Here is a 144179-nt window from a genome sequence, read left to right as displayed (position 1 = left end):
GCCCATCGGGTTAAGTGCAGGCCTTAATGGGCCTTTCCCAAACTCCAGCGTGACATCTCTCTCCAAACATGGCCAAGAAGAAAGTTCCATTAGCAATATTAATACAAGCTTAGTTGATCATTTTCATTCAATTAACTTCTTTCAATTAAATAGATAGCTTGACAATAGAAGTGATAAAAGATCTGAAGGGACAGCTGATGACTCGAACCAAACATTAGCGTGTTAGGGGTCAGTGGTATTAAACGGACTGTAAATCTAGCATTCAATTTGGAAAATGCATTTCCCCTGCTCCTACTTCTTTAATGGGTCGTTTTAGCTGACAGGAGGCGTTTGCACCAATCTTTTATGAAATTTCAGCAGCATTTATACACCTCCAGCAAACCTCTATTCACTTCCTGGTCTCTTAACAACTTTCGCTGGCTAGAACAAAACACCTTAATCACGGCAGGGGGAGAGCTGACAACAAATGACTTAGCTAATGCACCGAGGCTCCTCCACGCTTGACTTCTCTGTAAACAACCTACCCGTTTCCTCCATTAATGCCTACACTTTGTCCCCCCAGCATGTTTGCCTTGGCTCATACAAACAAAATACTGTCTAATGCATGCTTATACATGTGAAAAATGCAATAAATTTCTTTTTTGGAATACATGGCTAAAATACAATATGTTGAGTTACATTACTGGCATTTAACAGGCACTCTTATCTAGAGCAACTTACACAGGTTACAATTTTTTACATGTTAATCATTTATACAGCTGGATATTTACTGAAGTGACTCGTGCCCAAGGGTACAGCAGCAGTACCCCAGCGGGGAATTGAACCGGCAACCTTTCGGTTACAAGTCCTGCTCCTTACCACTACACTACATTACATTGCTAACCCCAGTTAAAACAGGTATGAAGATTAGTAAAGAAAACCACTTGGGATCCAAATTCTGTGCCGGTGATGTTAAACAGAGAACAGAGCGAAGGTACAGGTATTTTTGGAGGCGCGCGGCGAGCGGGTCACCTTGAAGAGCTGGACCCAGCGCTTCTGCTCGGCCTGAATGCGCTGCTGCATCTCGGAGTTGGTCTTCACCCCGACGCTGCGGAAGGCGGCGAGGTACTCCTCGCGGTGCTCCGTCTTGGTTTCGGGGTAGGCCAGCTTGATGATGCCCAGGCAGGCGTCCCTCAGGCACCGCGACAGCGTCACCAGCTCCGCCAGCGTGAAGGGCATCATGGACGACTGGCTTTGCCCTGCAGGGAGAATCTGGCGTTTGGCAAAACCAACAGCTCTGGCAGCGGGAGCCCTGATGGTGGAATGAACCTCCACACTTCGTCCATCCCCCACTACCTTCAAGAAACATCTGAAGAAACAGCTCTTCCACGCTCACCTGAACACCTGAAATACTACCACCTGAAGCAATTTATTATATCTTGAACTTCGGTTTCCTTATTACAAAAATAGTCAAAACTAATGGTTTCAAGCACTCTACCAGCTAGCATGTACCTTGTCTGGCCGACTATTGAAACCTGGTCATGCAGAACTCCTTATATGGCTTGAGTTGTACTCTGCCTCACTTGTAAGTCACTTTGGATAAAAGCGTCTGCTAAACGAATAAATGCAATGGAAATGAAAAGCTGTTTAGTCAGTAGTAAAATTGCATTAATAAGCTTCACTAAAACAGGGAAACGGGTCAGCCCCTGACACGCATCCATTTGGGCCTGCGGCTACCTTCCATGGAGTGGCCGAAGAACTCGCTGTCGTGCACGGAGATGAGGGAGTGGCTGAAGAGGGAGCTGAAGAGATAGAAGATGGGGATGATCCTGTTGGAGTCCTCCAGGGACATGGGTGACCCGCGAGAGATGACCTGCAGCAGGGGCACCATGGACCTGAGAGGAGAGAGTAGGACGCAGAAAGCTGAAGGTCCTGGGCCTTTGCAGGTCACCCGGACTCACACTCCGAACAAATGCGCTTGTGCACAACTCTACTGTGATCCCAGTTTCCACTGACAGACACACTATATAGATTTTGTATCGATATCCATCGACAGACACGCATACTCTCCAACACGGGAGGGTCCATACACAGATCTGAAAATGACACTGTGTGCATCTGTTCCTCTCTCCCCGCTAACATCTGCCTCTTCGCAATCCACGGTCTCTCCGTCTGCCCTTCACTCTGAGCGTGTCTCTAAAAATAGCACCGGGCATTCTTCCCTTTATGGATTCCTCGCATTCCGCCGCGTGCTTTGTGATACGGCTGAAAGGCCATCATCCGCGAGGGATTGCCACCAGGCCTCGGACGTTCTGTCTGAATGGAGAGAAGGCCACCCTCTCACAGCACGGCGCTGTGTGTATACTGGGAGACACGTCTGTCTAGTTTCCCTGCGAAATGCCACTGCACGGCACCTTTCGAAGGCCTGGCCGCAGGGGCTGTTGCTGCATGCAGGCTGAGCGCATACGCCCTTGCTTGGCTGTGAGAAAACAGATACAGCACTCTGGTCAGAACGTACCCCGTGATCATTTTCGTCGTCATGGAAGTTATCAGGTGCCAGAGGTGCCGCAGAAACCTTGCATTGAAGGCCAAACTGTAGAGAAGCCTAAACGGGGGGAAAAATATGTGTCATTAAGGCAATAATGGAAACTTGTTCACATACATAAATACATACATAAATAATGAAAGTTTCCACAAAAGTAGAGAACATGGTTTAATACACTTAAAATGCAACACTTGCGGCAAGATTTCGAGTGAAAAATGAGTCAAAGGAAATGCATTATGTTGCTATTATGTGCAAAAATGTGCCTAAACGGGGGGAAAAATATGTGTCATTAAGGCAATAATGGAAACTTGTTCACATACATAAATACATACATAAATAATGAAAGTTTCCACAAAGGTGGAGAACATGGTTTAATACACTTAAAATGCAACACTTGCGGCAAGATTTCGAGTGAAAAATGAGTCAAAGGAAATGCATTATGTTGCTATTATGTGCAAAAATGTGCTACCAACACATAATTTACTTTTCAAGAGCTATGAAATGAGTGGCTTTTTTTATTCAAGTGTGAGCAGAGACAAGAGACGCAGAGTGTCTAATGAACAAAACAAAAATATTTATTGTTAATTTCATAAGTTGTACAAAGAATTTAAGTAAGGTGTGAAATCAGTATTTGTACGTTACCTACTGGTGATAAAAAATGTTTTCATTATGCATTTTGTCCTTTCAACAAAAACTATTACTTTGCACAATTAACCAATGGATGCATTAAAAAAAAAAAAAAAAACAAGGAAAGATTTTAAAAACATCCCACAGGAATTCCTGGACCTCTGTATTCCTCATGTGCAGGGAGCGAGATAAAAAAAAGCAGATGAAATGACCCATTAAGCTTTATTTAGGTGAGGCAGCTTCCATTAGTAAACTGGTCTCTGGTAGGGGATTTGCTCCTGGGTCATAAACCGCTGCTGGCTTCCTGTAGAGCCCATTTAACTTAATGACAAGAGGGGTAACAATGGAGGAGGCCCTGAGCCGCACAAAAGCGGGGAGAGAGAGGGCCCGCGTCGGCTCAGGCATGCTTCCACGCTTTCAGGGAATTACAACATTACGCGGGGAGCCGTCATCTCAAACATTCGGCCTAACGGGTATCGCACGCTAGTGCGAAGCTCCCGGTCTATGCGTGCTCCTTTGTGGCTCACTCCAGCCCGTATTTCACCTTCTTTTTTACGCGGCGGGCCAGAGGGCAGGTAGCACCTGTGTGGTAATGGAATAAAAACAAAATAAAGGGGGCCCGCGTATAATAGGCCCTGTCTAAAAGCAGTGAAACCGTCGGCACCTCTCCCTGCACCCCCCCCCCCCCACACCCCCACCCCTCAGACAAGAGCGGGCCAAGTCCCTTCATTCACATGGGGGGTCAATAAAGGTAATGGAGGGTCCGGGCAGAGGCTGGGACGACGCATATAAAGCACACCCCCGATGGCAGATCGGCCCCGATCTCTCACACAAACTTAATGGGAGGGGACAGAAAATTAAAATGAGAGGTTGGTTGGGTATTGGGGAGATTTGAGGGGTGGAGTGGGGTAGGGGTGTGGGGGTTTAGCGGAATGAGTGACACCGGTGAGATATCTGAACCTGTAAATCTCACGCAACTCCTCTCAGCCTGCTGCTCAGGGAGGGGGGGGGGTTGCGGTGGGGGGGCTGCTGCTTTTCCTGCCTTTACAGCGCTGGTGGTGTTTGATTGAAATTAGAAACAAAGCACTAAAACGGCGGTCCTGACACGCTGATTTACGGCCAGCTCGACACGGAGCCCCCCACTTCAATCACGAAATGAAGCGCTAATAAACACGGCCGGGGGCAGCAGCAGTGGGAAATGGGGCGAGGCGTGCACGTGGAAACATAAAGATGACCTTGATGGAGCGCCCTGGCCATCCCACCCCCCCCCTCCCCCACCTTACAAAAAAGACACGAGTATTATTATTCAAATACATCCTAGCAGTGAAATATGACACTGCTGGCTCCTGGTCAGTACCTGCGTTACTGAATAAAATGGGTATCATCTTAATCAAAGATCTGAAATGAATCGGAATTGCACGTTTATAAAATGTTCGGGTTAAGTGCATCTGATAATGACCTAATGCGGTGAGTAGTTCATTTCATTAGCATAACCTGCGTGAAAGAGCGGGAGCCCACTCGCTTAGCCCATCCAAGACCCAGCTTAGAACCACCTGGAATCAGGTTCGTTTTAAAGGGGCTCCCGGAGACTTTGCTCTTCCCCTGCAGCGGCCGTTTAAGACATTACCGCCAGCCTGGGACGACAGCTTTGAAGAAGCCCGACAGCCTTAAGCAAGCACATCATGTTGTAAGATGAAGAGGGGGATTGCTGCACTGATGTTGGTTTCTCGCGTAAGCTCCGCAATTACAGCCGGCGCTCCAAAACAAATTCGAGCCACGGCTGGCCGTTAGCGTCGCTGCGAGTGAGTTTGCGCAGTATCTGAGGGCAAACCATTAGAAAGAGATTATAACGGAACCAGCTGGTTAAACCATCACACGTAAACGTTCAATAAAACATCCGAAAGGTATGTTCCCCTCTGTTGGCTGCTTTGGCTGATTCTCCAAGAGTGTATTTATTAAATGTATCACGCAGGATAAGATAGCTTTTTTTTTTTTCTTCAAATGCTAAAGAAGACCACAGAGAGCAATTTGCTCCCCCTCGCCTCTTGTAAAGCTATCCTGTTCACTTCTGCAGTAATTAATCTTCTTCACTGAGCTAATTATTTTGTACAGATATCCAATAATGATGGAGAGCGAGGAGGAGGATTTATGGTATAAGTGTTAGCACTGAGGACGCTGTGTAAAAAAAAAAAAAAAAAAACACCGGACTCGACTGAGTGGTTTGGTAAGCAAGATTGCGCCTTCCCTGAAGCAGCGATGGACACATGAAAGTATGGATGCACCACTGGTTTCCTGAGGGTCAAAGGTCAATGAGAGCCAGAGATAGCATGGCTGTGGAGTGACAAATAGGACACCACCACAGGGGATCGCCTCCCTCACAGCAGGGAAGAGGCTTGCCAATTACAGCCAGCAGGGAGGAGGGTGAAAAGAGGACATCTCGCTTGAGCCCCAGCAGACAGGCCCCAATTTATTTTTATATTTATATTCAATATTTGGCAGGTGCTCTCATCCAAAGTGACTTACAAAAGTGCATATAAAAAGGCAACATAAGCAGCAGTAGATAGAGCAACATGCTAGAATAATCGATATCAACAACTAGTGTCAAAGTGCAGCACTAATAATACCCTGAAGTGCTATACAAAGAAGGTAAGATTACAAATCAAAGGCATATTTCATAAGGGGTGTGAGGTCGATGATAGTTGTGGTATGAAATATGAACATGGGATTCTTCCACGCTGACAGGTTTAATCCTAAAGGTAGCAGGTGGCATGGCAGTTAAAACCACTAGAGTTAGGGGCCTGAGGGTCACCTAGAAGGGACACTGCCATTGTCCCTTTGAGCAAGGTGTGCCAGCAAAAATCTGCAGCATTAACAAATGTGAATGGGCAGCAGTTCTGTTGGGCTACAATCTGCAAACTGTACGCATGCTGTACGCTACTGTAACTGTGCGCATAGTAAGTCACTGTGGATTGATTGAATGCGTACGGAGGTAATTAAAGGGCTGTGATCAATGCCTGCTTTGCCGTGATAGAGCTGTGAAGCCCTGCTCTGGGACAGGGCTGGCACGCCGAGCTCCTCCGCTGGGGGTTACTCCTGGGTGAAAAGAGAGCAGCGATTATCTCTGCTCCCAGCCCTCTGACAGATACGTGTTAATTTGAAGCCGGAGGCAGCAAACAAAGGTCAGGGGGGATGCGACGACAGTGAAGCTCAACAATGCCCTGGGAGCGGCGGGAAAGCGGAGCGCTGCGTCCAAACATGGAGCCAGCCTGCGGAGAAAACGCGAGCCGTCCAGCGTCTCCGGACGTTACCTGCCTGTCTACGCTAGCAGACCGGTGAGGCGGCAGTGTAGCATAGTGGTTAAGGAGCAGGACTGGTAACCGAAAGGTTACCGGTTCAATTCCCAGCTGGGGCACTGCAGCTCGGGCAGGTAGTTAACGTTTTGAGACTACTGCCTCGATAAATATCCAGCTGTATAAATGGTTAACATGTAAAAAAAACTGTAACCCGTGTAAGTCGGTCTGGATAAGAGCATCCGCTAAATGCCAATAATGTAATGGTGACAGCAGCCATGCATGGCGGCAGTGGGAAGCTCGGGTGAACTCACAGGATTTAGGCTAAAACATCAGCTAGGTGTCTGCTTAATTCCAGAGCACCAGGGTATGACCAGCATTCGCAAATTCGCGATGACATTAGGCCAGCTCTGTCACAAGTACGCCTGACATATCCCAGCTTCTGATCCTACATTCTGAAGCAAAGACATTCTCGAGGAACAAGGTCATTGACTACTCAAACAAATAAACAGGCCCTAAAATGCCTTCGGCGTCCACAGAGGAGGGTGCTACTGCAGACCTCTTTACAAAGACTGTAAAACTTCACCTGAACAATTACACAGCAAACAGAAGGTTGGGGAACATGAAGGAAGGATGGAAGGATGACAGAAGATGCAGAAGAGGACTAGGAAGAAATTAGTACAGTTAATGACTGTCTAATCAGTGTCATTACACTTCTGTCCAAGTATGCGGATGACGGCAGACATGGCTGGCAGTACTGTGTGGTGAATGGGCGGTAAAACTCCTGAAGTCAGCACAATCCACAATAGTGATCACAGACAAACCAGTACAGTGGGCTCTCCTTCCCCCAGCGGTCCCCACCAGTGAAAACCGCAGCGCTGGGGCGACGATTCGTTAAAGTCAAGTAATTATTAGCCAGGGAGGCCAGTTACTCGCCGCAATAAAGCCGGGCGCCCTAATTCAGCAGCAGCTATGATCTCTCCATCTCACATCCTGCCCTAATGCAATTAGCCCGCAAAGAGCTAATTACCCTAATCGAGGAATGACAGCTTCACTGACATCCTGCTTCCTCTGGCAGCCATAAACGCGAGTGGGTGAAGACAGGAGCTAATTGGTTTGCTTCATCATTATTTACATTAGTGCTTGCATTACTTAAAATGCCAGCTGAACGGCTTACAGTCTAAACAAATGGTTTATTAGTAAGTGCTCAAAGAGAAATCTGCTTCTGTTTCTCTGAAGTAACTTTTTTCTACTTCTACCTGTTCTTTTCTTTCTTTCATACACCTCTGTTTCGACTAGTCTTACATCCTCCCTGCCCTCCAACAAACCCAGCATCAGACCCTTAACCTGAGATACATGAGGACAACACATATACATACACATAACCACATATACTCACGCACACATGCATGCACACACACACACACACACACACACACACACACACACACACACACACACACACACACACACACACACACACACATGCGCACACACACATGCACACACAAGAAACACCTGGACAGATGCACACAGCCCAGAAGCACCCAGAGACATAACAGTAAGTAACCAGAGCAATCCAAAACCCAAATGCCAAACTACACAACCAAATATGTATAGTCTTAATCAAAGTCTCTGATACAACAGAGAACAAACATGTTTTTTAGAAAACACTCTGTCACCTCTCTCTTACTTCCACACATGTCTGATTCAGAGCAACTTATCTTTACCACTTACACATATTTACTTATACAGCTGGGTATTACTTACACTGCTAAAAAGTAAAGCATAAGTACACTGCTCAATCCCAACTTGGACTCACACAGGCAACTGTCTGCTTTCAAGTTCTTTAATACCTACACCACGCTGATGCCACTGGTCACAGAGCTGATCACTCCCACCACACTCGCACAGCTGGGAGAGCCACTCACCTGACTTTGGGCACCATCATGCGGTGCTGCACCATGAGGGTGTGGCAGATGGAGGCCATCATGGTGAAGACCTCCTCGCTGGCCGAGTCCCTCCATACCAGGTTGAGCAGGGTGTTGGTCTGCTGCTTGGTGTCCAGCTTTCGGAGACACTCCTCCGTGATCAGCTGCACCGATATTCTGCTGTCCTCCTGTAAACACCACACACAACAGTGGCACAGAAGGATAAGGCCCCTCCATCCGGCCAGGACTCATTCAGCATGTGTCAAGTTGTGCCAGTGGCTCTCAACCCACATGCCAATCAACACAGATGTGCAGTCCATTTCTCCTCTCGGAAACAAGCTGAGAACCGCCTCCACACTTTACAAATCTCAGCTCACTTCTCTGTACGTGTGTATAAACCTTGATTCCAGCCATGGAATCTACATCTGCCCAACTCCCCTTCCCATGTGCACTGTGGGGCTGGTGTCCGCTGTACCTGTGTGGAAAGTGCTTTGACGTCGGTGTCTTCCTCATCCTCGGAGTCGCTGGTGACCTCCTGCCTGGTGCAGGTCTCGGACACAGGGAGCAGGGGCAGCAGGGTCTGCAGAGCCCACAGGTACAGCAGCAGGCCTTCCTCTGACAACGTGCCTGCAGCAGAGAGGCACACAGATCAGTGGCCAAACGCACGCTCGCACAGGCGCACGGACACCTCATGAATGTCTGCCTGCACACACACACACAGACACACGCCATCACACTTCACCGAGTCACACGAGTCACACGGAGACACGCAATCACAGCCAAGCACACCTGAACTGACAGTCCCTGCCAAAGCAACGTCCAGAGACACAATCACAGCAATACACATTCACAGAGATCTGCATGTCACACGCATCCTTTCCGCACATCTGCGCGAAAAGCGCTGCCCTGGCGTGAGTTTCGCACGGACGACTATCACAGGTGAGACCCCATCTCTGCGGCAGGCGGCCGACGTCACCCCCTCACCCAGGCTGGTCTCCCCGACGGCGAGCACAAAGTAGAAGAGCCAGGGCGCCCGCCTGGCGGCGCCCTCCCCCGTGCACGCCGAGCCCCGCAGCGAGCCCAGGAACGCCTCCAGGGGGAAGGAGGAGCGCCGGTCTGCCAGCGCCGGAATGAAGAAGTGGAACACCTGCTCCGTGAAGGGGGCCGATATGAACTCCTCAGTGAAGGCCGCAAACACGAACTGTCTGCAAGCACACAGCAGCAACGCAGGTTACAGTGGCAAACTGCAGGCTGGGGGAGAGACTGAGTGGCCACACAGAATAATCACAACCGGTTAGTCTCCATAAACAGCGACATTACAGCGATACTGGTATTTTACTGGCACTGACGTGAATGGAATTAACTGAATACGACAGAAATGCTTTGATTCAGAAAATGGCTGGGGCGTGAAACCAAACCATTTTTAGTTCTGGAACTGTTTTGTTATTTGTCAAAACTGGTGTAGCAAAGCAGGATAAACATCTGGTGTGTGTGATAACTGTCTGCAGGAGCCAAATGAGCATACTAGTTCTTCTCACTGCCAAGCAAAGAAAGAAAACACTGTTTGGCATTAAGACTGCTTCCAGTTAAGAGCAAATACTTGATATTTTGTCCACGTGTTTAGTCAGCAAGTCTGGTTGACTTTTATTGCTTGTTGTAAACAGGGCCGGTGAAGCAATTACAATGTCCCTGTGACTGAACGGTCAAATAGAGAAGTTTAGATTTTGGGTTTACTGCGAGACTTTACTGCGTGCACCCAAGACAGAAATTCTTCGCCCCTGTCTAAGCCGTTCCCACGTGCTCTGCAACTCGTCACGCGGAATATTTTGGGGGGAAATTCAGCAATTCGGCTAACTCTCCTTACCTTGCGCCCGGTGTGCAGGTGGAGTAGGTAAAGTGCAGGGGTTTGAGGGTGTGCTCCAGCAGGGTGCTGGCCAATGGGACACGGGGGGCGTCGCTGTACTCCAAACTCGATGGAAGCCTATGATTTACTAAGATGTACAGTGACCTGTAGTATCCTGTAACACAAGGAAGACAAACACTGCCGCTTGAACACAAGCATTGTGCCACAACAGAAAAAAATCCATTCTCTCAATGTGACACGAGCCAGCAGCTTTACCTTTGTGTACCATATAGTGCAAAATTTGTTCGACCAAAGATGCTACACAATTAGCATCTAGAAGAACAGGCAAATAAGTTCTCTCTGAAGAATATATCTCCAGCATTCTCATGGGAACTGCAACATTCAAACTGTCTTCCTTGCAGGTCTGCAAGAGTCTAAGAAAACAGATAAAACAAGCACATAATTATTGCTGTTAAGCATTTTATTCCTGCATGTATTTGCAGCAACCACAACAAAATAGCCACAAGAAATAAACTGGACATTGTAGTCAACATTCCAATACTCATTACTTATGCAGCAAACACACACTGAGTGTCTCCACCTCCTAGTAGACTCCAACACAGAAAGAGCCGTATTACAAATCCTACTCAATAAAACACATAAAATCTATGTCTTTGTTGAACTTTTGGCCTTTCGGACCACTGGCATTCAGTGTCTCTGTCACCTGACCATTAAAATGTATATAAATATACCATACAGGTCTTAGGGCCATATGCTTTTTTGTGAAGCAAAAAAAAATAATAAAAAGGAAATTCCATGCATGTATGACAGAAAGGAATAAAAAAAAAAAAAACAACTCCAAAAGTGTGTGTGTTAGAGGTGTAATAGAGTCAGTATGTGTATCTCCAGTATTAACCATACCTGCAACAGAGGCCCAGAATCCTCTTTATCTGAAAAACACACGTCTGCCTTTCTGCTCCAGAAAGCAGCTTCACAAACTGGACATTGTACTTCACCAAATTCTGGCACATCCATATCTAGGGAAACAATTCTGCTTTATTTCCTCAAGCAATAGGCATTTTACCGAATGCAAAGGAATGCATTTGGTTTCCTTAAAAGGCAAACAGGGTACCGTAGAGTTGACCTACCAATCTGTTAGAGTCTTCACTCTGTCGATAGAAAAATAGAAGTTGCCGTACTAAGAGACTGAGACTGGGTCCTTCAGGTACTGGGAGTCCCCCACCTGACTGCACTGAGCAGGCACAATGGTCAAACTTGCTCCTCTGAATAGCATACTGCAAAAGAGAAAAATATTATGGAATATTCCTTCTGACCAATGAGGAGGTGGCTTATACTGTGAATAGGGACAATAATCTTTGATGTAACAGACACATACAGTCTGGAAAAACACTACTGTATGCTGTATGCAGTACCACTGATTGTCAACACGCTCCTTTAGGCTACACACCTGCTGCTTCCTGTCCTTGTATCCACGCACATATGACTGAATAATTATTGCATTTTTCAGTCTTCTTCTTTCATCCTGAATGGAAAGTAAAGAAACGGTGGGAAAAGAAGCAAAAATAACAACTTTCTATGACTATTTAATAAATTAATAACCTATTTAAACAATTAATGCTTTGCAATTTTTCCAAGACATTGTCATTAACATCTACAGAGAAATCATGAGATAATATAATATTCAATGACATTATTAATATCTGCATGTCTCAGAGAGTCTTCTGTTTCACAAAAAAACTGATTGAAACAAACTCATCCCATAACATTTCAGTTAGCAATGTCCTGCATTCAATTTCAGCACATAAAGAAAAGTAATAATTCAGTACTATTATCATATTTCAGTATTTCACCTATTTTCAGCATCATTCACTAAAACAAAAACTATACTTTGGACATATCAAAGGAATGCACTGCAATAAAACTAATGCTTCTAATGGTGCCAGTGGTGGAAGGGCACAGGCCTTCTAACTGGAAAGTCACTGCTTGTTTAATCATTCCAACAAGACTGTTTGTGTTACATTATGCATGCAGGTCCCTGTGGGAGTTTCTGTGTTACTATCACATAAGGTGGTGAGAAGCAAGTGTGGTGGTTAGTGGAAATGTAATTACCTTACAGCATTTCAAAAGAGTGCAATTTACTCTGGAGAGAGTAAGATGCTCACAAAATCTTATTTGGTTAACAAAATATAGATATATACACTAAAGGGTTTTTAGTGACTTATAGCCCATTTCTCAGGTAACCTTAGAAACTGCACCCAAAATGGACTAAAGGTCCTATTTTTACAATATCTTGTAATCCTATGTTTTGAAAAACTTAGCACTCCAGAGCTGTCATTCTCTCCATAGTGGTATTCGGACTGAGGACGGCAAGAGCGTGTATATATTTGTAAAATACTATGGCAGTGCAACATCCGTCTTCAACTATGAAGTATGCTTGAGGTTTTGTGGTTCAGAACACTAGTGTTCAAACGAAATGTCACTTTTTTAGGTGTAAACAACGCATGGTAGATAATTTGTGGCTTAATCCACATCGAGGAGAACACAGTGCTCTGCAACTTCTGACAAACTCCTGGTAACAAGGCCCATACAAACAGTCATTATGAAACTCTTTTGTACTTTAATTTACATTACTCCCTTTATCTGTCGGCACTTTCATTCTCTTTATTTGCCTAACAATTGCAATTGATCAGATAAGATGAGAACAGAAACTCTCACAGTGGGGAAACATAGTAAGGTACAAATCTCTTACATTTCAAATCAGATAGATTAAAACATAACCTGCTTAGAACAGGCTCCATGCGTATTCACACCCACAAAACATCCTTAACACAAAGTACTTACTTCTCTTTTCCTTCTCTCTTCTTGTGTTCGATGCAGGAGAGATGCTTTTTCCTCCTTTAAAGCATAAAATGTGGCACAGTCACAAATAAAGCTGCAGGCTTAAAACAGCGCTGGAGACATTGAGAGCTGGGCCTATCTGTGGAACATCAGGCTGAACCCAAGAGGAAACACACATGTGGTACAGGGGGGGGCTTGAGCATCTGAACATTTTCCTCTAAGATTCAGAAGCAGTCCTTTTCTAATTAAAAAGTAGCATTACATCTTCACAATACATATTAAATTCAAACGCATGTCCTGTGCTTCATTCTAAACACATATGTAGAGGTCTGTGGACCATATGGCATTTATAGAAAGAAAACCAGACAACTGGTAGGCCAATCTGCTTTCATTCTTACCTTTTTACTTGCTCCTCCAAGAGATACCTTGGGTCTTGTTTTGAAATCTCCCTCAAAGCTGAACATGGTTAGACTGTTTCCATTGAACCAAAGTCCTTATTACAAAGCAACGTTGCCTAAAATGAAAGACGTACAGTTATACAGTTATCTGAAAAAGAAAGTGAAAGAAAAAAGCTGAGATCAGGAAATACGACTTGTGTTTAGATATTCAGAGATTTGCTTTACAGAATAAACCCCTCGTGTGAATTTTCTGTAATTTTAACACAAAATCTGTGGTGGATCCCCCCCCCCCCCCCCCCTGCATTGGGCTCTATAAATTCTTTCAAGTGTACTGTGTTTTATTCAATATTACAAACATACTCTGTGACCTGTATAATAGAAGGCATAACATCAGACGCTGTATAAAACTAAATGCACATAAAGGCAGTATGAAAGATTTATAAGGACAGTAAGATGGGTCTTTCATCAACACTGTTTCTGAACTAATGAAGGCTGAGCTGATGAGAGCCCCCCCCCCAGCCCACTCATACAGTGCACTACAACACTAGGCCTCAACAAAACCAATTCATATCTACTGCAGCTTTGTAGTGAATAAATTATACACTTAACAAAAAAATCACTTAGCTCATAAACAAAGGCTACCAAAAAAAACACTTCAGTGGGAAAGAAGTGGGATTCAGTCATTCAGCAAATCATCATCTTAATTCAGTGTTTCAGACGTGAAAACATAGACCCATATTCAATCTATGCAGGGAGAGTTCTTTCACAGGGGAATGTGTATGCCCCACACACCATTTTTCTGTCATGTAAACCACCCCTTCATGATGGTCCTCCTTGTCCTGGTGGACACTTGTCTCACTTGAGATGCACAGTGACAAAAATATTATGCCCCATAAAGTCAGACTAATGCAAACTGAACAGACAGTTCTAGCCACAATGGTGCTGGTTCATAAAACAACTCTGAGGGCTTGGAAAGCACACAACTACACACAGGCTCCAATCAGTTTCTACAGCTTTCTGCATGTACAGCAAAGCATCACCACCTGACATCAGCTGCACCCATCTGACACCAATGCAGGACTAACCTTACAATGTGATTTTTAAATCAAGTGACCCAAAGTTGTCACAGACAGAAACCATCTGTCATCACACTTCCAAACCAATTATTATTAGACTGTCATTCTCAAATTAGAAGATAATTAAACCTTCCACACTACTGTGATATAACATTTGCAAACTATCACATTTACTATGGCTGGATGTGTTGAAATGGATATTGAATATAAACTATAAAAACGTCTCACATAGTGAAAGCTCAACAGCAGGACAAAGGTATGTTATCCATCACCTCTATTATTGCAATAAGTCACAGAAACCACACACAGTAATTGTCTCACTAACTAGATTGGCGTATTAGCAAACATAACAGAAAGAAAAATGCATTTGTATTGTGTTTCAGCTGGTAAGAAGATGATGTCAACAAGTAGCTAATTACCTAATGATGTTTCTATCAGCGTGTGCCTGCAATGCTGCTGGAATGGGTAGCTGACTAGGTGCACTCTTATCTAGTTATTGGCTTGCTACCTTAATCTGTATAAACATTCCCATATGATTGTGGGTAGGCCTGTATTCAGCTGAGTATAAAGATACCAAATGGTTGGCTCGCAAACGTTAGCAAAATTTGACCACGTATTAACAGCCAACCAGCAAGCTACATAAGTAAACGACCCAGAATGGTCCAGGGGGTGGGTGCATGTGTTTACTTGCTAAGTGGGCAAAGCCAAACCAGCCTTCAGATCAGCTTCAGCCGTCAAATCAGCTTCGACAGTGGAGAGGGCTGGGTATTTTGTTTTACATCAAGTTACATCAAGAACTTTAGCTAGTTAGCTAACTGGCTAGTTGGCAGGCATTAGCTAACCAAAGATATTAAAGTTACCTATTAGATAACTAGCCAGTGAGCCGAGTAACTGTACAGCCCATTACTGGCTGAGAATTCATTTCGGATAGCCGACCATAACTGTAGCTACCTAGCTGGCAATGAAAGGACTGCAGCTAGTCGCCTTAGCTAGCTAGGCAGCAAACTACTTGCCACAGATTCTGTGCACGCTAGCTACCTATTTGAGCCACTGTGAAAAGTTAGCAAAACAGGCTACGACCGAGTGAATTTCCTGGTTAACGTTAGCTTGCTGAAAAAAAATTCTTTGATATTATAGCTGATCACTCCTATCCTACTCCTACTTCTAAAAATGACTCAGCAGCTAGCAGGCTAGCTAGCGGTGACTTCCATTACATGATTTTATCTGTACTTTACAGCTAAAACACAGGGCAGCAAATAGATAGATAGCAACTTGAATGCAAAAGAAACATTTTATTGGATTTCTTTTAAGTATCAAAACTCTCTGCTTCTAGACGGCTAGCAAGCTACCTTATGTCATTACCAAAAATAAGTCCGGTGATGTTCCCTGCTAGCGAGCTAGCTAGTGCTAAGCAGACTATCTATTACGATTTAGGGGTAGCTAGCTTGCTAACTAGCTGTCTACATTGAGCTTCCTAACGCATTCGGACATTTTTGTTTAAATGCATTTCACTTTTTACATTACCGTTACGCAGCTTTATAAAATATAAAATGTTTTACCTGCGATTAACGAAACGAGCAACTGAAATAACACAGTGACTCTTAAATGTTGAAAGCACGAAAACAGAAATCTTTCCCTTGTTTTCCCTTTCCAGAAACAACACACAGTGACGCTCATACCCCGCCTTCCTCTTCCTACTTTATAAGACGATTGGTCATTAGCGTCAGTACTATCGTGCTATTCGTCGAAAACAAAGTCAATAAAAGTGAACGTTTCAGAAGTACTTCCTTTTCCATCCCCAATAACTCGCTTCCTGGACCGTCACCAGACGGCTGTGTTTTAAAGCGATGAACGCAGCACGAAAGGGGCGTGTTGTACAGTAGTGGTTGCATTTTTTGGGGCTCCTGATTGGATTTTAGTACATTCCCATTGACCCTCTTCATAGTCAGGCCACAGGGAGCAGAAGAAAAACTATTTGGATGAGACTGGCAGGCATGTAGTTAAAATGATGAAAGAAAGCTCTATTACTATATTAAAATCGTTTGTTCGATTATGCAAATGCATGTCCATGAAGATAGTTGGCAAGCTTGTCAGCTACAAGGAATACAGTAATGTCTTGCAACATGGTAGCTAGCTAGCAACAGTAGCTAACTATGGAGCCAGCTGGCTGGCAGTGTGAGGACATCTCCGTGGCTGGAAAAACGATTGAGGAGGATTTTGATAAAAAGGACCTCCATATATGAAACAGTATTTTGCTACAAGCATGTTTCTTGTAACATTCCGTGCATTTTATGTGATGGATTGAGCTAAGAACACACATAGGCTAGGGCCTGCATGTGTGTGCTAAGGAGGACAGCTTGAATTAAAAATTAAGTAAAGAAGTTATTTTATTTTTGCCTAAAGCATTTTTTTCTCTTGCCAAGTGTCCCCTCCTGGTCCTTGATCCACAACCCCCAGATTCTTAGAGATGCTTTTACTTTTGGCAGGCAATTCCAGTTGCATGCAGTCAGTGGTTTCCATTAAGAAACTATAGGTTGAAGGCAAATATGGCTGATGAATGGCTGGTGAACTGTGGTCAATTGCTGAGACGTCTCCTCATATTTCTTATTTCTTCCTTCTTCAATCTGAGATTGATAGATGAATGTTGACAAATGTTATGCAAAATGCCTTATGTTTTACGTGTATCTAGACAAAGTCTCTAATATGTTGGGCAAATACAAGAGGACAAAGCAAATTCTGTGAGAATCTGATCACAAGACCCACAGCGACATAGAATATGTAATACACATCCAGACACTACGAATGAATGTGCCAAAGTAATTTTGACAGTTGTGTGATACAGATAAATTATGAAAATGTTGTGTTTTGTGACCGCACTGGGTGAGACCTAGCACCATGACCACCAGTTTGTTCACATCTACAGTCAATGTCAGATGACTGTGTCAAATGTAAGAAAAATAAATGAGTATGCGGAAAAGTAAAGGACGTATGTGGAACATCAGGGTTTATGGACATATTGTGCAGTGTCTGTTACCTAAGGCTACAAAAAAATCTTTTGCACATTATTACTGCTAATATGTGAAATCTAATGCAAAATCATGTTTTGTCACCATATTGGGAGCTGCTGGATAAGAGCTATGACAAGTGTGTGGAGATTGTGAAACTAAGCCCGGTAAATATGCCAAATGCCAAATATTAGTTTAAGTGAATGAACGCTCATAACAATATTCATTGTTATGTTACATTTGCTAAACAGAAACATGAACTCTTATCCAAAGCAACTTCGACAGCGTACAATTTTTGCTCATGCATATTTACAGTTGGATATTTACTGAGGTCATATATGGGTTTAGTACCTTGCTCAAGGGTGCAACAGCAGTGGCTCACCAGGGAATTGAAACTTACCATTACACCACACTATGGCCCGTTGTCACATATCAAATGGGTGCTACATAATGAATCACCTTTCAGCATATTCAGTATAATGGTTTGTCAGAGCAGGAGAAATGTTATGTCAGAAAGATCACATATTCTTAATTCAATGGTTACCTAATGCCATGATACCTACAGCAGCAAAACACAGGATACCAAAACATAGGTTTCGATATTGACTCGCATGCCAATTTTGTTTCTGCCTTGTATCTAGGGCATCTTCGATAGCATATGCAAGCCTATTTTCAATGTCTTACTGTCTTTGATTTATGAGTAATGTATGTCATTGACCATTTTAGGTGTGGCCTCAGAGCTCCAACACACAAAAAGACATGCATAAAAAATGATTTTTGCACAAATTTTATGCAAATTGGTGACTGTAATGATAATGATTTGGCTGGTAGAAAATAAAGAAGAGAAATACCTTTGCGAGAACAATAGATTTCCACCACCTTTGACTTGGGTGAATAAAAAGCACATATAAAAAATAAGCATGAGGAGCAACAGAACAGGTTTTTAGCCATTTTGGCTCAGTAGCCTAATTATGACATGAGCTGGAATGGAGATTCAAGACCTTGAATTATGTGTGGTCATTGGACAGCTTTGGCTTTGAGTTTGGTGGATTATTGGACATAAAGAGGAATTTTAACTGTTCGTGTGGGTATTGTCAGTGGGTTCCAAAACCAAAAACCCCTACAAGCACAGACTTCTATTTTGTTCATTTGTTTTCAATTCTGAAAGTGATCAAAGTGAATCACAAACTGGTTAAGTATGGGATTTCAGAATGTTTTCTATATATGTTAAAAGCCAGATTACAACAATAATCACATCACACAGGGCTTTGGTGCGAGATTTTAGGAAATCATTGGCTGTAAAGTCCTTCATCTGGATAAATCTGTAATCCCTGTTTAGTGCTTAAAATGGAATAATGCTAAACTGTTCTTTTAGTTCCTCCTACACATCATGAAGGATTTACGAGATATTGAGCGCTTTCATTCTCCTTTAAGTTTGAAACCGATACACCCAGCCAGTGATATTCCTGGAGATACTTCAGTATAAAGAATTGTGCCTATTCATCATTCTTTAAGCAATTTCTTTTGAGGAATGTCAAAAGGGTCCTGCATTTGTGCCACCTTTATATGTCCAATTAACCCTCATAATTCATTATCACAGCACACTAATTGCTTGATTGCCACAGTAAGATCTCCATTGTATCACTCAGTTGTTCCAGTACCTTTACAGAAGCCACTTGTGAATACTATACACAAAACAGAATAAAATTCTGTTTATTTTCTGTTTAACATTATATGCATTCGAAAACTGTGACCGACTATGCTTTGGCCCACTCGAGGCTGAATTATTCTGATGAAATTTGTCACTATATTGGGCATGAAAAAACAACGGGGACAAAAGCGATTATATCCATTAACTCAAAGCTGTTGGCTCTGTTGCCAATTTAGCACTTGGGAATGAAGTCTGTTGGACTAATGGACAAGGGTAAAAAGGACAATGCCATACACAGCCTTCACCTAGTTGTTATTACATTTTTCCACTCTGTTTTGAAACCTTGAAATATTTACTTTTACTCACACTTGAGGATTGTAGAATTTAAAGATTTGTAATGTGTGTTTTTCTAAAATGAAATTAATCCAATGGCAAATTCTTGTCAAATAGCGGACAGTGAAAAATGGCATGATCTTAGGTGTTGCACATCTAGCTAATCTACTTAGTGGGGGGAAATGCGCTTTTGGAAAAGACATCAATATGATTTAGTATCTGGAGGCTGTCACAACATGTTTAGCATCTTTACCGAATGAGCAAATGCTGTGTTTTGAAAGTAGCAACCAAATGTTTTGGATGATGGATGCATCACAGGGGAAATTAATTGAAGTTTGGGGTAATGAATGAAAAGAATAGAGTGCACATTTTGGGCACAGTGCACGCCTGCTACCTGAAGACACTGCAAATGTAACCGCTGAAGGACCAGAGGTATGACTTTTATGTAATTTAACAGTAAATATATTATTTACTGAAAGGGTCATTTCAAACAATTCTTTGGGCATTGTATTAGCTGAATTAAAAGGACTATACTTTACCCATGTATTGAATATGAGAACTGAGTAAGTATTTGAATCAAGTTTACAATGCTGCTTGTTTAAATGGTATTTGAAATAGGATATTATACTAAAAATTAATATGAATGTGGAATAAAATAAACATGGACAATTTACAATTATTGTCTTTATTAATGTCTAAATTTAAAATTTACGTTGTAGGTGTTCATGTGATGCTTAAGTTAATGTAACTTAATTTTTCTTTGATGGAAACAGTCCATTAAAAAAACAATAGAATCACCAGTTTCAGTTACCTCCACTGATGAAGATTCTACAAATAATCATGTAAAACAGGCAGCCGTGCTACAGGATGTTTTTGAACATCTTGACAAATCATTAAAAGGAAAGAGTTTTTTATTTTAAATATATATTGGCAATATTGAATATTGAATTTATTTTAAAATAGAACCATCATTGTCATTGTTTGCATTTGAAAGTATTGTCATTGTTTTGCGGTCTCTTCATATCTGTTAATTCACATTTTCTGGTTAACTTTACTTTTCACAGATTATGGTCATCTGCATCTATTGGTAGCTCTCAGTAGTGAACCATGGACGTGATTTAGCTATAGTGATATATGCCCAACTATAGTAAAAAGCTTAAATGAAATGTGACCGGTGTGTTGGGTTCAATTCTTGACTATGCTATAGACTTTAGCTAATTACTGCCAAAGATGAGACCAAAGATGCCCCAGACTAAACAGACTTCTATTGTGACTACTAGGCCTCGGCCAATAAAATCTGCCAATAAACAACTTTTTAATACTCACTGGAATGAGTCTACATGATTGCCAATAATTCTTGATAATTATTTATCGCCTTTGTGATGACTGCTCTGCTATAGGTAGCATGTATACAAGAGTGTGTTTGGCTCTTTAAAATTTAGTTAAAAGTAATTTATTGAAAATTTTCACAAATAATTGTAATTCAAACTATTTATATATGATTTGTTTAGTTGGTGGTTTTATTATATGTTATTTTTAGTAAATAACATTTTAATTCATTACATAGTTTTACATGTTTAGTTTTTTGTTTCTTAAGAAGAGTTAGAAAATATCGGCAAGTCTAGTGTCATCAGTTGGCTTGGCCTCACAGAAAATATGCTTATTATTTTTACACCCCAGAACTCATTAGTTGGGGCCTATCCACTGCAGACACATCAACCAAAGTCTGCAGGTCATCGTGTTCATGCAATTAAGAAATTGTCTTTGGTGTCTACTCTCAAAAAAAGTACAATCAAAAACTGTTTACACATGCATTGCCACATGCCTGTAACACAACTGGATTTCGTTGTCACCAACTGTATTATCTGAAAAAAATTTTTGAAGAGGTATTGAGTATAGACATTGAAGTGAATCAAAAATCAACATATAATAATGGGTCTATGCTGATCTGGTAGATGCTGTGTTGTGTTCAAACAGCTGAAGGACACTTTGCAACTTTGCTTCTCTAATGAGTTCAGTGCTAAGTTTACATCTAGGCATGCGCTAATATTTTACATCATGGACCTGATTTCTCGTTTTTGTGTTACTTTAAATACCAAATCTTAGAATGTATTAGTATTTTCCTTAGTATTTTCATTTTCATAAGTAAATATCACGTAAATTGTTCATTATTATCACTAACAATATTACTAAATATTATCTACGTTCTTAAAATTTTAGTCTTAATACATTTTCATCATTTAGTTTAAGTAACAAAAAGATTGCCAAAATTGTTCTTCATAATTAAGGCTGGAATTTTGATATGATGGTGAAGGAATTGGATTTTCCATCCCAAGATTTTATGTTTGAATACAAAGTGGGGTACTGCTGTTGTGCCATTCAGAAAGGCAGTTCAACCCTACTTTTTCTGAGTCAACATGCTAGGCACATGCATGGCTAAAATATAAGATTAATATATCTTATATATATAATTATATTATACATTGTATTATATATCTTGCTGATGAGGGAATTTCATAATCAAATAAATTATGTAACTTAGTAGAAACTGCACTGCTGATGGTCTGAAGCAGGTGCTCTGCATCTTTACACCATCTGACATGAAAAACTGAGCTTCAGATAAGTTTTAGTACTTTTTTTCATTTTTTTTAACACTGTACAGCTAAAATATAAATGTTGTGAGTGAAGTGGCAAGGATTCAGTTTCAGAATGTCAGTACTCCCTGTGACAGGTACACGTTTATAATTTAGCTGGGAGGATTACATTTAAGACATCATATGCAGGAACTGTCCTCTGGATACTTGAGACATGATATCCAGCCTAAAAACAGAAGGATCATTTCAGTAGTTTCTGTCGAGTATCAGTGATGTCTGATGACATTTTAGATCATCTGTCATTAAATCAAGTTCCACAAAGAGAAGGAAAATTCAGGTGTATCCTCATTTGAAATAATTGGGCAAAAAGTTCATATCAACTGCCCTGAGAGAACATGTTGATTTGTGGAGCAATAGTTTATCCTTTACAATGAACTCCTTTATAGACACATTATGAAATCCATGTTGTAGAGGTGTAACTAACACTAAACAACGGACCTTTGCACAGAAGGAAAAAAATGGATGTATGACAATCAGCGCTTTCTATCTCTAAAGCAGCCTTGAGGCTGGGGTTCAACTGCCAAGATCAAGCCAGCTTCAAAGTGAAATAGGTCTATATATCCATGTGATTTACAAAGGAAGCATTGTATTATATTATATTATATTATATTACATTATATTATATTATATTATATTATATTGTGTTATATTATATCGTCGTTACTCGCTCATTGGTTCTGATATTTGACTAGTTGTTGGTGAACTGTTTGTATGACCCTTTTTCCCTTCAGCTCAGCGTATTTAAGGTCCTGCCATTTATTCAAAAATAAATTAAAAAAAAAAAAATTATAAATTATCATAATTAAAGTCGATTACAAACATGAAAGATAGAATTAAACCATTAAATATGACGATTATAGCGTTTTGTCTTTGACCACAATAATATGAACGACTTTAGCAATGAACATAACAGCAGCAACAACAGCCACAACAATAATAATAATAATAGCAATTACACAATGAATGACTTAATCAATATGTACATTTTTTAAAATCGAAACAAAATGGATGCCACCTAATTGCGCAAGGAGAGAGGTGGACCTTTCGAAGTTACCTAGAAATGTTGTAATTCTACAAATGTACATTATATTAAATGGAATTACATTTATACTCAGTTCAAGAATACACATGCAATTACAGTTATTACCGTGGTTGGATTGGATCCCCTAATGGCATCGAATAGTCTATCGTTCAAGGACTTTCCTCTGTAAGGGATGCTCTCGAATATACCTTACTCAACAAATTAAATTGATAAAATGATGATGAGCTTCAAATGCGTTTAAAAGCATCCCTATACATTTGAAGACAGCGGCCATTTGTGCCAATTTTATAGAAAGTATTTATTGCTATAAAAGAGACAGAACGGGTCCTCTTAAATTGGCTTTTCATAATGAACACATTTACCGAGGGTAATTAATATATAAACTATTTCGATTTGTCAGTTTGATTTGTATTTCAGTTAATTGTGAAAGTAATTACTGGGCAAATTAACAGCTTTCAGAAAAGACCGGGGTTTTGGGGTCTATTTCCATCTCAGGGTGCAATATTAATTTTCTCTTCTGTTGATGTGATGAATACGAGTCATAAATCTATGTGATTGGTGCAGGCCAAGACTAAATGGCTTCATATTTCACTTGTAGTTTAATAGAAATATTCATGCGCTCTCTTAATGAAATTAAACCAAAGGAGGAGGGGACAAGGCAGAGATTAGCTATGTGGTGCGGTGGGAGATATGTCAGATCTTTCTAAGGAAAAGAGAAGCCAGTAATTCCCGTGGAGTAGGCCTAATTCAAAACCAAATCGAGATAATTAAGTTTTAGATGTGTAAAACTGCACATGCGTGTTTCAATGTGCCCATTTTTTTCTTTTAAAAAGAATAAAAAGCAATACTTTTCCTGGTTTTAAGTGCGTTATTTCATAGATACAACGTGTCATTGTTTTCTCAATTACAAGAAAATAGGTGCACAATGCAGGTTTCGGAGGGAATGCACTGAGTGGGTTGAGAAATGCATTAAATGATTAGTTATATATCTTAATAACAGACCGTAAATTGGTGAGTATTGATTTCTAAATGTTTCTAAATCTCGGAACAAAGGAATCCAACAAAATGGGTACCAGGGAGGAAGAAAATTATGCGTGTGATTTGTTTATTGGATGAGGAGATACAGTCTTCACCACATTTGGTCTCGTCCCCATTATTACATTGTCCTACGCGCGCGAGCGCATTTCATTATCCATTTATCATTTCTCCAGCTTCAGCTATTATTTCGTAATCGGTCGAGATATCATCCGCGGATCCCAATTAAACCGTAATCCTTCAGCTAAAACTGCTCCGTGACTTGTTGATTTCCCTTGTGCAAATAAATGTTCGACGCCGTCCCACGAGAGTGGTTAGCTGATGAATTGACAAAAACTAATCAGCTTTATTGGGAGACAGGTTAAGGGCAACAGGGTGTCAATAATTCTCATCTCGACCTCTTCCTCCATTAAGTTAAAGTGGCTGATTAGAGCGAAAGACCCCCCGATACATTTCGCGCACTGAATTGGCTAAGGAAGCACGCATTTTTTCCCAGATCTACTAAACACAATTCGGAAGAAGAGAGGGAGAGAGAGAATAAAAACCATCAGACGTCACATTTATCACCGAGGTTTATCACAGTCTCATCTACTAAATGTCACGCTGCAGTGTCTTCAGTTTTGATAACATTGGGCAGTGTCCTAATGCTATTAGCTATAAATTGTGTGAACAATTTGGATTATTAGGGGCTAACATAACGACGGACTCTGACCATATAACTTCCCCTGTACCGCAAAGAAGTGTTAAAGAGATTACATTTCCAGTCTTTCTCCGCTCATCCGTTTCTCGGCAAAATAATATTGACTTAAATCCGTATACATTGCTTAACCTCCATTTTGTAGGCTTGCTATTATTTGTACATTTTGTGATTCACCCCGCATTAAATAGCGAGCACCAAAACTTTCGCACTCAATTTTTAACTTGCTAACATTTGAAAGTCCTGTTTAATCGACTTTGTACTGTATTGGTTTTAAGCTCTGTCTATAGGCGGTGGTGTGATTATTTTTAGCGAAAACTTAAAACTCAAACGCCCCTGCTAATATGAATTCGCCTGTAAAACCACGTTTCTTTTCGGTTTTATATAATGTGAAACTGTTTTGGGTCACCGGTGTCACACGCTTTATCATCCACTGCGTATTTGCCCCCCTGACTATAAAGTAGACAGAAGGTTGCGGCATGAGGCTGGCTTTTAACTAAATTTCCCTATTGGCCCAAAAACATCCACATGGGTCATGGTGACACATTTTAATTGCCTCTATCGTAAGATCTGGAATTTTTGGAATATAAAGCAACCACCTTAAAACACCCAACAAAAACTGTAAACGTTTGGAAAGATTATTATGTCATGAAATTGACATAAATAAATAATAGAAATAAATACATTCACACACGACTCTCACTCTCTTTCCCTTCACACGGAAACACTCTCTGTCTCTCTCACACACACACACACACACATAGGAAAAAGTATATACAGCTTAGCAAACTGCACACCTACGTATCTTCAAATGATGAACGCTTTCAAGGCAATGCTGGATACTGTACAGATATTTTATTATTAGTTAAAAAGCATGAATTTTGTATTTTGGTGCGCAGTTAATGGCTTACCCAACGCATGGAGTAGCTATCCATACGTGAATAGCAACAATTACTGAGAACGCAATTATTGAGGACCTGTTTAAAATAGATTATATGGGCAAATCGAAATTTATTGTAAATATAAAAACTCAGTTTTCGCTGTCTCTGGTGGGTTTCTTTAAAAATTGCATTCCTCTTGGAAACGGGATGCTGTGCTGTGCTTCTCCTAAATGTAGGGGCCAAAATACGTCCAATACGTCCTTGAATGTATTTCAGAACAGACTACTAGATCTACAGATTCTATAAAAATGTCTGCTAAGCGAGTTCTATCATGACAGTTACTTGCCAATAAGTGATAAAAAATTCCCCTGTTTTGGGGAATATATCTATTGTTCTGTTGCACCTGTTTTGGGAACTACGCCCGATGGATTTAACCGTCTCCTTTTGTTAAATAACTTAAAGCCTATACCATACCTATTGAACTGACGGTGGATATTGCCCCACTTGGTGAATCAATGTGATCTGTCACGTCGTTGATTAATGTTGATTAATCATTTTATTTAATTGTGCATAAAATCGTATTGAATTAGGCTCACCGTTTCATCTTCTGCTCTTTATGTTCCGGACAGCAATGACATGCTCGAAAACAAACCAAAACGCCCCACTATACAATATGGGGTAGGTAAACCTCTTCCTTACGATGCTGGAGATGCTTCTGTATTGATTCGATCTGAGCCCTCTGGGCCAGGTATTACGTTATAGCAATGCGCGTGCTTGTGTGTTCAAGGTTCTTATAGTAACTCAGGCCCAGAAAACCAGAAAATATACGTTATTGTGGCACTGCAGGAACAGTTACCTACCACCACTGTTGACTCTGGTGAGTTGTGGATTTACATTCAAATGAAACGATATACTGTATGCGTGTTAGGACAACATTGGAATGGATATTTCTTCAAGCGTTTTAGAAACACTGTTGGGTCATTACTAACCATTTAAAACTCTAAACAAAATAGTAAAATGTCAACCTACATCATGGTGACAATGATATGAGATGAACGAGAAACGGAAGGCGGAATTTTGCATTTTTAAGTATTAAATACTTCAGACAGGTGCATTCAGTTGGGCCCACCTTTTGTATTCAAGGTTATGTTCTATCAATTTTCTATATTCAGTGTGTTTTCACAAATCGTCACCCTGCGACATGTGAGAGCTGCATCTAAATTCTGTCCTCCCAGGTGAAGCGCCTAACTGAAATAACATTTAATAACGTTTATAATAATAACGTTTCCCAGCAATATTTCATCGGGCCTTTTTCCCATGTAAAATCGATCAACCACATCACTTTAATCGCAGTTTCACTCTTTGACAAGCGGGTAAATATGAATCCTTTGCGACTGACTCCAGAAAACTATAAATTACATCAAAATGCTTGAAATAACTTCAGATTTATTCCGTTATTTTTTTTAACTTTCTTTTATTTCAGATATGGTATTAAATGGCTCAGAGCACTCAAAAAGAGTTGCTTGTCGATTCTGCTATTTCTTTAGAGGCACCCCAAACCTACAATGTCTTATTTATAAGCTATTAATTAGTAGTCCAATACTCCACTTACTTTCGCGGTAATGACACATCCGAGCCATACGCATTAATTCAATTTGCTAGTCTCCTTGCGGATTTACGCATTCTAATCTGGTAAAATCTCATAGAAATTGAAATTAAAGGACAGCCCTTGCTGTCGGATCAAGGTGGGACGGGCCGGTCCAGGGAAAGGTATGCAAAGTAGCCACAATATTCACTATAAACAGACTGGGGATTGACCAATAGGACAACGCCCGGGCAAATACGCACAACCAATCCTCGCGGTAAGAAAGCTACAAGTGACAAGCAGAGTTCACCAGCTCACAGTTCAGGCAGGAGCGTAAGTTTAAGAAGTGGATTTGTAAATCTCTGACATTATTTTAAAACATTACAGCTTCATTTCTCCAAGCAACAGGGACCTGCAGGCCAGATGGAGAAATCCAAAAATTTTCGTATTGATGCGCTTTTGGCCGTCGATCCCCCGAAGGTGCAAACCTCGCCTTTGGCACTAGTAACCTCCTTATCCTCCTCTTCGCTTTCATCGTCCGGAAGTGCACCAGCTTCTGAGCTGAACACCAGCACCGACTCCTTAAGAACTGAGACCCCGTCTCCGCCGAGGATTTCTTCTTGTGGTTTGATCCCTAAACCGGGCTTCCTGAACAGTCCCCACTCCAGCATGGTCGGATTACACCCACAGAGCACCGCGGGCATTCCGCCCCAAGCTCTCTACGGCCACCCGATGTACACTTACTCAGCGGCAGCCCTTGGTCAGCACCCTGCCCTTTCCTACTCTTACCCACACGGTTCCCACCACCACCACCCCAGCGAGTCCATCAAACTTACTGCGGGAACCTTTCAGCTCGACCACTGGCTGCGAGTCTCTACAGCAGGAATGATGCTTCCTAAAATGCCAGAATTTAACCGTAAGTAGCACCCGGTTATGTTTTAAACTTGACTACATAACTTTTCTCCTTCTGCGATTGCTTTTAAGTTCTGACATTTCGTCTTGCTTGCGTGGTACTGGAGATGTTTGCTGTCGGTTTCTGGAGACGTGTTGAGCAAAAATACTGTACGCATAGAATACAAATTCACGTGCTTGTAAAACTACTTTGTATTTTAATGCACAGTACTATTTGCTTCCACGCTACTTACTTACTCACTACTTCCTTTAATAGAAAAGTATGTATGCACTTTTTACGTCGCTTTGGACAAAAGCATCTGCTAAATGAATAAATGTAATGTAAAAGTATTCTGTCAAATTTAAAATCTAACGTTAGGATTATTATGCTGATGCGTATATGAACAGAGCAGTTCCTTATTTATACTTTTAGTGCTGTTGGTGGGCCTTGTCTCCAAATAAAAAAATGCAGCTCATCTAAAATATAACACACAGTTTTTTATTCACAATCATTTTCTTATGATTGCACATATATTTATGTCTATATAACATAATGCAATACATTTAATGTTGTTAATGCTTACTGCTAGTATTGCAGAGGATTGTATGAATTTCAGATTTCGCCGAGAAAAACAGTGCTTTCATTGAAGAAATCTGAGCGAGAATGATGTATGTCCTTGGAGGAACTAAATGGACAGATAATGGACACTGGGAAAATGACAGTATAGTGCGAAAATCCGAGGCAGCCAACTGTTTGCACACGAGAGACTGGCTTTTTGTTCCATTTCATTTTAACAGATTTGTTCAAAACGAGGTGGCAAATAGCCTTTCCTCTCTCTAAATATCAGATTCTATGGAAATGTTACTAAAGCCACTGACAATGAGATGGCAAATTAAGCATGTGCCCAAGTTGGCAGTATTCCCACGTTTTTAGATAAAGGGTTGCTAGAATTTATACAATGTAATAATGCGGCTATTTTGAAATATGCGTGCAACACTTTTTTTGAAATTTGTTTAAACACTTTAGCTTGAGACTTTTAAATATGAAAAGTGAAGTATTTTAGTTTATAGGCTGGAAAATATGAATACGTGTGTGAATCTTAACACTGTCGCCGGTCATGCTTTCCAGTGAAAGTGGCCTCAATCAACTTTGGCACATACACTTAGAATCTTTCTATGATAGAATCTCCTTTTTATGGACAGTACATGTCGTGTACGTTGTGCAACGCAGCTAAAGCTAGCATTGGATTATATGTTTAATTGGTTATTGCTTATGTATATGTTTACATTTAAATTACCGTGTTATTTCAATTGACCTCATTACAGAGGTAGAGTGCCCTTGTTTGGAGGTTCATTTAAGGCCCGTACGACTGCATGCGCTTTCCAGGCAAATGCAATAACCACAATGCATGTTGGCTTTTCATTTTGTTTCTATCTCACAGCTGAAATTAACACAGTGGTTCTTTTTTTTCCCAGCTCAGGCTCAGTCTAACTTACTTGGGAAGTGCAGGAGACCAAGGACTGCGTTCACAAGCCAGCAGCTTTTGGAACTAGAGCATCAGTTCAAGTTAAACAAGTACTTGTCTAGACCAAAACGATTCGAAGTGGCGACCTCTTTAATGCTTACAGAAACACAGGTAAACCGAATAGCCTGTTTTGATTAAAAAAAAAATCATTTATGAGTTTTACCATCATGTAAGGTGTTGTTACAGACCCCCAGAGCAGTTAATATAAAACATTGCTTTTAGCTATCATTGGTCTATAGCCTACGTTTAATGACATTACGCATCCACACATAAGTTACATAGGCAATTTCTGCCATCCGCTACAATGACAACATATGAGTCCTCTCAATTTTATTGAATATTTACATACGTAATTCAATAATAAAATATATGTGTGGTTGATTTAAATGTGGTTAATTAAATTATGCTTGTATAAACAGGTATACAGCTTGTAATCATTATATATGAATATGACTGAGGAACAGCCATTTGTTATGTTTGGTGACAGCGATGCATTCCTCAAGCCTTAAGTGATCTTTTTTTGACGTTATATCTCTTGTCCTGACAAGCTTCTGAATATATTCCGGAAACGTTTTTGTTTTCAGGTGAAGATATGGTTTCAGAACAGGCGCATGAAATGGAAGAGAAGCAAAAAGGCGAAAGAGCAAGCAGCACAGGAGGCCGAGAAACAGAAAAGCAGCAAAGGCAGTCAGGATAAATCCGAAGGCCTGGACCAATCGGATTATCAGAAGATCGACTCGGTAAAGAGCAGCAGAATAAGAGATTTCAGAGACAGTGACGACGAGGAAGGGGATAATTTCCTGTACAACTCTTCAGATTGCTCATCGGAGGACGAGCGAAATCACACCAGTGAAATCAGTCCACAGCAGTGAGAGAACAAGGCGATGTGATAAACAGGTCTCTCGTATTTTTTAAAATGATTCTTTTACAGTGACTGTGCTTAAAAATATGTTGCATGTAAAAACTACCTGCAATACTCGTTGTGGATCATTATGTTTGACAAATGTAAAATAATTAACATCTACGGCCCGAGTGAGGCAACCAAGGAGGACGAAAAACGTTTTTATTTTTTTTTCCAGAATTACGTAACAAGATAGTAACAGTGTCAGCACACCTTAAAGTAGCATCGTCGTACTGACAGCAGTCTGTTACATCGCATGTTTTAATTCTGACAATGTTGTGTTTAATCAGGCTACACATTGCAATCAGTTCCGCGTCAATGACGGTTCGCCGTCATTACGAGCGAATATTTTGATTCGATATCTTAAAAATGTCAGCAAACTTGAAATGTTGGTAGTTGGTAACCACTGCGGTTTAGTTTTATTTTTTGAAACTCTTTGTGGTTGTTACATATCTGTAGTTGTATCACAAACAGTCTTCGTGCAGGAAAAATGTAACGTCTTTATTTTTGTACATTGTATTTATAAATATGGCTATACAAATGCATGCTAAATTATTGTTTAGCGGTTCCAATGGTGCAGATGATATAGAATAAATTTGTTTTATAAAACGCCTTTCAATCTCTGGATTTTAAACACTGAGGGAATAGACCCAGGCCTGCCTCTCACAAACTGAAGGTATGCTGAAATGTGTGTGAAATATCTAATTTAATGTAGTCTTGGCTGCGTATATGACGAACGCAGTTTACATTCCATTATGCAAACCCAAACAAAAAAGGATACATTCTTCTTCCTCCTCTTCTTCCTTTCTTCTTCTTCCGCTTCTTCTTCATTATCATTATTATTATGTGGATTAAGTTGTAATTACTCGCAGTAAAGTGTAATTATGTTCTCGTGCAATATGCCGATATGTCGAGGAATCTTAACTATCGGACTCTACGTCGACTCTACATCTACATCGAAATATGCAGAGGATGTATGCTGGTGCTTGTGGCGACATTTTATCTCTGTAATCTACGGATGTTTCCGTCCTCGTTTGCCAGGTCAGGTCCTGGGAATTGCTGTTAATAGCGCTGTCGAATCCGTGCAAATGTGCGGGAGAGCAAACAGACGCATGCAGTGAAACTGCAGAAACATTTCGCACCAGAACAGCAATGGGCTCATATTAATAAACCTTTGAAACGTGGCTCATCAATCACAGCACGGTTCAACACATAAGCGCACCCTGTTTTTGTCTGCATGAAATTCTCCGCTGGGCATTTGTTTATAATGTAAAAACATCGCCCAAGGAACGACGCAGGTAAAATCGCGTTTTTATGCTAAAATATTTGTAGGGTAGAGAACAGCCAAAATGACTCGAATTAACTTTTACACCAGCAACAAATTCTCCCAATGCGTCGCTGTATGTGTTTTTCTGTTTAGTTGAAAAATTTCTCCCGAGTTTCAAAATTTAACACTTTTAAAATTGAAGCAGAACCTCCACATCTGTTGCGTGTCCGTTTTATTTCTGATCATTGAAATCAACATCAAGTGGATTTAAAGGAGTGTCATGTTCTATTTGTTTATGTTGTCAGCAGGCCTTAGAATAAACGGGCTGTTTTTAAGAAGAAAATAACATTCACATTTAAAAAGCACCTAAAGTGGGACATGTGCTTATTTGCTGAGCATGCATGCCCTACTTACCACCCTCCAAATGAAAAAAAAACATAATTATTCATTAGATAATTTTTAAAATTATAATTTTGACATTCAACGAGATCATAAGATCACAAGTACACCTTACAATGTTTTATTATTCATACTATTAATAATATTATTGATAGTGACAATTTATCACGTGTGTTTATTTGAACTATAAAAAAATTATATATATAACTGAGAAGAAAGGCAACACCCTCCGCAGCTTGTATGAAAGGGCTATTTTAATTGCTGCGCTGCAATGTAATTGAGGCCAATTTAGCAAAAAACGTCGTTTCCAGCTTTATTAATAAAAGTCAGCTTTATCTCGCCAATAAATGGAATGATCTATTTGGTCTTTGCCAAGAATCACTCCTTCAGATCAATTAGAGCAAATTTAAATATAATCACTATCTCATTCATTTTAGCTTCGGGCAATGGAGAACAATTCATTTGGTCCGTGTAACTAGGTGGCCTTTGTATTTAATCTGTGCGTTACTGTTGAGACCATTTGACTGGGCCGAGTTTTAATTAATCATGAATGTATCTGACACTGGCTTTTTGCCCATTTGTGATGTACGGTTGGTTTTCAAGCAGGATTTCACTGCGATCATGGTTGGGACCTGTTTTTTTTTGTTGTTTGTTTTTGTTTTTTTTAGACACTTGCCATTGTCCTTCATGTGAGGTTTTTTCTATTATATCATCTTTGAATATGCCAAACCTAGAATTTCACCCGGTTATGCTTAAATCGAAATGTAGATTTTTTCATGCATTTAATGATTTATTTCTATATTTAAATATTGCCCTTTCAAGGTGTCACTCAGAGTAACGAAATGGCACTTAAGAGTTGACCATTGAGTTACAAACTTGGGAGAGCGTTACGTTTTTTTTTTTTTCTGGTGGTAGCAATACACTGGGGAGTTCGTATGATCTCTACTCAGCCTTACTCTTCGTATGCACTATTGTAAATCGTTCGGGATAAGAGCGTATAGTGAATGCCTAAATGCAACGTTATTTGTGTAATGATGGAGAAACATACTTTACATAATACACATGGTTCAAAATAATTACTACAACAATGTGAAATCATACAACACGTAACACAGGAAAAATATTTTAAAGTGCATCGACTGCCTGAAATTTGCAGTGTTCTTGTACAAACATTTTTTGCCTCGCAGACATGATTATTTCGCATTTATTCTATTAATGATGTTTTTAGTGTATTTCAGTCCGCACTTCTTTCCTATATGCATATACATATATGTACATGTACATTTCAGCATGTGCCTGTTGGAAAAACCTGACGTTCACGAACTTGTAATGTATTTCCTCTCGCCATCTGGCAGACCAGAATATTTTTATCTTGGTAGTTTTGTGTAGAACATTTGTGTACATGAACCTTTCAACCTACACTAATGTTACTATACACATTGGTAACACAAAATTATCATGATTTCACTCATATACGACTGAAGCTGAAGAAAACTGCAAATTAATGTATTATTTAATCCCGTTTCAACATTTTGATAGCATGGCAAAAATGTAAAAAAAAAAAAAACCCTCGAATCTATTCACATATTTACTTATTTAAAGATGTTTGAACTCTTTTGGTAGAGTGGGAACTCTCCAGCTTGGTCTGCTGCTTAAAACAGCGTTTCAAAACGCGGTCATGGCTTATGCGGAATGTACCATTATTGCACAGCCAGTTCGTCTAAGGGGTATCAGTTATTGATTGAAGTGTAATTTAGCAAACTGCTAGTTTGCCCAGCTGTGGGAATACAAAGAAAGTGACCCGCGTTATCTACTCATCGACACCTCCCAGCGAGGGACAAGGGGGACTTTTTTGGAGGGTGACATTAAGTCAACAAGGGCCAAGCCCTTTCATCGGGGGAAAGGAGGCGAGGTCACTCTCAAACTGGTGTCAGTTATGGTTTGTTTCCATAACACATCAAAAGGTCATAGTGGGGGCGATATCAATCTAGTTGAGGCAATTACACATCAAAAATAGACACCTGCAAAACAATAGTCTCATTGACCTCTTCATGTACCTATTTGTTTATTTATTGATGTTTATCTTTACAGCATGGCTGTCTCCATGCTTGTCAATTCTCTCTTTTGTCTGAGGTGACCTGACAGTGATTACAGCAACACTTACCAGTCAGCAATTAGCTAAATGTACATTGCCTGTGTTTATGGTTTCAGTTACTTTGAAGGGTTGGTGCAAGAAGCCTTTGTGGAATTCAACTGTTTTTTTCAATGCGTTTCACTTTTTAACATAATGTTTCAGAAAAAAAATTGACCACATATTTTGTACAAATGTCTACTGCGAGTCATGTTTATGTATTTGACAGTAACATGCCATATTAACAGCTCATAATATGGCACATTCATTTTAAAGAAAAGCCCAAATTAAATTTTAATGTAAGGCAACACAAAAATCACTGCAAATTTGTAATTCAGTTATGCTCCCAAACCCCTCACTCTTAAACGGGAAGTAGTAAGAGTCATACACAAAAAAGGCGACCACGCTCATCTCACAGATCTTGTGTCACAGATGGGAGAATAATGTTCACTTAGGCCAGCGTGAACCGTGCCTGCCCTGCTTCGCTGCTTGGATTGATGTGGCCGGATTGATGTTGATGCCATTGGTTACCAGTTTCAGGCATCAAATGCAATGGCGCAGCTCTGCTATGCTAACACATGCTTGTTACATCAGCAACCAAAGAGCTTTGTGTGTATTGGTGTGTCATTATATGCATGCATGCTCCTCATAGCAAAAGACAGCATACCAGAAAAACATTGGTGATTACAACCTGGGCTATAGAAAATCATCAATATTAAAAGCTAGCCAACTGTGTAATTGTGTACAAATTATACGAACACTGTGCATAGATAAAAACGTGCAAGAAAGATGCATTCAAAGTATTAGAGTTTCATGTGCCAGGCATACAAAAAAAAAACATTTTAACCCCTACCTTGACAAGTTCCAATGGTGCAAACATCTGTCCCCACTAACTTTGAGCCTGAAACTCTGCAGACTATTAAGACTGTCTCAGAACATTCCTCATGATGGTTTCAACATGGTTTACATACGATCACAAGTATTTTAGGCACCACTGAATTTGATTTTGCACAAAATGTGTGGTAACAGTTTCTGCACCACCCCAATACACTGTTACAGGTATTACTTATACATAACTCGTAAAGAAAATACACATAGTGAATTACGCAGACAATCGTTAATGGAAAAGTTTGACGTAGGATTAGGACCTTTCTCAACTGCGCCTCCTAAAGGCTTATTGAAGACCTGACGTCAGTATCCCTTTAAAGGGGAAATGAACACTAATTTACAGTCTTCATTCACTGACATGCCACCTCATACCAATTCCTTCTCATTTGTACTTCACTCAATTCCCTTAAATAGCATGAAAGGGAATATTACTCACCAAACACACACTTTCCCTCCCCTTTGTAAATACCAAGGAAGTGAATGAAAGAAAACAAACAGGAACTATTTGATACTGTGCACAATGGGGCCGAGAGTGGAAGAGGCTGTTTGCTTTAGACTGTGACTCTAATCTGCCATGTTAGTGGTAACACTTGAGAGACCACCAGGGGGGATCTCTTAATCTATGGAAATCACTGGGTTGATGTGGATAACGTAGATCTACGTGACACATCCTATGTCAATTCTGCTGCAGGTGACTACGCTCACTAGCTCAAGAGAATTCTGTTCACCATCACACATTTCAATTAAAACGAAAAAGACAAAATACTGCAATTTCACAGCTTTCTTTTAATGTGATCACAAACCGCTTGGCTTGACTGAGAAGACATTGTCAGAGAGTGATGAACAGAGTAAAACCTTCACACCTACATAACCCTGCAGCTGACCAAGGTATTCCACATACTGGTCTCTGTGTGCTGTACTGTCAAAAAATAACGACAGTCTTACAGCCCACACGCATGAGTTCTATGATTTACGTATAAAATTAAAATGTGATCATCATCTGTATATATACAACCTTGATGACAATCACTTCACACCTTTTCATAGAAGGTTGTCCTTTGATGCCTGAATGTGTCTAAGTCATGCAGAAGGTAATTCATACCTTTTTCATGTTCAGTGAATTTGCCTAAGATACCAACTACCTTTCAATGATGCATATACTACCAGTGTTTTTTAAGTACTCACTCCTGGAAATGGAACCTATTCAAATCAGTTGCTGGGAAACTTATATGAAACAAAAAATACTGTTGCGGCACGGATTTGTTTTCAGACCCAGGTCTGGCAGGAGTTACTGTATGTTTTTGCTAATAGTCTTTATTAATTTCCGTGACAGTCCCTTACTAACACACATCCAGTCCTCTCTGAGGAGTTCTTCAGGGGCTAAAAATATCAATCGGGTGGTTCCTCCCTGTGAAAACTCCGGTTTTTTGAGTCCCTGTCTGCATTTCAGAGGGAACGCAAACCAAACAAAAGCCCAAAAGGGGGCGGCAAGCGGATTCAACCCAAATGTGTCCGATAAAGAAATTTCAGATCATGTCTTGTGCTGCCGAAGGTTTCAGGCCTTTTTTGCCTCTCTGTTGTGCGCGCTACAGTTTGAGTTTGGCATCCTTGGCCTCCATGGCCTTTGCGGCGACCTCCGCTCGCTCGGACAGCAGTCGTGCTTGTTCAGCTGTTCCTTGTGACTGCACATTCTTCAGCAGGAAGTGACTGATGAACAGCTTCAAGCCCTCTCGCAGCATTCCGAGCTTCGGGATTCCAGAAATCCTGACAGAGACAATGACTGACATTGATTCCCTATCCTTTTATCCCTATGGTCTTAACAAAGACATAGATGTGACAACTACTTCAGACAAATTTATCAACACCAGAAAGTGACAGTAATTTGAGACAGAGCTGTCAGAAACTATATAAAAATACAATTGTACACACCATTTGCAATGATACCCCACAAAACATATTGAGAATATATTTTAGAGAATATATTTATTACCTCAATAAATATATCTAAAATATGTTAATTATCCCCCTTATCGGTATATTGCAATACATTTCTGATTTATATTAAAATATTTTAATTATATTTCCAATATGTTCTTGGGCTGAACAACATATTTCTTAGCAAACTACAATATATTTCATTATATGGGAAAATCAAGGAATACTGGCCTGCAAAACTACTTTTGTCAAAATTCAATCCATTGTTGAGTTTTAAAAAAAAAAAAAGGCCAATTTTTTGGTTTGGCAAATTGGCTTCAATAACACTCCTTAATAAATGAACAAACATGTCTTTCACTTTGAACATTTACCTTCCAAATATATTTGCAAGCTCTTCAGGATCAGTATCAGTCAGAAGTTTACTCAACACTTGCCGCAAGAATCGAACTTTCGGTTTGTCCAGCTCGCCAAACTCTATAGCCTGTATCAGAGAAGCATGGGAGAGTGTCCGCAGATGAGGCAGACTACATGACATGAACATATAAACCACTAAGAAAAAGCCAGGAAAACATGCATTCACATTGGGTTTTACACTGAGTAACAACAGAGAAACAATCCACTACGCACAACCCCGCACAACCACAAGCAGACTGAATGACTACAGTCAGTTCATACACAGTGCTAGTATCTCTCGGTCTATGACTCATGCGTGACTGACAGACCTTCAGGATGGAGAGGGAGAGGGACTTCTTCTGGACAAGGCGCACTACCAGCTGGACGAGGTTACTGAAGCTACTGCCGGAGAGGCTCGAAAGGTCCTTGAACTTGTCCCATAGACTGAATTGAAAGGTCATCTGGTGATAGACATGACACCAAAGTCATGCTTTAATTCCTCAAGACTGAAGGTTTCATTACACATTAGATATCCACACTTCAGCTGGATGGAGGGGTACTGAATAAGTTCAGCAAATCAAGTCATAAAAACCAGTTGACGATCACGGTATCATTATGCCTTTGATTAATCCAAACCGCCTTGGTAAAACTTGGAGAACAGAAAACATTTTGAGCACAGAATTCTAAGCAATTCAATGATAATAACAGGAAAGAATGGGATCAGATGTGATACCACAAGGAAGGCAGGAAGTGAGACTGACCCCTCTTTGTTTGATCATTACACAATATGAGGGGTAAAAGACTGATTCCTCAACAACAGCTTCCCTATGGCTTCATTCACAAAATAACAGCTCTATTCCCTTCATCTGCACTGGGCCTTATTCTCAGCCTTTAATGATAAAAGCAAGTGATACTTAAAAAAACATCATTCAAATTTCAGGACAAAACTCAGTACAGTTATATTAACAATAATCCTACAGCTCACTTCTTAACTGAATAAGTGAAGAGCCCTGCAGCTCACTTAATTAATTACTGCGTAATTTATTTTGACAATGTTTTGATGCATGACTCTGATGACCCATGTGTCCTGTAACCCAGCCATCTTTTTGTCCCTTTCATTTTGTGTTTGGTACATTTTACCAAATACTTTTATTTACCACTTAGTATGAAACACACACGGCATGGCTCTCTTTATGGGTAGTCACCGCCATCTTAGACGCCAGTACCTGAAAGCGCCTGTCATAGGAGCAGAACTTCTCCCCCAGGACCGCGTAAAAGGCATTGAAGGTTTTCTCCTGCAGGCAGCAGTCCATCAGCACATGGACAATCTCTCGCTCCTGCTGGTCTTTCAAGCCAAGCCTGTGGGAAGAAAAATGGCAAGAAAGACGCATGAGGGCTTGGGGGAATTGGCATTAATCATTTAGGTTAAGCAATAAAACAATTCAGACTATGAACTGCACATAAATAAACAGACAAATTATGCAGTCCAAATGATATCACCTTCTTCATCAACGGCTAAGTGCTCTTAATCACAAGACTTTTTTTGTTTTGTTTCAGCTCACTGAATGGGTTTTAATGGAAAAAAATGTGAAACATAACCACAACAATGAATTACATAAATAAGAGATGCAAATTAAGGATGATTTCAGTGATATCTACTGGTATTAACATTAACATCCTGCCTACAAAAACAGATCTCAACAATGAAAAGTCCTCCACTCCATTATTTAACGACAAGTAGTACACTACAGCAGAAGCTAGGACATAGAAATGCAGCTTGTAACTATAAAAACAGCAAAAAAGGACTGTTATAAGGAAACAGTGAAGGAGGTCTTCGAGTGACATTGCTGTTGCCAAATAACAGTTCCTTTATGGAAGCTTTCATACTCACAAGGCTCCATTTCTCATGGATTTATCCTGAACTACTTGAGCACCACACTACCACACTGCTAGACTGATTGTTTGCTGAGACATTGCATTATGAACAAGAAGCTAGGAGATATTCACACCTCAAAAGTTTCTCAAAGGCATCCAGGTAATCCTCACTGGTCATGAGAACACAGAAAATATTTCGTCTGATATCAGTATTCATCCTCTGCTTCCGGGCCAGATCCAAGACCGTGGCACTGAACTGAAAGAGAACAGTAGTTAAGAATGAATTTATGAAATGTAGCCATGAGGCTCCGAGTTTGCACTTTTGAGTAAAAGGGCTTCAGTCATGAAACAGTTACAATGACTATCATCTATAGTATTGATATATGGCCTTAAGTTCACATGAACCTGACTCCACAAGTGACATATCGAGCTGTTCCAGACTACAGCAGTGACCAGATGGGATTTGGGGGGGGGGGGTACCTGTCCTCCAGAGGTACTCTGCTGCTGCTTGTTTCCAGAGTCACCAATCATGGGGGCTCCGCTCCAGGACGATCCCACGATCCACCAGCGGCCCACCTGCTCGGCTGCCAGCAGGTTCTCCAGCGTCACACGCAGCTTTGTATCACTGCCACCTGAGCTGTTGTGGACCTGAGGACACAGCGAGGTGCACCTTCAGCCAGCTCCTCCCTGCCCGAGCGTCAACAGCATGTGCTATAACAGCAGCACACTAATCCTCCAGTCAGGTACAAACACAGTCCATCTCAATCTGCATTACAGACACGCATGACAAAAGCACTGGGCATGCTACGGCTACTAGGACAAATATTAAAATGTTCCAAGTACTGACTACTCTATTTAGAACTGTTTGCATAAACCACATCATATGGAACCTCCTGCCTCCCTGCTAGTCTTTTCCATTGCCCTACTGAGACTGAGCAAATAAACAGCAGGCAGAGACTGAAAAAAAAAAAACTTTGCAAAGTACATGCATTATGGACAACAGCAGAGGGATTTGTTCTGCTCTTCTGGTCAGGAAAATAACGAGAGTAGTGCAAAGCTGACCTCAACCCTTCATATGACTATGCCAAGCAGCATGTTCTGTGGGACAATGCCCTCTGGTGGTACATCTCTATTCTTAAAATCTCAGATTTGCTGGGAAACACTTGCTTTGGAAATTAAATGAAAACTTAAAGGCTAAAAATGTATGTCCAGAGAAAACATGAAAAGCCTTACACCAGCAATTGTGTGTGTAAAATATGTATGGTTGTGTTTAACAGTTGCATGGACCTGTAGGGATAGCATGTGGCGTAGCGTCTTGCGCCCAAGGTTTAAGTGCCAAGCTCCAGGTAAGACACTGCCTTTGAATCCTTACACATACTACTGCATGGGTAACAACTGGATGAGAACAAAGACTAAAGAAATAAGGAGGGCAGCAGGAGGGGGAGAGGGAGCTCACCAAAGTCCTCTGCAGCTTACGCAGTCTCTCCACAGGCTCAGGATCGTAACCCGGGATCTTCCTCATGTCATTATTCTTCAGAGCCAGCATGGTCTCCAACATGAAGCGTACCTTCACAAGTGCACACAGCAATGATTTTTACACATACATATACAGGTACAGTACCAGTCAAATGCTTGGACACACCTACTCATACAATGGTGTACATATATGTTTTTCTTTATTTTTACTATTTTCCACATTTTAGAATAATAGTACAGAAATCAAAACTATAAAACAACACAAATGAAATTATGCAGTGACCAAAAACATATTAGACAAATCAAAGTTTATATCTTATATTGTTATATGGTAGATTATTCAAAGTAACGTACACAAATTAACACGCAAATTATGTACACATATAAATACACACAAACACACACACAAACGCACAGCAACACTGTTGTATGAAGGAGAAACGCGGTACCCTGGATTGGTCCTGGAACTTTGCCCCCAGGCTGTTCGCCTTGCGCTGGGCCTCGGAGATGAGCTCTTTCAGTGACGTGGCATCGTCCTTCCGCAGAGCGAAGCCCACGTTTTTCAGCACAAACAGAATGAGCTCAATGTCCCTCTCTGTGAAGGACGCGGTGAGCTTCTTCAGAATGTCAAAAATCAACAGGGCGTGTACCACGTGGAAGTTGTACAGGTGAGCCACGATGGCAACCAGGTTGTCGCACTCTTTCCCTTCACTGGAAGACCTGTACACCTCTTCAAACCTCCGAACCACTGTTTCCAAAAACTGAGCACCTACCTGCAAGACAGCACAGCCACAGGAGCTTAAACGTTTATTTTTTATTGCCAAGGTACTAAAGCAATTTTGGTTAAGATATTCAACAGTGAGCCTCTGACCCATTTCTGTTTTACAAATACGACAAATGTGTTACACTTTTCTCTATAATGCAGTAATCACAACCACTGCATTATAAAGAAATGATACACACTGTTCCACAGGAAATCAAGGAAGCCCTGTCACAGAAACCTGTTGATGACAACCGAAACTGATGAATGCTCCAACTCCAATTATATAAAGAAGCACATCAGAACAATCCGGCCTATATACCATGATAAATAAGCATTATTTACAAATGCACTAAACAAAAGTTTAATGCTGTTGAGTGTGATGCGGCTGTACCGTGGAAAAATAAACAATTACACTTATGGCCATATTAGAGTCAAAAACGCTGTAAATGTACCACTAGTGTGAAACAATTAAGAGGCAGACTGCATCATCTGCTTGGCATTAATCAAAAGCTGCATTACCTTATAAAGGAGCTGAGCTGAAGATAAGGCACACAGACCCCACTAGATAAACAAATTCATGACTAACGATTTTCCGCGGGTTAATGGTTACACCATCTCCACACAGAAGACCTGTTTTATTCACACAGCATGTTTATTCTCTTTCATCAAACACCTAGAAGAAAGGACGGAATCTTTCTCTCAGCTGTGTTGTTATTGGTGCAATTCCTTGTGAACCCTTTGGTTCCGTGGGAATAGAGTGAGATGAACCGCCTCGCAAAGGTCAGTTCCTCTGACACTGCCAGTCCCATCATTCTTTGCAATGAATCCAATTCTATCATTCAGCCACATCAACATGAAACCCCTTTGGACAGCCAAGTCTTATTCAGTCTCCTCAACTCACACTTCTGCTGTTTTCTGCAACTTTCCACCGACTTCAGTACAGGTGGTATATATAATACATATACATACACATATAACATATTATACATATACATATAACATATAATATGCCATAACATAATAAGTGAATGTTTATGGTTAATGTGTTGTATTTTAATTTTCCATTAAAGTGAATGAGAAAGGAACGTTTCTTGACCTTACCAATCAACACGGGACCCAAAAAGAATAAGTTACAAATATTCCAAGTATTCAATCCTCCGTTAAAAAATGTTTTTGGTTGTGAAACTTGAGCTCCCTTGTTTGGCTCTCTTCCTAATGGGCAAATTTCTTTATGCAACAGAACAATGTAAAGTCAAAAAAAAGATACTGAATGAAGGCTCAAAAGCTTGCCACAGTGTGACACCACATTTGAACTCCTCGGCTTTCTCCTGATGATGCTTTTGGCTTTAAAAGCACTAACCGGTCTGGTTACACTGCCCTAGAGGGGAGCCGGCCTACCTCCAGCCCCACGGTGTGTTGAAGAACGCTGACCAGCAGGACGTGCTCCATGAGAAGCCTGTCGGGCATCAGAGCTGGAGTCACGCAAGCCGCCAAAAGCACCTCCGTCAGTGTGTCATTCATGTCCTTTCTACTGTGACTCATGTACAGCTCCTCCAGCTGGCTGCTGATGGAGGCCAGGTTGGGCTCGCTAAGCCTACCACGCACAGACAAAAGCAGCAGTTAGGGTCCAACTTTTCACACCTGTCATACACCTTTCCATATTGTGTTATCACTGTCAAAGCATTACCAATATAGGGGGAAGGGGACATGGGGAATTTAGTTCCATCCCTGAATTGGTGGAGAAAGAATGTGGAAGACAATCCATCTATTACAAAGCATTACTTTTTCCTTTCCTTCTTTTTTTAATAAACAATGACTTCATCATGCTGGAAGAAAGCATGCGAATGTGCTTAATGAAGAGCAAGAATGCAATTCGCTGTGGTTTAAAACTGTACCTGTTGACCAGCCCTTTCACATTCCTCTTGAGTCTCTCCAGTTCAACTTTTCGCTTGCCATCCACCGCCTCTCTCAGGTGAGGGGGCACGTACTTCCCGGGTGCGCTGGTGCTCTAAACATTCAAGACAATTAACTACATTTTCTGCATGTGCTACATTAGGAAACATCACATTCATTTTAACCAGATTATGTACTCAATGAATAGTTTTTAACTACCTTTTGAGTTGCAGAATCATCTTGTCCATCCACTTCCCTCGTCTCTTCCATATTGGTAATTTCTTCCTCCTCCTCCTCCTCCTGATCTTCAGTCTCGCATTCAGACCCTCCGTCACTGTCATCCTCTGCTTCTTCATCTTCCTCCTCCTCTGCTTCTTCATCTTCCTCCTCCTCCTCCTCTGTAATAACATCCATTTCATCCACAACTTTGTCGCTGTCAATGTTGTCACCGCCGTCACTAGCGCTGTCATCCTGCTCTTCCCCGTCGTCAGATAATTCAGACTCGCTATCCTCCAGCTTCTTTAATTTCTCCTGAGCATCGGCCACTTCCATTTCCTCGTCACTCTCAAACATCCCTGAACCGGATGCTCCAGGCTCAAGAACTCCCAAAATGTAGTCCAGTCCGTCGGCAGCAAATGACTGAGGAAGTGTCTTTTTGTTTTTCCTCTTGTTAAGGCCAAGATATCTTTCCAGTTTCTTGATTTCCTTGTCCTCCGCAGCGTTTGCTTCCAACAGCGCCTGTTTCCTAGTTTCTTGCAATCTGCTCTTCTTTTTGGTCCCTTTCTTCGACACAGTTTCTTTCGATTGGTTTCGTGGTTTATTATTTTGTACACCTTCTGCCTTTGCATTTATGTTTCCATTTTTCTTAGGTTTTGCTTCCGGACCTTTTTTCGAATGGTCTTTCACCACTGTGGCTTGGCCACTTTTACCGGTGGTTACCTTCTCACTTCCACTCCCCTCGGAATTTGCGGTAATAGTCTGATTGAGGTGTTTGTTCCCTTCATAGTAATTTTTCATTTTAAGCTTCTTCAGCTTTCGTTTTTCTTTGCGCAGCTCTTTTCGGCTTTTCTTTCTGATAATCGTGTGTCCACGATTCTCTCCATCTTCAGCAGAACCTATTTTACTTTGGACAAATTCGTCCACTGAGATCATATACTTCTGTAATTTCCCGGTGTCCCCTTTTCCTTTCCACTTGCCTTGTGCTTTTCTCTTCATTTTGGTTTTAAACTGGACAGGAGGATTTTCTTATGAAAAACACGTGAATTCTGCCATTGCAGTCAACGTTAGTAAAGTTGTATCAGGCAAGCTGACTGACAAACATGCATAGCAACATTAACGGTGGTATTTAACAACAGTTTTAGGTTGCCTATATTTTATTCTGAATATCAAAACTGATGAAATTCCATTCCGGAATACTGGTTTACTCGCATCTTTCTAAGCCTCACATGCTTTAGACGGGCGCCGCCATGAATCGAACCAAACAGGAAACTCTCACCAGTATTAACGCCTATTTCCGCGTCTCTCATATTGACGCCGTAAATCGCCATCTTTGGAGGGACCATATTATGATCACACCATTCCGTCAGGCTGCGTATGTTGTTATTGTTATAGACCATATGTGTTTACCTTTGAATGTGAATTTTAAGTTATGAATCAGCAATAAACACATAATGTTGAAAGTGAAGATCATCCCGAGATGCTGTCGACTTTCAATAAATCGCTTGTGCAGTGAGCAACATGCCGACTTCCAAGTGAGTCGTACATTGACGTTAGTATCCGTTCGGCTTCTTTTCCATTGGTCTATATGTACTGCCAATCATGTTAAATACAAAGACCAGACAAGTTTATCATCTGCGCTAATCTGCCGATCCAGACTATTGATTGCGTATCGGGACAGAATTCAGGAAACCAGTATAGATATAAAAATGTGGAACTGATCGTCGCGTAAACTGCATTTGGAAGGATGTATTCATCAGCATTGGTAACTAAACTAATCACCTAAACCAGACTTGTTATGAATACATCTCTGGACCATGGAAAAAAAAAAAAAAAAAATCAGTCTTTAATACAGCAATGGGTAGGATTTGGCCTGGGATGGGTAAACTAATACCAGATCAGAAAATGTACACTATGTGCCTAGTTACATTACATGCATTTAGCAGACGCTCTTTTCCAGGGCGACTCCCAGCATAATAGAACATAAGTGTGTCAATTAGATTTAAATGAGCACTGTGTCAGACCAGGCTAACAACACTCCCAGACCTTGAGCATGTGAGCATGACACTACTCGAGCCCTACCACAAGTTAACAGTTCATGTACCTAACAGCTCATGCTACAGGAATTGTGGACCAGAACCAGGAATATGAACGACAACTCATTTTCCGGAGAACCCCCTCTGAAGTGCAGACAGATTCATACTGTATAAAAGCAGACTGTATACTGTATGTTTCACAGCAAGAGGTGACAGAGCATAATTATGTTATGACCTATAAAACTGTATTAAGAAGAGAAAGATGTACATTATGGCATTTCTCGTATCCATGACAAAGCACTAACGTTTCAGTCGATGTGTCTGCCATGCTCCTGTCGCAACACACGAAGGCCACTTCAACCTCACATTTGCACTCAGCATCATCCCATCAATGTCTTCCTCTGAAGGAAGATATGTGGCTTTGAGTCTGACATTTTTGTGAAATGGAAAACATGAAGCAATTTACAATTCAATAGCCCAACGCAGCGTTATCCTCTATAAACTAATTTAGTAATTTGAAAAAAGGGCATGATGCTGAGCCCACTGATGAATACGTTAGGTAAACACACCATGGTCACATTAGGTGAACAAATCTGAACAAGCTGTTTGCCACAGTTAATGGGTTCTGGGTGGCTTGACACTGCCTGTCAATTTGTTACCTTCTGTTGGTTTGTATAGGACAGCCACCATTAACCTCTAGACCAAAACACATCAGTGTGGTAAATGCAATCTGACAACTAACTGTGCATCTTTTGTGCTGCAATCCATATATATATATTAACTCATTAACCCCTGGGTGGCCTGTATCAAGTGGTACATGTACCATATGCACTAGATAAAGGTACAGAGATAGATGTACTTCTCCTACTAACTTGTACATATGTTTGTCTTCTTTTCACAGGACCTGTGTGAAAACAAGGTGCCTTATCTCAAGGTTTTTTTTAATCCTGTCAATAAAATTTCTGATCAGAGTTCTGAACTGCTACAGCACTCTGCCTGCAGTGAGTCGCTTTGCCTCCAGGGGGCATAAAGTCTCCAGTTCACCCAGACACATTTTCACCAGAATGTGTGTACCACAGTGATATCTGGCTGAATGATACTGAAGATTTGTTTGAGATCGCAAGGCATAAGGGGGAAATGACAATCAAGAAGGCCTTTAAACACAAACAAACAAACATTAAGAACAACACAAGCAAAAAGCCATTAACTGAACCTAAAACATTTTGTGTGGGGGAAAAACTGAGCATTACAATGATGCCTCAATCTCAACCCAAGAAAAAATTTTCAGCAATTTTGAAGTGATCAATTAATGCCAGGCTTCCATCAGATGACTTCCATCAACTGAAATTTTTATGGTGTTGCTGTTTTGTTATATTGTTTTTAGTAAGGAGATTTAAAGCAGATGACAAAATTATTGTCATCTGCTTTTTTATTTTTATTTGCATCTTCTTATTAACTAAAAGAAAGAATGCAATTATTAATGTAGAAATTAAAGTATAAACAGCTTTAAATGGATCTGACAATGATATCAAATGGCCTGACACTGGTGAATATGAAGCATATGATGCATATGTTGCTGAATTTCCTGTATAGAGTGCCCTACGGTGTTGTCCATGCATAAAATATACCTATCTCTACAGGAAATCTGAAACGGATATTTGCACTTATCTGCAAAGCAGAACAGTGAGCATTGCTGTTGACAGAGTGGTTGCCAGGTGCTTCTTGTGTTACCCTATCACTGAACCAAACATCCCTCATTTGTAGCTGTTTTTATAGATTTTCTACCATACCTTCACTCACTCCCAAAATAACAAACAAGTAACTAATTAATATAGCAAGGCATATTTTCACAAATGAATATAATTCAATCTTCTACTAAACCTCCATTGCTTGCTTAATTAATTAGTTGTCTAATGAGACATTAATTCTATATTTATTGTCTTTTCCTCATCCTTGCTTTGCGGTCGTGGTGAGCTGATTACTGAATGTAACCAGCTCATTTATTATAATAAATATCAGTACTTTGAAGGGGACATGCCTATGCTACAAGATCAGTAAATGTCACACTTTGTTTTAACTAAGGAAATACAGTTGCGTAAGTGGATTTATTTTTGAATCTCATCAGCATACACACACGCACACACAGTAATTTCGAAATGTTCCCATTGAAGAACGCTTCGATTTCCTCAATGTATTCGTTCAGTACCCCGTTTAAAATATATGTTCTCACAAAACATGGAATCCTTTCCCCTGTTCCCCTCCGATGATCAGAAAATCCCCGTACTTTTTGAATCTCTACACAAACTGTTGGAGCACTGATCATAGACCAGCAATCTTCCCGCTGGCCGAGTCGCGTCATGTGTCGCACGATTATGACCGTTATTATTTCGCAACGTTCCGAGTCGAGGAATGATGAAGTCATTTATTTTGAGGCGTTTTTATGGCGTCAAGCAAATTTGAAGTCTCGGTCTTATGACTCATTTGAGAAAGGGCCGTACTCTTAACTATGAATTTGTTTTTCTAACGTGTTTGGGGTTCATTTTCATGCATGACAGCAGTGCGACGTTGTAAGCGGTAGATGCGGCGCCTGTGCAATATGAAGAATGGACGAAGACGATGTGACTATCAGAGAACAGAATTTTCACAGCCAAGTTCGAGAGTACATCGTGAGTACATGTTAGCTAAAGAGCTAACATTAGCTAGCTAATTAGCTGCATAGCCCGTGCAACACAGCAACCTGCCTGTCTTGATAGCTGCACAACATAATATTGTGTGTAATTTAAAATTAAATTTGAAATGCACGCAGTGGGTGCACTTTTCCCGTGGCCAGCACAGAGAGCTAAGAACACTTATTGCTATGAATGCTTTTTCCAGCAAAAGTGTTTGCGAAGTATGCAGTTTCCTGTCGCGGTATCGCCCCATTTCTTCTGGATCTCATGTCCTGGCTGGACTTTATCTGTCGCTAGGTGTGATAGCTAGCTATCTGACCAATATGAATATGGACACTTCACGTTATCTTTCTCACTAGCTGTTTTTAGTCGCTAGCTACATTGCTAAGTAGCTAGCTAGCTTACTTTATCTTAACATTACATGTTGGTGCAGCTAGCTGCTTATAATTATGATATTAAAGGAAAACACCGTGGTCGTTATATTTCAGCAGTAACATTAATTGTTTGGTTATCTACCTGACATTTGTCTGCTATAATGCCTCGACAAATGACTTAGCTAGTAGCTTGCTGTGTGCCCGCGGTCGTTAAGAATAAGCAAGCAAAAACATTTCACAACATGCATGACTGGACGATATCCATTTGGGGAACCCAATAGCTGTAGAGTTTGAATGGCAATATTGGACCATATGTTGATCATTACTAAAATATTTCCACATCTCCAAATGACTTTTGGATATACTGCTAATTTATTATCGGATATATTTATACGTTTTATGATAGAGGCTCAAACCACATTACTCAAAACACGCTTATACACAAATACAAAATTAAATGCATGACATAATGTCCGAGGTCTTTCAACAGTAGGCTAGTACAGCTCAGTAATGGAGCTGGCATTGTTATTACGTGGTGAGTTCCCTTACATTTGCAACGAAGGCTAATCTCGTCTAGTGCAGGTCATAACTAAAGCGTTTGCTATGTCAGTATACATCACTGAAGAACCTAGCTGTTTTTGAGACATTACTGATGAATAAGACTCATTATGATTGGTTGATCAGAATGTCTGACAAGTGTCTGCTCAGCTCAAACAGGGAGTATCAGGTGTACGTGTCTTTCCACGTGATGGGCTGCACACCACCCGCAAGATTCCTGTAATAGTCTGCAGTGATAGCTTGTTTACTGTTGTTGCTGCTATCGCATAACATACACCCCATAATGTGTTGTACATATGTGTAAGGTGTGTCAAGTTGAGGTGAGTGTCTTCCCTCTTTGAGTGATGCCATGTTAATGTCACGCAGCCCGTCCATCCGGCACCAGCACTTACTGCAAAATGAAAGTATTGGTCAGCACTCCTTGTGCACCAAAATAACATCAGCAGAAGGCTTGATGAATGTAGGCTCCAAAACGTCTTAAATGTTGTTACTGAGTAGGTTCAGCTACAGATGTAACCTCAGTGATCTGCTAAGACAGCAGTCAGTTGTGAATCCCTCCAGACTCTGTGGTTTTATTGTTGTGTTATTGGAGATGCGGTGCCTACAGTTACTTTTTATAACATGTTCTTTGCTGTCGTCACATTGTTTAGTCCTTTAGTAAGAACAGCACTGTTACCATTTGGTCTTGTATACTTACTCCAATCTTATTAAGTCTCTTAATGTGTAAATGAGATTTTACCCTATGGTGTTTTACGTGCGTGCCCATTTGTGTGGATGGGGATAATTAATTTAACTGAATGTTTGCATGTGAATCTCATTCAATTCTGTATAATAATGTGTCCAGAATTAGGAACAATTCCTGCATAAAGCACAAATAGACACACACAAACTGTCATAAACAAACAGCACAGTATAGACATACTTATATTTAAAGGTTTGTGACTCTCCTTAAACTAAATTGAGCTGCTTTCATTTTTCATGACAAGAGTCTTGAAAGTGGTTTGCCACTGTTAAACTGACTATCAGCGATGGTCACTGCTCACACCAGCTTCCAGTGTTTCTAAATTGCAGCCAAAATGTGTCTGTGTTGCATCTATGTTGAAAATTCATCCTTAGTCTCACAACTGCAGAGGGTTTTAGGTATGAAAGTGTTTTCGATCTTTTGGAGCATATTTTATTACGCCCAAAGGCACTCTGTGCTCCTGCTACACTATGGGAACATGAACTTTTTCTTATAAACATATGGATTAAAACTGGTAGATCATGAAGTAACTACGCAAGGGACAGATAAAACTCTATATTGGGACTTTGTTTTGACCCATCAAGAGGTAAAGAGGGTCAGTCCATTGTTGTGACATTGTTATTTAGCAAGCTTTACCCGCAATGCCTAGTATGATGAGTGCAGCAAACTCATGACGTAAGGGTAAGGTGCAGGGGCTTGTATAAAGATGCACTTAATAACTGTCAGAAAAAGTAAATACAGAAAACCTGTATTAGCTCTGTGATTGGCAAAACCAAACAGCCTTTTGATGCTAAAAGCTAGTAATGTGGCATTTTGCACCATCTTTCCTTTCATGATCACACATGAGCAAGCCCCCTCGTTCACTAAAAAGAATTACAGTGCTGATGTTGTGCTTTTCATTCAGCAAAATTGGGAAATCTATTAAGATTGTTTTGATGTCAAGATTGCTAGAGAGAAACAGGTTGAAACTAAATACCCTGGCAATCTCTTTGTTTGAGATATGGGGAAAACGGGTTTTCTTCTTTGCCATAAGATATGATGGATATGAATCATCTCTTAATTTGGAATTATTTACATTGATGGAATTTTATATTTTATATGTCACTAATGGCACTAATTACCAACAAGCCCAGGAAGCAGCAAATGCGCCCCCCCCCCCCCCCCATGTAACAGAAAGCACTGATCTTGTTGTTATATGAGTACACTTGAGCAGGCACAGATCATCCGGATCATTTAAAGGTCATTATATGTATGCAGCTTTCTGTCTTGGTAACATAGATACAGTTCTTTGTGACTTTGTTTTAAGTGATTGGACAGTAATATAAACAGAGAGCATATTCATGTATTATAAAGGTGGCAGGCCTGTCTTTTTTTCCTTCAGTGGATTTCCCCTCCAGCAGTATAATGTATCCTTCTCACTTAAAAGGAAAAAGTGCTCACTTTGATGCTCAATTTCAGCGGGCAGTTGGCTGGAAAATGGGAGTCCAAAAATGCAGTTTAATATAGTGCAGGAAAAAAAAAACAACGATAGTAACACATTTTGCATAGTAACACATTTTGCATTTGAAGTGGACTGGGTGTGAAGTAAACTCTCTGATGTCTCTGTCTTTTAACTCATTATCTCACTCCAGACTCCCCTTCAAACCCTGTAACACTTCTCTTATCAGCTCCACACACAGGTCACTATGTATTCTCCCCACCCAAGAATTCTGCAAGTTACCTCACCTGCACTGTAGTTTCCTGGCCTGAGCAAAAAGCTTTGTTCAGGTTTGGGCTATATGTCTATGTTTGATTTCTGTGATATGGTCTTTGTGTACAGGTGGGGGTGACTGTACTGGGCTTACTCTTGCTGCTTATGCAAGCTTTTTAAATCACCTATGCAAACGTGTGCTCCATCCATAGCCATGAAGGGAGTGAACTCATCAGTGTTGATGATAGAATTACAATGTATACCTCACTGCTCAGTGGATGTTGCTTACCTTTGGGAAGAACATAATTTGGTTAGATAACAAGGGTGAAATGTTTGATTACCTAACTGTCTCCTTCCCCGTGCTGTGTTCACTTGGTGGAATGTGTCTGCCGGTGGTGCTAACATTAGCTCTCCGCCCAAGGAGGGAAGTTTGTGTTATTTCTGTCTATAGGCTACTGTGGATAGAGGCTCTTGTTGGAAATGTCACCAGCTAATAATTGTCCGTTCCTAATTAGCAGTGTCACAGTTGACTGACTTCACAGTGTACCTCAATATTAAACTGGCTAATTATGAAACAGGAAAACAATCCTGTATCTTGCCATATCCGCTAATGGTATACCATGGTATTTTTAAAAATGTGTCTTTCTTTTAACAGTTTAGTTATGTGGATATATTATTAATATAAGGTCAATTATATAGTCAAAAAACGTGATATTCGTAGCCTGTTATAGCTAGTAATAAGTTTTGGCTGGATAAATTTCTTGGTAAAGCTGGCACAGGAGACCCAGGGCATTTGCGGATTTGCAGTTTCCATTATTTGCGCCAGGGAGCAGTTCACGGCTTCATTGTCTGGCCCGAGGCTGCAGTGTACCGTGCTTGTCTACGTCTGCTTGTATTTATTTTACATGCCTTCATCACATTTCTGTACAATTGTACATATTAATGACATATTGATTATTGCGTACTATTTACACTAAAATTGTGTTTGTTTTTGTGTTGGGAAGAAATCACTGTTTGCGCTGCTAACGCTGTCCTCGCTCCAAATGTAAATTAATGTGAGGTTCCGTTTGCGGGCTGTAAGCTTCAGCTGTCTGTGTGTCCCGCTGTCAGGTTCTGTTTGCGGATGTTCTGTCCTGTTCCCTTGGTTGGCTTACAAAACTAAGCCCTGTTTTGAAAAGCTGCCTAGAAGGCTTACTTTATACATCAGGTGTCCGCGGTCAAATTCAAAGTCTGTGACCTTTGAGTAACATCGTTGGCGGGGACAGCGCTCTGGCTGTTTATAGTGGACGTGTGGCAGCAGTTGGTTCATGTTTGACCTGCTTTTTTAAGGTTGGTTTTTGGCAATTTTTAACTTTTGTTGGCAGTGTCTAATTTTTTTTTTTCATCCTGGAAGATTATTTTACCCACGGTGTTTGCAGTTATTCTCATTTAGGTACCCCGTCTGTCTCTAAAAAAAGTATATATTGCAGATTATAGTGCAATATCCCATAATAGTATGTGTAAAGATTTAGCCAAAGGGGTGCTAAAAATGTTTATATTGTGTAAAATGGACCACTGGAATTACAGTCTGTGTTTCTGCCCAGAACTCAACCAGTCAGAGTTTAGGAGCAGACAGGGGCGTGGCCTCCGTCTGTCAGCACTGTTTGCTACAGTCTGAAACCTGACCTGCACCGCATGATCAGGGATCCATCGATCATGAGTGTCCCACTAGAAATGCCACACGTTATTAAGGACACATGAAGTATCAATGCAGTACAGTTTAACTCCCACTGAATAATATCATGCTAAACAGGGGCTCCTAAGACCTTTGGCACAACAACCTCTGTTTAGGCTTGCACTGATCACATTAAATGAATTGTCACTGCATATCCCTCAATAGATTAAAAAGTGGTTAAGATATAGCTGGTTGGATGTTTTCCACTTATGGTATATTAACATTGTCTTTGAAATGTTCTTTGTTTGCAGATTTGTTTCCTTCTGTTTGCAGTCCTTTACATTGTGTCATACTTCATCATCACTAGATACAAGAGGAAAACTGGTAAGTACCGGACACATGGATCTCTACAGTCAGTGTTACTGAAACCAGGTAGATAAATGTTGAAGCCTGGCAACACCTTTGAACAAAGACAGTTACTATTTTATGTGCAATGTTATATACCGGAAGCTGAAATATTTTCTCTGCAAATAAAGGGGGATTTCTGGGTTATGTTAACTAATACATAGCATATGCTACAGTACATTTTCAACATGGGCTTTGCTGTATAGGCCAGGGCAGCAAGGCTCAACACTGCCTACACTGTTTTGCTTTTGAGCCATGTGAGCTAGCACTGTGTCGGGACCGTAATTCAGATTTTTCACTACTTCTGGAAAGCTGTTTTGCCCATTTACTTAGTATTAGCCTACACCATTATCGCTGTACCTTTCTCATTCTGTTTGCAAATTAATCAGTCTTCTGCTGCTCCCAGCCTAAAGGTGCAAAACACCGCTCCGCAATCCGAGAATTTATGAAGCTGACATAGAGTACAAGGACTTTCACATAAGCGGTGGGGCAGTTTGACAAGATTGACACCTCGTTAAGAATCCAGCAGGGTCCCATTTCTGCTCTCTAGACCTTCCAGTGTAGGCCTCTCGCAGGGATCTCAGTGGAGCTGTTATTTGGAGGGTGTGTTGTAGTGCAGCTGTTAGAGTTCTGCACTCTGCCCGTGGGCTGTTGGTTCATTTCCCAGGGACATTGCTACACATATGAGTGAGGAATGTAAGTTCCAGCTGTGCTGGTGTTTACATAGTTTTTAAGTTGAAGCTGGTTCTCCGCAAAGGAAGATGACAACAGTGATGGTGTTGCTTATGATAATATTCATGCTAAAAGCTGGACAAGCTAAGGGACAGGGCCTGTTTTAGCTCTAAATGATGGGAAAAATGAATTAGGAATGATCATAGTTCTTCCTTGATGTGATGTCACTGGTTTTATGCTTTTGGATTTTCCTTTTGAATAATTGCATTTGTTGCACAGTGGTCTTGTCAGTGTTACCCAACTGAAAGTTGATTTTGACAGGCCCAACTTCCCCAGCAAGCGTCACAAACAATACTGTAATCCTTGCTACTACAGTCCTAAAGGGAGGGGTGCAGGGATGTTACAGCATGCCTGAGCTCCCTTCTCTGTAGTATTTTGCAGACTCTGCTGGGGCCCCAAGGCGTGATTTGGCAGTCTTTCTTCTGTGATCTGCTTTAAGGCTTGAGTGTGTTACAGCACCTAACAGGCAGCACCGGTGATGTGGAAAAACCCATTCGCTGTCCTTGGACAGGCGTTGTTTGGGCCCCCAGTGTGTAAACAGTAGGGGTGTAGCAGCGACTTTTGCTTCCTCGCTATCAGAAATCCTTCACAATGTCAGAAATCTTTCTAATGCCATACACTGTGCTCAGAGGTGAGATTTGTCTCTGTCACATTTACCAAAAGAAGTATAAGTTGGCATGCTTTTATACAGCATTCAGTGAAAATAATAAATGTAATGCACACACACACACATATATATATATATATATATATGTATACAACTGTACAACTGTAGAAGGCAAGCTAACTTTAAGAAATGTGTTTAGACTACATTTATCAGTGACCTGATAAGTGTACTGTGAAGAAGATTGCTTATGTATGGTAGACTAGGATATTCTGAAACACTTTGGGGCCTGAACTCTCCTTGATCCATTCACAGCTTTATAAAAATGAAAGGGGTCAACACTGTCCTTTCCTGACCTGGGAATCATATTTAAATGATTTGTATGTCTTTAATTTGGGGACCCTGTACTTTTTTTTTTTCTTCTGTTTTCTTGCAAAGGGATGAATGTACTTTCTCATTTTTATTTGGGAAATTTTGTTCCCTATCCCTATGAGGTATAACTGGGACAGTGATACCACCTTGCAGTGTAAAAGGTTGATTTTTTTTTTTAAATGGGGTTACAGACAGGAGAGAGCACAAGCTATACACAGGGATGCTTGTTCTCAGTGTAACAGTGGCTCTTTCTGTGATGATGGTCAAGCATGGTTCAGCTGTGGTCGCAAAATAAAACATTTCGAAACATAAACATGAACAACAGTAAATATCAAATATTCCAAAAGAATTTATATTGCAACATAGTATTAGTGTGTCTGGTCTTCTTCAGACTATCAGTGTTTTGAGTCTTTTGTGTTATTTCTGCAAATGGCCCCTGTAGTGCCTCAGGTACCTCATGACACTTAGGGTATATAACGATATCCTGGAATTCAAACCTACAACCATGTGGTACAAAGTACAGCTCCGTAACCTCCACACTACACTGCACATCGAGTGGTGACCTGGAAGAGATGGGGTTAATTTAATTGGACACCTGACCAGACATAATACAGTAGGCACACCTGCAAAATTACAATGGCCATAATGAATGTGATTCAGTCCTTCATTTTCATTTTTACTTTATCCTTCAGATGATCATGAAGATGAAGACGCCATAGTCAACAGAATATCGTGAGTGCAGCTGCTTTCAGTTGTGTTTTGTGGCTTAAATGTGCTGAAATTGAAGATATACAGCATACAGAGTATGTTGTACAGAATACAGCATTTCAGTCAACAGCTCAGTACACTCAGCCCGAAGAGGGCTGAATGAGAGAAAAATGTTGCAGCTGCTGCAATTTTCTGAACACTTTTGTGAAATGAATTAAAGAAGTGGTTGATCGTGTTGCACCCTCATCTTTTAATTTTCTAGCTTATCTTTCAGTATCTTATTTTGAGAGCTTAGGTGTTTTACTTTCTTTACTCAAGGGCAGCACATAGGCAAACGTGTGCAACAGAGCAAAAATAACTGATACATCCGTTCCTTCAGTCAATCAGTAAATCAGTCAATTGGATTCTATTCGTTATTGTGCATTTTTGTAATTAAGATTGTCACAAAGCAGTATACATAGTGCATTTGGGAACAAAAAAGCAGAAAACCCAGGCCAAAAAGCCTTTAAATATTGTCATTTCAAACTGACCATTTCAAATGACATACTTGACCAACACTTGACCCGGAACCCCTTCGGTCATTGTCGGGGTTATTTGAAAAGGTGCTGGTGGGATCTGTCAAAAATCATTCTCTTCTCAAAATCAGCCCAGCACAGCAACAGCCTTTATTTACTGTTGGGAAAACCATTGTTCCCTGCTTACGGCATACCCTAAATCAGGAAGTGGGAGCATTTTGCATGAAGATTATCTGCAGTTGACAGATAATTACTGTCACGTAAACCCTTCCTGAGCGCTTCACCAGGAGCGCAGTTTGTTCCGGCAATGCTCAAGCAAAATTACTGTGCGGTTTCACGGAGCTGGTTTACATCTCGTACTCAGCTCACGGCGTCTGTTCCACCACGCAGTGGCGAATGGCCATATGTGTGCACGCTGACTGACATTGTTCCCGGAAAAGGCTGACGTTTTCAGAAGAAGAGAACGTGGACCAGAATTTAAAATCAAGCTGGCCTTTCCCCACTCGCAACCGGCAAACAAAGAGCAGATGGCATGTTCCCCTGTATAGAATATGAGGCCCTCTGCCAACAGTGCCTGCATTTTGATTTCATGTTGGCAGGTAGTTCAGACTATAGACGGAAATCCTGTATACATAGGTCCACATGTACAGCACTATGCTGGTGTTCAGTTAAGGTGACAGTGATATTTAATGCCACTTGTCATTCCGTTGTTGTTGTATTAGTCTGCCACTTCCAATGGAAAAAATGCTGTGAAATGACAGTTATCTCTTTTCTGTGTAAATATTATTTCTGTGCAGAAATCAATTATTAAATTCAGTCTTAAACAAATTAATCATGGCACATTTTAACAAGCTACAATTACAAACTCTCATTATGTAATTTGATTAAAATGTTTAACTGTGAATCAATGTGAATACAAGTACATACAGGAGAATACACCTTGCATTATTTAAATACATTGGTAAAAGATTCACTCTTGGTATTTCTGAATAAAGATGAGTCAAAGCTTCAGAAGTGTCAGCATTCTGCCCTCATCGGTGAAATTGGTGTTTGTCACATTCTCATTGGTTGATTTCAGTCTTTTTTTTGTAACATTTTAATAACAGCTAAATCATGTGTGATCAATGCATTAACAGCAGCTGTGTGGTTCAGCAGGAGCCCCTCTCCTCACTAACAGGTTTGCTTTTGGTTGTGGTTTTCACCCCCCCTCCACAGGCTGTACCTGTGCACCTTCACTCTGGCTGTGTCAGCCGGGGCAGTCCTGTTGCTTCCCTTCTCCATCATCAGTAACGAGATCCTGCTCTCCTTCCCCAAAAACTACTACATCCAGTGGCTCAATGGCTCCCTCATCCATGGTCAGTGATTCATCTTTCACCTCTTTGATTTCGCTCCCCGTCTTTGCCTTAAAGACATTTTGGTTAAATAATCAGAGAAACAACCACCAGCCCTTCTAACACGCATGCCATGATCCCAAAATGGTGTCATTGTGTTGGACGAAATGGACGCGGTGCTAGAAATGCCTTGCTTTATTCAGCCTCCACCGCATGCAGTCGGCTTTTTAAAGCTGATACTACACCAGGCAAGGGCAAGAAAGCAGATTCTTGCTTGCATCTTGCATGCATTTGTTGCTTTATGCGTTATTAAGCATTGGACTGATGCACAGGTTTGGTGCCCTTCTGGGTTATGAGTTCAGCCTTCTGGCTCGGGCTTATCAAAGAGTAAAGTCATCCTGCAGCCACCCTGCCTGGATTTCAGTTTTTAATGAGATTTGATTACATTAGAGGTGTTGGCCCTTCAGGAGACTGGCACCTCAAAGACAAAGACTCCATTGAATATTACAGCACATAGCTGGACAGATTATGGCACTATACATTATTATGAAGCAGTGTAAAATTGCTCACATTGTCGAGCTTGCTTGATCAGTCCTTATGTTGAAGTTCTGGGTCTGATGATGTACTGCACAATGCTTGGATCCTGTGGTTCTTGTGCTCTTGTATCTTGTGTTCATCTCACAGTCATAGCAGTTCTTGTTGGGGTCAGTTTAAGTGGCTTCAAAATGATATAGCTATGTGGGAGCATTGATAATAAGTTCATTCAACTAAGCACATTAACATCATTACAGAGAAGACTTTAAGCCTTATTAACAGTTATTCTGAAGTTCTTCCAGTCTGAAGGGGGTACTACTTTACTGTAGAGATGTATACATCAGTTCTTTAAGCTGCTTTTGCTCCAGACATCTTTATCCCAGTGACTGTTTTAAGGATCCCACTCATGGCCACAGGGTGGCATCAGAGCTCATTCTTTGGTGGTTCATTTCTGTCAGCCAGCGTCTGATCATCACCTAGGTGTTCCTGCATTTTGAGCACTTGAAATACAACAGTGGTTCTAAATCAACACTAACTGGCCATAATGTGACAACCAATCTGTTGTTGCCGTAATAATGTGTGTTGTGTAGTTGCAGAAACCGTAATTGTGGCGGATGATGAGTCGTTTCCTTTCAGGCCTCTGGAACCTGGTGTCCCTGTTCTCCAATCTCTGCCTCTTCGTGCTCATGCCATTTGCCTACTTCTTTTTGGAATCGGAGGGATTTGCTGGATCAAAAAAGGTACGTAATGTTTTCACACAGCTTTGTTTGGATGAATTGGGTGCCTTTGAGGTGAACCGAGCACAGAGTAAGCCATTTGCTGAGCAGGATAATTAGAAATTAGACTTATTGCAAAACCAAAACTGGAACCTGGAGTGTTGGAGTTGGAGGGAGAGAGCAAGCTAATCACATGGCTGATTTTCTGAAATTGGAGAGACAACGAAAGCCACAGATATGCTGAAGGTATAGCGAAAGTGAAGGCCACTTACCTTGCGGAAATGCTGGAGCAAGAGTTAGAGTACGTGGCCAATCACATGGAAGATGGACTGAAGCTGGGGAGAGAGTGCTGGCCGATCGTGTAGAGGATATGCCAAAGAGGATATGTGATGGCCGCATACATGTTGCCCAGCACCTTTCCTTTCATTTGTATGAAAACAAAGCAGGGCTTGAAATGAGACAAGGGTCGATATCCATGGATGATACTGCAGATATTAATATACATTTCCCCCATCTTCATATGAATTACGCATGTGTGATTGGTAGACGTGAGAAATGATGACAAGCTCTCATGGCAACCCCTCCCACCAGCTTCCAGTAACATGGGAGCGTGCGTCGCGGGAGAAGCAGGTGTCTTGGCCGTGCCCTCTGGCTGACACTTGTACGCGGCGGCGAACCCGTTAACATGAAACGTAAAGCCGCTGGACGGCGGGCCCCCTCATTCTGACCCACCGCTTCAATAATCCAGACGCTGCAAACTCTTCAACACCGCGGCTGTGCCCGTATGATTTAAGGGGCCAAATCCCCCCAGAATAAAACTTCAAAAGGGCCAGTGTAATAATCAGGCTGTACGACAGAAAAAAAAATGTCGTCCAACTTCCTTGTTTAATTAATTAGCTGCGGAGGCCAGGGCCAGGGGTCTGATGGTCCATAAAGCCAGACTGCATGACAGCACAATAGAGTCGGGGAGAGAAAAAAAAAAGATTTTCTTTTAATACACTCCTATCCTGTGTCACAGTTTGAAACCCTCCTGGTTTATGTCCCTCTTGGCAAACTTACATAAAAATTAGCCTGTACTGTAGTTTATGACCGGGCGACTTCTTTCTGTAGCCAATTTGTATTAGGGGGGGTCTCCGTAATAAAGGACAGGCCAAAATCAGTAGGAAGTTTTCCCCCGGCCTCTGTCGCTTAATGTCTTTGTACTCTTTCATTTTGCTGCAACTGTTTCTTGCTACTGATCATCCATAAATTTGCTGGAAGGAAGTGCTGCTTAATGTTAGCTACACGTTGGGGTATTTTGCGGGTGTAGAGGAAACAGTGGAACAGCTCACAGATGAGGAAAGCACCCCGCTGTAACACTCAAGGACCTTAAAATGACATGAAAGCGTGATTTAAGTATTTATAATGTGAAATTAGTCCTTTACCAATAAGAGTGTTAGGACCCAATCTTTGCGGTTTTTACGCTGTTTATATGCCCCTTCCTTTACCACATCCCCACGCCGACTTTGTTCTTCCGCCCGAGGAAATGAAGTGGGAATAGCCGATCTAAAGCACTGTATGTTACACAGTAATTTTGGAGCGCGAGTGTGTTTTCTCTAGAAATGGGGGTGCACAAGGAAGGCCATGTCTGTTGGTTTCATGACAACCTGTTTTACTAGCCCAATCACATGCATGAGCGGATATTCTTGATAGTCATGATTGACATCTGAAGGCTGTGCTTGCATCTTTAATAAAAATGTTTTACTATGGTCCAATGTAAGAGTGAACCAGTGTTAGTGTATACTGCTGGCAAATTAAGCCAGGCTCAAATATGGCTCAAATAAAAGCTAGCATACACACCAGGCCTCCAGAAGTTGTGCACTCCCTGTTAGGGTTGGAATGGAAAAGTGTGAAGAGTACTTTACTTCATAGCTGACTGCTTAATTTTCGCATAGTTGTAACTTTGTTCGTTGTTTCCATATAACAATCTATGCAGTCATAGGGAAATTCAGAAGAATTAAATTAAAAGTGCAGTCAGGTTTCAATACTCTGTGGTAAAGTTGTTGGTTATTCTGTTATTATGTTGATAACTTTCATAAATTCTGTTAAACATTTACTCAGCTTTACTAATCTCTATAGTGGAAGGCCAGGAGATGGATTTACACCTGGTGTCTTTTTAAATTCTGACATAAATTCTGGTGTTTGGAGGAGTTAGACTTATTTCTCAGACTGTGGATTCTGAGAACAGTGAGACTGAGAAGATAGAAGACACCTCAATCTCTGCTGTAGTCTTTTGGTTTCAACTCAGACATCACAGTTTTATTTGAGATCAGTAATGGCAGATGAATATGGGCATCTGCGGACTGGGGAAAATGAATTAGTAAAGAAATTCAGTTCTCTAACACCACTGCTCTTCCTGTATTCTGCTTCCTGTCTTTATGTCCTCTATAGTGTTGAAAACTGAACTGTTCCAGTCACTGAATGGACTGACTTGTAGTCTAACAAACAGAATGCAGATTAACGAATGCAGGTGAAATGCTGTCAAATTCATTGCAAGAGATAAGACGGTTTTTAAATGTCATCTTATAGTTCAATGTTTTCGCTCTTGGGCCTGTTCCAGGAAGCCATTTACACCAGAGCCAGCATGATTTATCACTCTCTGCCAGAGACTGAGATGAAATTAGAATCATTCTGTGGATCCCATCTGCATGTTTTAAGTTATTTGTTATTGTGAGATTTTTTTGTAACTGGAAGGAGAAGTGGAAGCAGAAGAGAACGTTTGATTATTTTTGTTTTGATTATTTGATTTCATTATCTCATGGATTGGAATAGGCCTGGATGTTTCAAGTCCGTGTGCTGTGTGTTACTGTAATGAAAGTGTTCTGAGAGTGTGTATTTTTTTTTGTCTCCATCCCAAACATTCACTGCATTCTGCCTCACAGCTACAACGAAATCTGCTGGAAATGCCCATCTCTTACTGACAGAATCTTCCTCTAGATGGCAGTGTTGCTAAGTCTGTGTCCGGTCATTCCGTGAACGAGGGTCATTTCCTTTTATCCCCTGGTTGGCCTCTGCGGGCTCTTATGGACAGTCCAGACTCCTTTGTCCACAAAACCCATTTCAGAGGTGGTGTCTTCAGAGACCTCCTGACCCTTTGTTCGCCTCCCATTCAATAGAAGCAAGAGCCCGTTAGGACACCATGTAGAACCTGCACAGTGCGGCACAAGCGGACCCTGTTTCTTTTTTCCAGACAGCAGTGTGAAAGAACGCCTCTATTTGTTTTTCTCACGAACAAAGTGTTCTTCATCATAACGCACCGGCTCGAGTGTTTTGGATGGCTCAGTACTTCTCACAGATCCCACCCGAGGTGAAATCTTAGGGTCATGCATTTGTTTTAATGTTTGGTCAGAAATCACAGTTGTTCCCATATTTTTTGTTAATATATTAGACAAATTAGTGGAATTAGGAAATATGTATGTAGATTTTTTCCTGCCTTTACTCACACATGATGTGAGGTTTGTCTTCATTTCTTCTGTGCATTTACCTTAGTTGATGGCTTCTTGTGCAGTCACTATTGCGTGTGGACGTACACTGTATATCACAGGGAACAATGACTGAAAAATATTATGATCATTATGAAGTCCTGTGCTCATTGAACTTGGTCTATGCCACACTCTACTGCATTATGTGGACTTGTACAATATTGATGTTCATTTCCAGGATAGGTCTTTCTTTTCAGAGACCACATAGATTTCAGAGGGTAAATCCAATCCAAAATGGAGTGTTAAACAGGAATTTTACCACTGCAACAACATGCAGCGAAACGCGGTGTCTCATTTTGAAATTTTGAAGTTGAAACAAAAGGAAATATGCACAGTGGACCAGTGCATCATGCCACTGATGAAATTGTTTCCTGTTGCGTAGTTCAGTGTGGATTCACTTTGAGTATGGCCCACAGTGCGACTGAAGCATTTGAGTATGAGTTTTAAACCGTTTTAAACATGCTCCCATCAATCTCGATCATTCCCAGATGAAGGGAAGTGATTAGACCAGTGGAAATGTCTCGCTGAGCAAACCCTGTTGTGTTACTAAGATACTTCCTTTGTTGGGAGACCACAATGGGCTAGGATATTTATTTCAAATCTGCTGCACACGTAGACATTTTTCCCAGGCTTTTGCGAGGGGTGGGGACAAGTATATAAAGTGATGTTTGCATACCTTGCTAAAGGTCAGAGTGCTTCTGCAAAGCTCCCGTTTGAATGTTCATTACCATAGAAACATATTAGTTTGCTAAGAATTTTTGTAAAGGCTGTGTTTTGGATTTTTTTTTCCTCTTGTGAGCCTATGTACTGCACTAAGATCTAAAGTAAAAAAAGAAAAAATATTTTGATTTATTTTTGCTAAATTGTTTAATTATCTGCCAGAAATGGCTAAAGGGTTTTCCTCTTGCTTACATACAAATGTGGCATAAGTTTTAATGCTAACACTGTGGACGTGTGGAAATTCAAAATGAGCTTCAGTTATGTTTTGAAATGAATTTCTAAAAATGGGGCTTTCATCATACTCTTTGTGAGTGCAAACTCATGTTTATTCATGACCACGTTAAGTAGAAAGATGTGTGATTTTTTTGAAGAAAAGATATGCAAATGGATATGTTTATGATCATATTTACATGAATGCACTCTACCGTATTTAAAATCAGTATTTTCTTATGGTCCTCAAAAAGTCTTCTTTTTTTAAGCCACATGTTGTTGCTATATATTTAGCATGTGCTTCAGCTGCTTGAAAGCTGACTTAGACAGCATGATCAGATAAATAAATCAAAAGGCAAGGGCAGGTGAAGCTGGGATCGTGAAGGTGAAGGTGTGATTGTGATTTGGTTGTTTTGGTCAGTGGCGGCATTCTCCCACAACACACTCCCATGGACCAAACTATCACTATTCAGCAGATATGCAACTGGGAGAGCTGGGAGAGAACATCATGCATTCGAGATTGAATGGAAGAGAAGAGGTCACTCTATTAGCATTGTTATTGCAGACATGAAGAAGTGATCAAGAAGAACAGCATAATTACAGGGAACTCAAAATGCTGATATATAGGCCTGTTGAATTAACTAGGTTTAGTGTGTAGTTATGGATATGAGTAGCTTCAGACATGGGCATGAGTGTTGAAATCCATTTAACATTTAAAATGAAGACACTGCTTGCAACAGTTGCTATATTTGATGACACATCTCCAAACTGTGCTATAAAAGTCAACTAGGGTCCTGGTGGCTTTGTAAACATTCACAAGTGTAGGATTTATATCTTAAAAAAGGGTCAGTGTTCGGCTGTGTACTGATAAAGAGATCAGTCCCAACAAATGGCAGCAAGGCCTCTTCCATGGGTGTGGAGATGAGTTCTTCCCTGGAACGAGGGGCCATTTTGTGCTGTTTCTGAAACAGGAAAAAATGGTCTAAAATTGTCTTGTCATTTAAGCCAGGCTTCAGGCAGAGCAAGGATGTCAGTTTTAGTGTCAGTAATGAATTCATTTGTCAGAACTGCTATATTAGCATTAGAGATGGATTGATTGCTGGTAAGTGGCCTTGTGTTAGTACTTGCCGCAGAAGTCTGTTTTACATGAAGGCTTAGTTTGCAAAAAGCATTAAACCTGCTATTTACTGCATGGCAGGGGCAGTGTCAGTGTGGTGAAGTGAATCGTTAAAGCTCTCCCAGGTCAGGGCATTACAGGAGGCAACATACAGCGGTGTTCTCCTCTCTTGATTGGGGGTAGAGGACCAGAGTCTACTTTCTGTAAAATTTCATTTGCCTCGTACACAGTATGATTTTTCAGGATTTCTGACTGTCTGCATTGGATATCGGTTATGCCAGCACCAATAACCACTGTACCTCTCCCTTTTTTACCAGCAGCAGCATTGTCCTCAGTGCCTTGCAGTTAGCTGCATAGGCCTCCAGGAGGCATTTAAGGACAGTATCTGGTGATGTTACATCTTTGCATGTTACCTTTTTGGGTGGATGTGCACTGTTTGAAGTCTGGATTTTTGGCTTATGATGCACAGCGCTTTTTCTCTGCTATAACCCTCCTGCCGCAAAGGTTGGCACTCTGCTGCATTCTGCCAGGCCGGGCAGGGGGGGGCAGAGATGGATGCTGGCTATGTCTGTAGTGGGTGCAACAACCAAGGTTGCGTGCACTACCTGGTCCCCCAAAAAAACATGCTTTTCCTGATAATGAAGAGAAAGTCACTGCATTTGAGATGATGTGTAACTCGTGTAAATTGAGCGGACAGGCTGAGAAATGTCTTTCAGATGGAGATCGGTAGCGCTGACAGGAAAAGGTATTATTGGACTTAACCACCTGTGTGAGGCTTTGGTGGCTGATGACTTTTTACTGTGCCATCCCAAACAATGGGTTCTGTTGTCTGGCAAACTGTGGTCCTGTCACTAATTATATACCTCCAGGTCCTGGACTGGTCAGTCTTCTGGTTTATGAAAGTAGCGACACTAGCTGCTGAGACAGCAGCACTAGGTAAGAAATGAGCCATATTGTCATGTCTTTCTGTAGAGTGGAGGCAAAAGCTAACTTGAAAATGAAGTAAGACGGAATAGATGCAAATCATCACAATTTATCAACTATATCGAAGAGCAGAAATGAGTTAAAAAAAAAAAAAACAAGCATGACCTCAGACGGTGGCCGCCTTTCAGAGTGGAGTCTTTATACGCATTTGAAACATGCAGTAGCCTCATCATGTGTCTGTTACTGTGAGGTGCTGCAGGTCACATTCAATACTGTTTGATATGGTGGACTTTATTTTTTCTCCCCTTGCTGACGTTATCTTGTCAAAACGCAAGCCCAGACATGTCCACAAACTCAGTGTCATGTGTTATATGAATGTTGTGGGTTTGAGGCTGTTATTTTTGACAGCGGTTTTTAGCGAATGGCTATTTCTTAACATACATTTAATTTCATAGATTGTGTATTTGCTGTTCGTTTTGTACAGTTTAGTAAGATCTAAGGTAATACATGATAAAAATAAAGTCCTGCTTTTGAGAAAACACGGGCAAGAAGTACTCATTCTTTGTAGGCTTATCAGCCTGACACCTATTGGTAATTAAAAAAAGGTGTATGCACTGTAGGGATAAGGGAGGGGAAAAAAGAGGAGAACTTCAAAAGTCCCGTAGCGACGTCCTCGCCGTAAATCTTCCCGGTTTTAAACATGGCGGTATAACATACAGGCCTCGGTGGCTTGGAAATGTCACAGCTTGGTTTTGAAGGCTTTACATTAAAAACAAAGAGGGGTTAGTAGAACATGCCTTTTATTGCGACGTTTAGCAGGAGTATTAGAGGCTGTAATGACGTGAAGCCGCGGCTCCCACCCCCCCACCCCCCCGTCTAAGTGTGGTTTATTCTGCCGCTTTTATTGGGGCTCCCGGCCCTCTGCTTTCTGTCTCTGACACAGTGAACATGGCCTCGGCTGAAGGATACACTAATAAGTTGGCCTGACATCTGGTACGTCTTGCAGTAAAGTAAATGCACAAGCTGAAGTGACGGGAAGGGCTCCCTCGGGACCCTCCAGCTCCCGGCTCCCGGCTATTAAAGGAGGGATGAGCAGTCGGCTGATTTCTTGTCTATGTGCTGACCTGCTGCTGATTAATGGTGGTAAAAGCTCCGTTGCCTTGAGTGCTGAGAATCTCTCTCTCTCTCTCTCTCTCTCTCTCTCTCTCTCTCTCTCCTTTCTTCCTCCCTCTGAACCTCTCTTCCCTTTTTTCCCTCTCTGTCTCTCTCGCTCTGTCTGCTCCTCTTTCTCTCTCTCTGTTTCTTTCTCTACCTCTCTCTCTCTCCCTTTTCCTTCCTCCCTGAGTCTCTCCCTTTTTTAACATCTCTGTCCCTCTCACTCTCAATCTGCTTCTCACTCAGTTTCTCTACCTCTCCCCCCTCTTTATCCCTCCTTTTGAATCTCCTCCTTTTTTACCTCTGTCTCTCTCACACTCAATCTGCTCTCCACTCTGTTTCTCTCCCTCCCTTTCCACCTCTACATTACCGTCTCCCTCTCCTTCCCCACCTCGCAGTCTCTCTCGCTCTCTCCCTCCACCTCTCTGTTTAGCTATCTTTATCTCTCCACCCCCCCCCCCCACCCTTTCTTCCTCACAGCATCTGAACAGGCAGCAAACCTGCCCTGGAGAAGGAGAGGGAACAGGACACCCTACCTCAATGACAGCCAGCACAAAGATATATAACATCAATGTGAAAAAACAGGATCACTGACCTATTTTAAGACATTTCAGACATTTTTCTCCTTGCATAGCCCCCCTTGAATACTGATTCAGAGCAGTGTAATGCTTTGAGATTATATGGGGTAATTAATGGGCGTAGCATATGCTATTCATTGTTGACTGTAGTAATAGTTGCATGCTATTGTTGGTTTTCCAGTTCTCCGCCTTGAGTTGGTAGAGATCAGCATTGCGGTTTAATGGGATGGGGCTTGGAGATTTGGGGGCGCTGTCTGAGGACGGTTCTGAATGAAGGCCTCCCTGGCTCCTGGGTGGGGGCGGTCATTATTCCAAATGGTGCTCTAATCTCCCTGAGAATTAGCGTGCTCCGTGTCTCTGGCCCTTGCGCGCAAATTTCTTGGAAGTTGCGCGGCCCGACGGCTGCGGCTAGCATTATGCTCAGCGCCGTTCGGCGCAGGCGGGCAGGCGAAAAAGCTGCAGATCGGGAAGATGTTAAATATTTCAGAGCTACTATATTTAAAGGTCCACACATTTAGAATAGCAAGAATAGAAACGTTTTACCAGCTTGTATGCCCTGGCAGAGCAGGGCCGTGCACTGTGCAGCGATGTTTGAGTGCGAGGCTTCCTTACGGAAATAGCATAACTACTGTTGCAGGGATTTTATCAGTTTTTTTTTTGTGTATGCAGTTTACATAGCTCATAAAGGACATCTGGGCAGGCAGAATGAACTTCATTACCACTGTCTGTTATATAAGTTGGGTTTAATGTCTGTCTATTCATTTTAGGGATCCTAGACTTGTGCCAAATCTGCCTGTGTTGTGGTGTGATGTGCGACTCCCTTCTTTGTAATTGTATGTGCTAATTGTAGGTAATTGGTGGTGAAAACTCAGCAGCCCATTTCAGGGTTTATTTGTTCACAAGATAAGTACCACGATCAAGGGATTATGACACGGGGGGGACCTATACCCAAAACCCTCTTGTAACGTTTAAAGTTCTTACTTTATTAATGATGCACCCTCCAAGGAGAGTCAGCCATAGCTGTGAAAATGATGTGTCAAGGCAGACAGCATTGTGAAATGTTGTAACGCTGTGCACTGAATGGGGGGAGGAGAGATGGTCCAGTGTTGTTTTCCAGTCATAGAAGCAGCATATCAGTAACAATACACAGTCATGGGACCTATTCATGACACGTAATCATAGGAAAGAGTTATGATGTCATCAGTGTGATTCATGAAAAAAAAGGTGATGGACAAAGTGACTCTTTTAGAAAAGATGGTTATTCCTTAACAAATGCGAGGAGGATGTCTGAGGAGGAGTGTAAAGGAGCAGGGCAAGGAAGAAGGGGTGCAGCTCTTCAGGCGCATTTGCAGGTTCATTTCAGAGCACACGCAGCACACGGTCCTCTGTGTTCCTCATTTTCTCAAATTAGCCTACATCTCTTCATGCAACTCCTGCAGTACCGTTCTTATATATATGCAGAAATACAAATACATATATAAATATACCTTTATCTCTCTCTCTCTCTCTCTCTCTGTTATACATTATATTATATATAATATATAATACACACATACACATACACACATACGCACACACACATATCTTGTGTTTCTTTATGAAATAAGGTTCCATGAGGCAGTCAAGGCAGTGTGCTCAGCCTCTCTCAGGCAGGCCCTTCTATTTATAGCCTGGATTCATGCTGCATCAGAGAGGAGAGGTCTGATTGGTCTGACTTTGCTCTGCAAAAGCGTGTTTCATCACCTGAGGAGCCGGGGCTGAGCTGAACCCAGGGACCAGGCTGTCTCGGGACACTGTCACGCGGCCGAGGGGACGGGGGTCGGGAGCACCTGGCATCCTCCGCCCCGAAGGTGACCCGCAGCCCCCCTGAGCCTGTGGGAGAGGTGTCGGAGCGCTGCTCTCCCCCCGCCCCCCTTCCCCGCCTGTCCCCCGTCTCCACACGGTGTCTGTCACCGCCTCCTGATTCGCTGTCAGCAGTACGGTCGCGGGGACAAAAAAAAAAAAAATGACGATACCCACCCTTGCCCTAAAATGGATAGAAATCAGAGCCAAACTTAAATGGACAAAGATGGATCCTTGAGAGGGTTCCTTCAGCATGCGGTGGAGGGTGGGGGGGGGCTGGATTTTTAAGGAGGACCTTGTTGGTTGAGCAGCCGGAGTCTTTGTGGAAGTGTGCTTTCTGGCCCCTGTCTCCTTTAGTAAGCGTTAAGAGACAGGTCAGCAGTCACCTCCGGGAACATGCACTCACTGCACTTTTACGCTCGCCTCTCCTTTCCACCTGCTGCGGTTAGGGCTCCGAGAATACCGCGCTTCGCTTTGCTTTTAAACACGCTGCCTGCCGCTGCTGTGCCCCGGGTAGCACCATTTTATTGCCATTAACGCTGTTTTATAACAGCAAACAGAGCTCGGCAGGTAGACAGGCTGGGCTCGCGAGGGGGTTTATTTTCAGGGGCATGAGATTATAGCAGTAATATTCACACCTTTTATGTTTGATATGCTCTCATCTTCACATCTGGTTTGCGGTGGGAAGTCAGGTGTGTTTTATGTGTGAGAGTTCCCGTGCAGAAATGTGTGAGTGAGCTGAAACGCAGAGGCACGGTGAACTCCACCTTCGGAGGTGTCTGCGTGGTGTGCTGGCAGCGTGTCAGCTGACCACAGGAGGGCGCCGTAGACTCTGTTGAGCTCGGCAGTGCTAGAATATTCTACATGGAAGCACCTTCAGACCAGTGCAGTAGCCTAGATGGAGGTTGGACCTATTAATTCATCAGCAGCTTGACTGTTTCCACATACTCATGTGAAAAGTACAGTTCAGAAACAGACAGTTAGTGTAATTAACTTCAAAATGTAAGTTGGGTTGTTTCAAAGAAGAAAGAAAACCATATTACAATGCTACAACACTATTTTAATCATGTGCTATATTTGATGAGTCAGTTTAGGTCAGTCTGCTTGCGTGCAGGACATACACGAGATAAACAGTATGTATTTAAATGAGTTTAAGTGAGTACTACATATATAGGTGTTTTTCATTTAGGGGATCAATTTTAATCCATTAGAGAACACAACAACTGATTATAGCAACTATTGTGGAGCAAATGCTGACTCATTCATATTGGCCAGCATTATGGATATTGAATATGAAGGGTGGACATTAGCTAGTCATAGTGTTGTCTTTTGTATTTTTGTTAGTTTTGTAGCTGCATGCATTTGTGCCCTCACCAGGTACAGGATGCTGTATGCTTGTGTTCAGTATTTATCAGTGTGAATGTGTGGCCTTCAGCATGAAATAAGGTGCGAGTTGATAATTATATTGTGATTGTCAGGAAAACTACAGACAGGTTAATTTGTTCTTTGACAAGATTGTGATGGGATTGACTGGTTTTCATAGAGATGCAATCAAAGGCATAACAAAATGAAGGAAATGGTAACATTAACGATATTTTGACAGCACGGTCTTAAATTAGCTACTTAAAATAGAACGAGAGCCTATTGCTAAGTAATACCATTCACACGAAAATCAAGCCGAGGAATAGACCTTATTAGAGAGGTATAGGAGTCAAGTAAATGGAAGGTGTTAAATGAGGCATGAACTTGGAAAGAATGGAGAACTGCAGAACCATTGGAGGAGATCTTTGAGGAGACAATAAGATAATCAGAGACTGTGAAGTTCTTACGTCGCTGGGGCAGTTCATAGCACCTGTGTGGATCGAGAGAAGAGAGGGGTCGGGATTTCGAAACGGAGGGGTGAAGAGATGGAAGGGTAGGAGACTGTCAGTGATACGAGAGTGACGAAGCGGGGCGCGGGGCTGAGGAGAAGAAGGAAAAGGGATGAAAAAAGCGAACGCCGTGGCGCGCGGCGAGCACTGAGAGGTTAAATAAAAAGGCCCCGCCGCCGAGCGCAGGCTTTGACTGCCAGCGCGCCTCAGCCCCTGCTCGGGCTGAGCACCATTTCATTCACAGTGGCAGCTCTATCTTATTAAGATAAGAGGTCATGTATTCCAGACTGCGCCAGCGCTGGGAAATTGACTTTTTTTTTTTTTTTTTTTTGCGGATGCTGCGTAGTCTTACGAAACACTTGGTGGCTCTAACTAGAAAAACAGATTATTGGTAGCTCTTGTCTGCGCGGTTGTGACATGACCACAATTACCGCGTTGTAATTGTAAGCAGATGGGAACCCTGCCTTTAATCATAAAGCAGATCATAATGCCTTTTATATGGTCAGGTTGTGCTGCTGGCGTGGCCCAAGTGAAGTCAAGCTTTTAATTGGTGTTTAAAGAATTGAATTGTGGTGCCATTATATTGTTGTGTGCTGGATAATAGTCCGGTCTTTCGCAATTGCATTGGCCCGCTGGAAGTTTGGTTAAAATAGTCAGTAGTGTGACACCAAGACTGTGTGCCTGAGCTTGAAACGGTTTGATGCTACTGTGATTGTTTATTCAGTGTATAACTAGTTATCCTGCGCTTCTGTAGCATGTGAGTTCTGGTTTCATAAATAAATGAAAGATTTGATTTGATTTTGCTGACAGATGTTTTTGTCAATGAAGTCAGATTACAATGTAAGATTATGTATGATTTGGATAATGTGGGATTTTTATAAGGGTAAGGGGGCTATTTGCTTAAATAACAAGACCTGTTGGCGGGAACTTCCATAGCTTCCACTTTAGGCTATTTATAAAATAAACAAAAATGTGTCAGTAGCAGGAAAAAGAACACTGCTGCCCGGTACCTGCACACTGTCCCAACATATCTCAACATTGTTTGAATTTTGAGGTAGAGATTTTCTTTGAAAGCACACACTGACCAAAGAAACAGAACCCTCGATTCACTGTAACTGTGAATCACCAGTGAATCTCATTGTGTAATGCAAAATCTCAGCATCATCTTTACAACTTTGTGCATTGTGGCTCTGATAACTCGCTCTTTTTTTGTGTCTGTGTATGATCAGATGTTTGCTTGTTGTGCTTGCATTTGTACGTGTAGTATACCTTGTAGCGCATCATTTTCCCTAGGGGATCGATTGATTCCTATTCTTTTCTGTTAATATGTTTTCCTATATTATTCTTTTGACTGGTGTGATGTTTCCATATTCACTTTGCAAATTCAGGTAGTAGACTGAGAGGTAGCTAAAGCCAGCTAAGCTATGGGGAAAGGGTCAGTCCATGTCATTACTCCAGTTTTGTTGTACTGAAGGTATTTAGTGGTTCTTCAGGTAGGTCTTCACTTACAGGCACAGGTGTCTTCTGGGTCAGGCAGTACAATGCACATGTCAATGGGCAGCAGCATGGGGTGGTGGTAGGAAGTAACCCAAAGGTTGCCCATTCTGCTCTGAGGTGGGGCATTGCTTTGTAGAAGGATGCTTTTGAGAAAGGTACCCAAACACATTTTCTGCAGTAAGTTTTCATCTGTGTAAACGGATAATTCATAGGCTATGCAAGTCATTGGGTTAAGGGGCGCTGGCTAAGCAATTAGTTTTATAGTGTAGTAGCATTCATAGTTATTTATTCACGCTGATGACCGGGGCAAATTTTGGTTTCATTAATGCCGGATGATGTTCCTTTCCTTCACCAAGGGCATAAAGGCTCGTGTCTTGGAGACATTTGTGATGCTCTTCCTGCTGGGCCTGCTTATTTTGGGAATAGTCTGGGTGGCCTCAGCTCTGATCGACAATGACGCAGCCAGCATGGAGTCATTATACGGTAAGAGTCAGCCTTAACTTCATGTTGGGCATCGTTGGGTAAATGGAAACTGAACGCTGTGATCTTAATGTCTATCTTTGGGTAGTTTTCACATTACAGTGAGAGAAACCACATAATGTCAGAGTTACGAGAGAATGAATATTCCAGAATGCTTTTTTTCATTAGTTAGTTCATATAAGATGATGTGACGGTAGTAACATTAACTGTTATAACTATTATATTATTATGTGCTGACATGACTATATTATTAGTGTAGCTTAGTCGTGGTTTTTGGGATTTATGCATTTGCTTCTGTCCATTCAGGTGTTGAATAATAAACTTGACGTGTTAGAATGCTACTTAGTATGCACTCTCAGGTGTATTTATGTGTGCCTGTGATCTCTGAAGGAATGAAATCACATTCATTGTGTACTTTCAGACCTCTGGGAGTTCTACTTACCATATTTGTATTCCTGCATATCTCTAATGGGAGGATTACTGCTTCTGAGTAAGTACCCTGCCTATTCTCAGAACACAATGGGGAAAGTTCAGCTTGCTTTTATATGAGAAAGCTTTTTGCAGAGGCTAGACAACAAGAAGTCATTGCAGTAGATTGGAATTTTTTATACTAAATGGACCTGGCCATCCAATGGTAACTGTTTTTTACAGTGTTTTTCCCTGGTGTATGTTTGAATGCATACTACACTGACCTGTATATCTGTTTCATAATTGTCATTGGACCAGATCAGAGTAAATTACAAACCACTGTTTCATATTGTTACAGTGTGGTCACTAGGTCAGACGAGAGTGTTTCATATTATATTAACCAGATGAGCCTCTGTTTGCGCTGGTGCCATGAGAGTGGATCTGGGTGTGTGGCTACGGCGTATTGACCTGACGATGCACTGTTTCTCATTACAGTGTGCACTCCAGTGGGACTGTCTCGGATGTTCACAGTCATGGGCCAGTTAATTGTGAAGCCCACGGTGAGCACAGCGCCTTTGCCACCACGTCTTATGTTACCCTTCTGAGATGACACCATCAATTTGTGTCCTGATTATTCCACCTCTGTACCATCACGGTTTTACTTTGATATCGATAGAATAATGCACAATACCATGCATCTAAACAATGGGGGCTGTGTTGTCATACGAAACCCTATTTTCTACAATGGTGCCCTTTGTACCTTATTAAAACTCTTACAAAGGTGAAGCCACGTACTGTACCATTGCACAAGGCTGTTCCTGGGAATGAATCATTTGGTCACATGCATTATTCAGCCTGAAAAGCTCTCTTTTTGTTCAAATGCTAGTGACGTAAAAAAAAAAAAAAATCCAAATGGAATAATCTGACATGAAAATGAATTTTGCGTTTGTATTACTTATGACAGAGGATGGCGCAGGCCTAATCAGTCAGGCTTAAGAGCGCCGTGTCTGTCTGCACAGGAACACACCACCAAGCTCCCCAGTTCTCAGTCAGAAAGACATTACCCAGTTTGAGTGTTACTCATCCCACACCTTTGTGGGATGCCACATATAAGTCATTAGTCAATTTCATTTGCCATTTTACTGGCCGCGCTCACGGTGTAATTATATGCCATTTTATTTTCCAGATCCTCGAAGACCTGGATGAGCAAATTTATTGCATCCATTTGCAAGAGGAAGCCCTTCAGAGGAGATTAAATGGTACGTCAGTATAAATGCATGCGCACATTACAAGGAAGTGACTACCTCACCGAGCGAGATGGAACCCTCCGCGTAGGAATTCATTTGCCTTGACAAATCATGTTCTCTTTTCCCTTCCTCTTTCTGAAGTTGTTCTTATTTCTTTGCCTCAAACACTGGTCCCTCTATGCGGTGCAGATTGCAGATAAATAGAAAATGTTTAAGATGGAATAGATGGGCGGTCATGGATGGTCAGGTGAGCGCTGAGACATTTGTGCTCATGTATAAGTTAAAATGCAGCATTCCTGCCTCTTCCTGCTGCTCCAGCAGTGAATGTGACCAGCACAGTGCAATTCTGCGTCTGTCATGTAAACCGAGAACCATACCAGCGATTTTCCACTCAGCCCCTGTCTGTGGTGAAGGGAAATGAAATAACACAAATACAACCCTGATCTGGAAGTACAAAACATGGAAAATTATTTTGTACTTATAAAAATTCACATTTGCAGTATAAAGTCTGAATCTCTGACATATCCTAAAAATGCGATGAGAGCTGACCATGCCCAAATTGACATGTGATGCAAGAGCCCTGGGCGTGGGGAAGGCCGGCGGAGGGTCGGCTCCACCCCTCCGCCAGCCCCGGCTCATTCAGGAGGCGGACGGCGCTGACCAGAGCAGCGTGCCGTTTTTAGACGGTCGATCTCATCCCGCAGATCAAGCTGCGGCGCTCAGAGGCTCTCACCGCGGCACGCGCTCCTCTCCCGGCGCAGCGGAGCGCAACCGCGGCGACAAAATGGAGGTCACGTTCTATTTGCGTGCGTTCTGAACCAAATGAACAGTCAGCTGGAAATGGAGCTCGCGGCACTCTGTCGGCAGAACTCCATCGGCAGAACTCCGCCGCGAAATGCGATCGGTGCAATGGCACTGCTTCTGGTTCGATTGCCTTGGTCTTTATTTTCTCTATTTATCAGCTCTGAGGTGAATATTTTAGTACCAGACTGGCACATTTATCACGGTCCTATCACCCTGCAGAGATATATAGAGGTTTATTGCCAGTATACCTATGGCAGATCCCAGGAAGAAGGCCTTTTGCATGTACAAAAAGTGCAGGCTTTTCCACCTTCAATGAGAAGGGACACCTGAATTTCATTGTGCTAGCACATTTTTGTGTGTGCTGTAGATTGGCTGATAAATGGTTAGCCTCGAAGAAGCTTGGCGTGGTATGAACCCCTTTACCCTTTTGGAAGGTGACACAGGATCAAGAAAAAGACGTCCGCCTGCCCAGCAGCTTGCTGTATTCCCCGAGGAGCAGTATCTCTCGGCCTTTAAAAAAAAAAAAAATCACAATGTAGGAACTATTTGGAGGGCTGCCAAAACATACTTTAATATCAAGTCGAGCGAGCAACCAAGTGTACAGATGCGAGTAAATAAAAAGATGACTCTGTATTCAGAGCAGGGAGGTAAGTGAGATCCCTCTCCTGATAGCCTTGCTGTTTGTAGGCTACAGCGGCTCTCAATGGGAGGCTGTGTGGCATCTCCGCGTTCACGGCAAAACCATGGGGCTTTGAACACCTGATGAAATAACTGTAATCTGTTTTCTATCGGCTTAGGCCTTTGATCTGCGTAAGCCACCGTGATTCTGGAAACAAAACACAGTGATGCGTATTTGGGGCTTTGGGGCGGGCCCTGCCAGCTCTCCCGCCTCGGCGGTCACTGTGGCACGGAGCGTAGGGAAGGGCTCCACCGGGGGGGGGGGGGGGGGGGGGGGTCGCGCCTCCCTCCTTATCAGGAATTCCTTGCATTTTTTGTCACCACACTCAGGTGAAAATCTCAGTTCCGTAAGATGCTTCTGATCTCCGGGGAAGAGGAGGTCAGAGGTAGTTCACCAGCCCCGCTGCCTTGGATTCAGGAGCTTGTTTCTCCAGTGAGTCCTCAGGCTTCTCTGGGAAGGACTCAAAATTCTACTACTGATACTGCAATACAATTAAATGGCTAATGCTGAGCTGTTAAATGGCATCATAGGGCATTTTATATTTTGTGGCTCTGACTGTGACCAATATAAAATGCAGCTGCGGAAGCTGTTATTTGTTCTCGATCATGTTTGTGGAGGTTGTCATTAATCTGTTGTTTATGTGGCTGAGATTTTCACTGTAAGATGAATGTTTAATTCTTTACACCAGCCGTGTTCATTTTTAAGTTCCTTTTTTGCTCAAAGCCTGAATGCCAAATGTTTCATTCCATTAAGTGACTTTCAAGCATGACTTCATCACAAATGTAAAATTTTTGATGAGGTCCCCATAGTTTGAACTTGATCTTTCTCCACCAGATGTCTCTGTTCACTATGCAATATTATATTGCAAGAACCTTTGACATGTTGGTGATTGTTACACTTATGCTGTTAGTGACGTTTTTGTTCACGTTGAGTTTCATGAAGGTATGACTTTGTATTTATAATTTCTGTATTATATACATGCTTTCTTTGGAATGGGAATTAATTAAGAATCAGATGTCATTTTTCATGCAAAGTGAAAAGCAACCCCCTTATGACTGCTTACCAGTGATCATGACAGCTGTGAATATGTTATAAGGGCCTTGTGCCTTTGCTCTCTGGTACTTATTCACTTTGCCAGACACTGACTCTGGTTTGTGGATTATGAGAAAAGCAATTTTCTACCTTCTTTGCTAACCTAAAAATGTTTTTCAGCACATGCTTGTACTTGTATGTATAGGTAATTAGTTAGTCAGCTAGTTAGCAAACCTGGAAATGTACGTATGCCAAAGTAATTATTTATTCTACATTTTTTTATGTGGTTTTGTTGTTTGCAAAAATACATTTATTTGGGATGGTGGCAGCAAACAGCATGCGGGCTGGTTATTGGCCATTCTCTCAGTCCAGAATGTGATCAGAACTGAATATGTGTATCCTCTCTGGTGACGTGTACGATCTGTGGAACCGCACAGTGAACCAGAAGTAAGCAGATGAGAGAAAGGAGGCGTTCCAACTCACACGATTCGCAGTCACAGCGTGTGAGTTATGATTAGATGCAGATCCGGGAAACGTTGTATCCAGTGGTTCCCCTTCTCCACACAATGCCCGTGTGAGTCTCTTGTCAGCCACAGCATGGTTTAGCATAATTGTAAATGATGTAACTCTACATGCGGTGTCATTTTTAAAAGGATTAGTTTGTGTCTTTCGTTCCCAGCGACATCAGTGTAACAAGATCCCTACAAGGCACGTACACTCACTTGTACGTATGGGCGCACACACACACAGGTGCATTTTATGAATCAGTGTATATTGTGCGATAGTATTGAATATAGTCTACTACTTTTGTTGTTTTAATATAATTTACTTCTAAAATAAGTTGCTTACAGAAGCACATTTAGTGTGAAAATATTTCTAATTGAAGTTCTCTCAAACTTGCTCAGCATTTGAAAATGAAACCTAGGGAAAGGTATTGTTATAATGTGCTCAAGCATATGCTGATGGCTAAACACTTGGTATGGCCCACTAAACCCTTTCCCTGGGTTGAGTGTTGCTCGGGGAGAAATTCCAGGTGCCAAAGAGAGGGTACATTTGCTCCCTGTTAGGGCAGAAAACCCCAGCCCTGTTGAACTAACTGTGACATTTCCTGTTCCATTGTTCCTGTTTTTGGTTGGAGGGTTCAGGTTTTTCCGAATTGAAGGGTTGGGACAGGTATGAGGCCTCTAACAGGATCAAGTCTGTTTTTTTCCCTTCCCTAAATCCAAGCAGACAGGGTGTGGCAGGATGAAAAAATATTTATTTGATCAAAGTTATCGGTTCTTCACCTCTGTAACAAAGATGAAAGATCTTATATTTATTGCACGCTAGTAACAGTGTAACACTGAACTAATTGGTCTTGATCTGCCAATCACCCCAGGGGATGCAAATAGATACTCTTCCACTTCACTTTGAGGACTCAAACCATATGTCAAGGCTGGAAGAAAAACAGAGTAAAACAGATAAATTAACCTTAAATGAGCTGCTTTTGCGGTTTTCCTGGAGAATCCCTTTCTATTTTCTCCCGACTAGTTGAAGCATGCAGATTCGTTCACCAGACAGTACTGAGTCAGAAGATTATTTTTACACATTTGAGATCACTATGTTATGTATTAAGCAGGATTATTAGTGTGATGGGATTTCTTAATAATCAAGATGAAATGCCATCGTTGAAGTAAATACTAAACATGAAGGGAAAGTATTTTAATAGCAGCTTTTTTGTGGCTTTGCCATCCTTTTGAAGATGTACATCATTTAAAGGTGTTAAAAAATGTTTTTCATTTTTGGACCCTTTAGAGCTTCCTGAACAAGAGACCAGTTTTTACCAAAAAAAAAAAACAAAAAAACAAAAAAAAAACCTTTTTTTATTTCATTATTAAAAGAATACAGCCTGAAATTATTGATTGTTTAATGGTATTAATCTCTGTTTGTAGGGACAGCATCTCATTCTCAATGTGGCACCCAGCATTTGCACAAAGAGTTGGACAACATCAGGAGCCAGAAGAATAAACTGGGTGAGCTTACTAACTGCATGTAGTTTTATCCATGTGTGTGAAGATGTTTACACAGCTATATATCGTCTAACGTGAATGCTAACATTCGTCACACAGGGCTTAGTCTATATGCAGAGTGGAATGGTTTTGCAATGGTGCACCTAAGGGTTTTTTTTTTTCATATTTCTAAATTTGGAAATGAACCAGAAGTTTTTTTGTTGGATGATTAGTCTTTCCAGCCTTTTTGGGATATTATTAATGAAGTGCAGTGTGGGCAGAAGCTTTAGGAGTGAGGGAGAGGCACAGAGGCACTTAGGATATTGGACAAGAGGCAAACTTTATTGTACCCAGCCTTTTAGTGATGTCATTAATTAAGCCGCATTGTGCATATGGAATATGCTTGGCAAACAGCAGGGCCAAGCAGCTGTGCGGTTCCACAGAGTAAAAGCAGTAGGCAGGGTCGCCGCTGCCACCGAGCAGCGCCGTTCCCGGAAAAAAGGGACGCCGCCGTGCGCGTCCTTCACAGACAGCCCAGCTACGCATCGTCTGTTTCATTCAGAGATTTCATTTCATTTGGAACAATGTGACATTGAGAGAGGATATTCATCACGGTAATCGCCGAGCTTCAATCCGCCTCGACCTTGATGTTGTATACAATGAAACACAATACAATATACAGAAACACAATGGCTGCCTTTTTTTGAAGTATGACGACTGTTTATCTTCACTGGGCACAAAGTAATCTTATATTTTTTTATTTTCTTGTCTCGTCATTGCCTTTTTTGGTGAATCCTGTTAGAATCAATTTAACACTTCTTGAAAGTATGTGCTTTTCTTTTTTTTTTTGGTTGCATGACTGTTTCAGCATTGATGAGGAAGCTCTTGAGAAGAGTGATTCAGTCATTAATCACCTGAGCTTCATTTATGTGTGAACAAGACGGCAAGTTGATAGTGTTTTGTTTCGATATACAGATAACGACGTAAATCACCTCTGTCATTTTCCCTGTGACGTTTTCTTTCATCTGTCTGTGTATTGTTGTTCCTCCCAACTGAGGCAGCCCGTAAACGGGTGGCTAATTAAAGAGAAAATGTTTAATTTATAGCAGTTGTGCAATCAATAATATTCCCCTCCAGGGCAGTTTGAGATAAGTTTCTGTTGGTGCTGACACGCGCGCACACACACAGACACAGACACAGACACAGACACACACACACACACACACTCGATATGTCTTAAACTGAACCGCGGAAGCTGTGAGAGGTGGAGGAATGGCAGCAGTAGGCAGCAGGGTTTGGGCAGTGTGTTCGAGTGCGTCGGTTAAGCCGTGTTTGACGCCGGCGCTAACAGAGAGGCTTTGTGTCTGTCCCTGCAGAGAGGCGGAAGAAGGCTTCGGCATGGGAGAAGAATTTGCTGTACCCTTTTGTCATGCTAATACTCCTGACCGGAACAGTAAGCAATCATATTATATACTTGTTTTCCCCCAGTAGTGCCCCGCTCACATCTATGGCCTCATAAGGTGTGCCCAGTCCCAAAACTCGCACGGTCACACTTGTGTTCTTGGCCCCTTGTGTTTTGTAATGCGTGAGAAGAAAGGATGAGTCGTCCAAAGCATGAGCTACAGCTGCAGTTTCAGTTATGCCTCAGTTCAGCTATGCCTCGCACCTGAACACATGCACCTAAGTAGATTGAAGCCTGGGAGTGGTGATGCCACTAAGTGGAACTGCATTGCAAGAGCCTACAGTCTCCATCCTCGATTCTGAACCAGACTCGCAATCCACGTTTACTTGTGTGTTACTGTCACTGTTGGGCAGGCTTGTCCTTCAAGAATTGAACTGTAAATGCTGGACAGGACCATATCATCTCCAACAGGTGTCATAAAACCGGACATGCATGTAGCTGTTTGTTACCTTTGAAAGGCATCATTTAAAGTAGTGTAGCTGTGTATAATTCAAATTCCGATGAATGAGAGTTCATTAGAACAGGAGGATTTATCTAAAACAGCTGGCTTGCTGGTGGTAGCCCATGGAAATTGAAATAATTTATCCAAGTGTCTTATTCAAGGGCACAGTAGTTAAGTCCAAACTGCAGTTCAGTTTCATACCTGTATTGTGATGCTGCATCCCATCTTCACCACTGTTGACCCAACAGGATGTGTTTTTGTGTATATCTGCACCTCAAACTTCTCTTTGTTCTTTGTCTCTTTATTCTGAAGACAATCTCAGTTCTTCTAGTGGCTCTCAACATCCTGTATCTATTAGTGGATGAAACCGCAATGCCAAAGGGATCAAAGGTGAGTTCTGAACAGTGAGTCCTGTTACACCCCACACATACACACACATGACCAGTTGTGTGCATAGGTCTGACTGTTGGCTTGCGCTGTGAACACTTTGTACTGAAGGCTTCATTGCACAATAAACCAAATTCCAGTTGTGCTCAGGTGCATGGTGAAAATCCCTTGCTTGATTTTTATCTAACGGTTTTCATCAGCAATGGCTTGGGTTTTTTTTTTTTTAATGTTCGCAGTTTTCATTGAGAGTCATTTCACAGTGCAGTGCAGATTAAATGGGCTGCGTGTCTGAAGCCTACAGCTACTGAATAAGCTGCTCTCTAACTTTTTTTTATTTAAGTTGAACCCAGCCCGGTGAATTCTTGTAATGTGAGTGTTGCAACAGTTGTATGGTCTCCTCACAGCACTGTGGGATTTGAATCCCTTGTGAGTGTGGGGTATAGCTATCCGTTCTCACCGATACCCAAAACTGGAGTGTCACTTAATTTTTTCCTTTCACGAAGGCAACAAAATAGATCTTATTTCTGTTACCCTTTTCTCTGTTTCGTGTGGTGGCCGCCCCCTTCACATTCCAATTATTTTATCTAAAAGTTATTTTCTTTGGCATGACCCGTGCAATGAAATCCCCCCAAATTACCCTTGTCATGCATCGCGTCAGTCTCCTGACAGCGCTGCCTGCTAAACGGTTTACACTTTTTGAAGCGCTGGACCCGTTCCACGCCTCTGATCTCCCCGTCAGATGTCGGGAGTTGTCCTCTTTAGAGCTAATCAATACTGCGATCCGTTTGATAGGCATCTCTGCCCGACATGTTGTGCGGCTTTCGCAGCTTCTAGTACACGCTGTGCAGTCAGGTGGGAGGGTGCAGCAGCAGCTTGAGAAGGGAAGTGCGGCATGCTTTGGTAGAAGTACCTGCCGACGCCTCTGACACAGTAGAGGAGAAAAAATGTGTGCACAAAAGGAGAGGCACGCATGGGTTTGCGTCCCTCGACGAAAGACTACCAGCAAAACCAATAAAACTGCTATTAGCAGCTGACCCAACAGCGTTAGAGAAAAAGAAAACTGTGTTTAATATTTCATAATAAAAAAAAAAAACAACAGTATCCAATTTCCCACTTTTCTGACCTTTGACTGAAAACATCTAGCTCCTTGTCAATTCACAGATTTGCACAGAAAAGAAGAAATAATCCAGTCCATTATGAGTTTTTTTTTTTTTTTTTTTTTTTCTTTTTCTGTGATTATCCTTCATTAAACTACCTTGAGGTACATCAAAGCGCAGGACGGAGCGCACCTGAAGGAACTGACTGGGCTCTGTATCCAGTAACGACGTGCCACACGCGGCTCCCGACTCTGCCCCGGCGCAGCTGCTTGCGAGCCGCTAATCCCAGAAGCAACAGAAACGCGCCTTGTTTATGAATCACACGGGCCGCGCTTGCAGCGGGCGCTGATGAACAATCCGGAGTAAAATGAAAGGAGGCCCGGGAGTTAAAAGGGAGTGTAATGAGAAAGCTTCTAGAACTTTGATTCACGTTCACTATTAATAAATGACATCAGATCTTGTGCGGTTAAGTCCCTGAAAGAGAGCGCTTTTCCATTTGATTCCTACGGTAAGTAGAGGGATGACAGTTGCATAAAGGCATGAAACAACCTGTCGTTCTTTTTCCTCCTTTCTGTTTTTTTTTTTTTTTTTTTTTGCGTGTGTGTGTTAAAACGCATTTAATACCAGCCTCCCTGTGGTGATGAAGTTTTTGCTCTGTGTAGATACAGCACTTCAAAAGCAGCTTATCCTCTGGTGTCTTTTTGTGAGTGTGCAATACCATGGACAATTCTGAATCTGCCGCTTTCGGAACAGAGTTCCCCGAAGCCAAGTGAAAAGTTGTGTAATGTAAACAGCAGTAGTGCCAAGAAGCCTAACAAAAGCAAATATTTATCACTTAACAGCACAAGATAAGGAGAGGAGGTATATTTTTTGCATGGACTTCAAAAGAAAAATCCAAGTGTTTACCAAAGTATTTGTTGTTTTTGTTGTGTTCTTTACGGAGAAGCATTCAATCAGTACGGCCTTTTATCGTAAGGAGTATGCCTTTTTTTTGTTTGAACACCTGTTCAATTATAACGTGATTAGCAATGATTGTAAAAAAAGGGGGTTTATTCATCTGTTTCAGTTCTTAATTCAGCCAATCTGGTACTACCTGTCTGCATTGAAGGGGGAAAAATGTATTAAGGGATTACTTTTCAGAATATTTTCTTCAAAACCCACCCAAAGCTTATTCACTCCTGTTTTCTAACAGTTTCTACAGTATTATTCAGTTTTGTGATGTGTAACATATTTACCTAAAAATCTATTCATTTTAAGTTTTTATGTTATATTAAATTGTATCAAAGGGATCCCTTCACACGACTCTATATTCAAGGGTATAGTATGGAAAACATCACTCTCATTTGCTGTGAGTTTCTTTGCAAGACTGATATGAAGCTATATTTTTTCAGTTAAAGACATTCCTTCTCTTCTTTTTCCAGGAGCGAGGGATAGGAAATGCCTCCTTGTCTACGTTTGGAGTCGTACAAGCAGCTATTGAAATCATTCTGATGTTGTATCCTTCCATCAGCTTGCATGTCCCCCTGTCAGCTAGTAGCCATTCTCCTCATAGGCCCAGGACCGTGTTATTTACACCAAGGATAGCTTGTCGAGCAGCTTCCGGGGGTTGGGGGGAGAAGAAGAAAAAAAAGAAATGTGTTTTGTTTAGCTTCTCTTTGTGATTTTGAGTAAGCGTAAAAAAAGGGAGGCTGTGCTCCCCCCCCTGCATAAGGGGCGTCTTTTCCTTAATTCTCACAGCTACCTAATGGTGTCCTCTGTCGTCGGCTTCTACAGCCTGCGCGTCTTTGAAGGCCTCACCCCGAGGAAGGACGACACAACCATGACAACGGTAAGGCAAGGTAGGCCCAAGGTGCTGATGTATCTGGGCCTCCTTCTGTTTTCTTTTTGTTGCTTTCTTTCTCCCCCTCTCTTCTACTCTCCTTTTCTGTGTTCGCACAGAGCAGCTCTGGCATCCCCCTCGGTAAAGTGTCCTGAATGGCTCGTTTGATCTGACCAATATTTGTTTGCGAGTTGCGTAAGCGCAAACTGGAAGATTTTCATAAGGCTGAAAGGGCGGGAAAAGGATGTTTTCTGTTTGGCTTGCATGGGGCACTATTCATTTGTAAATGGACTGGGACGACGGGCTTGTTAACTAGCCGTGACGATTCAGTGAAAGGACTTGTCCACAAAGGAAAGAACCTGGTAATGAGCAACTTCACAAGGGCTAATTGCACAATCTGTGGAATCTATTTACTCTGAAGTGTGTGTGTGTGTGTGTGTGTGTGTGTGTGTGTGTGTGTGTGTGTGTGTGTGTGGTGTGTGCATGAGTATTGCTGTGTCCCTTGTCGTTCTTACCCACAAGAAGGCACTACATCTGCTTGGGCTAGGTGTTATATGTGATACATTATTTTGTGCTTTTGTACTGAAAATCATTGAAACTCACTATGGACCGATGCTTTAGATTTCTATACAAATTGCCTTATTTCCAAACCAAACCTTTGGTAATGTTTAACATTTTGTTTAATGTTAATTATGTGTAAATGTGAGATTTGCTGTTTTTATACATATTTGTATTAATTCAAAACACTATTCTTTCTTTCTCTACATCAGATCATTGGATGTTGTGTGTCAATCCTTGTACTCAGTTCAGCATTGCCAGTGATGTCCAGAACTCTGGGTAAGTTTTTCAGGCATCAAGCAATCTTGTCTGTCCCCATTAGGCTGATGTTCTTTTGTACGCCTATGGTGATCTTGACCTGCGTAAGTATAATAGACTCATTTTCAGTCAGCATTCACTCATTGACTCTATGTTTGGCACCTTCCTGAGAAGTGTACTGTCTAGATTTGCTATAGCTCAATCACCGCCCAAATGCTGATATGTCTTGAAAGCCATGTGATTGCCTACAGGGGTTCTTTAACATAGAATCCTATAGCCAGCACACCATGAATGTCAAATAAAAGGTAGTACTTCTTAAACATGCTTGTTAATTGATGTAAAACAGTATTGTTTAATATTCAAAGTTTGGTGGTGATTGGTCTGCTTTACATCTGGTATATGCCCAGAATAACTACACTCTCAAGTAAATGCAAGATTTTGTGTCTATGCATGTGTCCTGAATTTGAGGTTAACTTAAAGGTTAAATTTCTTGTCAAGATGTTGCAGATTCACAGTTTTAGGTGTACATGTTAGGTAGCATTCTTTTGTGCAGTCAAAAAATCTTAATCTACAGATCTCCAAAAAAAAAAATCTAATCTTGGAGCCTGTCCTTGGGACCATTGTAAATGGGTTTGGCCTGAGCTCTCAGGTTTGATGTGACCTTTGTCTTGCCTGGTAAATGGCTGAAAAGCTGAAGCTCTCCCAAACAAGCTGACTGTGAAGGCTGAAAAGATGACCACAGCCCTCAGCTGTTAATGTTAACAAGTTACATTCCTTAATAGTTTACCATAGAGATTTGAAAAGAATGAGCAAAAATGACAGGATGGCACAATCACAATGACAACTAATAAATGTGAGGAGAGCAGACACAGCTGTTTAAATAGCATTAACAGTGTGTACAGGAATACAGTGAGTCACGGGGGTGCTTTACAAAATATCAACATGCACTGCCTCACAGGTTCTGCCTGCTGACATTGAATAGATGAAAAGGAATAAATACATTAAACGGATTCCCAGAGCCTCCCCACAGCATGTGAAAGGCCGTCTGGAGAAAGCATTGGGGGGCGGGGGGGGGGGGCTTGTGTTTTAAGTGTGATGGGAAAGGTAAACTGTGGAGTGTTACTGCTTTAGCCTTTGTGCAGAGAATTAACTTGTCACAGTGTACTCTGCAGATTTTTTGCGCTCAGTCAAAAAGGATATTGGAAGGAATTCCAGACAAACAGTAGGGAAAAAAAGAAGAGTTCCTTTTTGATCATGAAGTAAATTTTTAGTAAATTGATCTATGTCAGAAATGAAATGAAGTTGTTATTTTTTTCCTGTGTCTATCACTCAGTTCAAGCTCAAGGTTTAATTTTGAAATGGAAAATATTCAGAGAGGACATCCAGAGATGTCGGTAGATCAGGAGCTAGGTTTGAACTTATCACTCACTAAACTGACCTGTAAGGTTTGCTGAAGGTATTGTTTTTTTGTGTACAATCAGCCTTAGTTAGTTTGGAATTCCTTGGAAAGTTAAAAAAAGACAAAAATCAGCCTGTCTTTCACGTGGCAGAACTGCACGCCACCAAGAAATATGCCTCATCATTTTCATGTCAAACCCCCTGTTGAAATGATCTGATCTGATCTGAAAAAAAAGTTTAATAAAGATTTGATAATTTAATAATGACTTTATTATTCCTGGGGGGAAATGCTGAATTTATAAATTACGAAACAGGCCCATAAAAAAGTGAACTCATACCAACCATTACTGATCGATCAATTTAAAACCGCCGCATTTAAAACAGGTCCATTACGCAAGCTTTTTAATTTCAAGCTCCAGTAGCCTGATCAAGCCCAGTATGCGCTCGCTTTCCAGAGCAGGCCCGGTAATGACGGCATCTGAAATGCTTTCACAAACACTTTTTTGGTGATCCCTTTATTGGCATTTCTTGAAGCCCACTGAGATCAAAACCTTTCCATCAGAAATTCATTTCACGGAGAGATTGTTGTAAGATAATCCTGCAGTATCGATTGTGTCCTCCAACCCTCATATAAGCAATTTTGTTAAAGGCCTGTGATGTAGACCTAATGCTTTGGAAGGCTATAAATATGTATTTTTATAGATTGATGAATCGATTAAGTAATTTGATGATGGTGCAACGGTTTTGGGAGCACGGTCAAAAAAAAGGGGGACAGTGCTCGAATGCATTTTCTGAAAGGTGAGGTCTACAGGTGCTTAGCTTTTTAAAACTATGAGCTGGATTTTTAAGGCTGTTGAAGTGAAGTTTATTCCTCTCCTGGGGAAAAGAAGCATTTGATTTGCGGTAAACCATAAAACCAGGGCTCTTCAACCCTCTGCTGTAAAGCATACAGTGCTTACGTGTGGAACCTTGCATACAGAGCGGAATTCTGCATGCGCTGTACTGGTTACAGCGCTGGACTCTATGAACTCTATCAGCTATTGTATCTCTAATAATGTTTGTTTAATGAATTAATTAATAGTTTTCTGCTATTTCTGAAAATTTCCAGATGTATACATAGGTTACAAAATGTGTGCAAGGCCCAAATCATGCTGAGTGAATCAAAAGTGTGACCCATGGTATTGATGAATAAAGAAGAGTGGAACTTCTGGGGCTTGGACATAGTGCAGTATTCAACCCCTCAGTACTAGGAAGGTTATTCCTGGCTTTTTGTAGCAACAGTGGTCATCTTGTTTTGTTTTGGAGGCTAATGCAGAGTGTTTGCTATTCGTGGACTTCCAGTTTCAGTTGCTACTTCATGGACAAAAGAAAATACAGACCGCATTCCTCCTGGTCACCAGTCCAGTCCCGTATGATGCTGTTGGTGATAAACCCAAATGTTGCTAGTGTAATTGTAATTTCACTGCCATATGATATGTGCAGTACATCGTTTGTGAGAGCAGAGCGACAGTCACGCTCTAGGCCAGGACTGAGACATTGTCGCATAACCTCAATGGTAAAAGAGGCAGCCGATTCCAGAAAAAAAAAGAGCCCGGGATAAATAAATAGGAAACAATAGGGTGTTGATAGCTCTGCAGGCTGTATGTGATCCTCTATGACAGATGGTTTTAAATTGAAAACCTACTCAGTCTCGCGAAGTCACAGCGAGGAGGCAGCCGACCACTCAAGGGAGTGTGGTTTTCAAAACCTTTCTCCATTCCTGTCAGCAGGGCTCCTTGTTAGGATTGTAGGGGTCTTCTCAGAATGGCTTGCACCAAAAAATCATGCATTCCATGCCTCAGCTCACACTGTTGCGAACCATTGCTTTTGTTCACAAAGCTGGAAAAATGTGTATATGTATATATTTTTTTATTTTAGTCTTTTGGTTAATTTTTTTGTGGTGTGACACAACATAGATGTGAATGTGTGATAGCCTTCAACTGGCCTCATTTGACTGTGTAAAGTACTTTTTTTGTGGGGGGGAATCCAGATTTCACATTTTTTGAAGTAGTGTTGAGCAAATGAACCTTACTTGGTGTGAGTTTGGTTGGTTAGTTTCCCACGTATGGCAACTTTCAGTTACCTTTGATCATTTGATCATTCTTTTTCTGATCGCGTTTCCAAAAAGCATTGAGAATGGGCAAGATTATGCATCTCAGATGATACACTTGAAGAAAAGGCTTTTTTTTCGGGTTGGGAGGGTTGATTGTGATGTTCACCTGATTAATCCAGACGTGGGCATGAGTTCCTGGGCAGCATGAAAGAGAATGACTGATCGTTGCCAGCCTTAAAGGAAACCAATCTGTGGCGAGGAGGTTAGCACAAGCCGTCGCATTGTTGCTTAAAACCTGCAAGATTGTGCCTGTTTATTGTTTGAGTTTGAAATATGTACTTGAGAAGTTGACTCAGGTGTATGCAGGTGACTAGGAGCCCATTGAGGCTCACGGTGTTTAAGGTGTGGTTCACAAATTTCCCCCCCAGTTCGCATGCCAACCCGAGCCACGTGTGGAGCTCCATTATGCTCCAGTTTTCCTTTGAAAGAGCATGATTAAGTAGAGAGGTAAAAAAAAAAAAAAACGGAGAATGCTAAGAGTTTGGATTCTGACTGCAGTGTTGTTATTTTTTAGTAAGTAATGACTTTCAGGTAGATAATAATGACATTCAGTGCTTTTTGATCGGCCTCTAGGGTCAAGGCGAATGTGTTATCTTCCCTCCCTGTTGTCTGGAATAGACAACTCTCCCTCATTTTTCAGATGCTGGTGTTAATCAGCTTCTGTGTGAAAGCTGCTCTTTCAGTCTGTGAGTGTGCGTTCTTTTAACAGTGTCAGAGAGGACAGAGAGACTGAAACGGCTCCTCCTTGTACAGGCTTCTGTTGAAGATGAAGCGTTTGGCTTGTTTTGCCAAGAGAGATTGAAAAAGGAACAGCTGTGTCTAAGCCTCCCTCCTTGGACATTAATCTGCATTTTTGTCTGTTGGATTTCTAAATTCCCTCTAATTTCCCTGGATTTACTTTCTGAACATGAAAACTGATATGATAAAGTAGTTCCTAATACTGAGGTAAAATACTGAGGTAAAATGGTTAAAATATGAAAGTATAGTTAAAAATGTATAATTTTTAGATTCTGAGTGATATGAAAGATTATTACTAAAATAATTTACAAAAATAAGCATTATCCATTTATAGACCTGTGCTTATTTAATTCATGGCTATTTTATTCATGGTTCATGGTAGAAATTTACATATTTTCCCATGACTTTCTTCCACAGGAATTACAAGGTTTGATCTGCTCGGAGACTTCGGGAGATTTAACTGGTTGGGAAACTTCTACATCGTCCTTTCTTACAATCTGCTTTTCGCTGTGGTGACAACCCTCTGTCTGGTTCGAAAGTTCACCTCTGCAGTTCGGGAAGAGCTCCTGAAAGCATTAGGTACAGCACCGCACATCCAAATCTGAGTGTATGATTTAATTTTCATTACCTTCACTCAGTGGTTCCTTATGTCACCGCTTGTCAGGTCATTTACATTACATTTACATTTATTCATTTGGCAGACGCTTTTATCCAAAGCAGCTTACAAGTGAGGCAGAGTAAAAGGCAAGCGAAAGCCATACATGGAGTCACAATATTAGAAGTATTGGAATAATGCATAACTGACCAAAGGTGAGTGTTACAGGGAGTTGATGGTAACAGGCAGCGGGGCTGGCTCTACCGAGTGGCTGGGTCATGGCGTGTGCTGTTATAGCGACATTAGTTGCTGCGGAGAGATAGTGTTGATTCCTGTCAGACCAGGACCCAGAGTGACAAAAGTGGATGAAATTGCGCCGAAACCCGGCCGTGCCTTCAACCGATGTGTGACAGCAAGAAATAAGCTCTGTAGCTTGTTCTGACAGGTCCAGCTCGCCTGATGTAACCAGGGGTTCAGGAAATGTCAGACAGAGCCAATGATCTCAGCTCCACCACCCCCCCCACCAGCTCCCCAACCCCCTGCTTCCTTTAGCTGACATTAAATGGAAGTTTAAATGAGATTTCCTCCTTATCTTTCCTCGCCCAGGTCTGGATAAATTGCACCTTTCAAACAGCCCCACGGACCCGGAGACGGCCAAGCACTCGGCGAACGGGCACCAGAAGTCTCTGTGAGGAGGAGCGGAGTGTAATCTGCGGCGGCAGAAGGAGGAGAAAAGGGGGGGTCGGCATCCACGACATTCCACCACAGTCCTCCCGTGCGAGGGGTGCGACTCGGCTGGAGCTCGTGCTGACTCACCGCCACCGCCACCGCCACCTCCAGCCCCGGCCTGATTGTTTGTCTTGTCCATAGCTCTCTGCCTCTTTCTCTCCGATGCACATGAGCCAGCTGCCCAGTCAGGAAAACTCGGAAGGCTTCCTGTCTTCCTTCATTTGGGGACTCAAATGCAGCTTCGTAGACGAGAGGCTGAAGAGCTTTTCAAAAATGTTCACGGATGCTTTTATCTTGTTGTTCACCTTTTTTTAATTGGCTGTTTATACTGCCACATTTGCCCTTTCTGCTGTTAAGTTCATTATTAGTCAACGTTCTTTCCTTTTCTCACATGACTGTCACAAACCTCACGTCACAGTTTCTGAGCGACACCCTTGTTCTTTGTGTAGTATTTTGCGAAAGCACTTAAAGGTGTTACTTTAGGAAAGCTTGTAAATAGTCCATGTATATGTTCACTTTCAAAAATGTATGCATAGTTCTTCTACACAGGTAATGTCGTAATGTTCATTTGCAGTGGTGGAGTGCATCAGTGGTATATTAGTACAATGTAAATACAGGCCTAAGAGATGAGAAGACAAACGTAAAATTGACTACATACCACATTTAGATTATTCCTCTTTGTGTGAATGAGGTGAGGAGATTAACCCAGAAAGTATCAACTCAACCAAGCCATGTCTAGCTGAGATTTGTTTCTGGAACTGTCTCAGCATTTGCAATGATGGCTATACACTGTGTTGTTGTGAAGCTTTGCAGTTACAATTTTATGGATTCATGTGATTGATATATGAAGGTAATTTTAGTATTGGGAGCTGCCTTTCTGTGGAAATGTTCTAAATTTATGCCTTATATTTGAAAAGGATAAAATGTGTACAGTTACTCAATGGAATTTTTTTATTTTAAAGAAACTGATTGAAATTGATATTTTTAATGTTAAGGGCACTACTATCTATTAAAAATATCTTCCTGTCAGCACAGACACTCAACCACTATCACTCTAGCCCCACAGAGATAGGGTGGATACAATTAGAGACACTATACAGTCCATGTCAATTTCTGGATGAAGTAGTACACTGAGGCAAATATAATCTTCATAGTGTCTTTACACAACTCTAGCCTCACTTAAGCACACTGGCTTCCTTGGCATTGTTTTCCCTAATCTCTTCAATGCATTTTTCATATTTTCCCCATAATGATGAAGGTCTGGCTCTGCCTGATGGAGAGGAGAGCAGAGCCCACATCCCAGATTTGCAGTGAAGGTCTTCCTAAAGGCAGGGCCCGCTCGCTGGGATGGAAGGGCTGACTGGGGGCAGGCTGGGAGAATTGATGGCGTAGCTCTGACAGCAGGCAGCAGTGAGGCATTGAGAGCTATTCTAGGCAGAGCCCTGGTTGGCACAACTGTAATACTGATTAATGCCTTGGAGTCCTAATCAGGTGACTGGAAAGCCACTTGTTTAAGGGAAAGAGATTTTCTTCTACTTTGGAAATGGTATTGATGCAGTTGAACTACATAGCGGATTGAATTTTTTTCTTCTTTTTTTTGCTGTGGGTTTTATTTCTAAAGTTTTTTTTTTTTGCTGATGTTGTCTGATAGTTCTCATGTTATATATAGAAATAAATAAGTAATATGTTTTGCACAACAACAAAAGGTGACGGGATATTCAGATAATAGTGCCACAGCAAGGTTATATAAAAGGTTTTTTTACAGTGTTTTGCTAGTTGGCACAATATTGGACATTCTCTTAAGTGGCCTGATACACAGAGGTGTGCTTCTGCAATGTGTAAAATGTTTAACTTCAAAAATACATGATAATTCTGTTCACTTATTTTAGTTATCATCTGTGGATCAAGCATCATAATTAAGCATCATTAATATCCAACATAAAAGGTATTTCTTTGTTTAGTTACAGAATGATACAGATCCATTTATATCTGTAATGAATAATTATAGAATACCATAGCAATGCTGCTTCAGTTCAGTCCCATTCCAAGAGTATCATCAAAGTTTCTGTGCTAGGTGGGGGAAACCTCCTGTAACAATATCTCCTGGGCTATAAGAGAACATTTGAACCTCTGCAGTTAGAAGCGAGCACCCACAGAGTACTCAGCCAGTTAGCAAATTACTGTTTGTTTGCACTTGACACGTCTCGTTTGAATTTCCTGTGTTACAGCTACGTGCAAACCTGAATTGGTTCTGTATTTCAGGCTAAAGTTCCCCTTTGATTGAATTTCGTTTTCTGAGCCTCAGTGTCCATTAGCTAGCTGGGAGCTCACTGAATTCTACCACTAGGCTGACTAGGATGCAGAAGTTACCCTTATCTCTGTCTTGTGTGTGGGTGTGTCAGTCAAAAGACAGAGAGGCGTGGATCACAACTGGGCTCATCCAGTGCAATGTTAAGTACTGTACATCACAACAGTGGCAGACAGTTCGCAAATACAGCCGTTCCTTCTGCCCAGTGTTGCAAACAGGCAAGACTGCAAACACTTTGATGGATATGATTACATATAACTGGGCTTAGCAGGGATTTTTGTGGTCTGTTTGATACAGAAACAGGATATTTATGAAAGATTTGTTAATTCATCCAAATAGCTAGGTAGTTGGTTAAGTAGCCATGTTTGAAGACGTTAGTAGTGAATTTTTTGCCAGGCCTGCTTGCTTTCTTACACGCACACACATGCAAGTCATTCAGACATTATTCACAATATCCATCAGTAGAAAGGTGTACATGGTTACAGTATACTGTTTTTATGTGTACAAAAAAATCCTCATTTTATTTTGTATTCCAACTACATATACATGCAACTACAGGACAAATATTAATATGGTAGCTGGAAAAAAATCTCCCTCCCTCACAAGTAGATGACGTTGTGCCCCCGTTCATGTTGAGAGTACAGAAATTAGCTGGCCCTTGTTCATAAATACTGCCACAACGTCATAGCATTTTCTGCTTCTCTGAGGGTTTTTCTGTCTGCTTCTGTTTCAGACAAACCTGTGAAATGTAAAGCTCTATATGAGTTTGTCAGTTTTACAATCAAAGGGAGAACTATCTGCCAAAACCAAGGTGATGTGGTTTACTTGACTCTTCATATTAAAACAGTCCACACTGCACCACACAATCAGTGAATGCTTTTTCCAGCCCAGTAATCTGCATTCTCCTAGGGAACATCTTTTGGCCTTTTTGTAACCGTGAACTCACCGTGTTTTCTTTCAAATTAATGTAAATGTTTGTGTGATAAAAGATGTGCAGTGCCCCAAAAAATGTCCCAAGAGACATATTCTTTATGGGAATACTTGGGTCTATAAATGGAAAATTTAGCTAAAAGGTTATTCTAATCCTGAACATTATCACAGCACATTCACTGCTCTCTGAAAATACCACAGGAGCAATTTGTGCAGTGGTATTTAGACTGCAATTCTATTCATTTTATCAAGTTTTTTTTCCTCCAATTTAACACAACAATAAAACTATGGAAATGTGAATAGAACGATATGATCCTGTTTATCGGTTTAATGTGGTTCCAGGTTACCAACTTACCAAAGGTTCAGTACTCCAAATATTTGCTCGAACACTGATATTAAAATTGCTCAAAGGAGGAGCTTTATCCTTTTGAATCTCTCACAGTAGTCATTATAAGTCTTTAGTACAGTACAATCACAGGATCATTTTGCTGTAACCCTTGCATTGTGTGTGGTTATATTTTGTGTTATTGTTGAATTTTACCTGAGTAGTAATGCATAAGTTTGTTCCCTGTAAACTATTTCAGTTAGACTAAGCTGTGTTACACATATTTTGATGATCTCTGATGAATGATTCTTGTAAATGATGTTATATGTACATATAGATATTTCATACTCTGATTTTTTTTGTATCATTTCAGTGTGAATAGTGGGCTGTTGTAGAGGGCCCATTGAGGATCCATTGTAGATGAGCCTGTCTCTGGTACCGCAATGTTCTTTGTATCTCAGAATTCACCTCTATATGCCTTACAAGGAGGATTTCACAGACGTTTAGTTCTGACGTTTCCCGTTTGTGCGTGTGTGCCTGTATGTGTGTGTATGTATATGTGCATGCCCGTGTGTGTGTGTGTGTGTGTGTGCGCGTTGTTTAAGACAAATTCACTGTGAGACATTCTAGCAACTAAAACAAATGTGATGGAATTCCTGACACTCTGAAAAATGTTCAATGTACAATTGCTATTGGAGGGAAAAATATTTAGCAAAACATATGAATATGTTCATTTAGAAATTGCAGCACTTACTCGATTTATGTTCTTTATATTACCAAATTTCTTTGCAGGACAGAAAGAGACAAGGAATGAATACATTAGAAGATACAGTCTAAATCCAAATATTTGCTTTTTGACAATACTGCTGTGTTCCACCAGTAATATTTGTTTGTTTAGAGTGTTTCATACAGAACTTGCCTGTTTTTGGTTACTGAATTCCATTTCCACTTTGTTTGCCCACACTTCTGTTGAGGTCTGTAGTTTTTTAAGGGCTATATTACACGTTGTGTTCTTTAAAAAATGTTAACATGTTAAAACCACCAAAAGAAGAATTGTAATTCAGTGGGGGAAAAAAATCCTGCAAATGCCATGTTGAATGTGAAAACATAACTGCTACCTTTGGGGCATAGATGGGTTTCTTAATGTATGTGGTGCTTTGTTTTGGTGGTTTGTGTATTAAGAAAAATTAAGAAATTGACATTATCTTGGGAGACTTTAAAATATATTTATGCAATTGAATTGTTTCACCTGTTTTCATGTTTGTACACACAACCTTTGTATGTAGACATTTTGATGGAAAAAGTAAACTATAAGTCAGAGGTTACCCTTAATATCTGAGAAAGAGGCAGGTGGAAATTTAAACCTGTATATGTCCGTTTTGAAAGCCTCATCATAATCTTCCATTTTTACCCCTAATGATAGTTGTCAAAATTGACAGTAGTTGTTTTTCAGAGTGTTTGTGTCTCATTCATTGGAGTTTGTGTTATTTATTTTTAGGGTTGGTGTGTTAGTACCATGCTCTGGACGGTGTCCCCTCCATGATAATAAAGTGCAGTTTTTTTTTTTTCTTTGGATGCAATCATATTTGGCATTTTGAAGTGACAGATCACGTACCTCACAGTTTAGAGGCGTGGTTCAGTGATACTGTGAACGACAAGCATCGACCAAAACGCATTCATTCCGTGGCCTAGTATGAACGGCCAGTCAGGGCTTCCCTGGACCGTGATGCACCTGTCACCTTTTCCCGCACTCGACGTCGGTCGAGGAAGACTGCGTCGGCTCCGTGCATTCAGAGGGCGAGGGGCTTCCCACCCGGCCAGGGAAGTGCGCAAATGAGCTGCCTTCCGTGTGCTGCTCGCTTTATTTCCCAAAGGGTACAAGAGCCCCGGCGCTACATGCAGAAACAGTGAAATCGCAAGACTTTTTCACTTTGTTGAGAAAGCACACGGACAGTCTTACAGTGGCAGTCCTCTTAGGTTTATTTTGTGTTTTATTTTTTCCTTTTTTTCCCATGCAGCTCGTGAAATAGACGCAGTCAGGGCCTGTTCCATGCAGAGGAACAGTTTTGGTTGCCTTACAGTATTTTCTCATTCAGTGTAGTTTAGGTCAGTGGAACAGCCTGTAGGTAAAGCAGCTGTTGGTGTCTGTTTCTGCATGTTACTTTTTTTTTGCAATGTACGTGAATGTATTTTTTATGATGTTCATTTCCCAATTGCAATGTTGTTGTTTTTCCTTTTTGTCAGTTTTTGTTTGGAAAAAAAGTTGAAATACTTGTAATTAGTTTACATTGTGTATTTTTCAGTTTACAATAAAGTTTGTGACTTGTGACAGTTGTTGACAGTTGACATTTTGCTCTTTGTGCCTGTTTACTCCTCAAAGGCACATTTCATTATGCAGTAGGCTTTCTTCTCTGCTTTTCTCCTTTCCTACCATTCAGATGGAACTTCAATGAATTAATGTCTTCTTGTTTATTTACACGTTCTATTAAGGATGGTTTCCTGCAAACGATGATGCTTCATATACATTGTTGACTGCATATTTGTACAAAAGAGGGTTTACAAAAATTCCATTGTAGCTACTACATGTTCACTTGGGTCTAGCAGAAGATTTTCCCACCTTAGTCTGAACTCTGCGTTGACCAGGAAAAGTTGACGCTGGCGTCTTTTGCTCCTTCATCGCAGGAGTAGATAGGAGATTTATAGTTGTGTCAACACCCCTGGAAAGGAGACTGTTTGCTGTGCGGCTGTGTATTCCCACAGTCCTTTGTGACACAACTATGGTAACCTTTGAGGCGCTGGCACCACACAAACTCAAAATGAATGAGAAAGCTGTTGCCAGACGCAAGAATGTGACACTTTGCATAATCGGTTAGCTGAAAACGATCATACGAAACCAGAGGCAATAAAACAAAGCTGGCTCACGGCATACCTGCAGTATACAGAAAATGAATATGTGGGGGTTCAGATGGTGAAATCGCTTCTTCCAAGGCCTGGCTCATTCTGAAACCAGCTGTGTCATTTCCCAACAATGACCAGGAGCCCACATCAGTGGAACAAATTGCCTTCCTTCCATTGGGGATGGTGATACAGCTCTTGGTGCACTATGACTCACTTGGGCGCCTACAAATTACTCACAGCTTTAGGGGGATGTGCCTGTGCTGTGATAGTGTTTGCCTCCTAGTGAATTGTGGGACTTGTAGTGTGGAAAACAGTCATGGTATGTGTAAATGCATTTGGCTTACCCTATGCTCTTGTGCAAGTTCACAAGACATGGTTTGACCACATACTGTGTAGTGATGCACAGTATATAAAAAAGTGTTTATTGCTTACACAATTCAGGTATTAATTATTTAGCTGGAGGAAACATATTGAGATATGTTAGCAATGCTAACATGCAAGTGATTTACCTAATATAAATGTGTAGATTCTAATTGTTTTAGGACTTCCATGAATACTATCTCTGTTATAATGACAACCAATGATCTACCGGATGACTTAATGATATATAGTCACTTCCCAATAATCGCATATTCAGTACAACTGTGTAATATACATCTCATATACATTTGATGCCACTGACTTTATTTTCTCCTGTAATTTACATACTCTGATTAACTGTGTGGCGTCACACCAGTCCCACACGTACTGAATCATAAGGGATCAACAGCAGTCTCTTTTGGATGTACTGAAATATACCCCCTGTATGATATTAAAGCAAGACCTGACCACCTCTACCCCTGCATACACACACTTCTCTTAAGGTGGGGTCAGATAGTTATTTTCTGATAGCGGGATCTACACAGAGGGCACACTGGTTGGTCCTCCAAGCAGAAGCGTTCGAAGGCCTCCAGACAGCAGAGGTGGAAGAGGTGTGAGCAGGACAGCAGCAGAACCGGCCTCCCCTCCTTCTTCCTCTCCCTCGTCTCTGTGCCGGAGGCACACAGAGGGGCTAGGCAGATGGGGCAGTCCTGAATATCCCGCTGCACTGCCTGGAACACCACAGAATGGGCACGCCCCACCACACGAGACCCTTAGATTACGTCTGCTGTTCCATTTGGATAACAACAAGCAACTCAGCTGAACGAACAAATGATATTCTGACATTTAATTGGTCATTTCTTAGGTCCTGTCCTCCGCCCAAACCTTGAGGCTTGAATTCAATGGATATTTTCTCATTTGCATGTCACCCTTGTTTGACGTAATGGATTTATGATTTTTTAAATGTGGTATTTATCACCTAAATCGTTCGGGCCAGGTATCTACAGTGCAATTAATCTCCAGCGCAGAGACAGCTTCCTTTACTCAAAAACAAATGGAGTCGGTTGGCACATGTTTGATTATGAGGTTGTAACATGTATAGTGTTTACCCTCATGAGAGCAGTCCTTGGTAAACAACCCTCAGTGCTCCACACTGTGTCAAGGTTAAGCAACTCCTGCCCTCTGAATGACCTTTTAAAAACAGATAATGGAGGGCACTTTTTTCCACTGTGGATGATGCTGTTCGATGGGGTGAGGAGACCAATTTGTTTCAGACAACACATGAAACGGAAAATACCCTATTATACCCGATTATAATATTTGCATGTGGCAGAAAGTGGTCTGTCTCTTTCAATGTAATTGGAGTATTTCAGTTGTTCATTTGGGAAAATAAAAAACAACAGGACAACCTGGCTGAGTTTCCTGGACAAGGGCTGGCAAGTTCATGAAATATGGCTATGAGGTGAACTCTGACAGTATTAGTATCAAGAAAATGGAAGTCTTTTAAATTGATGGTTTTAGATATCACTTTCAATTGTTTTATAGTAAGACTGCAGCGTACCTTTTCTTGTATTTTCTGCCAGTCCTCTTCTTTTAAGTCTGAAATGTGGTGTTTTTCAAAGTCATGGAAAACATTCCTACTTGATGCCACAGCGCTGTCAATGGCTTGCAGAAACTCCTCGATGTTGGTGTTACAGGACTGGACAAAGCTGTCATTCAGCTCCTGAAACTGATTGGAAAAATGTTTTATTCACACAACAATTCCAGTGAGTGGGATACAACAGAAGGCTGTTTATCATTAAGTATATTGTTGTTTGAAGTGAAAACACATGGCCTTGAATGGATTTGAGTTTCTTCATGGACTTGAAATTCTTCATTATACACTTAATGCAAATACTTTGCCAAGAAAATTTAAGACAAAATTCAGATCAAACTTAGTATGTCTTGACTACCTTAATCTGTTACAAAACAGGGGAGCAGTTCACTGCTGTTGACAATCACACGTGATCCCTCTGACCAAAACCTGTTCATGTCACAGTGACATCACAAGAGCTTTATTGCTGTGTTTTATCACAAATTAAACAACTGTTAACAATTAAAGTGAGGTTTACAGCCAACTTCTCCAGAAAAGACAAACAAAATGAGCCCAGGTGAACTTTGTCCACCTCCAGGGGGACTTTTCAAAGCAATCCATCTTGGTGTCAACAAATTGCCTCCTAATGTGTTGACTTATGGTAGGACCTCGAGAATAAAATGAAAAGCTTGGTATTTAGAGCGTATCAATGAATCGGTTGATAAGTTTTTTTTTTGTTTTTTGTTTTTTTCACTGGTGTAACATCCTCCCAACCCTGCTGCTCGGTGCCACTGCCAGTTAGCAGCAGAATGATAGAATGTTTACCATCTCTGTGTGACAAAGGAAGACCACAGGCGGAACAAACCTCAGCGCCATTATTTGGTCTGGTTAAATCTAAATTAAAATGGCTGGAGAGGTCACATGGGAAACAGCCACAATCCCTTACACAAACGCGTCCAGCTACTTCCTCAAATAACTGTCAATATGATGGGCGCTGACCGGGGGTAAAGTGATGGGATGGGATGGGATTTAATTGCTGCCATAAATAGCTCCACCACAATTATGTGACAGGCGCAGGCAAAGTTTATAGGTAAAGATCAAAGTCATGAAGGATTTGCGTTGTGGAGGACACTTCACCCTCTGCACACATTATGATGCCATTTTCAGTCTCGTCTGGTCTGAACTATGAGGGCACTCACATTTATTACGGCGCTGGGGGAAAAAAAAACAAGCCTGTCCCCAGCAATATGTCCAGAACGTCCTCAAACACACGTCTGGAGTTTAATTCTCTACCATTATTGATGGTCAAACTTAATATAAGTCGGTAGCACACCAAATCTTAAAATCAACAGGAAATTCTAAACATTCATAATAAACTCATAATTCATAATAAACACAAAGCCAAAGCTACTGAGCTCTATTCATGCTTGAGCAATTCTAAGCATGCAATTTGTAAAAATTCTCAGCTGAATTTCCCGTTGGGTAGGGTCTTACATTAAATTGGACCCAATTTTACACCTTTTACATCAAAGTGACACTCGTGCTCATGTATGAGCTAAAAAAAATTCTGAAATCCACACATATAAAATATGCAACCATATGATTTCTGTCCTCAGCGGATCTTTCTGGCTGGAGACAGTAGACAATGCACTGACAGGCTCATGAAGGGACATACAGTTTTCCCCAAGCTGTGCTGGTGCAAGTGGCCACCGTGCCTGAGTTACTCTCACTAGGACCCCCCCAGCCGCCCACCCACCCCAGGACAGACATGCTGAGGGAGAGGATGAGTTTGTCTCACTAGAGGGCAATCTTCCCTTTCACATGCACACATACAGCTGGGATTGTTGGCTGTGGTGTCAGAGGGCACTGCCCAGCAGGTGCTGTTGGCCACACTGAGTTGGAGGAACAGGGGATACTCTTCTGTGGACAGCGACGATCAGCCAATCAGCTATTTGTTCACTCTTTTCTTTCAGATAGGACCCTCACTGACCAAAGTCAAAGCAACATGTCTCCATGCAAAGTGCAAAATCTCATGTACCATAGCCACACATACAATTTTGAGAATAAATCTGAATAAAAATTTAGCTTACTGAGAGCAGCATGATTGGAGTACAGGCTGCATTTAACAATCTCTGATCTCTGGACAGCAAGTGAGTGAAATGTGAACTGTACAGAATTTAATTAAAATGGCAGTGCTCATACTAATTTGCAAGCATCTACCACAATATGCAAATAACTCTTACAATTTCCTCTGTACCAGAGATATAGGAAAACATGCATTCTTTCAACAGACTTATATCCTTACACAGTTATAGCTCTGTTAAATTAATGGATATACTAGCAATACATTTTATGAGAGAGTAAAACTTGAAAACTACTAAATGAATTTTGTACACAAGTCCTCAGATAGATTACACGAGATTAAACTGATTACTAAATTAACATTTTTTATTACTTCTTCTCAATATGTGAAAATTTGCCTTGATTTTTTTCCTCCATTAATTGAAAAACTGAAGGCCATAATAAACGTTTGTCCCGATGCGCACATGTATTAAAATGAAAGTCGTTTCAAATGAGGCTCAGCAAACATTCGGTGTGAGACACTCTTTGTGCTTTCACTGGAATGTCCAATCTGTTTGACCAAAACACACATTCCTTAATTAGGTCACAAATAGTGTGGGATTCACACGGCTTCAAAGGCCCTCCTCAGATCGATGATACCCTGGCCCCTGTTCGGAGCCCACCTCCACAGTCTTGTTAGGGCTGCTATATTTACTGCTGTCAGTCAGCTTCAGTGTCTCTGCGGCTAGATAAATGAGGAAGACCTTGCTGGAGTACAGTTCAAAAAGGTCTTTCTCAATGTCTTCAGAAAGTCTCCAGTATGTATCTTGTTAGCTAAATGTACTAAATTGACAGAAAGTTGTGCTTAATTTAAAGGAAACACAAAAAAGGAATAGATGTGTGTGTATGTGCGTGTGCGTGTCTGTATGCATGTGTGTGTGTGTGTGTGTTGGGGGTGGGGGGGTGAAATGCTGCATAACCCTACTGCAGTGATGACTATTAAGAATTCAAGTAATTTTAGTAACTATATCTCAAAGAGTCTCCTGAAATTAGAGATCTGATTATTTATGTATTTATTGATAATATCTTTTGGGATGGGAAGAACTGAAATAGTGGAATGATTCTCAGTGTGTTGAAATCTTACAATACTTTCTAGAATCTCCAACTGTGCATTAGGCTTGTCTCACCATGACAACCACTGCAGTCAAACAGGAGCCCTGAGTAAGATAAATCCTTTGCAATCCTTTGATACATTCACATGCAGCAAATGGCTTTTTTCCACACTGTAAGCATCACAGTTCACCACAGCAAAGTGGGAGCCAATTGTAGGATAGGTGTCACTCCACTGATGTCATCTGAGCAACTCACAGTTGCCTGAGATCTGTGAGTCGAAGGGCGTCTGGCAATGATGAGTTGAGGAATCCATTCCAACATGCCCACTTCTACCCCAGCAGAACAAAGCCAATTTGTTCCGCTGTTGCAGGTTCCTGGTGACTGTCGGCTGATGACATGACTGGCATTGAATTCAGACCATAGGGCTCAGCCTGCACTGTGCTGCCAAAGGAGTTGTTCCAGAGCCATCCCTTACAAGTTTCTTATTAGAATTAAGAAATGACGTAAAACAATATGACATGCTATTACTACATAGCAAACGCGAAAGGAGGGAAATTACCTTTCCTTCAAAGAATTTTCTTCTTAAGTGTTTGTCTTTTGGAGGCACCGTCTTCCTTATGTCTCTGTACCACTTCCGAACCACATACCCACGCCAACATGCTTGAATTCTGTGACCGTGGTGAAAAAAACAAGCAAGATAATAAGTTCAGGAGTGATGACGTACAAAACTATTACAGTTTTGAACACAGATAGCAGTTTTATTGCAATAAATAAATCGGAGGGTAATATTTGGCATTTGTGCACTGTGGCCTGGCCATCAGAAAGGGAGCTACTGTGTTTGGATAAACCACTAAAACAGCACTTTAACTTGATCATTTAATTTTTTTTTTCCAGCCACGATACTATTCCTGCAATCATCACAGCATTACGCAATCCTGTCATGTAGAAATAATTGATGATGTGTAAATGGGGTGATGACAGTGTACTACCTGATTGCACACTTCTGTCTGTAAAGACGCGCCCCATCGTGAATCACTCGTGTCTCGTATTGCCTCCTCCTGCACATGGGGCAGCACTTCCTCCCAGAAAACTTCTCAAATGCCTCTAAACAGACCTGTGTGAATGATATGAGAGTAAGGACTCTTTAGAAGACATTAAGACTAAGCCAAGGAAGTTGGATTCGTTTGAACATTTTTTGATGCCCTCTGTGACTCACCCTGTGGAAGACATGGGAGCAGGACAACAGAACCTGCACAAGACGAGAAGGTTGTGAGAACCTGTGCCAATTAAATGGTTAAATTCCATTAATTGTTTCTATGTGCCTCAACTGTTTAAAAAACTACATCCTGCAGGGCAATTTCACGTGATAAATAAATGCGTCTGTCTTCGGCAATGCTCTGAAAATGTCCTCTTGCCCTTGTGTGATTCAGAACTTTCCACTATCTCTGTAACCCCAGACACAACAATACACACTCGTCAAGGTAAACAAATGGAACAACCAGTGATGACAGACTACAGCTCTAAACACATCACTAGATCATCCCTGATTATTCTTTCTCCCAATCAAAAGTTAAAACCATCCGTGTCTCTCCTAAAATAAACATAAACAAACATTTTGATTTTAATTATATTGGCATATTTGAAGCTGCCAAAGCCCCCGATAAATGGTATTGGAATTCGATATTTCTCTAAAGTGTTTTCATATGCCCTGTGAGAGACCTGCTCGTGCCATGAGTGATGTTTTCTCTGAGGCAGTGAGAGACAGTGGACTCCAGCTGGGAGAGGTGGGTCTACTCCAATCTACCTGGGAGTGATTCTTTTGTCGTCTGACATACAGCTGGTGCGGGGAGCTGGGAAAAAGGGCTACATTGATTTCTCATTGTTTTTGGCCTGACCACGTACTCCATCACCAAAGAAAAGGGCACCCCACAGTGCACAATCTATATCCAGCAACTAGACAAGCTATTAGTCTGGAGAGAATGTTGCTGTTGCCACCACAGCCAAGACCCACGGGCATAATGCTTCTCATCTAATAGTTCAACACTGAACAGTTTCAACTTTAAAGGTGCAGCTAAATGAATTCTCCTCTCAAATCTACAAATAAACACATATACACTATTTCTAAGGTTTGCAGTGTTCTGGAAGTGCAGTGGACATTTCAGTAAGTGAAAATGCATAAAGAAACCCATCTGAAGTTTAGTATGAGCAGTATGCAATTAGTATGCAATTCTGTGCATGCTAATTCTGTTCTGTGCATTCTGTCTTTGCACCTCAAACCAATATTTACAGGTGCTTCTATGACAACGCAATGTTTTGCAAGGCTGCCTCTTCGGACGTGCATTTTTCTGAGACTGACATGTTAAAAGGGCTACAAGGGATATGCGAAGACTGAGTGACCCTTACAGAATCACACTGATACCTACATCAACACATCACAGTTTAGTTCCAAGGCAGTATGGGTAAATTTGTACAGCGCGCAGACACAGGTCAGGACATACAGAAACCGGCGCTGCCTGAGGGTTTTGAGAATGTACAAAGTGAATCCAGTTGCTATGAAGACATAATAACAACCGAGGAATACCTGAGGCTGAAGTCGGAACTCCTCTCTGCAAATCACACACGGCTGACTGGAGTCCCCTTCATTAACTGACCTTAACTTAACCCTATTCCATTCATCCCCAGTCAGAGGCATCGGAAGGGCTTCAACCAAACCAAGTCTCTGAGCTACAAACACAATCAAAATTGAACAAAAAATCAAACAAAACCAGGGACACAAACAGAATGACAACACCACCATGCATAGAAAATGTTTCCTTACTGTACCCATTGTCATTGGTGGAGGACTGGGGTCGAGTACATATTCTTCCTCCTGTTCTCCATCATGTTGGTGAAGATTTTTTAATCGTGTACCACTGTTTGAGGCAGAACTATTACCACATGTCCGTGAGGGAGGTTTCCGGTTTCTCCTTGGGTTCCTATGCTGTTTTGTCACAGCAGCTGTTTGCAGCGACAGACTCTGTAGCTCCAAATTTCGCAGTATGTGGTCTTGCAAAGCAGCAGCTGTGATAGCCATTTTTGCTGTGCTTGTTCTTGAACTAGCATGCTGTTAGAAACAGGAGTACACAAAATCACAACCATCCAACTAGGTTCTCCATTACTATTTGGTGTAGCATACTATATCTGCAGATCTGAACAATTTGCTCTGGAGCGCTTTAGCCATTCCTAATAAGAAAACATAGTTATACAAATAAAAATCATGAAGAGAACAAAGTTATAATCATGGCAACAACGTAAAATCTGAGGTAGCAAAGTACATCTACTAGATACCCCTCGTGCTGTTGTCACATTAGTCTAAAGGCCGTAAAGGTGCACCTACATCATGACGAGTGCTTTTTGATTGATGTTTAGAACATAATTCACCTGTGACATTGTATCTTATGGTAACGTTAACAGACTTTCTTACAACGTGGAAAAATATTAATGCTAACGTTACAACAATAATATGCAGTACAATGATATTCCTTAGCTGAGCGCAACGCTGATCAGAAGAGAAATCATTTTCAGATATTACACTTCAATATTCACAGTTCACAGATGCATTCCAAAGATGTAGCTTATCATAAATAGCATCTAGACACTGTTGTTTTATCTATGCATGTGTTCATGCCAAGTTAGACCATTTATGATGCAACTGGTGTTAAAATAAGTGCATACATCAGTACAACTACCACGTAACAGTAACTAATAAGCATACTGTCTGTATGTGTACGAGCTACTTCTCAGGCTTGCAATAATTCAGATATCTAGCGAGGACCTTTAATGTCAAGTAAACTACCTGTAGTATTAGCTAGAGTTGGCTAGCTAGCTAGCTAACCAGCTACTGTAGGACGCAATGCAGATAATCCATCTTCTAGAACATGTATGAAATATTTAACTGGCTGACTAGGACATTAATTGTGCACAACACCACAAATTTCCCTATAACTTGTTAACTTTACGTTAACTAACGCTGATGGAGGTAAAGAAATGTTTGTATCTAGCTACCTATCTAACTAGGCAACTAGCTCACGCGCTAGCTAATGTGAGCTACCTAGCTAGAGTTTGCTAGCCTGCTCCTGTTTGACCTACAGCTAAAAACAATAGTACCAAAGCAAATCGGGTGTCAATAAATTATATTATTCGCTGACGAGCTAAATAAAAACTGTAACCGTAAAGAGCAAGAACTGAACTTAAAAAAGAAGCGAGAAACAAAATAAAAGAGAAAACAAACCTGCATTGTGTTCTGTCAAAGAAGTGTTTACACAGTTGCTAAGCAACTGAGTTCCTCCAGACAACGTGTTTCTAAGATGTTCCTCCCAGGTCCCAGGACTGTGGAAATAAAAGACGGAAAAGATAAAACACAGCTTTTGAAAAGGAAAGCAAAGAAAAGAAGAAGGGAGAATAGAATAAGCAAAACACAGACAAACTCTCCATTTTCCAATTAATCTGTACTGTTTATCTGAATAATTTTCATTTTGTTAAAATACCTTCTAGGATTAATCCCTCACTGGTGATAGCACAGTGAAAATAAATTGAACAAAATATTTGCTCTTGGGAACTATTCTGAAGTTGGCTTGAGCCAAAGGTTATAGAAATAATGAACCTCTAAGGGGGAAAACTCTAACAAATATTTTATTAATATTATTGTCATGACAATGGGAGATCATTCAGAAACACCCATTCCTATGAGAGCTGCTTCTTATAGAGGTTGAAGTTACACTATGGCAGCTGGGCCCCTATCTCAGCAGCCAGTTTATGTTTTGCTTCACATTGCCTATGAGTGATGCTGCAGAAGGTATCTGAATGGCTGCTCACGACTTCTTTCTGTACACATGATCAGGGAGTCTACATACCCAAATAGCTGACATGCACCATTACATGCTCAAGTGATTCTCTAATTGTTCAATCTAGTAATGCTGCCAGGTGTCCACATTTATTTTGCTATTATGATTAATGACTCGGTGGGTGTTTTTCCCCCATAAAGTGTGTAATTTTATTTTCAGGCTCATTACAACTGCATCTAATTTATAAACAGCATCTCAGGGAAACACTCAAGAGGTGGCAGAGTGTTGTTAAGTAGACCAGCACCACCTAACACTTACACCCTGATAAGGTCAATGACATAGAAGGTGGTTGCAGCAGTATTCATTTATATTCCTATTTTTTATGTGTCATCACTGTGACATTACAACAAAGTAAGCTCCGTCTTACTCAAAATTGAGTCTATATTAAATGTGAAGTGTTTTAAAATGAGGTAATTTGTGTGTATTGGCACAATGTAATTCACAGTTAGAGATACTCATGTCCAAATGAAACACGCTTGTATGCGTTTGATTGAAGCAAGAACTAGCGTATTAGTTGTTATGAAGAGGAACTAACCGTGTTGACATAATGAAACTTTGATGTAACGACACAACAAAATTGTTAAACATGCACTAACCTGTTGGAATAGGGGTTTTCAGTTAGGCGAGGGTGAAAAAAAAAAACAATGGGAGCTGATGACAGATTTACAAGCAACAGCTTTAGTGTCTTTAGAAGAACCCATTAGGGTTGCAGCACCAAAAAGGGGGAGTTTGACCTGAAAAGGTGGAGTTTCTTGCTCTCTTAAGGACAACTTTGCTGTTGATTGTAAAAAAAAAGCAACAGCAGATGACCTGCCCTTGTCAGGTCACTAATCACAACACTGGACTGTTATTTGTTGTCATCTGAGCTGATTTTAGGTGCCCATGGGCTATGGCAAAGTCATACCTGAAGTTTGTCTGTCAGGCTCCGAGCAGCATTTTCCTGAGATGTGGAGATCACTCAGAACGTTTTGGAAATGTTAATTGCCTTGAGACAAGGGGATGGTGCAATGGGAAATGTTATTAGGCATTATAAATGTGTGATGAATCGAGATGCACATCTGCTCCGCTCAGATGGCAGCTAATCGTTAGGATCCATAAAAAAAGAGAAAGATCTTGTCTGGCTCACTGTGATATAATTAATTAAAAGGACATTCTGTGTCATGTTCTCCCTGCTAATCACTGGAACAAATTACATGACATAATTAGACCCTCCTCCCTCTACTCTGCTGGGCACCGATGCTAATGGTGCAGGTATCCTTGATGTGAAAATATATTCTTTGCCAGCCTTACTTAATCACAATGACTACAAAGAAGATATGGAGTGACCAAGCCGTGAGTTTATATTTGTAAGTGAGTGGAGTGCATTATTGCTTATTTGGTAATGTTTTTAACAGACCTAGAGTCATCCAGAACAAAAAGGTTCATTTCCAGGAAGCTGTTAGGTGATACTTTGTCTGTACCTATTCATCAAAATGCAAAATGTGTTTTATTATATTAGCATAGAATTTAGGAATATGCAGAAAATAAGATGCATTTCTGACCAGATTACCTTCTAACCCTATCCCTAAGGACTTCTGACAACAAAAAAAGAAACATTTTGTAGAGCAACATAGTTTCTTTCTGCTCTGAAAAACTGTCAAATTTGCTTCAGTGATTTGATGACTGATCTTCAAATTATGACCATATAGTTTCACACCAGCTCTTCTCACCAGTCCATTGAAAGCAAACCATTGGAAGACAAGTCAAAATAATGGTGTTACTTTTTTAAAACAAAGTTTGGAAAAGGGTGCTCATTGGAAACAAGACTTCAAAGCACACCTTATTTCAGTACGATGAAACCTTCTGTCTTGCTGCTCTTGGGGTTACAGGGAGCACAAACATTATTGTACTACATGAACCACACTTTAAATCAGTCCTAGGTGCATATTTTGACCGTTTTTTCTCAATAAGAAAAGCTTTAGATGTTAGAAAAACTTTTTGTCTTTCATTCAAGAAAGGTCACTTCACCTTTACCACATATTGTAAGATAAACTGTAATAAAGGGGAAAAATCCCATGGTTGTCAACAAAAGTAATTTAAAACAAAGATGTCCATTCTCAGTTATTAAGATGAGGAAAGTCTCTTAGATGGTCAAGGAGAGCCTACACAGGTATACACAGGATGGAAAAATCCTTTTTGTGGTCTGATGAAAGTCATTTTTGTTTGTTCAACCATGCCATGCTATTTGTCATGCTGTGGTGTGTGTCATTTAAAAAAATGCTTTTGACTTTGATGTAAAAGAAGACTCACCAAAACAGATGGCTGAAGTAACAACCAGGGATGAGCCCTGTCACTCAAAGAAACCCTCTAAGACAACAAAATCTGACTCATGCATTGGAGGACACTCGTGCATTTTCAGGGAAAAGAAAATTCAGACCAGGGCCTTTAACGGGCTCAGACAAAAAAGTCTAGAGCAATTTATTAGGCAAGGATTCAGCTCGCAATCAAAGGGCTGCCTCCACAAGGCCAGACCTTGGCCTTTGCTTGTATTTTTTAAGTAAACAATCACATTTAAAAAGACGCAGGAGAGATGGGCTCAGTGCAACATAAAAGCTGCTTTCTTTAAACTGTCATCAGAATGGATTTCGGGACGTCCTTTTATTTTCAACAGGGACACTGTTTGTCTTTTTTTATGAATACCATTTTAAAGAGCTTTTTATTTAACTTTCTTCTCCCTGAACCTCTTTACCTGATCTGTGGTATTCTGAAAACTCACCTTGTCGTGCAAAGAGCTGATGACTTAAGAAAAAAAAGGGGGGGGGGGGTGCCATTGCAAAGCCTTGAAAGAGAACCCTTTGCTGAACCTCTTAGCAAACTTTGCAAGGCACAGACAGCTTGAAAAGGACAAAAATAATCCCACTATTTATCTCTGTTCAAGAAGTTGTGCGGGGTATTTGATTGGAACAATAACATTTGCAGACGTCAAAAGAGAGACAAAAAAATGAATGACAATAACAATCATTGGTGTCTTGTGTGGAATATTTCATCATGCGCGTGGAATTTTTATGTCATGGATGTGAATTTGCAACAAAATATTGACTTCAGCCTCCTCAAGCATTCAATCATTAGAGTGTGACATTGCTGGAGATTCTGCATGTTTGCCTCGTGCAATCTGCAACTCTTTGTAGCTTGACATCACCAGAGGGTGCTCTACCGGTGAGACTAACAAATATGTAAAATGGCCCAATTTGCAGTGGTTATCTGAATGATGTTTAAACGAAGTCTCATCATTCATCATGCCTTATTGTTCGGAGATGCTTTAAGAGACAGGCAACAGTGGGATCACGTTAATCTCTATACTACGACAGATTCAATAATTGCTTATCTCAATATGACATTTCATAACCCAAAAAATGAATTTATTGGAAAGAATGGACTTTTATTGGAAAAGGAAATGATATACAAATACTGACATTTAAAGGCTGTGGTACACTTATGAGGCACATTTAGTCATCCTGAGTCATCTTATCAGACAACCTTTCACAGCAGTGGAGGGTGACATTTCAAAGATATAATTGGGAAAATGTGTTTGCATATTTTGAGGCCATTTTTAATACCATTCCATGTTAATGCTGCAAGAAAGCAGAGGAAGTGTGGAAGAAAATTATTCAGAATTTTAATATTTTCACATTTCATTGTTTCGTATACAGCTAGTTTCCCCTATGAAGCACGATATGAAATTCTCAAATTATGACCAAATTACATAGAAAAACAAACCAAATAAAATAAATGAGTTAATCCCTTAAGGTTAAGGCTAAATAAAACAGTTTAACAAATTAATTACACAAGGAAAGTGTTGCAACTGTAACAATCTTCACCCCTGCATTGTTTATATTCAAAAACCATCAAGATAGAGATAAAAAAAAAATTAAAATTATTAAAAGGAACATATTATTTTACAATAAAAACATTTACTTCACTATGATATGAAACTTAAAATGTTCAAAGGCCTATTGCAATTTTAAGAAACCATAAGACAGGTGAGACATAAGAAAGACAGGTTCTTAGTCTGTGTTTGATGACTGTGGACAAAAACTAAAAACCATCTTCTTCACATATCATATCTCCCTGTATTAGCGGAGTTTCTGCGCAGAATGCCATCTGACCATAGCAACACACAACAACAGATGAGGCTCGGCAGCGCAGAGGTTCAGTGACACTCCTATATGTTTTCTAATGAGTTTGTATGCATTCCTTGAATGTCTGAACAGCATCAAAGGCAACACTCCATCAAAGGAAAATCTTTGCCTCTTTTGTTGGAATTAAATCATTGAACCTTTTCATCACGTTTTCAAGAATGAAAGTCCAACTTTTAAAATGTTAAAAAGGTGTGCAATGATTATGTCTTACACAGGACATGCATTGGGGGCAACAGTCCATGAAAGCTTTTGATATGCTCAGAAGTGTCCAGTTCAGTCCGAGCTCTTTTGTCGCTCAAAGTCCATATATTGATCAGGTTTACATTATTGTCATAGCTCAAGCAGGTGAAGACGATATCTTGCTGGGCGCACAAAGCCATCGAGATAAATCAGGGGCACATTCACTGCCTGTTTCCAGAAACATTTTCCTTGCTTTGAGAAAGTGCGAGGTATTTAAGTAAACAACAGCTTATCAGAAACGATGGTTCACAATGGCTTCATGTGGGAGAATACATACATTCTCATTTGGGGGGGCGGGGGGGCGGTTGGGGCTGACTTAATTCTCCCAGTGAAGAAAAATCATATGCAAGTGGATTTATTTTCTTGTTACACAAAGGTTTGAGAGGAGCTGAAACCAATGATAAAAGTTGGACAAAACAGTTAAACCTCCTTTTTGTTTATTACACAAAGCTAGCCTTTATTTATATTTAATATGCAGATGTCACGCTAAAGCCCAGAAATTCACATAGCTCCCAATCCGTCCGCCTTATCTCTCACGCTTATCTGCATCTGTATTTGTCAGCCTGTTAACAGGTTTTTGATTTAGCTTCTGTCAACCTGTCCATCTATCCATATAACAAAGTCAGTGCCTTTCAAAACCCGTTCGTCCTCTTTTGACATTGGACTTGACCCATGACTCTGGAATTCGGAGGCATGCGATGAGCCGGGTCTCTTTGACATTTATTTGCTCCATCTCCAGAGACTCCAAGAGCCATTCTTTCCACCCTGCAAATGTGTGAGTAGGCTACTGACAGTACATGTTATGGTAATAGCTGTGCATTGTTTATTTTGCAAAATGCACATGGAAAATAATGCAAAGGGGAGGACTTAAAATGACATGATTATAGGTGTGTACTTCACCTTACCTTGTGAATTTCAAATATTGCTGCGCTAGAGATATATAGAATATTGATTAATATTTAACAACAATACAAGTACTGATTTTGTTTTTTATCCCCTGTTGGTGCTTCCACACCACTGAGGTAGAGATACCTGATAAGTAAAGGGCTCAAACATTATTAGCAAACTTTTTCCCATTATACAGACAATACAGCCCCATTCAGATGTTATGCTGTTGAACCCTGCATGGTATTATGAACACTGAATAGCACAATTAACCATTCAAAATATATTTGTTATTGTGCATTTTCACAATTACATTCAGAAAGCACTGGGCCACATACATTTTCCAGATGAAATTGAAAACCCAGCAAACCAGAAAAAACAGCCATTTTTTCCCTAAATGAAGGAAATACCATGGAGAGGAACTCCTGAAAACCATTGGGGAAGAAAACAGACAGCACAAGAAAAACAAATCAAGGATTGTGAGTTAAAATACATCACTGTATACAGTGCATCCAGGGACAGTTAGATGGCTGGAGGTCCACCATTGCATTTATAATGTTTGCATGATGCTCCAAGGATGTGCACAAAAGACTGTGCAGTCCTTCCACAAAGCACATTAATCTGTCTGTAAAGGGGCATATCAAACACCACTTGCATCTGTCCTAAGCGCTCTTCCCTCTTCCACTGTACAGCCCATCTGTGTATCATGGGGTATAATACAGACAATATCAAGCTGCTGTATTTCTTCTGTCCCTTTGGCTTTGACTGACGTCACCTTGGCCGACGCTCAATTGATGATGTCAGGGAGCTGCATTAGCACAGAGACAAAATTGGGATGGGAGCTCCTGCAATCTGCGGTTTTCACTTGTGATAAATGGGTAAGTAAGTGGTGGTGACACATCTTTGAGGTTGTTGCTGTTGCTGTTGCTGGACAAAGGTGATTAATCTTACTATTGAGGTCAGTGGAGAAAAATCAGCAAACATCCGGGTTTTTTCATATTGTAATGATGCTTTGCTAAGGGCTGGCAGCTTCTTTCGGTGAGGTTTCCTCCTGAGTCAGGCACTTAGCCGGATTAGGTACTTTTAAACATTAATACAAATATATTGCAGTCTATAGCAGGGCCCACAGAAACTACTGTGTGTTTCTTCCTTGCCTTTAAATCAATTGAGGCTTTTACAGGTGTATTATCACTTTGCAACAGTTTCGGTTCCTGAGTAATAACCAGTCTGTACGAGGCATTGCATAATCATAGAAACCTTGGAATCTTTAGCTCATATGCTGTCATTATAACGTGCGGAAATTCGGGGCTGGGTACTTTTTCATCTAATGAGGCGAGATACATCATCTGACATACTTCAACTGACAGGGTCGTTGCAGCTAATGGACAGGACATTATGTAATCTCCTTTTCTATTCTACCATAATGAGGAAAAGCAGAACATTTTACACTGTGATAGACGGTCACAGTGTAATATTCACATAATGAATTGACACATATTAATTAAACATTCCGCACAGCGTAGCATGAGCTAAATCAAGCACTCCTACAAAAATCTATTCTATTATTATATTTTCATGTCGCGATGCTCTCGTCCAGTGGGACTCATGACCATCAGGGAGGGATGCATTAAATGCCTATCATAGGAACACAAGAAGACAAATGGTACAGAACAGCCAGTATTGTAGCAAGCTCAAAAACAGTGCTAATATATGGGCATTCAGCAGCAACTGTTTGAATGGAAAACAACCAAGCTCCATTCAAACAAAGACAAAGACAGAGACAAAGCAATATCTATTCACATGCATTGTCCTTTTCTGTATTGGCTGGCACATGGACATTATTTTCTTTTCTGACAGTAAGCACATATGGCCAATCGGACTATAATGAAACATGTCTGTATGTGAGCCCTCAGGTAATAATTATAACAAGACTGCATGCCCTCAACCAAACCCCCTGTCCAAGCCAAATATCAGGCTGTGAAAAGCACAGACATAAGGATATACTCCACAGGCACAGGTTGCAGGAAATGCAGGAACATTTCTCACACCCCCGTCACACCCCCACTTAAGGATGTCCACTTGCTTAAAAGCGATACCTCAATATCATATCTACCAATATCATCATATCTCCAACAGGGCCCACACTGCAATGACTGAAGGGATACACTGTGAGTGTAATGGTGCTATACTTTTGCTTAATGGGTTTTTGCTATAGTAGAGTTTGGTCAGTTACAATATGAAGGGTCCCACATCCTAAGTATGTAATATTTCCATAATAAGTACTTATCTGCTTCACTAATAAAGTGCACTTAATAAATAGACTAGTATATGCTATAGTTGTGTTATCTATGTAAAGTATGGCAGGCACAAGCAGAATATCTGCTAACTGGGATATTTTAGCCAAAATCTCATGTATCAGTAGCACTGGAGATTTCATTTATCCTTTCAACTGGGACACAATTAGATGTCTAGGTTGGGAATTTGGCCAAGACACCAGTTTAGCACCCCAAGCTTTTATGATAAGTGACATGATGATTAAAGTCTACTTTGAGCCAAGACCACTGTTTAACCTCTCATCAAAAAGACAATATCTCCCACATTACAGTGTCCTTGTCACACTGGGGCCTTGGTTTCTACTTGGCTCATTGTGAAGGCTGCTCCCCATTGACCCAGCAAAACCTGTTCCAATACCAAACAGGTTTTCCAAGAAGCTCTCCTGTCCAATAGCTTTACTCTGCCCTACTAAGCTTTGACAATTAGGTAAGACAGGGCTACAGAACTGTATGGTGGCTAATGGACCATGTACAAGATTTTTGATCAGTGCCAAAATCTTGACTGTTATGGACTTTCATTACAGTCATTAACTGCTGAATACTTCAGAAAGTGTTAACCTTAAATGAGCAAATTTGAATAGGAGGTTCAATTGAATTTAAAAGCCAAACTTGAAGAAAAATCAAAATTTAAATGAAAAAACCTTCACTGCATCATTCTTCAGCAAAACACTTTCTTTCTCCAGACCCCATTTCTAATGGAAGGTATTCAGTTTTACTCTGCTATAACAATTAATCAGCATGAAATCATCATTTTTGGCACTCTGCACCTGGGCATAATGTGTAATTGATCTATGTTCCATTGCTTTAGACTGTGGAGTGAATCAAGCAATTGATAAAAGGTGCAAGTATACAAGCTCAAATGGCACGCATTGTTTCAAAGTATATGTCTGCATTGTTACAAGCGACAGGAGAGTAGGATAAGGCTGACATTTAGTTCAACACTTCTGCATTTTTCTACCAGTTCCTTCCACAGCCACAATTTGTCACCAATAACAATGGCCTCATTTCACTTTTTCCAAAGACCATTATTCCTCCTACCTCAGTGATATGAAAGTCATTGCAGAAGCATCCTGTGATTGCCCTATGGTACTGCAGAGAATAATTACACATTGCAAACCAAAGTTTGATAAGATGCTGTGAGCCTTACATAGAGAATATTTTGTCAATATTTTCACGCTTAAAGCATACTCTACTGGGTATGATGTACAAACCTACATCATAATGATATACTTAACAGTTCATTTTAATATTTAAAAAAATGTTTGTAAATGCACCACTGATTGAGAGGTGGGGAGAAGAATTAAAAAGGCCTGTCTGCAGATAGTATAGTACAGTATACTGTAGTATAATATAGTATAGAGATCAAGTGTAGACTAGAACAATTTCAGTATCATGGCCATATTTTTGTTGTATGTTCTGTTAACTAATGTTATAAAAGTAATTACATGTGTTTACTGTATAGCAAAATGATTTGACAGAACATTCTACTTTATTCTAATTGTGACAAAAATATGAAATAGAACCCTATACTTTCAGACTGCATGTATTTTGCTACTTACTTCATAGAACTAGCATATTTTACATGTAATTGAAGAGAATGATTGAAGAAACATTAATTGAGGCAGACTTGAAGAGAATCATTTGATTATGTGACTAATATTTTCATATCTTAGAAAAAAAAACTCACAAAGCTCAACACTATTCCCAATAGACATCTCAGAACATTGGGTAACATTACTTTATAATATTAGGAATCTCTATGGCAGTTTATACTGTAGAAAGCATTAATTAATATACTATATGAAATATGGCATTGTTTTAAAAATGAGTTATTCAGCAGATACCACAATTCTGGAGCTGAAAGGGCAAGTCTATAGCACTTAACTAACCATTATCTCAGACTCTCTGATGACCTCCGAACCATTCACTTTGGAGAGAGACACTGGAGTAGACAGAAATCAAATAATTAAACGACATACCTATAAATGCCTCCTGATATGTCTTTAATCACCTCATGGTATATGCTGTGCCCCCCCTCCCTCCATTTACACTTGACAAAGAGGCAATCAAGACAGAGGAGGACAATTCCATACAAACGATTGTAATTGTCTGCTTCATGCTGACTAAGTAAGGCATAAAACTTGCCCGACATCACAGACTTTGGTGCATTTCAAAGAGAGGGAGATTCAAATGATCAGACACGTCTTTTGTAAATGAAATACAAATCATAGTAGACTTTCGTTTTACTTCATTTACTAAGTGCTACATTACCTCATGCTTTGGACCTAACAATGGATTTTCAATAAATCTTTGTGTGGTTAAAATGATAAAGTGCCCTACATATCACAAAATGTGGCAGCGCTTATTAGCACTTGAGAAGTTATTGATCCCCCATTTTGATTAATCTTCCTCTGGGCACAGTGGTTTTCCAAGGCTTTGGAGGCTTTGCAGTGTTGCCCATTAGTTTTTTCTTTTTCAATTACTTCTAGTACTGCTGACTGCTTAAGCTGAACTTTGGCAGGGAGATGGCCACAGAGCTGCCCTCTCTCCAACAGAATGACAGTTTCACTTCCTGCTTCCTGTTTCACTTTTTTCTCACTGTTTTGATACAAATCTTGGGCATATGCACCAGATTTTTGAGTGACAGTAATTTCAGTTATACAGTTTGTCAGTCAATTGTATAAAACTGTTACCGTATTAAATCAAGTATTAGCTTTCAAAAAGTTAATATTTACAACTCATAGTGATATAGTATGCATGCTGCAAAAATTCACACTTATTTAAGAGGGAAAAGGGGGGAAAGACTGGTACAGAGATTGTAAAAAAAAAGAAAATATTTGATGTTATTGCCCAATATATATAGCACAGCTACATATATGACACAGATGCATTCAAAGGTCACTCAATACAGCATCTAAGAGCAGCACTCCAGGCTAGATCTGTAGCTATATGTGCTGCTGGATTGTGTGTGCCAAGTGCATTTCACTCATGGGCTGTAGGAACCAGTAATTCATATGGCGCTGATGTGACTTTTTTGCAGCTTTCTTTCACCATAATGGACAATAATTGAATAGAATCCATCATCTAAATTGTGGCCAAAAATAGAACTTCTTAATGGCATAAAATGGTACCCTAGGAAGGAATTAACACAGCAAATTCAGCCGGGCCTGCTGTGCATGAGTGTCATTGTCACAATTACTGCCACTACTTTCCACCAGTTTCGAGGGATTTTTCAGCTGGAATTTCGAAGTTACAAGGTTCGTTTCCAGAATAATTCTGATTTTGATTTTAAAGAGCACTAATATGCAATGTGACTATTGTCCAACCTTATTTTGTGAAAAAATATTGATGATCATAACAAGTGGGGTTTTTAAGGCAACACTCTCAGCTGGTTTACAGCGTGTGCTGCTGAGAAGGCCCTGATTGTGTTCCTCGCACAAAAAAAACCCGCCTTAATGACATTAAAAGTAAAAGCTACAGCTAAGAGACGAACTGAGATCAAAAACGCTTCAATCAAGGTAAGTATCGATCTAATAGGCTCCTAAGCTCTAAAGATCTCCCTTTTAAAGCAAAAGAGCTATGGATTGGTATACTATGGATGGATAGTAGATATCACCACTGCATGTTCAAAAACATAAATAAATCTAAAATTCCAAAATAAATAACTGAAAATAATGCTCTGAACTTTAACTGTATCTTGCAAAATTTTTCTCTAGTCTAAAACTGTCCTCTAACATAGAAAGAGAAAGGTGGCTCTTAATAACCATCAAAGAACAGGAAATCATTTCCAATCAGTGAAACCTAGTCCCCAGGGAAGTGTGTTTTGCATTTACCTTATTCCTAATGGACTTTATCATTCATAATGAAGCCATCATTGTTATCTGTCATAGCATTAATACTTGAGGTTGATTTAGCTTCTTTTTTGTCAAATAATATAATTGATAATAATCATGAGAAAACGAAGCCAAAGAGTTATGCCACACATTAAGTACATTCTTAATCACTACTCAACTATGTGGCTACCATTCAAAACGTTAGCCAAAAAAATCACTGTAACCATATGCTGAAGAGAAAAATGTTGCAATTCTCAGTTGAAGTTTAATTTTAGACATCAACATTAAAAGCCTTAAAACTGATAAAATAAAAATTAAGTTGCTCCACATCTAAGCTTGTCACATGCAAATTACCTAATTTGAGAGTTCAACAGCAATGCCCTACCTGGGACTAACACCACAACTCTCTGGTTCAGTGTCTTGTGAGCAAGGCTAAATACCACATGTCTGCCCTAATGTAATACATACATTACATGATGCCCACATGAACAGTTGATCACACAGCCTGGGCCAGTTCAATAACATGATAGATTAGGATAAGGATTTTCTGGGTCTTCTTGTTAGGGCCAAGTGGGATTGTTTATTGTGAATAAAAACTCTTTGTATTACTATGATTTTTCAGATTTTTTGCTGTTATTGAGACACTTGAAACAGTGATGGGCTATAAAAGGTAAGATACTTTCAGATTTTGTCAGCTCAGAGCCATAGCAAGCATAATTGTTGGGCTGAGCGTAACCCCTGTAACTTTGCCTGGGTCCTTGAGGAAAATCTGATTTTCCCCATGGCTGGTTGGCCTGCTTTCCAATGGTGGGTGAATTGGCTGAATTGGTCTTTGCTGCTGTTTTCCCCCAACAAGGTGGCTTGGAACTGACTGAAGAGAAACCTGGTGGACCAGCTCTAGACTGGACAACTAGGACTACAAATGACACGCATTAACATGACAACGCAACAGCACTCATTTGGTCATAATCCTGCACTGCTGCCTTTAAAACATCAAAACAATTATGGTCACGGCCTGAGCATAGAGGGTTAACCTACCACTTTGAGACAACTTTCTCAATAACTTTGATGTGCTGTAGTTTGTTATTTTTCCTCCTAAAAAGCAATTAACTCATTTAATTTTTCAAAGAGGCTAAAATTAAAAAGCCTGAAGACTTCCTTAAAGATGCACCGTAAATCACCTGTTTTTTCTTCCTCTGACTGAGAGTGCCTCACATTTGCCTTTGCTTAGTGGAATGTGCTTGTGGTGAATCCTCTAAATGCCAAGCTCTTTGGGCAATAAGTATAAATATCACAACCGCTCAGTTGAATAACCACATAACTGGGGACTTTCCATGTCTATACAGGAAGCCCTATCCCCGTCTTTGTTTGCAGATGGGTTTATGTTTGGATTTTGAAGGGAGGCAGTATGGTAAAAAAAAATCCTGTAGCAGTGGCAAGAGTTCTACAACAAAACTTGTAAATTTTGGAGAGAAAAAAAAAAAACATGAAAACAAGCATATTTTTAAATATGGCATCTGTGGTTTGTGGTAAGCAGTGTATTTCTACAAGGGTTTACACTGTATCTCATACAGAATTAACTTTAATCTTTGTATGTTCTGAAGGCTTAATTTGGTTTTTTTGCACATCTCACAAAATAATGGTATTAAGTGAAAAGCAACATTACAGTGCATTATTTTGTTACAGTATAGCTTGCAAAAGGTTTCCCTGTGGATATAATCTTGATTCCTGAGGTCATATCATCTCATCTCCAATGTCAGAATGACTGTGCTGTTAAAATGCGCACAACAGCAATGATGCAGCAATGATCTTAAAATCAAAATAATGAGAATAAATAAGGAATAACAAAAGAATGTCATATTTCATTATGGGAAAATACCCCTCCTTAATTCAGTATGCACAATGAATCATAATTAATTCAAGTGCACCTTGGGTATTTGTTTGAATAATGATTGCTCACTGTTCAGTTTAGTATTATTGAATTGCATTTATTAGAAGCGTAAAGAGGCAATTTGACAAGTATTTAGGAAATGAAATCCAAGGGGAGTATCAGATTTTGCATAGCACAGAATGGATTGATTTATTAATGCCAACTAGACTTTCCCTTTCTCATGAGGAGAACCCTCACTTCATTTTAAATGTTAGATTCATTCAATTTAGCCAATGTATAAACTAAATAATACATGGATATGATTTGATGCAGTGTTTAATTATTATTGTAAGTTACATTTTGTATTTTACTGTGACATGCGACTAAAGAATGCAATATAAGTGCTGTCACTGGAGCTTGCTTTTTGACAATGGATACTACAGTCTCTTGCAAGCATTCACCTGCTCCAGAGTTGTCTTTCTATTCTCAGGCAATTCAAGTCATTTAGGTTTACCTTTGTTTAACTACAGGTGATGATAAAGCAAAAGTCTTCCTCTTTGTAGTTTCTTTTATCTTTTATTCAGCAAAGCAGGCTTAGACATGGTGCTCCAAAGTGTGGCCCAAACAGGGCTTTACCACCAAATTGGTTTGGCCTCACTGCAAGATAGTTTTGTTCACAATGTATGAGGATTAGTATACAAAACACAGAGCATATTCTTAAAACTTAATCTTTAGCTTTTACTGTACCTTCACAGGAATCCTGTTTTAGAAATCAGAGCCAAGAGTCGTTTCCAGGGAACACTTCATCAATAAAAATCATACTATACATAAATATCTCTGAGCATATGTATTGGTTTTATTGCGATTATTGTTAGGCTTCCAGTTCTATACTGAGTTTTTGGGCATGGAATCCCATGATGGTGCTTGCAACTTCTATATATAATGGCTATTCTTATTTTTTGGCAGTATCATTGCTATGGTATTTCCTTTTCTATGGTTATATATAGATGTGCGTTCAGCAGGCAAGCACCTATTGGACTAATGCAGGCAAATGAAAAGATCTAGAGAGGTCTGGTGTCAGACAAATATTGGCATGCTGACAGTAAGCTTATTGCAACCTGCCGATACTGGTCCACAGAGGCTTGGAGTCAGTGGGATAACAAAAGCAAGCCTATGGCACTGGCTTGCTGGTATTGGTCTGCAGCTGGCAGCTGGGCAAAGATCCTTGAATGATAGGCCAACGTGGGTCAGCTGCTAGTATGCCAATATGAGTGAACCAAGCTGACCGTGTCAATTCACCAAGAGAGAAGAATAACAGTAAGGGAAAGTGGGAGACTTCTTTCCAATTAAGTGAATCGTGTTAAGGCGGTTCCAGATAATGAAGACAAATGGCTATGCCGCTGGTAACAAAATGTTTGCCAGCTATGCAAATGAGATCATACGTATGACAATCAGTCAAGATTAATTTATTTTTATTGGTTTAATTGTTGGGGACATATGGAATACCTAAGTTATTTAATAAAAAGCACCTTATGCATTGTATAAAATCTTTACCCTATAGATGCCAATTTCCAACATCAAATCATTACATTGCTTTTAGTTTAGAAATAAGAAGTAGGAGGATGATGATGACAATGATAATGATGATGCGTTAATGTCCACCTGCCAGGTTTCTGCAGTGAGGTTTGAATTGTCCTTTCCAAGATGATGGGGCCTAGCAGTTATATAAACCAATTGGTGGTGCAAGCGGCAGGAACTGTGCTGGTAAGTGATGAGCTGCTGCTGCTGCCATGCCTGTGGGTAAGGCCAGTACTGTCCATGGTCCTGCACCACTTTTCCAGCGTCATTTATTAAATATTCATGAATATTTTCACATACTTGTTCCTCTGTGATGTCTGTAAAGGTAACATTGGATGTTCACATTGGATTTATCAGAGCTGGGTAAGCTGCAAATCAGGGGACGTTGAGCTAACAATATAGCCATTGCAACTTACCATCCATTTCACAGCTTTCAGTGGATTCTGCACATCTTTTTCTAATTATTATTGTTATTGCTGTTTTATTACAATAATTTATTGCAATTTAGCAATAATATTTGTTGTTCACTAGATGAGCAAGATCTCTCAGTAGTCTTGTATGTGTGCCATACATATTTGCCATTTCTCACACCACCAGATTTCCAACTAAAAATCTCCAAAAAGGTAATTAGCTAGTCGAATAGAAATACACACTGGTCACCTATACTGATCAACAAACATCACCCTTGATACGACCCTCTCTGGACTGACAGAATCTTGTCATTACAAAAGGAGAAAAATTAATTGTGAACTGTTATCAAGACATGAAATGGGATATAAAATTAGTAATTATGAAACATGTCATGATACTAGTGATGGAGATTTTAACCATTTGAGTAATGATTTATTTTAATATTTAAGAATGTTAATATCTTTAATTTTGGCAGGTTTCACTCTCCATAGGTGACAGATGATCCTTATTAGTTATTGGTTAAATGTAAATTATTAATTGGAAAACAATAATAGTCTTAAAAAGTTCAGGACAGTCATATTTTGAAGGTAGCTCCTTATCTTCCCATATTTCTTGCTCATGGGCTGACACAGACCTATAAAACAAATCATTGTCTACGTTCATCAGTCTTAGATCGTGGAATCTAGCTTCAATAAATATCCTATTACAAATAATACATCCTGATTACCACACAATTGGATACAGTTAAAACTGAAAATGCATGGATATCTACCTTTCATTTAACATTATTCCATCTTGCCAGGCTAATATAAATATGGTTTATGTATCTGTTAAGATGATCAAATTACAATTTACTGAACTGTTTACTGATGCTGATTTCAACCTGGTCTCATGGGATAGATCTACGTACCTCTGACCACTTTTTTGCAGAGCCACAAATACGTACTCTCAGGTACACTCTGTCGCAGTTTTGAAAAACAAATGTCCACTGGGGGTGCTAAAGAGAAGCTCAGACCTTAATGTAACATTACGATCATTTTGCCATTGAAATTGACTGTTGTTGACTTTATGATGTTTTTTAAAAAGCTACATTGTCTTGAAGCTGTCAATTATCAGTGTTATTTTAATGATAAATGCAGAATCATTTGGGAGTTCTCATGATGCCTGTCGGTTCGTGAGTGTGCAAAGCAGCTAATGCCACCTCTAACATAGCATCACGTATAGTTGTGGGTGTCAGCTTAGCTGGTATGTAGTTTCAGGGATGTTATGTAGCTAGGTGGCTAGTGAGCTGTCAGCTTCTGTGTTAACTAGCTAGATTTGTGTTTTTGGTGTACTTTAATTTACGTACCAAGTAGTACATAGCTATGTATCGCAAGAATGATATGCCTTCTCTTAGTTCACTTGCTAGCTAGCTATATAAATAAAGCAGCCGGTGTGTTTCTGTTGGTTGTCACGATGTGATGGCTACAAAGCTCCAGCTGTCGTATCTGATCGGTCTGCATTCCCTGCCATCACAGCCTTTGTTGCTAATTCTACTTTAGTATAAACTAAGCTGCTGCGATTTAACGTTACAAGTCATGTTACTTTCAAAATAATCGTTAGCTAATAAGTCTGTACAGCGTCTCGCGTTGACCTTTTACCTTTTACGAGAGTAACGTTAGTGTTGCTTGCGAGGTAAAAACAAGAACATGTCCGACAACGCCGACACGGTTTACAGTGCGCCATCAAATCAAAAATCTAAAGTCTGGAAGACATTTGGATGTTATAAGAGACCTGGTTGGCTGATTTATTTCCATTTAGGTGCCATGTAATAATCTCCTACATTATTGTTACATAAATGTAATTTATTCTCTTTTTATGTAATATTATATAATTTATTCTCTACCTTGAGTAAGATTCCATTAATACTATAATATAATATAAAAATATTTCTGGTAAATAAAAAAAAAAAATGGTGTGCCAGAAAAAGGCTGCATGTGAAAATATGACAAACAGGATCACACTATAGTATGCAACTCTGTAACCCCAACATTTTTCAAATTTGCTGCGAGCGACAACCTAACTGGCTAGTGTCACTTAACCTAAATTATTTCTGTGTGCTAATTAGCTAGCCTAAAACTGAATTATGAAAGGCAAAACGTTTTAGCTCAAGTATGCTGCGCTTTCTCAGGCATACGTTGGTGTAAGAAATGTCTCAAAACGAAAAAGAAACTTCGCCTACTACCGAAAATATATATATTTAGGTAAGTCAACAGACCGGTTAGCCTTGCTAGCTATTGTTCGACTGGCTAGTCTACACAATGTAATGTGCCTCGCCGGTAAACTAGCGGCCCAGTTAGACTTTGGAGCCAATTAGTCAATATGGAAATCTTCGGTGGTGACACGAGAAGGTAAATGCTGTGGTTATGCGATAGTGACAATTATATTGGCAGCAGTGGCAATCCAACGTTGGACCAGTCCTGCTCTGAAGACGATAGGATACCTTAGGCTTAGGCAAACAATCAAAGGTTAACCATAGGACTTGAGAGGATAACATTAGGTTGGGGGCTTTGACATGTTTTGGTTGGTTTCTTCTATGTATGAGTAATGCTGACTAAGTGTTTATTTTGGTCACTTTTAAAAACCATGATTACATGGATGACGAAGGAAGACTAGAGTTTGTTTCGCAGGTCCAGCAGCGAAGCTCATTGCCTCCCCATGTGAAATTACAACAAGAAGCCAAAAAAAAAACCCATTCCCAGTTTTGCTGTAGCTCACCGCGCTTCGAAGGGGCGAAGTTGTGCTGAACGAGATGCCTCCTGACCAGTTAATGGGGAGCAGACTGACATTTATTCACGGGACAGGGGACATACGGTGTCATACAAAGGACGAAATCAATGCGCTTCTGCTCACACTCATGGAATTAATGTTTAAATATAAAATACAGCTCTACAAAACAGCAAAAAGACAATTTTTTTGTTTGTTGTGCTTTCAGTTTTTATTTATTTATTTATTTAACTTTGCCTCAGTAGTTGTGAGTTTTCTTGCTCCCAAGCCCCAGCCTTTCCCTCATGCCCTGTGGTATAAAAAATAATTTGACAACAGTCTTAAATGTACAGGACTAAAAAGAACATAATATTTTAGTTTATTTGATAAAATAAAACATACATACAAATTAGCTGACAAGCTCAAGCAGATCTGAATTAGCGTAGATATGTTCAGAACTTGGTTAAAACATGTCATAAATGTGGATTTAATGTTCTAAAAGAATACATTGCAAAATGTGTAAGTGTTGTAAATGGGAATTGTGAGGAAAAGTGGGCTGCCTGTACAATAGGCCTGAGTGATTTCAGTCTCCATATCCATAATAGACCAAGCTTCAAATGTCACGGTGTACCTTCATGGTCTCTTATTGGCTCAGCAGAAGGGATCATTTTAACCGCCACCCGTGATTCTACATCTAGAATCAGGTAAAATGGCTCCAAACTGTTTCTTGTTGCAACCAATTCAAAAAGCAGATTGGGTTAATTTTCTGGAATAGTAATCTGGTAGCCTTTAGTAATCAGAGTATAGGGCAACAGTGTGCTAGTCACCAATTGTCATGCCATTGCTTAGAGAGTATGTCCTCTGGAGATACGACTATTGCGTATGCACAGTTTCATCTGCAGTTTTAAAATGACACGCCTCAATTTAGGAGCCGTACTCACCATCGTGGGTTGACTGAGAGGTGATAATAAAAAACTGATGAGGTCAAAAGGTTTGATGAGGTGATGGTGGTTTATTTCACCCAAGCCGTGACCAGTGAAAGTAACTACAAATAATAATAAATTAACAATGAAGAAAAATAAAAAAACAAAGAATAACAAAAACAAACAAAATGCCAACAATAATTGCCTAAGCAGGTAAAAAGCAACCACACCAATTACACTGTGGTTCTCAATCCCACTACCCTCTTTGCCAGCTTCCCCCCAACTGACTGAGAGTTGCTGTTATAAAGGCAATCAGCCATCTTGGACTAAACTAAACACAACATAAATCAATTAACTCAACAACAGCCAAAATCCAATAAATACTGGCATACAAATATCACTCTATCACATCTAAAATGCTTCTTGGGTATTTTTGCTCTTTACAACCCAGTACCATTCAATTATAAAACCAGCAATTAATATTACCAGCTAATATTAACCAGCAACCACCAGAAACTCCCCCCCAGTCACCTCCCATGTTGGTCAGCCCCATTTCTCTGCACTCTCCCAAACCTACAAGTCCCATCAGCCCCCAGCCCTCGGGTCCTTTGGCTGATGGGGTCTGTCCTGCTGGTGCCCTTGGATGCACAGGTAGGCCCTGTCCCCCCCCCCCCCCCAGCCAACATTTCTTTAATTTTAAGAAGAGGTGCAACTGACAAAAAATTGTCCAAGATTAGAAATGCTTAAATCATTCAGTTGGCCACCCTGCATGTTAAGACATTCCATCTGTGCTTGTTGATTTGTAGAGTCAGTGGTTTGGGTGTGTTTGGGAGGAGGCAAACAAAGGAGCCGGTGAAATAAAATGAGGATAGTAGATGGTACCATGGTATGTATGCCCAGGATCTTTCTGCTTAGTTATCCTAGCTCCATGTAACGGACACATACCAACGGAGTGCATGTGCGCGTTGCCCACATGCACTCCGTTACACTCACATACCAAGAAAGGACAGGCAGAGGTGCAATTTTAATGCAATACACAGTAGATCAATCATTGAGTAAAAATATTTGCCTCCCACTCCTTACTAAGGAGACAAAAGGATTTATTAAAACTGACTGACCCCCACCCCATCCAAAAAAGGAAAAACTATAGCCTAAATGACACATTTTGTTTAACTGTTCAGGAGGCATCTCATTCACCACAGCTTTGCTACTTCAAAGCATGCTGAGGTACTGCCAAATGAGAACTGTCTTTTGGCCTCTTGTTGTAATTTCAGATGGTGATGACAGGTTAACTGGCATCAAATATTTACTTGTTTTCCAGTGTGCCAAAGGTACAACGAGAAACGGCTGCGTTTCCGTTATCTGTCTTATCTCACTGTGGCTTTTTTCATCTAGTGACTAATGCTTGTTTATGGAGCTTGGTTTTTTGGGCAAGGTTTAAATGAGGTCCACATATTAAATACTGCCTTTAAGGATGTTGCTCAGAAAATCATTAAAGGGACAGTGAAGGGTGTTTGACATGCAGCAATAAAATGTCTGTTCTTTTTGTAGTCATGAACACGTGACACCATAAATTAATAGAGGGAAGGGAGTTGATTAGTGTACTTTGGACCTAGGGTACACTCTTTACTAAATGTGACTTAATATGCAGCATAGTGAATTAATAATATACAGGCGAATAAACAGGTAAATTATAAAATTCTATTAGGAACTGTTTTTCATTGAGTTTCCCTCTGCCATTTAGATCTGATTTCATAATTCTTGAAATGAGCAACAGCCAAAAACTCTGTCACTTTCTATTTTCTTTTCTTCTGTTAAAACAAGTTACCTGTTTAAGTGTATAATACAGTGGGATATTTTATCAGTGTTTAAGGGACTTAATTTCTTTGTTAAATGTAATTTTTGCAAAAATATGCAGCCTACTCTATCACAAGTCACTAAACCCTTAAACACATGTTTATTTAAGTTACAGTATTCAGCATTCAGTGAAAGAATATGATTCATACATGACTGAATCTTGGAATTTATTTTGAACAAGTGAAAATTATTGAAATACAATTACAAATTCATTGTGATCTAAAATGAACCTTTACAAAGTGTAAATACAACAGTTTTATAGGGTCACATGATGAGTACTTTTTTGGTTGATGAAAATGAAGGCGTGTCTGAATTTGAGGATAATGTATTGTGATTTCTTTGAAATTACAGTGGAATCTTTAAAAATATGAAGAGTTCTACATTTAAACATATAGCTATGAATGTCTGAATTAATGTATCGAAGGAGTTTGGGATGACTTGCTTTCTGTTTAGGAGCTGGGCGGAACTCATGTTATGTATTTCACTGCGGCTGTCGTGACGTTTGATTGTCACCTTTAAACTACACTTCACATTGTACGTTTAGTGCATGGTGATGAAACGTTGTTCAGCCATGCCATAACACTTTGAAAGTCAGTTGGACAACTTGAAAAGCTGGGATGGTTTGATATGCTCTGTTGCAGACAGTTAAGATTGAAAAAACAAAGATCTTGGCTTCAACTGAAGTAATATACAGCCATGTATAAGCCAGACCTACTTTAAGTAGCAACAATACATCAGTAGCAACTGGAAGCTAAAGCTTGTATTTAATGCATGTATGCTTATGTTGAGGAAATGCACGACTCACCTTTGTCTCCTTTTATATTTATGACAGAAACCTGTGGATGATATTACATTCAAAACAAGTTTAAACTCATTTTAACACTGAATTTATTAATAAGAAGCAATTACTGGCAAAGGTGCAGTAAGTGCATTCTTGACAGTATATTCTTGGAAATTTTTTGCATAAATTTATTGCCTATTAGTTATATAGATGATAATCAGCTTCATAAATATCAGCTGCCACAATGGACTTTATTTCTAGTGCTTCTGAGATCACACCTGCAACCAAATGACAACACAAAAGTCTAGACATGTAAATGACAGGGATTTGTTAACGTACTTAGTGAGGTGCACCATGCTAGGTAGAAATACAAATAGTTTTTCTACAGACATTATACGTTTCCTATTAAGCCTAATAACCCTAAATGTGACAATCATCTAATAACTGAAAAAAACACCAGTAGACAGGGCAGGGCATCTTCAGAGGAAAAGGATGTGGCTACTAGAACACTTACTCTAGACACAAGGGACAAAATGTGCTTAATGTATGAAGGAACCTCCCTAAATGTTTGTATCAGGTATGACTGACACAGTAGAACCATAAAACAGTTACAATTATCAGTGAAGGGAAGTGCCCTTGGCATCAACAAAGCTTAAGCTTTAAGATTGCTTTTAGAGCAGGAGGAAAGAGATAGTAATTAATGGCAATGTCTGACGAATGGCCTGTGTTATGTGACACCATAGTCAGACTCAATCAATTAATAATGCTTATTATCAAGGTGAAGTGTATCAGTCCATTTGAGGCATTAGAAATGTCCCAATGGATTTGCTTTTTTTTCTTTTCAGGAGGTTTACCAAGAAGGCTTTGTCACTGTTCATCATTTCCGAAGATAACCGCTCAATGTCTTTTTAGTGTATGATAAGTCATTCATTTTAAGGGTTGTGTTAGCTAAATAACATGTGAAGGGACGTTACCTGAATCCTTCGAAATAAATCTTGAGGCGACAGCTCACTGGCTGTTTGCCTGTTCTGTCTTTATTGATGTAACTCCATGCCAAGGTAAACAGGTGTGCTGCCTGTCTTTTCACACTTCTCAAGCTCTAGCTTCTGACAGTCTGAAAAATGTATGGAACAAAAGCGCCGTTTCCACGAGAATTATTTTACCTCTTACAAGCTGCCGTCTCACGTGTTTCAGAGGCAGCGTCGGCTTATTTGTGTGCTTTGACAGTCTGATTTGTTGAGCGTTGTCTGGTGGCATGCATTTCGCAGTTCAATTGCAGGTTGGTCATTGTTGTGTTACGATGCTATGATGACATTTCCTGTTGAGATCTCACTCAGAAAATCTGGGCACAGCCAGCCTTGGTCATTTGCCTGTTTGCCTGGTGTTATGGGTGTCATAGTGCATACATACTTTTTTTTTCTGATGACCTGCTTGACACTTTTTGCTTGTCACTGAATTTGTGTTGTGTAGTTTTCACATATTGGATTCATTTGAAAATTGCCAAAAAAATTCCAAAGTGTTTCTTTACAAACTGTAAGCTGATTATTGTAGAGTACAAGACCTGTAACTCATTAGAGGTCAGAGTTTAGGTAGGCCACATGGCCACATGATATTAAGTATAAGTACTAGATGATACAAATTATATCACACTTTGTATATCCTATTAAACTGAATATTTACATGCATAACAACACAATGCATCACTAAAATTATTTGAATGGTTATGGGTGTTTGATACCTTTTGACGACTAAAATAATTGAAAGACAGATATTTAGGCTAGCTCTGAATTTTTCAAGTGAAAGTACTGTTACAGAAATAGTCAAAATGCACTGAGTTGTGAATGGTAGCCTTTGCAACTCTCATTTTTGTGAGGCAGAAACGCTACCAATGAATGGTTTGTAACCTGAAGGAAAACAAAATTGCACTTACTACTGGTTTAACTTCAAAAAAGAGATAAAACAAGTGAGACTTAGATGCATCAAGACCATGCCCTTTAAAGCTTAATTATATGTGTCGGAGTGGTGAGAGAAATATCATAGAAAGCTGTGATTAATAAACAATGTTCATCAGATGAAGGGTCCGACAAGTTGCTGCTCATCGCTGATACTGACTTGAGCGTGGATATCAAAGTGCGTAAGAACGTATCACCCACCACAAGCTAAGGTTCCCGGCTGAGTCCCCGTGCCCACTTCCTGCAGTTCCCACCTGTCTGACTGAAAGATGACGAGAGCGCCTCGACACGTACCTACAGCCCGTGCGCGTTGCCCAGACCTCAGCCGAGCTTTTTATCTTTCATCTTCTGCCGAGATCACTCGGCCGGTAAGTGTAGCATTGGGCGTTTTGTAAACAGACACACCTTTTGTGAAAGAATATGTCCAGAGATGAGGTTACTAACCGCTTTAGCTTTGTAGGTGTTTCTAAGAAAACAAGAAAGGCAGTGACCCGAGCAACAGGTCATATTGGATTGCCCTTTGAAAGGCTTATGATTGACGTTTGCGGTGGAGTTTCGGACTGAGCCATCGCAACACTAGACTGGCATTTCTTTATGAACTTTTCATGATGCTCCTGAAAACCTGCTTACATAGGAATTGTGTGAAAGGATATTATATTTAACATTTACACATGCATACACATACATCTGCCTCTTTGTCCCACCCAGTCCTCCACCCGTAATAAGTTGCACTGCTACAGAGGATCTGATAACCATATCTATTACAATACTGCAACTGCTTTCTTGTTCTTTTACTGTGCTTGGTGGTGTTTCAGATTTTAAAATTCAACTTATTTGATTTTGACAAGTTAATATAGCAGTTATGAGACCGGTTTCTTACTTGGGATGTGTATAGGCACAAAGTACACAAAATATGAAAGTAATGAATGGTTTTCTACGTTGCATGTATAGTATTATGATGTTTTCTCTTGGGTTAACCACATTTGAACTGCAGAAAATCCAGTAACACTAGATATTTGCATTTGTCTGCTGCTCTCGTAATGCCTTATTGAATTTGTTGCCAGCTAGATGATATATCTTTTGTATGGGATGTTATGTCTGGTAACACAGACATTTTAATTCCAGTGTTTCATAATCACTTAGGTTTAATTCATGACACTGACAAAAGTGACTAAGAAGTCCTTGAGTTTGCTCCTGAAAGGGTTGATTTGTGACTATTGTGTTGCCTGTACATTTTCTTTATAGGAAGAGTGTTATCTTCGGGGTGTTAATGACATTGTGTCCTTCGATTAAGACTTCCTTTTACTCATTGATGTGAGCTTTTCTTCCCTTGTTTGTTTACAGATCTTGGGACAACTTTGTTCCTGACTTTCTAGAATGGGCTGTTATTGATTACTTAATGCTAAACCACTATCACAAAACTTCAGTCAATGATCTACCTGGGAAACAATTAGCAAACACTTAGCTGCAGCATTAGCAAATCCCTCACCAATACATCCTTTGAAACGTTGTGTTTACCCAGAAAGATTAAATTGTTTAAAAAATAATTAGACTCAGCTGCTTTTATCCAGAGATGTTCTGATAGCAGTAGACATTCTGGAATTTAAAGCATGCCTTCACTTAGATCATCAGTAATCTGGAAACTCAAGCACTTAATCAAACATAAAGGGCTAAAATTCATATAATTCATATAATTTTCCCTTCAACTGGTAGCAGTACAGTAGTTGAAAAAATGTACTGGCCTGCTTTCAACCACTCCCATTATTTATTTGCTTAGCTGACACCTTATTCTGTGTGACATACAATTCTTACATTTTGCATATTATCCTTTTACAGCTGGGTATTTACCGAAGCAATTAAGGTTAAGTACCTTGCTCAAGGATACAACAGCAGCACTCCACCTGGGATTAATGTACCTTCCATTGTTGTGCTGTTTGCCATTAACCTATCAGAATTTGCTGATCACACCTGGATTTCATGTGTAATGTCTTTGCTGCCAAAATTTCATTAAGCAGTACATGTTGATGGGTAACAGAAAAAAAAGTGGTTGTGCAGACGGCACATCAGAGGCTTGATCCCCAAACTACCCCAAACTAAACCCAAGCTGTGGCATGCAGTGAGATGGCACATGGATGGACTTATTCTGTTGTTTGTGATTCGTGTCTTTCCTCTGGAAAATTCTGCGTATTTGCAGTTCATAGTGATAGTCTATGTGCTATTTAAGTATATGCCTTGAGAAATGGTCATGCGCTTGATGAATTATGAATGTACTTATGAACTTATGTATGTCATTCATTTTTTTCAAATACAATCTGCCTTTTTAAAGAGGATTTATTTATTTATTTGCAAAACTAATTGTCTCATTTAAAGAATGTCACCAATGTCCCTAAAAAACTTGGATTAAACATTTGCCCCTAAATAAAAGACAATTCAGACAGGGAAGCTGGTAAGATAAAACACCCCTTGGGTGCCCCCAGGCCTTATCCAAGGCAAGTGGCAGGACATAGGAGATTTTTCATACCTAATGTAAAGTGTCACCTCAAAATAGACCTGCACCGAAATCTCGAGGGCTGTAATTGAACAATCTCTGGGCCTCGAATGGCTGAATAATTCTGTCATTCCACTCAGACTGGGTATTTGCAGAGATAGTGTAGCTTCCAGCAATTACTTCCTCATTTCAGCCGAGCCTCATTTCTCATCTCTTCCTTCACTTTGTTCACATGCGTCAGGAATAGGCAATTCCAGACCTTGTGGTGTCTGAGTCCTGTGGGTTTTAGAGTCACCATTCAATTAGCAACTGATTTACCCCTGGAACACCAGATGAGATAACTCCCTATACAAATAATGACTTTTTTATGAAGCGGTTAAAAGCTGAGGCAGCCCAAAAACCAAATCCTTGCAGCCTTGCAGGACTGAAACTGTCTATCCTTGGTTTACCTTTCCGTGAATATTTCAGAGACTGAAACGACCAGTCAAATCATTGTGACCTTTTCAAAACAGCTTTGTGCATTCATAGAGCACGCATAAAATGCAGCACCAGAAAACTGCAGGACAGTGTTGCTACATACCACAGACGTATGAAGCTTTTTGAAATTGGATGTTTGTGCAAGTGAATACATTTGTAGAGTATGTATGAGAAATGACTACACTCGACTCCTAGAATTGTTCCAGTGCTTTGTGAATCGACATAATAGTAGGATTCACAAAAATGTGAAAGCCACACCTTTCCATATTACTCATATTGTGGGTATAGACTATTGGATTGCTCATCATCACCTGAGATTGACAGGTTTAGCATTTGTTTCCCTGTGTATTTGCTCAAGATTTCCATATTCCGTTGTGTTACTAATGCATGATACTTCAGGCCACTTGACTTAAACAAGACAAGCTAAGACCAGTGTCTGGCCCACCAGACACACAGATTGAAGGCTGCTGTTGATCAAAGCGCAGCTCTGAATGCAGCAGCAATCAGACATGAAAACATCTTGCACTTTCCTCATCTGTTTCCTTAAGAAGTCAATGGACATTATCATGAGTAAAAGAATATGAAATTATGTGAATATGTTTAGTGATAGTTAAGCAAACATTTGCACTCGTTTCTGTACAAATTTTGTCCTTGCATGTATTCTCATATCTTTAGAACAGGGATGGTTGACCAATAGATGCTTCATGGGGAACCATATTGTGTTGAGCTGTAGAATTCCAACTGTGAACATAATTGGCAGTGGCTCTTCTGTGATTTCGTTTTCACCTCCACAGCTACTGCCACAGTGCCTGACCATGCTGTGCAGGAGCTTTGTCATGTGATCGTCAGTGTCCACCAATCCTGGGGTGGGGGAACCTACTATGTGTGCTGGTTCAGAGTGTTCTTAGTTCATTAATTTGTTTAAGCAGTTCGTTTAATACCAGTTTTAATCTGCAATTGTACATCTGTTGACAAATACAGTATCTGATTTCAATCTGTTGTGTAAATGTTTTGATAGAAGGGTTTGTTGTAATAGAAAATAGAGGTTTGTGTTTAGATTCATGTGATATTTTGAATATTCTGTAGCTCTATGGATCAAGGATATCTGCTTAATCTGCTCAAAAATATTCCCCCAAGCATTCTCTGAAAGTCCATTTTTTTCTGTGTAAATAATGGGTCACTGCAGAAATAGATATTCACACTTATTGTCTTAGTCATCAGTTTTAAGCCCTTCATGAATAGTGAATTGAATAGATGAGAATATTTTTGTCAATAAATAAGCACATGAATACTGATTAAACTGAACAGTGTGTGATCTCATTTTTGGAATATTAACAAATGATATCCCTAATAAAATTTGAAAGTAAATTAGTTTCTTAAACTTTATATTTGTTGGTGTATTCAGAGTGACTGCCTTAAGATTAATTAGCTGTGAAATTAGTAGTTGTAGTATTAGTTCTCAAATGCCTCTGTAATAGCTTTCGATTTAAATAGGCTACCAGTTTGCATTAGGACAGATGTGAGGCTCAGATTATTATTTTGAACTATCTTTCTTTTTACAGACCTTCAGCAACTGACTTATTTCACAAACCATGACACCTGACAAAGAGATCCAGTTTACAGCAATTGCCTACACTAAGCTTGAAAAAAAAACAGCATGCATTGCAAGTCCTGACTACTGGCCAGAAAGGGAGCCACAGGTGTGGATCAGCAGCGTGTGGCATAGTCCTGAATACACTGCACATTGGACATGGAGCTATCGCTGAGCAAGATACCAGACATCAATTGCTGTGGTATAAACCCAGCCATACAACTACAAAGTCTGTACCAACATCAAATAGTAAAAGCCCCATGTCTTGCTGGATAAATATGACTGCTAAGCAAATACATAATAACAATGTTGATAATAACAGATGAACCTAGCCAGCAAAATCCCTGTGGGACCAGTGCAGCCTGTGTCTGGTGAATGCTCTAGCCATGTTGCTGGAGGGAGTCATGCTTGAAGGCCAGAGGGGGTCACTCTTCCCTCTGTGCCACAGTGGAAGTGCTCTTTACCCCATAAAACATCAAAATTACATTTGTACATCATTTCAGGAATTAAGTGCTATCGTAACATCCATATTGAGCTGTGTGCAGTTCCCAGAATGACATTAGGTACATGCATTTATTTAGAATAATTTGTCATATGATAATAATTTGTAGATCATTATTATGATTTATGCAGGTGTTATGATTTGCCATCCTCATATTAATCAGCGATATAGTACACATCCCACAACAATAATTGTGTAAATGATAGTTGACCATAAATGAGGTGCAGTAACACACAGGCAATTTTTTTGTTCAAAATAGCACTGAGCAGCATCAGAGATGGGGGAAGTCAAAGGGGGTCTAAATTATTCATGGAGCACCCATAGTTCCTTTCAGGAGAAGTAGTGGCAAACTACATCAAATTAGTTGATGTAAAAATGGTGGCTATTACCTTGAGAGTGTGCCACATGAGTAGCGTTTGCTTTATTTAGGATCATTTTCATATAGTGTTATTGCAGTCACTTTGATAGTCTGATGTAATTTTGACAAAGCCTGTGTCATATAGAATTGAATTGCTTAATTTAATAAGGTGTTAAAATATTTTTTTTCCAATAAATTCCTTGCAGTCTTTGGGCTTGTCTTAGGTTTTAATAGGAATACTGCAGTGTCATTTTGTGCATCAGCATAATGGCATGAAAAACAGTAAATGGAGTGTTTTTGTCGTTGTTGTTATGTTAAATTATGATAGTGAATGCCAAAGCATTAGTAAAAACTGTCTGAGTTAACATTGTGTTTAGCAGAATTATAAACCTTTGTACAACCTCCCTGGTGGCCCCTGATGGGGTACAAATAAGGGAGAAAGAGAACTTCACACCGATAATATGTCTAAATCTATTTTCCATTTAAGAGGCTTGTCAGTTTTAGCAAGGATCACCTATCAGCAGTATCTAATGTAGTAGCATTACCTTTATCCACTTCAACATGGAGTATTTTTAATTTTAACAAAGAAACTGGGCTGCATTAAGTAATTGATGACAAAGAAATTTTTTTTTTAACTCCAAGCCACATTTTTTTGGAGTATAACCTCATGTTAAGTGCCTAAAAGCAGAACTCAACAATGGCTGTAATTGAGTGAAAAGGAATTAGTGACTCTTAATCACACAAGAAATAAAAGAGTTGCATGATAATTGTCAAGTAAAGGTATGGTCTCTGTTTACTGAATTTTGTTACCCACCGGCCACCAGTGATATGCCTGGTTATGTAAGCAAATTTAAGGAAAAAATCTAAAAGCTAACATTTGAACAATTTGTAATGCTCAAACCATGCTGGCAATGTTTTAGCCGAGTCATAGTCAGCATGTTGTTATTATACAAGTGGTAATGAATGCACTGTGTTGTAAGTAGCTTTACCAGACCAAGTGTGATCCTGGCTAATCGTTTCACTCAAACAATTCTCCTTTGTTGAGCGTGTTTTTTTCCACTTTTGTTTTGTTTCAACATCCTGTCTTGAGCTTCCAAAAAGAGATGGAGGATTTTCTGTGCATTACACCAAATTACTTCCATCATCTAAACAATTTGGCAGCATATTGACAGACATGTCTTGGTTATAATGTGGTGCAGGCATTTCAGATTAACAAATCTCCTCTGCAAAGCTTTTGAAACACCACTTTAACTTTGATGTTTTAAAGGCTCTGTGTTTGTGGAATAAATAAGTATGCCTCATAAGGGCAATTAACTGGAAAATACCTTCTGCAGGTAAAGTAGATGAGAGAAAATGAACATCAACCAACATATGCATGAAGTCCTGTTCAGTAAGAAGCAAACATGTCTAGTTTAATAGGATGTAAAACAGGATTGGTGATCTGACTGAACTTTATCCTGACTGTTTGAGGGATTAATTAACCTTAAAATTGTACCTTCGATTTTTCTCTAGAGAAATATCACTGCGACGTTAACACTGTCACTGAATATGCATCCAACTCATCAGCATCATGAATTGTAAGAGCGTCAGAAAAAATACAAGAATACATGAAATATTCATAACTGTGTTGTGGCAGTACAAAGGAAATGTATTTATTTTCAGTGTAGACAATTAATTAATACTGAATTTGCAGTGTATAACTCAAAGCCGATGTTACTGCCCAATTTTTCCCACAAACTGGCCACTCTGAAGAAGACCTCATTCGCTAAGCAGAAAGCAAGTGAATCTTTGTATGTTGACCTTTCGGACACCCTCCTTTTTCGGAGTGTACCAGCTGTTCCTATCTTTAAGTGCTCAGCCAGCACTGTTGAAAAGATGCTTTGTAGTTTGTTTCCGTCCAAGCCCTGATTGTCTCCGCCGTTGTCTGTGGGGCGGTAGGCCTTCATTTACCAAGGAGGCCTGGTGAACAGTCTCCTCATCTAGGGCAGGCCGTTGTCAGTAGTATGGGATTAAAGCAAAGGGGGCCCCCCTTTTTCCATCCTTGCCTAAGCTATAGAAAGCATCATTGTAATCACAAAGGATTCCAGCTTCAGGTCTAGGCACGGATTCTCTTCAGTTCAGACCTCTCTCTGCAGTCGCATTTCTAGGACAGATTATCTCTGGGAAATTGTGTTTTCTGTCTCCTTTTCCAGCTCCTTGCCGTGGCTGACAGAGGTGGAGATCAGCAGTGAGCTGGGCCTTTTGTTTCCGGTTCCAAATGTTGTTCATTGAACATGGGCATCAAGCGCCATACACTCTTTTCTTTTGCACACCCAAGACAATATTTTAGTTGGAATGTCCTTCTCTCATCTTTTTTTTTTTTAATGTTTGCAACCTTGAGGCCTGCTGTGGAAGTATTATGCGTGCAATTACTGAATTAAATGCAATACCATATCCAATAGTTGCTTTATTGTACTGCGTGACTGAAAATTTGTTTGACATTGCCCTGAATGTGTTGTTAATGGTCCTGATGGCTTTGCCCCAGAAAGTATTTCAGTGCTTCACCTTACTCATTTCAGGTATATGCCTGTAACTTGACAGTTATTTTAAGTTATTTTAAGTTAAACAAATATATGAAAATTAAACTCAGAAGCGTTTGTTTAGGTGTGCCAGCTGTTCACCAGGTGGCCCTTTCAAGCTCTCTGCATCTCACATAGTTGTCCAGTGCCTGTTACTTCCAAAAAATAATTTGGCAATCTATAATAATAAGCCTGCAGGGCATATGTCAGGCAAGTTGCAACTGCGCTAATGTGTACGCCAACAATAAAAAACATGGTCAGATGTGTTAGTTGTAGGACTATCTGGACACATTGTGTTCATTGTTGTACTTGCCTTTTAGTGTCATTGTCCTGTTTGTTTCATCGTGGCATGAAGAACTAAGATTTGAGAATGAGTGCTGAGGTTACACTACAGCATTGGTACCACCCAGATATAGAATCAGTGTGCAGGCATGTACAGCACTGTACAACAGTGTACATCACTAAAGCTGGCAGTTTCCTTAAGATTCTGTTAAGACCTCTATTACATATTGTCTATTGCATAGTTTCAAACAAGGCCTACCTGCATATTCCAGATGATGAAAAGTCATTTTTGACTTGGGATCAACTCAGATTCCAATGGAATTAAACAAGATGGGACGCCTTTCTCACGTTACACAAACACAAGGAAGCAATGCGCAGCAAAGTAAATCTAATGCAAAGTGAAAAGGAAGCGATGATTCAATTCCAGTTGTGTTCTTAGCTCTGCTGGGCAAATTCGTTGTAAAATACTTCACAGGACTGGCAGAGGACCAACATTCTATCATCTGCAATAATTAAAGTCATCTTTAAGGAACTAGTGACACAAGACAAACAGTTTATGTGAAGCATTAATAAAATGCAGTTTGATTATACAGACACTGAAAAGGTATTGTGTTTGGTCACTTTGTGAGTTATATTTCCATAAATTTAGGATCAGTCATTAATTATGTAATTTGCAGTTCAAACCTGGTCTTAAATTGAAGGGAGTATGCATTTCAAAATTAAATGGGCTCTGAGCCAAATTTCTTGTCTGTGTGTGTGTGTTTTTTTTTAAGTAGGTACACTATGTCTACTGATATGTCCTTTAGCTATTTGGATGAACTATGTTGTTACAACTTGTTTTATTTTTTTTCCAGACAAAACCAATATAAAAGGGACACTCCAATGCATGATAAAGAGAGAGAGAGAAAGTAAGCTCTTACAGGATATCAGGTTTCAGGTACCGTAATGCTGAAGGCCAAACCAAGAATTGAGTTATTACTTTTAAAACCTTTAGGATGGAATACCCCCTTATTAATTATTAATCCTCTTCAAAGACACAGAAAAGGTCTTTGTGGTTGAGTGAAATATTTGAGGTTTTACTAAACAACAGTTGTAATATTTTGCAACCATGTTGATTAAAAGATGTAAGAGAAAGGAGAGAATATGAACATAAGTATAATTACATTCAATAAGGTGTAATCCAGAGGTGAACCACATTTGAAAAAAATCAATTATACACAGTGCTGTGCTCAACTGCTTTTGGGAAAACAAACAATTGGATATCAAAATGTAACAATTTGATTTTTGGTGTGTGCAGAATTGTGAATTTTTTTTGTTTTATTATTTTTACTGTTTATTGTTCTTGAATTGGAGGACCTGGGAGAGAACTTTGACAAAAAATTCTGAATTCATGATGCTCAGTTGGTTGCTTATGTACTTGCTATGTGCTTTTTCAGTGATATGCTATACAGCATTAAGTATGAGGTCAATACAGCAAGTCATTTTGGCACCATTGCATTACCTGATATTGGACACAAAAATGGCTGTACTACTCATGACAGAGAAGGGTTTAAAGACCACTTTCATGCCCTGTGGCCAAGTTTCTACATGGCGAGTGAAATATGCCCCTTGGACAAAGATTTGAGACCAGTCTATAAATAAATCAAGAAACTGACCGCTTGACTGCCCTCTCAGAATTCTGCATGTAGGGGTGGAACGGCCACAGATCATTACAACGCTTTTTACAGTGCCAGTATCAATAGAAATTGTGACAAATATGTTCCTGTCTATTGTTTCCAATGCATTTTAGATTCTGTGGTCCCTCTCAAACCATACACATGACAGTTTGGTCCTATTGTCTTTCGCATGATAGATGTGTGTGGATGAGAGTAAGGCTGCGGAGACTGGCTGGTTGCCTTTTAAAAGATGAGAATGACCTAAATCTTATTGCTGTGCTGTCTGTAAAACATTATATAATTTATGATTTCTAATTATGTTGTTTGTGGAGCTTCGAAAGTGTACTTTCTCTTATACAGTGAAATAGGCATGTCTTAAACATGGAACAGTATACTTTACAATTCAGAACTGTGTGTAACTCCACTTATCAACTTTAGCCTGACACCACACACTGATTCTAAATTCCGTATTCTCACAGGATGTTGAACCACTGCTTATAATAAAATGTGACAGCAATTTTGTGGGATTGACAACTTTTTTTTTAACAAATGGTAAGTTTCACTCATACGCAGCTCTGATGGCTTAATGTTAGCTTGAAGCTCAGAAGGTGTGATTAGAAGTGACGTCCTGTGTATGGCCTATGGCTGCATCACTCTAGAATTGAGCTGAGTTGGTGAATGGTAAGTAGGGGTTGGCTGAGAGTTGTAGGAATTCGAGAGGGAATGGATGTTGACATGGCATTCAGGAACAGTCTTCTCAGGAAAGTTGGAGATATTTCTTGTGTATGAAATAGAAGTTTGTGTTGACTGCACAGTGGGCCGGAGAATCCAAGCACAGTGGGACACTTGGTAGTTTTCACATTTGTTAAAGTGGTTCCAATTCAAGTTATCTGGATGCAATGACAACATCATTGTGCTGTGGAAGAAATCTATTCAATAAAAGACACTTTATATCATGCTTTATATGGATGAAGTGAATTAAGTGTGTGTGTGTGTGTGTGTATATATACTGTATATGTAGAGCGAGAGAAAGAGGCACACATACACACACCCATACAAATACAATATACATACAGCAATACAAATCTATTGCTGTAAACCGCTAGTAGAGTCACTTCTTGCTGAAGGTCATGCTATGGCATGTTAGAGTTGATCATTTTTTCAATGATAGGGTACTTGGACAGTAATGTTTGGTCAATATGAAGAATTCACTGGCAGTTTAGTTAGCCAAGATCTCTTTGGTTGCTGAGGCAACACCAGGATTTTTAGCATTGTCCAACACCTCATCACCATGGGGAATCCATTACAGGACTGAGCAGTAGGTCAATCGGTGTGGATGTTAGTTTCACAGAGATCTTTGTCCTTGCTATACAGTTATCCTATTCCTTCACACAGCAATTCACATAATAAGTAAACAAAAAGTTATACTGTTCATGCACAAAAAGCACAATAATCATATTGCCATTCAATAACATATTTTGCATACTGTGCAAAAGGTACAGTAGGTTATGTTAGTCCTCCTCTTCTAGTGGATCATGTCTCTGTATCTTTTGATCACAGTGATTGGCAGTATAATGACTGTAGAACACTATCAAAGAAAACAAGAAGCTGAACTCAAGGGGTTGAACTTGATTTTGAAAAGTGTGGTAAAATTATGAATGATCACAAGCTACTGTTAATATAACTATTAATGAGTGATTGAGGCACAACAATGGTAATTTTATATCCATAAAGATGTCATCATTTTATCAATCCATTAGGGATTTTTTTCCCTCTCCAAAGTAAGATTTATTAAATACTGTGGCTACATGTCTGGGCTTGCACAGTCTGTCTGCAGCATGCAAAGCTAGTGTGAGTGTGCAGGACTTTCCTCTTCAGGAGTTTTATGAGTTTTGATGTTCTCATTTGATACAAAGGCACCTCATTGTTTATAAATAATGCATTCAGCATAAAAGCGACCCATTTGCTCTCTGCTTTTTTTAAGGCTGCAGGCTGGTATGATAGTTGATAGTTTCCTTCTGAACAGGCATTTTTTGTCTGTCTATTTTGTCTGTATTTGTTCTGTAGGCAGCTCTTTGTGCAGCCGGGACATGTGCGTTTTCATTATATGCCTAAGGTCTTAGGAGGCCTGATGTGCATCTGCCAACAATAGGAATTTCCCTGGTTTATAAAAGCTATGTGAGGTTATCTTTGAGTATTTTGGCTTGTAGTTTCAAGCTGCTACACCTCTACAGTACATGTTTAGTCAAATTGATTGCCTTGTTTTCTTCATGTGTTTATTGATAGTCTCTGTTAAGTTGCAGAACAAACATGATTTTTTATTTATTTGCACTTGGATCCCTTTCTTGTTTTTTTGAAATGCGTTGTGAATTATAATGCCAAATTAATTGACATCACTTTTAATCTTGGAGACTCATTATAAGACTGTACAAACATTCAAAACTAATCAAAACATACACCATCCTTGTACAATAAGTGGCTTTAAGAGCTGATGACTTAGAGCTGGTGAACCAGGTACATTACACAGTACACATGTAAGAGAGCCATCAAATCGATTTAAATACAGTTTCTTATAACATGATCAAGCAAAAAATGAAATAGACTTTCTCCTTTAACAAGTTCCAATATATTTTACAAGCTCTGAAGGTTGTCTGAATAAGTCCCTTGGGGCATTTCATGGTTTTAACATTTCAAAAGTGACTTGCAGCATTCATTGTGGATGTTAGATATTATTTCCCCTAAAAGAAGGAGCTTGGTAGCCATCTTGAGGGCATGCGGAAGTTACAGACAGGCCAGCCTCAGACATAATCAGCAGTGCCGAATCCCAGGCCTGCTTCAACATGCTTTGTGGTCAGGACAAGATAGTTTTATTAACAGGGATATGATGGAAAACTTTAT

The 144179-nt window shown here is 40.4% G+C and overlaps 5 protein-coding genes across 5 annotated transcripts in view; 2 read left to right on the top strand and 3 right to left on the bottom strand.

Annotated features, from left to right (window-relative positions):
• The window catches only part of ube3c (ubiquitin protein ligase E3C), a 35443-nt gene extending 19240 nt beyond the window's left edge, over positions 1–16203 (bottom strand). Inside the window, exons 1-14 of the mRNA XM_036521120.1 lie at positions 16108–16203; positions 13473–13588; positions 13078–13131; positions 11684–11758; positions 11364–11510; positions 11137–11252; positions 10492–10649; positions 10237–10390; positions 9357–9577; positions 8848–8999; positions 8373–8560; positions 2498–2584; positions 1717–1874; positions 1012–1238 (exon numbers count right to left, since the gene is read on the bottom strand). Of these exons, the coding sequence (XP_036377013.1) occupies positions 1012–1238; positions 1717–1874; positions 2498–2584; positions 8373–8560; positions 8848–8999; positions 9357–9577; positions 10237–10390; positions 10492–10649; positions 11137–11252; positions 11364–11510; positions 11684–11758; positions 13078–13131; positions 13473–13538 (1803 nt within the window). The 5' untranslated portion in view covers positions 13539–13588; positions 16108–16203. The remainder of the gene's footprint in view (positions 1–1011; positions 1239–1716; positions 1875–2497; positions 2585–8372; positions 8561–8847; positions 9000–9356; positions 9578–10236; positions 10391–10491; positions 10650–11136; positions 11253–11363; positions 11511–11683; positions 11759–13077; positions 13132–13472; positions 13589–16107) is intronic.
• Positions 16204–27854: 11651 nt separating this feature from the next.
• mnx1 (motor neuron and pancreas homeobox 1) lies at positions 27855–30720 on the top strand. The gene is made up of 3 exons (XM_036518201.1): positions 27855–28347; positions 29799–29959; positions 30433–30720. The coding sequence occupies exons 1-3, from the start codon at positions 27855–27857 to the stop codon at positions 30718–30720; spliced, it is 942 nt and encodes a 313-aa protein (XP_036374094.1).
• Positions 30721–35682: 4962 nt separating this feature from the next.
• nom1 (nucleolar protein with MIF4G domain 1) lies at positions 35683–45219 on the bottom strand. Its single transcript, XM_036522893.1, has 11 exons — positions 43989–45219; positions 43772–43884; positions 43275–43470; positions 41563–41886; positions 41094–41204; positions 40118–40285; positions 39772–39893; positions 38989–39121; positions 38092–38223; positions 37741–37850; positions 35683–37198 (listed from the first exon to the last, which is right to left on the bottom strand). Exons 1-11 carry the CDS (start codon positions 44982–44984, stop codon positions 37021–37023), a joined length of 2583 nt encoding a protein of 860 aa, XP_036378786.1. The 5' UTR covers positions 44985–45219; the 3' UTR covers positions 35683–37020.
• Positions 45220–48460: 3241 nt separating this feature from the next.
• On the top strand, positions 48461–92362 carry lmbr1 (limb development membrane protein 1). Its single transcript, XM_036520762.1, has 17 exons — positions 48461–48687; positions 54020–54092; positions 56514–56553; positions 58260–58399; positions 59546–59649; positions 73417–73543; positions 73962–74030; positions 74444–74508; positions 75135–75207; positions 79642–79722; positions 81075–81151; positions 81915–81992; positions 84508–84581; positions 84824–84914; positions 85676–85742; positions 90427–90588; positions 91211–92362. Exons 1-17 carry the CDS (start codon positions 48625–48627, stop codon positions 91294–91296), a joined length of 1470 nt encoding a protein of 489 aa, XP_036376655.1. The 5' UTR covers positions 48461–48624; the 3' UTR covers positions 91297–92362.
• A 6301-nt stretch (positions 92363–98663) lies between these two features.
• On the bottom strand, positions 98664–107249 carry rnf32 (ring finger protein 32). Its single transcript, XM_036522897.1, has 8 exons — positions 107172–107249; positions 105725–106004; positions 105483–105625; positions 104118–104150; positions 103891–104015; positions 103461–103569; positions 99716–99883; positions 98664–98885 (listed from the first exon to the last, which is right to left on the bottom strand). Exons 1-8 carry the CDS (start codon positions 107175–107177, stop codon positions 98664–98666), a joined length of 1086 nt encoding a protein of 361 aa, XP_036378790.1. The 5' UTR covers positions 107178–107249.
• Positions 107250–144179: the final 36930 nt, after the last annotated feature.

This window comes from Megalops cyprinoides, chromosome 2 (genome assembly GCF_013368585.1).
Source record: "Megalops cyprinoides isolate fMegCyp1 chromosome 2, fMegCyp1.pri, whole genome shotgun sequence".
Lineage (NCBI taxonomy): Eukaryota > Metazoa > Chordata > Actinopteri > Elopiformes > Megalopidae > Megalops > Megalops cyprinoides.
Note: the sequence above shows the minus strand (reverse complement) of the source record. Positions and strands in the feature narration are given on the sequence as shown.

Coding starts and splice junctions, on each gene's coding strand:
- mnx1 (XM_036518201.1), top strand. CDS start 27,855: ATGGAGAAATCCAAAAATTTTCGTATTGATGCGCTTTTGGCCGTCGAT. Junction 28,348..29,798: donor TAAAATGCCAGAATTTAACC/GTAAGTAGCACC, acceptor TTTTTTTCCCAG/CTCAGGCTCAGTCTAACTTA. Junction 29,960..30,432: donor TAATGCTTACAGAAACACAG/GTAAACCGAATA, acceptor TTTTGTTTTCAG/GTGAAGATATGGTTTCAGAA.
- nom1 (XM_036522893.1), bottom strand. CDS start 44,984: ATGAAGAGAAAAGCACAAGGCAAGTGGAAAGGAAAAGGGGACACCGGG. Junction 43,471..43,771: donor GTGAAAGGGCTGGTCAACAG/GTACAGTTTTAA, acceptor TGTGCGTGGTAG/GCTTAGCGAGCCCAACCTGG. Junction 38,224..38,988: donor CCTATGACAGGCGCTTTCAG/GTACTGGCGTCT, acceptor GTCTATCACCAG/ATGACCTTTCAATTCAGTCT.
- lmbr1 (XM_036520762.1), top strand. CDS start 48,625: ATGGACGAAGACGATGTGACTATCAGAGAACAGAATTTTCACAGCCAA. Junction 79,723..81,074: donor GAGCCAGAAGAATAAACTGG/GTGAGCTTACTA, acceptor CTGTCCCTGCAG/AGAGGCGGAAGAAGGCTTCG. Junction 90,589..91,210: donor AGAGCTCCTGAAAGCATTAG/GTACAGCACCGC, acceptor TTCCTCGCCCAG/GTCTGGATAAATTGCACCTT.
- rnf32 (XM_036522897.1), bottom strand. Junction 104,016..104,117: donor GCTCCCATGTCTTCCACAGG/GTGAGTCACAGA, acceptor TCATTCACACAG/GTCTGTTTAGAGGCATTTGA. Junction 98,886..99,715: donor GGCAGAAAATACAAGAAAAG/GTACGCTGCAGT, acceptor GTGGTGTTCCAG/GCAGTGCAGCGGGATATTCA.